At 37.2% G+C, this 144,179-nt stretch overlaps 2 protein-coding genes across 2 annotated transcripts in view; both read right to left on the bottom strand.

Annotated features, from left to right (window-relative positions):
* Positions 1–47,387: 47,387 nt before the first annotated feature.
* Positions 47,388–110,544, bottom strand: GABRG1 (gamma-aminobutyric acid type A receptor subunit gamma1). Its single transcript, XM_015625764.2, has 9 exons — positions 110,288–110,544; positions 93,497–93,645; positions 86,598–86,665; positions 69,828–70,048; positions 66,943–67,025; positions 65,593–65,730; positions 65,311–65,463; positions 61,971–62,182; positions 47,388–57,047 (listed from the first exon to the last, which is right to left on the bottom strand). Exons 1-9 carry the CDS (start codon positions 110,377–110,379, stop codon positions 56,769–56,771), a joined length of 1,395 nt encoding a protein of 464 aa, XP_015481250.1. The 5' UTR covers positions 110,380–110,544; the 3' UTR covers positions 47,388–56,768.
* Positions 110,545–136,216: 25,672 nt separating this feature from the next.
* GABRA2 (gamma-aminobutyric acid type A receptor subunit alpha2) overlaps positions 136,217–144,179 on the bottom strand; it is a 64,418-nt gene continuing 56,455 nt past the window's right edge. The window contains exon 9 of the mRNA XM_015625276.1: positions 136,217–143,346. Within this exon, the coding sequence (XP_015480762.1) occupies positions 143,038–143,346 (309 nt within the window). The 3' untranslated portion in view covers positions 136,217–143,037. The remainder of the gene's footprint in view (positions 143,347–144,179) is intronic.

Raw genomic sequence — 144,179 nt, 5'->3', positions numbered from 1 at the left:
CAAAACTGCTTTGTAGAAAACAAAGATAAAAGCTAACCAAGAAAAAGACAAAAATAATACTGTACAGAACCAAGAGCTGAAGCAAAAATTTCATACAGTTGCAATGATTTTAATCTGGGAGACCCTTCATAAGTTCCTGATCAATCTACCATTAGGATGAAAGGGGACCTAGGTATTGAAGTTGTAATGCATTTTAATCAGTAAAGTGCTTCCAAACAGATTTAGAATTTGGTTTCCTCAGATTTCCTCAGAGTTTCATTAGTATATAATGGCCTTATAAAGTATGCCTGAGTTTCTGGTGTTTTAGCTCCATTTAGACTTGATTATTTCTTTTTGACTACACTGGGTTGTGACTTGGAGGTAAGTTATCTAGCATATGATTATCACAGAATGATTAAAGTTTGCCTTTTTGATGATATAGAGGCCTTGACATGAATCTTAAGAAAATTTGGTTAATTGTGCTGTCTGAAACTTTCCTCTATAAATCATCTGAGAACACAGTTCATTCTGACATTTACAGTCAAGCAGAGTGTTAAAGCACTTTTTAAAATTCCCATATATGTTCTCAATTGAAATAAAGAGCAGAAACTCACAGTTTAATACTTTAAAAGTTTTTTTTTCCATAAGTTTTGCTTGAGTTTTGTGGGGCAAATGAAAGCAGGAGTCAATAAACCGAAATTACATGCACAATAATGTTTTTCCTTTTTTTTTCATCCTTACTTGAGCATTAAATTTCCTATTCCTGTCTTGGATCTCAGTTTAATGATTGAACATCACTTAAGGCAACTCATATATAACTTAGAGATGACAGGACTTGCAAGATTAGAAGAGCAAACTAAATTTCTATTTGTGATATTTTTCTTTTGTTTTTCAAGAAAATTACCAACACTGCACTAATTCTGCTTACACTGAGTAGACAGCACTTTGGAACTGACTGTAGCACTGGCAGAATTAGGAAAGGGCTAAATGTGTTTCAGGAGCCAACATTAGTGTTTAAATGAGGGCATAAACCTTGAGTGAATTCTTCACTCTTTTTCCTCCTAAAATTGCATACTTGCCATGCAGTTGACATAATTAACATAAAACAAACCAATTCACCAACAAATTAAAAAATAAAAATCAGAGCATTTAATGATCTGAGCCCATGACATCTAAAGGATTACTCACAAGATTGTTTAAAGTTATGAGATAACCAACAGTGATGAGTTGTCAGGTAAATTGAAACAATACAGTACATCTAAAAATATGGATCTTCCTTCCTTGGAATACTTTCTTACAGTGTGGAAAATCTCCTATATCAAATGAAAACATACCCCCACTTTCTAATCTTACATGCAAAGATAATTTTGTCCTTGCCTTCAATAATGTAGAAACACGAAACAGAATACAGGTACTTTAGGCTAACAGTAACAAAAGTCAGCCTCCCAGAAATAGTCCACTGACCACACTTTTTCATTTCTCCTAGAGAAGAGACAAGGAAGAAATGCTATGAGACAGATGTTAGTCATCGAGAAAAATACACCACTGGAAAATTTTCAGATTCGTAGAGTGATGTAAAAAACCTATATAGAACAGGTTCTCAGTCTTCTGGGAAAAGCAAGTGAGCTCCAGAAAATTGCTTTGACATTTTTGTAGGTACTGCAGTGAATCACAGTCTAGCTTCCGTAGGACATATGGCAACACTGTCCATGAATCTCATTATGTTATTGAGCCTGTTTAAAAAAAATGGCCCTGGCTCTGCCCTGATGCCAGAATTCTGAGCAGACAGTACTGGAGAACACTGTATTTTACACAACTAAAATCACTTAACGAAATATACTGCTACTGAGAGTCCTGCTCTTGTGCAGAACAATTTCAAGTGTAGTAAATAAAGTATGATGATCATTGGACCACTTTCTGTGTCAAACATAAGGTCAAATAGCACTAGCAACTGATGAGCCACAATATAATACAGATTTTAATTAAAAAAAAAAAAGTATTGATGGTAATAGTGATTTGTGAAGAAATCTCTTCCATCCTCCTCCTCCTAATTAGAAGAAGAGTTTCTTTATGAACACACCGTTCTCTGGCAGACACCACCAGTGGGCTTAGTTGGAAGATTTTTCTTAGTACAAAACTTTTCAAAAATTTCTTTGCAATTAAGTTAGGGATATGGAAATACTAATGGAGATACTAAAGTGTGAAGATTTTTTCTTGTTGAAACCATGCCTCTTGTATGGACAGCTAAATAGAATTTGAAGAGATTCAGCCTGGCCTCCTCTCATCTGAGGGAAGGGCCTCAGTCAGGAAAAAGTGCCACTGGTTTATTCAGCTTTAGGTATTTCCCCTGAACAGCAAGCAGTACATGGCAAGTTACTATACAGCTTTATCTGAAGTATCACTCTTAATAGTTTAGATGAAGTCATTTAAATTAAGGAGAATTCCAGACTGCTTATGAATCAACAGCCCTAGAAGTGCCATTGTCTCTATGCAGTTTTGCTAACAGTAAAATTGTTTATTTAATCTGACATTTTTAATGGAAAATGGTAATCTTAGTGAGACTTTCACTAGAAACTAGGTCTTACATTTGGAAGCACTGTTATTTTAGCTGTATATTTTTGAAACAGCACCCTATTAGTGGAAAAAACCAAAAATTATTAAGAAATTAATTCCCATAATTTCTATTGTTCTAGTACATAAAGTATTAAAGTATCAAAATATTTTCAGCATATTTTATTTAAGCGCAGCTGAATAAGTAATAATATTACTCACTGTGAGTGGATGGTAACTTTAAAAGTAGCAACATAGTAATTGTATTAGGAGAAGGTGTGTTAGAAATAAATGGCTTGAAATTTGGCAGAATGTCATTGTTTGCAAATGAGGTGAGCAGGTTGTTCTATCCACAAATCAATGCCAAAGGAGAATGACTTTGCTTCTAGATAATTGTCCAAGTAATGATCTGCTTAAGACAGCAAAGTACATTGTACATAAGTTAAAATTTGCTCCTAGAAACTGAATCTTCTGTTACACAATAACTTTTTTCAGTCATCAGAAGACTTTCAAGATTACAGAAATATTTTGGTTCTCCTAGAACAGAATGGACAGGGTGTATGGCTATCACTTTTTAATTAAAGAACATTAAATTTTTTTCCTGTTATTAGAAATTACTTTGAATATCAAATGAGTCCAAGTAGAATTTTCTAAATTTTTTTAAATGAAAGATAAGTATGAAGGATGGAGACCCAGGTTCTGAAAGCAAGTACCTTTAATGCAGTAATCCCATAACTCTGATAATCTGATCTTGCCGAGTGTGAAATTTGGGACAAGAATGCATTAATATAATGGCAAATTACATCTCAGAAATGAAGAGACATATTGTGGTAATGAGTTGTGACAAAGTGGAAAAAAATCAGGAGATTTCTCTCAGAGGTATATCATTGGTTTTAAGAATTATACACTGAGAGTTTTATTAAGATGATGATGCATAGTTGAACAATTTTACATCAGTGGTATGATACTGATTTTAACCTGGTTTTCTTTGATGTCTTAAATTTTCTGAAGCCTATTTTTCCCAATACTACCTCAAATGCAGAATCAGAATATTTCTTTTTTTAAAAAAGGGGCAGAGAGTTTTGTAAACATTGATTTTCTTAAAGCAAAACTTCAGATTATTTTCTTTCATTTTGTATGAGTTTTTAGTCTTTTAGTGCTAGACATATTAAATCTAATCACAAATGAGTTCATAATAACTGAATTCAACATTTGAAGGAAAATCTATACTTCACAGAAAATGTAATAATATTCTAGGCACTTATCTAAAGTGTGATTCAGAAAAAAAACACATTGCAAACTCTCCTCTTGGCTTTTTTTCCATCAGGAAAAAACATGTCGCATACTACTTAAAGAAATATTACTGGCCTTAGAATTGAGAGATGGAAATACCATTGATGTCAAAATGGAGTAGTTCTGTGAGTGAACAGAAATATTTTCAGATACCAAAATAAAACCTATTGAGCAAAAAGGTAAGGAAAGGCATATCTAAGGTTTGGTGGCAGGTCTGAGATGTCAAGATTGTACGTTTGAACAAAAGCACAGAAATTAAATCTGTGCTTCATATTAAGACTCATATCTTTGATTATATGTACTGCTCTTAATCATGCTGATCCATAGAACACAATATTGTTGTTAGTTTAATTTTTGCACATGAGCCCAAGTGACTCAAATATAGGAAACTGGAAATATGTTCAAGTGCATTAAACATTCAGATAGCAAAATTACAGAGGTTGCTCCTGCCTGGCACTAGGAATCTTTATTTACCCCAGAAAAGGACCCACTAACTTTATAGATTCAAAAATAATACAAAAGAAAAATAAACTTGATTTCCACAATAGTATTTTGAATGATATGTTTGTTAATTCAATTAAAGTTAAGTAGGTTCATGGTATCCTGGGGTAAGGTCACAAAGAACCCACATGAAATGCCATGTTGTCAGAACAGTCATATCACATCAAACAGACAAAGTAAAATTTTCCAAAAAAAAATATGTTTCAGTAACGACTGCAGATTTTCCCAGGATTACAAAAATTCAGAGGAAATTTTTCTTACTAGCTTACCAGAAAATTAGAAACTGTACAATGGAAAAGTCTAATTCTAATGTTAGTCACCCAAATTTTCCCCTAATTTAATACCATGAAGAGCAATTCTTGTTTAGCTCAGTTTAACCAAGATCCAAATCAAATTTTGTGGTGAATTTAGGAAGTCACTGACTGCCTCAAGTAAAGGAAATTTCAGAAGGAAATGGGGCCTAAAATGTGGAGACAGAAAACTCTTGAATGTGTTGTTGCATTTTCAGATCCAGAAGTCTGTTCCCTCCATTTTTTCCCACTCTAGTTTTCCCGAGGTGAAAGAAGCAAAGAAATAGCTGAAGGTATTAGCAGTGAAGAAAGAAGTAGAGCTAACAAAGGAGACAGAAATCATCTTCTTCAGCAGCCTGCAGATAAGGAAAATACGTTCTACTTCTGCTGGAGTCTTCCTAGATCATTATAATAAACTAATTAATCTAAGATGGGTAAGAAAAAGCATTAAAGTGACTTTGAGCTTGGTGATAATTACCTGCTGAATGCACTGGTCACAGATTTCTCCCATCTGCAGGGCTGTCTCCTGTCTCTGCAATCTCACCACAAGGAAATTCTGGTTTGTTAGTAGAGGTTGATGGGACTAGGGCATTACTCATTGCAGAGATTTTAGTGTTTTAATTTCCTAGATAAGAAATCAAGGAGGACTTCATCGAGAAGCAGTAAATGTATGGACACAGGGAGGAACACCTGCTGAGGGAAGCATTTATGTCTACTGAGAAATCTAAGGGAACAGAAAAATGGGTAATGGGAGACACCAAAAGAAGGAAGATGATGAGAGGGTTGTGGAAGGAGAAAATTAAGAAGTTAGAGGAAATATTTTAATGTGAAAGAGAAGTAACCTTTGAAGCTCAAGACAGAAGCCTGTTGGGGACTGCCTAGGGACAGACACACAGAAAAGCAGAGGGCCCACCTTCTTTCATCTGGTGTTAGAGAAAAGCAAGCATGATTAGTACAAGCTTACTAAAGGAAAGAAAGAAAACACTGTTTTCTTTACATCCTTAGATATTAAAAAAAAAGATAAAAATCTGACTAACAGAATGGAAGAGCACTTGTGTCTGACAGAGGTGGAATGGCTCTTACCATCATCACCCTGACACTGATATGAGTTTCTGCTCTCAAGATCAGCCAAAAGAGATACAGGAAGGGATAGAGGAAGAAAGGGATGACTCAGAGAGTTATGCCAGTGGGGAAAGAGGAAAGACTGAGACATCTTGAAAATACAAACCCTTCCAAACAAATTCTTTTGTCTGCTGTATATGCTTCACCTTGTTTAAATACAAACCTTCATTCAGTGTTCCAACTAAAATGTTAGTGCTGCACAGCACTTTTAGAGCACATAGATGATTAGGAAAAGTGTACCTGACAGCTGTGGAAAAATAGTAATTAAAAGTGAGGTAGAAGAACACAACCCAAAGGTATTCAACTGTATTTGAAGTATACTCAGTGAATTAACAGTCCAGTTATTAACATATAAGCTGTGCAGGTAACACAAAGGATGGTTGCAGCATAAATAGTAGTGAGGACAAAGTACAAGGGACAGGACAATATTCCTGCAATGACAAACAAGGTTCAATCACACTGAATGTAGTTTTTTCAGCTGCCAACAAGACATGAAGAGTATGAAAAGCTGAATATGTACTGAAAAAATATGAAAAACATATGCTTTATAAACATATCTTTAAATGACTTTGAAAGAAGAAATATGACTGGGATTAAAAGCAACAACAGCAAAGTGATTTTCACTTCTCCTGGAATAATGAAAAGACCAACACAAGCATGATGAGTAGCAATAGGGTTTCACACTACATAAAAACATTACTGAGAAATCACAATGGGTGCTGAAAAGTATTCAAAGGATAAAGAATATGTCATCCTGAGGGAGATAGAAAGAATTCAATCGCTACCATTTATGCAAAAGAAAATTAATGACCGTTAATGTGAGTGGCTTCACAATGTCCTACAGAGTAAATCTCTGTTAAGGTGAGCTATAAGAGAAAGAAAGGAAAAACCCAATGTCTGGAAGCTAAAATCAGACAAATCCAGTATGAAAACACAGAGTGTTCATACTGATTAATGAGTGGAAAAACAACTATCAGAGGAAGTGATAGATTTCCTCTTTCTGTCTTTCCCATTAAGACTGGCTTTCTGGAAGTTGAACAGCAACTAACCAGTTAATGGGAACAGGAAAGGGATAGTTGGAGATTAGTTGCATAGCAATCTCCTAATCCTTTTAGATTTAGGTATTCTAAATCCCTGTGCATCTCAAATTGGGCAGATTAGCAGAGCACTCTTAGAGGGCATTCACTAGGTCTTTGGGAGAGGGTGATGGGGGGTTGATTTGTCCCAAGAACAGACACAAACCTTTCTCCCTTTTGTATGTCAAATGTCATCAGTCTATAATGCTCTTGTGCTTGACAAGATCAGATCCACTTTGAAAATAATGACAGTTTGGGGAAAGTTATTCTGCTTTGGCAGCTTACCACTGCTTTAGATGCAGAAGTCACCATATGATTTGACAGTGATGGGAGAAGACCATTTCTTACTGACCTGTAGGCTACATTGCTGCAACAACAAGCAAAGTTCTGCCTACATATCTGTCTTCTAGGGTTAGCCCAAACTGGAATGTCCTTTAGTTTGTACAAAGGTATTATTCTTCTGAGTAATCAGAAGAATAATAAAAGTAATAAAATGACCCACCTCCAGATTCTTGTCCTTCAGGACATCTAACACACAGGCAGTTAGAGGATAATTAAGGACAACAGTTGCTTTAATTATGAATGCCTTTGCCTTTATCCATTTTAGCAAAGCAGCTTTAATAATCTGTCAAGTGTTTGTTAAGTGCCTCTTATTGTCAAATGTCCACAGATATTTTTGTTACAACCTCTAATCACATAGCTGTAGCTTTTTCATACAGATGGTAGATAATAAAGTTTTGTCTCTGTTATTTCTTCATGGTTTATCAAATTAATAATTATCATCCAGCTTGGGCTTACTTGGGATATAAGATGTTCCGGACTTCTTTCTCAAGGTAAGCTTCATTTGAGAAGAAGAGATATGTGAGTACTGGTTTTGCTAACATTTTTCTTATTATCTCTAATTGTAACTGCTACCATTTATGCTGTCAGAAAGGGAAGAATACATTAAGTTTGCAAATATTTTTTGTGCTGATCAGGCTACTGGTTGTTCACTATAGAGCTGGATGGCCATTTTCACAGGAAGACAAAAACATTCATTTCAGAATTAATGATAGAAGACACCTGTCTTCTAAAGGACTTCATGGGATAGAAACATTGATTTTTGGCAATGTACTTAACACAAAATGTTAAAAATTAAGCATTTTAACTGGTGCTGAATATTTTATAACTGATTTAATTTACTATGCCTTTTGAGACATGAATGACATTTTGGTTGACAAAGCTCATGATAAATTCAGTTGCTGGCAATGTAATTATCCCCAGTCATTTATTCATCTGTGTGTTTCCAAGCAGCAAGATTTCTGCTTTTACAGATGTGATAGGTAGCTGTGCCTCCTTTTTACAGGATGATATCTATGTTTCTTTTTATCTGTTTATTTCTGACCATTACAGAAGGGCACCTGAAGGCAAGAGTGACTCAGATTCTTGTAAATAGTTTCCTTGGAGGAGATTAGAGTGAAACAACAGTAAATGATCAGTGTTTATAAATATATACATTAGAGAACAATTTGGTTGCAATAGAAAGGAGGTATGTAGCTATTATGGTAATTATTATTTATAGTAATAAATTAATATAAAAGCCCATTTTAGTGGAAACTGGAGCAACTACATTTTACAAATAATCTCAATAGTAAAGGAGAAAGTTGAGTATTGCCTGTCAGAGTTTCTCGACAAAACAACATAAAAAATCTCTGGCATAATCAGTGAAAAATATGTCAACATGTATTTCAAGAGATAGTTTTAAATAAGAATTTGGGTTTTTTGGATGAAAATAAAACACAGGTTTGTAAATACTTGTGTTCATGACCCAATCAGTGCATCATGATTACACCACACTAATTTCTTCAATCTAACTCCAAGACTGGAAAATGTCATTCTGTCATTCTGTGATGCTGAGTCCCACTCTAGATAAAGTTATCTCCTTTCTGTGAGTTTAGAGAAGCCTTGGGAGATTAACCTTGCTAGGCCAAAGCTAGCCTTCATGAGTCCAACCTACAAGTGATTTTCTGATGTAATTTAGAAGCTGCCCAGAAAGAAAGTGGTGCTATGAATTATTTCCCTCCTCTTCTGTGGATTAACTGTCTGTGAACACAAACTGTAAGTCACCTGGGTACCTCTGAAGCTTATACTCGTATTTTTAGCTTCCAAGAACCACCACTTTCTTGCCATATTTAGGCATAAAATCTCAACCCTGACCAGCATAGAAAAAGCAGCAGTTATTCAAAATCAATCAGTAGAAATACTCAAAGTCAGAAAATCTCAATTAGAGGAGTTTACTTTCTCAGAAAACCCTGAAGGTTCCTGTTCTCTAGTGCTAGCCGCAGTGGCAATAAAAAGACGACCAAAAGACACCTGTAGTTCATGACAAGTATTTATACTAGACAATCCTGCATTTTGTAAGACCTTTTTACTGGTCAACTGAACTTAACATGGACCTTGTACTAACAAATAAGGAGTGATTGTGGATGCCAAGGTTGGAGGCAGTCTTGGTCACAGTGATTTGATGGTGGTGGTCAGGATCCTGCATGCAAGAAGGAAGGCAGTAGGATTACAACCCCAGACTTCAGAAGAGCTGTTTTCTTCATGGTGCTACTTGGAGAAATTCCACAGGTTAGAGCTCTGGAAGAGAGCTAGTTAGTATTCAGGCTTCATTTCCTCCAAGCTCAGTATCTGTGTATTTCTGTAAGTAAGAAATCAGGGGTCAGGAGACCTGCACAGATGAGCAAGAAGCTTCTGGCAAAACTCCAACAGAAGAAGAAAGTGCTCAGAACATGGAAAAAGAGACAGGTCACTTTGATGAAATATAGGAATGTTGTCAGAGTATGCAGGGATGTGACAAAGAAGGGTAAGATCCTTTTGGAATGAAAGCTGTCAAGGGATGTCAAGGACAACCAGAAGGACTTACTCACTGTATCAGTAAGAAAGGGAACAGTAGAGAAAATGCCATCCCTCTGTTGAATGAAGTTGGTTTCCCAGTGATGATGGACACAGACAAGGTGGTTACTGAATGTTTTCCTGGTCTGAGCCTTTACCACTAAGTCTGGACCTCAAGAATCCCTGCCCCAGGAGACCAGGAATCTCTGGAGGAAGGAAGTTTCCCTTTATAGAATAGGATAAGTCTAGAGATCAATGAAGCAAACTCAATAACAGCAAATCCATGGCCCCTGATGGAATGCATCAATAGGTGCTATTGATAAGCCATTCTCCATCATGTTTGAAAGGTCATGGAAAACTGAAAAGGTGCCTGAGGACTGTAGGAGAGCCAATGTCACTTCAGTCTTCAAAGGGCAGAAAGGAGGACCCAGGACACTACAGAACAGTCAGCTTCACCTCAATCCCTGGTAAAGAGGTGGAACAGCTGCTCATTCTGGATGTCATTGACCATGTGGAGGAAAAGAAGGTTAACAGGAGTAGTCAACATGGATTCAGCAAATATTGTTTGACCTATGCAATATGCTGGAATGACTGCCTGGTAGATGAGGACAATATTAACCTTGATGTCAGGAAGGCTTCTGTTGCTGTTTCCCATAACACACTCATAAGCAAACCTAGGAAGTGCAGGCTGAATGAGTGGGCAGTGCAGTGGATTGAGAAATGGCAAGTCCCAAAGGGCTGTGTTCAGCCATACAGTGTCTAGCTGGAGGCCTGTGACTCATGGTGTATCTCAGGGTAGATGTGATTTTGGATTCTTTATTCTCCAAAAGTGTGAAGAATATTTGGCAAATTTTATCAGAACATTTCTAAGTTTGTGGAGTGTGTTTTATTTCTTAAAGATCACTATATCTTATTTGAATTACTATTTAACTTTAGCCATATTGATTAGCAAGAAATTATATGTATAATCAGATGGATTAGCAAAATCAATAAATGTCAGTAGTTATTTTTTAACATTCTTTTAACATTGCTTTCCATCCTAGGGAATTGAATGCAATTCTAATTCATTATATATAAGACTTATGATCTAAATAGAGAATTTTCTTTGAATTTTATAGCTACTATTCAGGCTAATTTTTACATGACAGATTTGTTAGGTGATAAGTCTAAGTGTACAGCCTTAGAAGGCTAGCACAGTGTAAAACCCATCATGAATTCTCTAAAGGGATGGAGGAAAGAGAAAGCAAAAGAAAATAAGGTGACCAACCCATTATAATTGTTATTGGCAGGTGCTTTAATTCAAACGTAGATCCAGGTCTGATCTTTAGAAAACTTCATAAGTTTAGAGGTAGCCCCACTGGCTTCCGAATTAGAATGTGCAAAAAAACCCAAATGCAATTCTTAAAGCATTACCATAGCAACATTATAAAAGTTATATTAGTTAAGACTGTAACAATGTTAATACTTTTTAAAAACCACGAAACAACTGTGCTTCTTCCTCTTTAGTAGTCTTTATAAAATGAACCATTACAAAAATAATTACTTCAAGTCTACCTCAAAATTAGAGATTCTTATCTCAAGTAATATTCAATCACCACTGAAATAGTATAAAATCTTTGGCAAGTGATACATTGTATTAAAAAGTTAACACCTTAAAATAACAGATCTTAATACTTTACTTGCAACTGATCCACAAGCAGTACAGAAAATTCCAATAAATAATCTCATTTGGAATGAGAGCCAATATACCCATTCCAGCAGCTGGCACAGAAGGATACCTTTATGTATATATGCACACTGGGTTTGCTAGGCAAAATTTTCAGTATTATTTGCAGTTTGCAGGCACTCAGAAGCACCAGGTGCAATCCTGTTTCTGTATGTAGCAATGCACGGCAGGTACATTTTCTCTTTTTTCTAGGTTATCAGAACTTTTTTTCACTTTACCCAAATGTCTCCTAATATTAACACCTCTTTCTTTCCCCAGGAGATAATACCCTAAAATATAAACACATATTTGTTAATCATGAAAGCAGCAAGAGCAGAAAAGTATTAATCAGCTGATTGTTGAGTAAAAACAAGATAGATAATGTCTCTGTATTGTCATCCTTTCAATATTACACCAACATTTTAATGGGTGAAAAATTAATTTACATCATGTTAGTTAGGCAGTTACTTGGGAGTAGAAATGCACACAAAACTCACAGTGAACTTGAATCACAGATGTCCCCAGTGTTCTCATTTGCACAATGTTTGGATATCTTTCCTCTGCCTTTTCAGATACCTATAATGGAATATGCACTGGGAGAAGTTGACATAAAGTTGCTGTGTCAGCCAGAATGATTGGCACATGATGCATCCTGCCTTTCCTCTTGCTTCACCCTGGAAGGCATTCTAGGCTGCAAGAGAATCAGAAACAAGGTATTACTTGTAATCAGTCACGAATCCTTGGCAAAAAACAGAGACCAGTGAGTTTCTTGCTTTTAGACAGCTTTAACTTCTTTTTCTTTTGGTGCTGTGTCTTCAGGAAGGGACAAGCATTCATTCAGGCCTTGCATAAAATAAATACAAAGTGCTTCCTATTCCCAGAAGTAATAAATGCTCATTCTGAACCAATTTATTGTAGTCAGCCTGAAATGAATAGCTTCTTCTTAATGCCAAAATCTTCATTTCTGAAATCAACTCCACATACTCAAGAAGAGACCATTTTATTGCAGTGAGATGTTGATCTGCATGCTCTCATTTGAAACTACATTGCTTCTAAATCTGTCCAAAATTTCAGAATTTAGAATCACATCCAGAGATTAATTTTTTGCTTGTTGCTTTGAGTTAATGTCCTCATTTTACCAGGAATAGAGTAAGTTTTTGTTCTAGCAGCTGGTACAGGGCAATGTTTTGGATTTAGCATGAGATTAATGATGACACACTTATGCTTTTGTTGTTGCTAAGTAATGCCTACTCTAAGTCAAGGACTTTCCAGTTTCCCATGTTCTGACAGTAAACAGGTGGACAAGAAGCTGTGAGGGAACATGGACAGGACAGATGACCCAAACTGGCCAAAGAGATATTCCATGCCATATAATGTCATGCTTAGTATGTAAATTGTGAAGAATAGCCAGGAACTGCTGACTGGTCACTGCTTGGGGATGGACCTGGCAACAGTCTCCAGGTGCTGGGTGATTGTATTGTGCATGGCTTGTCTACCTTGGACTTTATTTATCTTCTTTTCTTTGGTGTTGTCTCCCTTTTTTTTATAATTGTTGCTGATATTTTTAATTTTTTAAAAATTTTATCTTAATCATTAAAGCATTCTTAACCTATAATTTGTACATTCTTTCTGATTCTACTCCCCATCCCACCAGGGAAGGAGTGTGTGGGGAGCAGCTGTGGTGCTTAGCTGCGGCTTACACCATGACAATTAACCAGATGTGAAACGTAAAAGGGTTATAATGAGATTTCCATGAATGCAAGGCATCAGCAAGGATGGATTGCAGCAGGAAGGGTAAAACTCATCATTACATACCAAGGGTCTGTCTAATTAAAATTTGCAAAGTGAAGAATGAATCATGCTTTATGTTCTGGAATGCTGTGAAGCTTTCAAGGGGAAAAAAAACCCCACACCTCTTTCAGCATGTTACCCAGGCTGCCTGTGTGACCTAGCAGGCACTCTCTGAGTCAGAGATCATTCTGAAAAGAAAATTTTTCCTTTAAAGTCTCAAAGACAGCATATGGTAGAGGTGGGGAAGAACGTATCAGGTGGATATATGAAATGGAGGATTTGATTCTTCAATAATAATGAATGGACAACTTCCCTCACCAATTCTTTTTCTAGTGATGTCCTACGCTGAGATGTCTCAGAAAACAATGTTGTATTTAAGCTTTATACATTTCACTTAAACATGCTCCTCATTATTAATAAAGCACAAAAATTTGTGTGATACTCAGTTCACAGTCCTATAATTTAGCTGTAGTATTACATTATTAATAATTACTCCTCAATTGTAATTATGAACTTAAGAAAGCTGTTGGATTAGCATTTCAAGTCTGATGACCTATTTTCCCCGATTCTTGCAGAGGTGCAAATGTCTCTGTAGGCAGATAATAAAGCATATAGTAACTTGGCAACCTTTTAGGAACACTGAGGCAGTGTTCTCTGAGCTTTGTTTTTCCTCAGGAAGGGACCTGGGGGTTCTGGTCCATGGCAAGTTGAGCATGAGCCAGCAGTGCCCTGGCAGCCAGGAGGGCCAACCCTGTCCTGGGGGGCATCAGGCACAGCATGGCCAGCCAGGAAAGGGAGGGGATTGTCCTGCTCTGTTCTGAGCTGAGGCAGCCTCACCTTGAACATTGTGTGCAGTTTTGGGTGCCACAATGTCAGAAAAATATTGAAGTACTAGAGAGCATCCAAAGGAGGGCAACAAAAGTGGTGAAAGCCTTGCAGGGAAGCTGTGGTGCAGCTGAGGTCGCTTGGTCTGTTCATTCTGGAGAAGAGGAGGCTGAGGGGAGACCTCATTGCAGTCTACAACATCCTCATGAGGAGAAGAGGAGGGCAGACACTGATCTCTCTCTGTAGTGACCAGTGACAGGACCTGAGCCATTGACCCAAATTTGTGTCAGGGGACATTTGGGTTGGATATTAGAAAAAGGGTTCTTGCCCCAGAGGGTGTTGGACACTGGAACAGGCTCCCCAGGGAAGTGGTCACAGCACCGAGTCTGACAGAGCTCAAGAAGCATTTGGCACATGGTGTGATTCTTGGCAATGTCCTGTGCAGGACCAGGAGTTGGACTTTGATGATCCTTTTGGGACCTTACAATTCAGGATATTCTATGACTGTAGTATTTTTTATACTTTTCTAATCCCAAAAATACTTCTTGCAACAGGCTTAATATTTTGAAATGGGAATTACTCTCTGAATCCAAGCAAAGTCCCTCTGCATAATATTTCTTATCCGACATGGTGGTCAAGAGCAGATGTTGGGGGAAAATACTAGGACCAACTAAGTGGGCAGCAATGCTTCCCCAGAACTCTCTCATTTTCAGCTCAGGTACTTACTCTGTGAAAAAACATATGATTGAATTTTATAGTCTTTTTGGATTTCATTGATTTGCCTAATAGCCTTTTACACTCATGTAAAATTTTAACATTCACCACATGTCATGTCATAGAGCTCTGCAGCTCACCTACCTATCATGGACAGAATGACTTCCTGCAGTTCCTTCTGCATAAGACTCTCGACAGTTTCATCTGTCTCCTCGCTCTTTTACCAGGAGAAATTTTGAGCTGCATCTTTGCCATGATGTGTATGTTTTCACAGGTCATTACTTAGTTTCTTACACTATTTCTTTTCTAAGCAAGGGGTTCTACTTTTCCAACCTATTCCCTGTAGAAAAGAATTCCATATATTTGATCATTCTCTCATTTTTTTTGCCCCTCCCTGAACTTTTTCTAGCTTTTTCATGGTCTTTTTGTAAAGGGAGGAGTGTGGGAGAGGCAGATGCTCAGAACAATGCACATCATCTAAGATAAAGGAATACCTTGGATTAGAAGAGTAGAAAAAATATATTTTAATTAAATTAATACCAAGATTTCACTTTAGATTACTAAGAGCCTTCTTACAGTCTAGCAGGTCCTAAATTTCCAGCTAATTTCCTTGCCAACAATGAAATCTAATTCTGTTTGCTGATTGCAGTAGAGCACTATGGCAATGACATCCTCCCACATGCTTCTGGAATCATATGTAGAGTATATAATCAATACTGCTTGGTGAATTTAGTAACACCTCCATTCAGTTTGTACTACCCACTGATCAGCCAAGAGGAAGGAATAATTGTTCCAGATGTTCACAAGTTAATGTTAGTGGTGTAACTGAGCTGCAACCAAAAGTGACCTGATAAGATTAATTACATTTAAAGGAAATGATGGCTTCTCATAGGGAAAATAAAGCTCCTGCTCAGAAACTAAAGGCTTTCAGATTATTTCAACTTTATTAATTTTATCAAGTCTACATGGCCCAAATTATCAGCAGCATTTTCTGCTTAACTTAACTTGCCTTTATCACTCGGTTCTATGAGTTTAAAAATTCTAAGTTCTGAACTGTCTTGTTCCTAACAATGTACTGTTTTCTTGCACTTATTTTATGGGGAAAGAAAAAAAAAAAGATGATAAATTTTGTTTTCAGAGAGGCATAACAATTCTGCCTCCAATGTTAAGTGGCCAGAAACCAGAGCTTACACACTGTCTCACTGTCATTCCTAATGATGTACCATGTCTACAAATTATTATCCTGCTCAGATCAGTCAGTAGCCACATGTGAGCTCCATGAAAGCTGCCAAGCTTAAAAAAATGTTGCCTTTCTCTCAAAAATATGTTCAAAATCAAGCCAGATGAAAGTGCAGCCCAAAACCACTTTTAGTTCTGAGCACAGCTCTTCCAGTATCCTATTAAATTGCCTGCTTTCAATTGTTCCCCATGGTGGCCGACCGTGTCCACAGTCAGTCCTACTTAGATGACGACAGTTCCTGGTGGTTTTGGGGGGCTATTTTCTCTTTTTTTATGTTTGTTTTTTAATGTGAATGTAACAAAGTTTAGAATGGCATTCAAAATTAAATTCTGCTGTTCCATATTCATTGTGTCACAGTGATTTTTAGCTCAGTTTCCCCATCTGCAATGTAAAGATAATTTTCTCTGACTGGTAACCCACGTGCAAGAATGTGTATGTCACTGCATAGCCATATACTTGAAAATACACTCCCAGTAGCACAGAGAGCACAGAGCAACCCTTTTTAAAAAACTGAGTATTTATAATGATTTATCCCTGTTTTAAATACAATGCACTATGCTTGAATATCAGTGTTACTTATAATAGTGTGACACACGGAAGGAAGACATTTGAATAAAAATAACTCTGGTATTAGTTTGAACTATCATTTAAAAATACCATTGTACAGAACCATAAAGCTACACAGTGGTACCTTACTTATTATTACTTTTTTAATAATAAGTATTACCTTACTTATTATGTCTTTCAGACAGGTTTGAGCTGTGGACAGAAACAATTAGAACTTTCCAGAAGGAAAGATGTTTTTAAAAAATTCTCTAACTAGCAAAAAGTTCCCATTAGGTTCAATAAGTAAAAGAATCTCCTTTTCACCTTGTAAAGTCCTATAAGTCATTGTTACTCAAACCCTGAGGCAGACTGACATATAACTGAAAAAGAAAAGGCTCTGGCCAAAAGCATATCCATGGGGAGAGCTGTGGTGTGTTTTGCATCCCTTTTTCTTTTTTTCAAACAAAGAATAATTCCATTCAACAAATTCAAGTAGCAGTAGGAAACTTGTAGTTATTCTTTATATTCTATTGCAACTTTTATTGCAATCCCTTATAGGTTTTGTTAAAATTGAAAAATTAGAAAGTTATTTTATTACAGGTTTTGTCTAACAACAACATGATTTGATCTTTACCCAAGGTGTAAATAACTGTGAAATTTGAATTACTGTGCAATTTACCAACCTTAATTATCACAAACAAAAATTCAGATGTCAGCTTTTGATAGTCAAGTTTCAAAATGAAATTACAGTTTACTACTCTGAATGTTTCTCCCCAGAATGAACAAACTAACTGGAATACTTATTTTCTTTAATCCCTGTCAGTGCTCTCAGCACATAAACAAGTCTGCTACCAAAACCTGGGAACAATGCCCTATTCAAAATTTCAGGTTTTCTACATCTCAAAGGTTTTTTGGGCATAGTTGCTGAGACAAACTTTTAAGTGAAAATCTCTGTTAGGAGCACCACAACAATAAAATTTCTATGTGATATTACTTTTTTGTATGCTAATGTCCAGCCCTGCCTTTGTGGTACCCAGGAAGTCCTGGAATTCTGAAGGGTACCAGGTTCCTGCCCCAGGTGTAGATCTATCGAATCACTCTAGAATAAAGTGAGCTAACAGAGCTAAGAAGACAAACTCACCTCATTTAATCCAGAAGAGCCATGGTGGGAGAGAAGCTGAATGGTTGAATGTTTCAGACATGCATGCTGAAGGTTGCATCTTCTACCCCCTTACCTTCCAGGATTTAGGAAAGATATAGTGAAATGGAATAAAAATAAGTAGGATGAAGAAAAAGTGGTAGCAGTAAAATCTGTAGAGTTCCTGCATTATCAAAGTTCTTTAGTATCTTTAATATCCATTAGAGATTTACAAATTCCAGAGATTATACAAGGAGATTCAACATTTTTTTTCAACTCATTTGACAGGAAGCACATTAAAAAATGAATTCAGATGTATTCATGTGAAACTATTTGTCGGTGAAAGAGTAAAATTATGTGATATGTCATGAATTGAGCAGAAATGTAGATAAAGTATGAGAAAAAGTTTATGAAGTGACCTTACTAATATGCTTTAACTGCCCAAATACAAATCATGACGGTGTAATTTCTGAGTCATCCTTCAGCTGTCTAATAGAAGAGATGATGCACTGTACCAGGGGTTAATCACAGAATGATCAAATGTGCTGAGTTGGAAGGGACCCACAAGGATCATTGAATCCAACCAACTGCACAGGATATTCTCTGCAGGACATCCCTGCCTTCAAGGGAGTCAACATAGTATGTACCTTCTGTGGCACCTTCAAGCCTTAAAAATAAATGATAAAGGTCAAAGTCAAAAATTTACCTAGGTTGTTTCTGTTTTTCTCTAACACTAAAAAAAAATCTCAACCACTGATATTAAAATTATTAAAGACAAAAGCAATAACAAAAAAAATTTTAAAAGTCCTTTTCTGAAGTTTTAAACTCTTTGAGAATTAGACAAAATATTAATTAGAGAAAGATAAGAAAGTCCTCTGTAAAATAATGATACACATACCTTGTAGGGAAATCAAAGCTTGCAAGTACTAACAGCCCTAATAATGGCTTTGACCTGGTGAAACTTGCCATTTAGGCTGGAAATAATCTTGCTATTCCTTTTAGAGCTGCACAGATTGTTAGCATCCTGGCAAAGTTTCAGCTATCAAGCTCGAGGACAGTAAGTAAGGGACAAAGGGGAAAGAGGGCAGTTTCTGCATTTTTTATGAGCCAAATCAGAGCTAAGGTTTGATATTCTGTGATAGGAGGAAAAGTCTGAGTCCTGTGTTCTACCAACTTGCAAAGCTGAAAACCCCTCTGAAACTATTTGATTCTGATTAAATATACATATGATTAGGAATCTTTTTCTGTGGGTCAGATATAGTAAATGAAGTTAAATTGGGATGTGCCAATTCTGAGAAGCTGGTAAAGCAATAGACCCAGTTTTGTTCTCTTACCACAGGTTAGTTTTTATTCAGTGCTTGCTCTTTTATTACTATTGTTGGTCTTAGACATTATGAATTAGTTGTCTTTTATTTAACACATCAGAATTTATCTAGAATTCAAATATTATTTTATTAAATAACTTTTCTTTTACATTAGATTAACCTCTTCAATATTTTAATCTATCATAACAAAAAACATTATCTCTCATTATCAGAAAGGGAGGCATAACTTCAATAAAATTATAAAAATTACCCACATCAAGGTATTTTCAGATTCTTATGAAAAGGCTTTTTATGACATACATAATTATATATTTATAAATATGTATAATATATACATAATTATATGTTCATCTCTGCATTTATTGAATGAATGAGAAGGAAAGCAAAGTGAAGCATGAAGTCCCTGAGGGAAACATTGACACATTACCAGAGTAAAGTAGGTTGCTTTAAAAAGGGTGCAATCTTTGTTCTTGAAAGAAGAGTCTTTAAGTACTAGCTTTCATTTTCTCTGGGGCCATTTCCAAGTGTGGTTAGCCAGCAATTATCATTAAGGTTTTTAATACTGGCTAGTTATACTAGTATTGAGGTAAAAGTAAGTTACTAATTTTTTTCAAAGATCTTATTATTCATAGGCAGTGAACAGTCCAAAATGGCTATCTCTGCATACCACATCCTGATGAATAAGCAAGATATTCAGCAATCTGTGATTAATTTTCTGTTGCTGCAGTGTCAGTCACAAGCAAATCAGGTTAGTGTGTCAGCACACTGGAGAAGACTGTTATCACCTCTTGCTTATCTTTCAGCAGGGAAGAGTTTTTGATCATTCACTGCTAGCGCTGACAGCCACCTCTCATCTCTTCACATTTCCACCCACCTCCCCTCAAAAATACTTTCAAGTTTACAAAAGCAATTATGGAGTCAGCATGGGATTCATTTCTTCACATAAAAAGATTTTAGAAGGTGTTATACCTACTATATTCTATACTTCTGAGACAAGTGTTGTACTGAAGTCTGTGTGCAGCTCAGAAAGTTTCAAAACTTTTGCATACCTAAGATATCTTAGGGAAAAAAAAGTCAAAACACCACAAACTAAAACAAGCAAACGAACCACAAGCCAACCCAAAAAAATCTAAACAAATTTTGAGCTTTTGCAGCATACCAAATGCAAAACTGTCATGACACTAATAATGTGGGGCTTAGGAACATGGTAAAGCGGGGAACCTGACATCATGAGGTTAATGGTAGGACTAAATGGTCTTAGAGGTCTTTACAAAACTGAGCAGTTCTAAGATTCTGTGATGGGACACTTCATTTTCCTCAACAGTTTCTGGCAAAGAGTAAGAATTGTAAAATAAAGAAATACAAAAAATATAATGAGATACCAAGACACCTGTCAGGAATCTAAAGGTTGCTGGAGGAGAATGAATGACTGAGACTGGGTAGGTTGGGGCACTGGGGGGAAGACATCCATTGCAGCATTTCTCCAGCTACAGGAAAGTGAGGTGGTGAAGTGTTGACAATGTAGTCACTGCAGATCTAAGAAGGCTTGATAGGTTGGATCTACCATAAAAAAAGAAAAAAATGTAATGTGAAATTCCTCACTTAACATCTCTCTGAGACTGAAAAATGGTGTGCACTGATTTTAATGGTTTTAAATACTTGTTTAAACTTTTGCATACATGATCTTCACTGAGTTCCAAAATGTTTCTGGAGGAAAAAAATCATTCCTTATTTTCCTATTAATTCATTCAGCAATTCAGTCTTTAGTCTTAATATTTGAAAAAGTTTTAAATTTAAAAGGAAATAAATGTGAATATAATTGCAGAGCAGTATCTGTTCTACACTATTTTAATAGCTCAGAAACTTAAATAACCTAGTGATCAATCTGAACTAGTATTTTCCCAGGGATTACTGAAAACAAAAAGAAGTGTAATAGCATATTTCCCACACATCTGAGAAGGCATTTATTTTTAAAATGAGATTTTTAATCAAGAAGCCTTTCATTTTCCTGGCATGAATTTTTCTTTCCACAGAGGTTGGAATCTGAGCGTTAATACAAGAGTCTTTTAAATTATGTGAAAATTCTTCAGTGATACTTAAAAGATCAAAAAAAGACAAAACCAACTTAAAGAAACAAAACACCTTTTTTAAGATACACAAAAATGTAGTTTTACGAAAATTTTGCTGGTCCTGGTAACAGAATAAAAGATAGTACCAGTGCACAGCAAACATTCCTTGGACCTCTATCTGTCACCAAAAAATGTAATCCTTCTGCAGTGGAAAAACCCCAGAGCTAACATATGTGTATCTTATGTGAATCATAGACTCATAGAATATCTTGAGTTGGAAGGAACTCAAAAGAACCATCACAATTCAAATCCTGGCCCCGCAAAGGAAGACCCCAAGAGTCATACCATGTGCCTGAGAACATTATCCAAATGCTTAAGTCTGGCAGGCTTGGTGCTTTGTTCTCTTCACTGGGGAGTCTGTTCCAGTGTTCAACCAAAAAAACTTCACACTTTGGGTGAAGAGCCTTATTCTTCATATCCAACCTAAATGTCCCCTGACTCAGCTTCATGTTGCTCCCTCAGATCCTGAGGGATCCTGGTCACCAGACAAAAGAAATCAGTGCCTTCACTTCCTCTAATGAGGAAGTTGTAAAGTTAACCCTCAGTCTCCTCCAGATTGAAAAATCCAAGTGACCTCAGCCACTCCTCATATGGCTTCCCCTTCAGACTCTTCACTATCTTTGTTGCCCTCCTATGGATGCTCCCTAATAACATTTTGACTATTTTATATTGTGTCACCCAAAACTGCCCCCAGCACTCGAGGTGAGGCTGCCTCAGCTCAGAGCAGAGCAGGACAGTCCCCTCCCTTGCCTGGCTGATGCTGTGCCTGGTGCCCCCCAGGACAGGGTTGGCCCTGCTGGCTGCCAGGGCACAATGACTCATGGTCACCTTGCCATGGACCCCAGGTCCCTTCCTGCAGTGCTTCTCTCCACCATCTCATTCCCCACATGCTGGTGAATTCCCAGCCTTCTCATTTGTCAAGATCTCTCTGCAGGGCCTCTCTGCCCTAAAAGGAGTCAACAGCTCCTCCTAATTTATTATCATTGGCCAATTTATTTCATATATTTTTGGGTCCTGAATCCAACTGATCTATGAAGAGGTTGAGGAGCATTCGTCATAAAACAGAGGTCTGCAGAACCTAACTGGTGACTACTTACAAGGCAGATATAACCCCATAAGGACAATATACATTATTTGAGATATAGATATATATATATAGATATATATATATAGATATATATATACACACATATTATCATGACAAAAATATCTAGGGTGAAAAAACAGACGAAGTCTCCAAAAATGAAACAAAGGACACAGCAGTCATGTATCCAAGTGGATAAAAACAGGTGCATGTCAACTTTATGTCAGAACAGTAAGTGTAGGCTTAAAAATAAGTGTCAGTTATTCTACTAGGACACCTGTTACTTACATTTCTCCACTTTAACAAGTGCCACTGGGAATTTTTGTCCAGGCATCAATTAATAGAAGGACACTTAGATTTGCTAACACTAAGAAAAAATCCTTTTTTTAATCAGTATTTCTAATTCTCAAAAGGAAATGTAAAATAAAAGCATTGACTTCCCCATAGTTTCCTCTGCACTAAAGTTAAAACAATGAATTTGTTTTTCAGTTATACCAACAATGTCAGTGTATCACATTTAAACATAAAAAGCTATAAATAAACGCAAACATCTAGTATGAGTGTTAACCACAGTGAATTTTTAATGAAGCAGTGAGAAGCCACCCGCAAGCTTAGTTCTTAGGTGACAAAGGAGAGAAGGTTCTTTGCACTGCAAGTTGTAGAAGGGCAAGTTTCCAAGTTGAAAACAGGGTAGATTCTCTCTTTTTAACTTCACTTTTGCTGCCTTCTTGGCTTGGCTTTTGCTGCCTACTTGGACTTTCTGTTCTTACTGATGGTGGTGGATGTCACATCACCTCTTTTCTGGGAAGTGCCAGTAATTCTCTCCAGGAAGATCTGTAAAGAGTTCTGCAAGTACTGGAAAGTCAAGACATAACTTTGCTCATCTGAACTTCTGTCTTCCTGGGCATCAGTCACCAGTTGTACTTGCCGTACATTGCTGCCAGGCACAAACTGCTCTTTTGGAAACATCTCCCGGCACTTTATAAGTGAAAAGAAATGAACTTAAGTTAATTAAATCTAAAATCCTAATAAGAATCAGGTTCATTTCAGTATTCTGATAGTAATGGCACAGAAGAAGAGCATTTACCTGTCTTACTGAAATTCAATACTGATTCTCAAAACATAGTCATATTTACAGTTCTAATCAAAAGGAAATAATAACATTCATTTCTAGAAAGGTGGACAAATGCCTGGTAAGTACTGGTAACATCAGTTATATTCCTCACCTCAATTATTTTTGGTTAAAATATGTCAGATTGATCACTGCCTCAAAGTTATTCTACCTACTTTAATTAATACTGTGCTAGCATCTAAAAATCCAATCCGCAACTGGATTTCTGTCATATCTGGTTTTGCACATACAAAAAAGCCATAAAGACCAGAAAGAGCTCTAGCAGGGTCTGCAGTTTCCAGGAAAAATATTTAGGTAGGGTGTACCAGTAAACAAGCTATTCCCACTTTCATTATGCCAGGCTATTTTCCCCTTCTTTTATCTACAGAGTTCTGCGCAATATAAACACAGAAAAGCCACATTATTTTGCAAAGTTACCATCTACTGTTGCTGATTAACTTTCTCCTATTCATTTTCATAATGTACTCAGTAGTTTCAAATGGACCAGGAACAGTACTTCTATTGTTTGTCTAAAGGACTTACATTACCACAAATGGTTCTAAAAGTGAAAAGATTTAACTTTATCATTATCTTTTACAGAGCATCATTATAGGAAACATCAGTACCTACAAATGATAGCTATTCAAAGTTTACACACTGTAAAATCATTAAGATAAGGCAGCTTCATTACATGAACATGGCATGCAATCACCATCTCTGGAACCCAGTATGAAGCAGTGGCTTCTGTGCCATAAGTAATGCTTCCTGCCTCGTCTGCTTGACTTCCAGCATTTGGGAATTGCCTGCACCTGTGTCCTTAGAACGAAGGTGATGTTTAAAAATTGGCCAGCACTGCTAGACCTCAGCATCTACTATATATATATTTGTGTGTGTGTGTGTGTGTGTGTATGTGTATGCGTATGTACACGTACATGTATATAGATGTAGATGTCTGTGCATATATACGTGTGAATGTATATGTAAATATTTCCAGATCTGTGTTCTTTCCATTATATGGAACTCTGAGCAAGAAGGAACCAGATGATACAACCTATGGTGCAAGATGGATGAAGTCCAAATGAATTTGCACTAAAAAAGCCGTATATTTTTCCATAAACATAAGCAGTACCTTTTTTTTTTTTTAATATTCATACTGTTGACAATACAAATTTGGACAAAATATTGACAATACAAACATCACCATCTTTTTTTTTCCAGCCATAAACTATTAACGAATAGAGAACAACTCCAATAGGAGGATGAAAGATATGGCAAGTTTATAGAAGGGTGCTTAGAAGGAGTAGATGAACCTGTCTTCTCAAGCACTTAAATAAATATTAAATTCTATATATAAAAAAGTAACATTCTAACATATATACATATATAAGATATAAATTTGTAGTTGTATATATATATATATATATATACACACACACATGGAAATACAAGAGACTAGCACTGAGTATTTTAATCTGCTATAAATGTATTATCTTTAAACACACAAATTGACTTGTCAGGCCTGCCTTCATATTCAGAGACATACAAATACCAATTTTGAAATCAAAGCTGATTAAATATTTTCAATGGCTTAATCTATAAAGAATATATGACATCATTAACTACTTCTTGATATCAGCTCATAGTTTAAGAAACAACATATTAATATTATTAATTTCCACTACTTTCTGTAAAGGGATCCCCTTGTTTGTCCTACATATCAAGATGGATTAAAAATAGAGCTAAATTCCACTTTAAACTGAGCTTGGAACAGCAACAACCAAATAAAAGAAAATCTATGATTATGATGGTGAAGATGAAATAGTAGTAATAATAATAATAATAATAATGATGATGATAAAAATCCTCCTACTCACCACATTGGAGTCAGGACTGATCCCCTTCTCCACCTTGACTAGATAATCACCTATAGCAAATTCAATGTCTTCTGGAGGCACATTTGGGTTGTCAACTACATTACAGATATCACATTCAATCTTTCCTGGTTCCCTGAACTTCTTGACAGTCTTCCTTTTTCCACGAGCAGGTGTGGTGCCGAAAAGCACAATGCAGACCAAAGCAATCAAGCCACAAAGGATGATTATTCCAGGCAAGAAGGCAACCAGAGGAAGTAGGCAATTGCTCATGCTTGTAAGTGCCCTGATGTAGTGAGAGCAAAACGAGTCCCTTCAGAGAGTGCTGTATGTCCATGTCGGCATTCTGGTGACCTGTTCTTAAGCCACAGGCAGCAGCTTCTGCTTGAGCGTGTAGCAAGTTCTGCTACATCACAGTTGGAGACATGGGGGCAGCAAACAAACCCTGCATGTTGACTGTGTCCTTGGTTAGTTCCAGCTCTTACACATCATAGAGTCATAGAACCAGAGAATCATAGACAGTCTAGAGCTGGAAGGTACCTTAAATATGTTCTAGTTCCAACCACTCTATCATGGATGAGCATGCTCTCTCAGCCTCTCCTCATAGGAGAAATGTTGCAGTCCCTAATGATATCAGTCTTACTCCAAAGTTATGGTAAACCTTGCAATTTCCACATCACCCAAAGGAAATCAGCCAGCTTAGCCAGTTTGCTGGAATTTAACATAAGCTGGAAATAAAAAAAAAATAGCTTTCTTTTGAAGAAACACCTAGTTCATCAAAACAACATTATGCTTTATTTTTAGTATATCTGGTAGTCTTGTTTCCAATACAGTCAGTAGAAAACAATAGAAAAAATGTATACTAATATTGCCATTTAAATTGTAACATTACACCAAGAATCCATACAAATATTTAAGAAGCTTTTATTTATTGTTTTTTGGGAGTGTTTTGCTAAGTTTTGAACAAGAAAATCATATTTGTTTTGAAGATACAACACCATATACCTTTGGTTTTGTGTTGAGAACATAATTCTTTAACATAACTTTTACTTGGAGTCTACTTGCCAAGACAGCCTCTGTGAAAAAATGAAGTGTAAAACAGTTTTCAGCTAAAGTTTTGTATAACATTTTTCATACTCTGAGTATGAAAAGTGTACTCTTGGTTTAGGCAGTTTTGTTTGCTTGCTTTTAATTGCCAGCTGATCTTTCTGGGTATAGACAAGGCCTCTGGAGGCACCATAGTGAGTGGGACTGGCACTGACATAAGCATGCTGAGTCCAAGGTTTGTATTTAACTTGGAATGATGTAGCTTTTTCCAAGAAATCAGAAGGCTTTCCTTTGCAGAATTTTTTTTAATCAGAATCCCACATCTAAAAATCAGCTTTTGGCATTTGCCTATGGCTTTAGAAGGCATGCTTCTTTGCCTAGAGTGAAGTAGAAAATTCAAGACACAAGCTTTTGGGGACTTTCTAGTAGGAGCAGAAAGGATCAAAAGTCAGACTCAGAACCATATATGTCTTATCTGTAGAAGACCTTTTACAGTTTTATAACATCCTAAGAGTCCAGATAATTCAGCATATGGTTTTGTTTAGGGTACAGAATTTTGGCAGAAAATAAACCCACTTGTTTTCCAGCTAGTCCTCAGAGATCAAAGGAGTTGGGTGCAGCTAGGTTTAATTTCTGATTAGAAAAATTCAGCACCATCAATTCTGTTCACATTCAATAAGATCTCAGATGAACAAATAGTGTGGATTATGCTGTCTGTTCTCATTCAGAAATAACACAGTTCACTATTTCAACACTTAAATATGAGTTTAGTAGGAATTTTCACAAACAGATTCACAAATAGTGTGGTTTACTGGAGCATTAGACTGTAGATTCTCTTTGATTGCCAGTGATAAGTTCATTAAATCTTCAAAATTTAAGGATAGGTTTCAAAGCACTTTATTTTATATCTTTGGCAGTTACACAATAAATTAACCTTTTATAGAGAAAAACTGTACCTGTAATTTTATGGGGTTTTCTTTGGCTTCTCATAAAATTATGGAAGGATTAGCAGATTTTTTTTCTGGTGAATTAACATCCACATGTCCCAGTTTTACAGTGTATCATTAACAAGATCTAGTCAGCACACACTAAAAGATGAAACAATATGCATCTCTATAAGCATTTTAGAGAATTTGAGGATTGCACTTTGGAATTGAACCTCATGCTTACTACCACCTGCTGCACCTTGATGAGCATTGTAGAGAGATATGAAAGTGGCTTCAATGCTCTTCTTTTGTATAAAACCAAACTGGAAAATAGAGTCCAGGAGCATATGAGACAAGAGCTGTTTTGTGTCACCTCCAAGAGGATCACAATATGGCTGAAAGGTCATTAGGGACAAATGCTTCTCCGACCACTTCTGTCAATCTAAACTACTTGTTAATGGAGACATAGCCTTACAAAACCTACCTTTTCTCCTATACCCATTATGTTGTCCAGTGGTATCTTTTAACCCCAAAATTTCTTGGAACTGAACTGCTACCTGTTCTGCCTGATACTAAGACCTACAGCTGCTATTAAAGTCAAAAATATTTCTGCTACTATGGTAGATTGTGAAAATCTGTAGACAAAAATATCACTACAGTGGATGCTTGGCTATCTGGGTTTTGCAATCATTTGTGTTTTTTAATAATTACAGACCTAGGAAAAAATGCATGGAAATTTTTTTTTGAAGCTCAGTTCCAATCATCTCTTGTTAAGTACAAATCTAGTCCTCCATTGTAGGATTTCAGCTCACATTTTCAACTTAAAGGAGTAAATAAGGTGTATCAACCTTCAGCACAGAGGGTGTTTTCACACAGCAAAAATAAAATAGAAAAAATATCTGAAAGGGAAAAACACTAATGCATTTTGTTTCAACTCATGAAGGAAAGCAATTTTATCATTTTCATTCCTGTATGACTTCTTGATATAAATATGTGTATAGACACATTTATTTTAAATACCACAATCTCTGCACATTTAATTTTAAAGAGTTCTAGACAATACATAACTCATAGTCTAATGAAATTTGAGTGCTGAATCTATCATGATGAAATTAATTATTGCAATCAGATTGAGTGATTTAAAAATCACTTTTCTGAAAGTTAAAGAAAGAGAGAGCCATTTTCTAGTAAAGCAGGTAATATTACCATTGGTTTCCCCTTCATAAAGAATAAAAAAACACAGTATATATTTTCACCTGTAGTAACTCCTGCCATGATTACTTGTGAGAAAAATATTGCTTGAGAAAAATCTGAATTCCTAACATGGGGTAAGTGGACACTGTTAAGTGACTGCAATAATTATTTTTTTTTCCAAGGGAGTATACAGCTTCTACCTCAGAAGTTAAAAGCAAACTATATCTCTGTGAAGATTAGCTCTAACATGAAGAAACTGAATGAAATATTTTTATCTTAGGTTTCAAATCCCCCTTACAGAGGTTAATAAAAGAAGGGTCATTTTGTATTCACCAGCCTTGTGTCTTTCAACAAGAGAAGAACACTTCCAAAGTATTAGGGAGAAAAATTTGCATTTGCTTTTATAAAGAGGTTTTGACTTATCTATGATTTCTTTTCTTTTCAAGACAACATCTAAAGTCATCTTGTGAATGCATAATGCTTAGATATATACAGACATAGATTTGTGAAGGGAGAGGATAAGGATGAAAAAGTGGTTTATATTTTGTTCATAGTGAAATCTATGTCCTTGCTACAATAACCTGAAACAATAGAGTTTGGTGTTTCTGCAGGTACCAAGGAGCAAGAATTCAGAAATTCTTGGTTTCTGCCTATAGAAAGATAGGAAGACATCCAGTTTTTTATTGGAAAGTTCCCCTCCTTTTTGAGTCTCAGGCAGTTGGAAACAATTCCTCCATGGCCCATTTTTGTGCTACATAAAAAAATGAATCCTGGTTCTGTTTCCCTTTTAAAATTAATATACTGCAAACAATTACCACACTGCTCACAAGTCAGGTAGGTCTAAACACATTTTTAACTTTGATGCTTTAGAATGCTGATGGCCATTCCTTGGAAGCTCAATTTTGTTTATTTCCTACTTCCAATTTCTATTGATTTTCAATGACCAAGGGCCATGGCTTTGTAATGTTATTCTCCAATTTAGTGCTCACACTATAACCTTCACTCACCTCCCTTACCCCTTTCAACAGGGTACACAAAAGGCAAAGATCATGGGTTCAGGGAAGAGCAATTTATTTGAAACAGCAATGAGATAAGAAAATGAACAGTAACAGCAAAATTATTAATAACAAAGTGTATAAGACAAAGAAAAGATTTATGCAAAAATCCCCCCAAAATAAACAAATACCCATTTTTGCAAGCTCAGTTCCAATCTTCGGCAGTTAGGTGCAAAATTGTTCTCTTCAGCTGTAGTGTTTCAACTCCCTTTTTCAACTTAAAGGGGTAAATCAGGGGAATCTCTCCCATGGTCTTCTCCACCTGAAGGAATGTCCTTATCCCCTGAAGTGAGAGTCCCTGCTCCCCACCCTGGCAGCGATGTGAGATTGCATCCAATAATACCAGGATCCTGGTCACGCCCCTTCACATGTATTGGAAACCTGAACCCTCTCCTGCTGAAAACAGGACCATGAAAACCTCACTCCTGTTCTTTTCCTTACTTTGTGATCCAAGCAATGTCATGCAAATAACCTAGGAGAATTGCTATTCAAGACCTCATGATAAAGGGCAATGAACATCTGGCTCCAAGAGTGGTTTTCAGGTTTTTTTGAGTTCCTTCAGCTATCTTCATGCTTATTTTTTGCTTTTTCCTGTCCTGTATTTATAAGGTATTAATGAAAGCATTAAAAAGTTGTCTATAAAGCTTGCACATGGTGATGACAGGTGTGCCTTTTTGTCAGGGTGGTAATGAAATGTAAAGAAAAGCCAAGTTTCACTATTTTCAACTCCTCAACAAGAAGCATAGAAAATATGAGAACATCTTCTTCATACCTGCAGCCTCCCAGAAATGACCATTATCTACTCTTTGCAGCATATTCTAGTTATCTCAATGAGATGCTGCTTCATTCCTGAAAAGGCCATGAAAGAGGATGTTGAAATGTCATCCCTCATAAGCTCCAGGCAGTGAAACTGAAATGGAGTATGAGCTTTAGGAAAGCCACTTTCGCTGACTATTATTAGATCTATCTACATTTAAATGACTTGTGAGTTGGAAAATTGTTATTACTACACTAAATGTGTCATGTTCTTCCCACAAACCACATAATATAGTCCAATATAATAAAATAGTTTAAATCTACTGAGTTTAATTGTCCCTTCTTGTATTACATAATTGTTGGTGCACAATCAATGGGATATGCTCACTTTAACAAAGGCAAATTATTTCAATTCATGTTCTTCTGGCCTTATCAGGATGAATGATATCTCTAGCTATTTAAGTTATATTTAAAGGTGCAATATTTAAATCTAAAACTATAAGAACTTTTTAAAAAATACCTCTTTATCCCTTATAAAATCCAGAAAAGTAAAAAAAATTCTCAATGTTTCACTTATTGCCACCATAATGATATGTATCTGGACTAGCTCACCTTCACAAATGTTCTCCAATTCTGGAGTGCACAACAACAGAAAATCAGTTTCACTTGCACAGGGTCACTCCTTATGCTTATATTGATCATAATTGTTGTGTAACTGAATGCAAATTGCCAAATGCTTTTCTATCAGCCAAGTCACAATATTAGCAATGAAACATGAAATTCTTAAATTATGGGCACACCTAGGAGAACTAGCAACAAAATCAAAGAAAGCAAGAGGTTATGCTCTACTAACTAAAAGTAGTTTGAAGTTTTATTTTCTACATATGAATGATTTCAGACCTACCTTTTTTTTTTGGAATTTGTGGCTTACAGAGTGGCTTAATTCAAACCGAGTTAGAGAAAAATATGTTTCAGACACCTTCTGGGACTTACATAGGTCTTGGCATGCCTCTGACTTTGTGTCTGCTAGCAAGCTAACTTCAATCAGGCTAATATTAATACAGGAAACTTTAATTATGCATTTCATGCAATGGGCAGCATGTAATTGGCATGAATATACCTTTTGCAGAGCAGTCTGATTGGTCATAAATAAACATTGCAGTACTGCTGAGGGGAATAGATGAATACTGTGTTTTACTGGTACCAAGGCTTATTGACTCCAATAGATCACAATGAAAACATTGTTTTAATGAACTGGAGCTGCCAAGGCAAAGTAAAAGACAGTTTGCATCATAAAGTTATGGCTGTTTCCTTTCTATTCTATCACGTCTGAGAAGACTCCATCCACTGTAAGCAGCCTAGATTTGATACTGACCTTTATGACTGAGAAAATGTTTTGTCAATAGATGAGAAATAGAGGAAATATTATAAAAAAATAGTCTAAGTCTTTTGTTTCTGTGAATATTCATCCCAGTGCTCTGCACTAGAATTTTCTAAGCACACATGACTTCAGACACAGCTTATTGTTGCACTCCAACCAGCAGCAGTTTCATGTATAAACATGATTGCTCTCACACACAGAATCACACCCACAGAATCACAGAATGACTAGGTTGGAGGAGACCTTCAAGATCATCAAGTCCTAACACCTCAACTAAACCATGGCACCGAGTGCCACATCCAGTCTTTTTTTTAACACATCCAGGGACGTGACTCCACCACCACTCTGGGCAGACCATTACAATACTTTATCACTCTTTCTGTAAAAGCCTTTTCCTAATATCCTTTGGTACAGCTTAAGACTGTGTCCTCTCATTCTGTCAGTTTCCTAATAAGAACAGGAAGAACTGAGCATTACTCTAGTATCTACAGGGGGAAGTTTAGTATTGATGAAAAATCCAAGTAGAAAACAAAACTAGGGCACGAATTCAAAACAAATCCAAATTCATCTGAGTTCAGTTTTAGCCAGCTGTCATTCATTCATTCATGAGTTGGCCTTTTATGTGTTCTAGGCCATTTTCCTAGCAAGTCTGAGGTACACATGATGCAGGATAATATATGCCCCCCAGCATGCACAATCTGCCCATCTCAGCTGATGGCCGTAGATAAATTCTGAAAAGGAACAAAGAAAATCAGTGCTAGCTTCACATCTGGGAGGCTACACACTGGGAGTACAGAACCTGGCTACTGCTCTTACAAAGAACCTAAACAACATGCCTTTTACCCCTCCACCCCAAGACACAGCACTTCCTTTCAGCAATGCATCAGTAATTTCATGGTCAATAGTAAACTGAAACAACATCAAAGATTAAAATTTAGTTTAAAAAATGCTCTTAATAGCATCTAAGGAGAGCTTTAAGTTTCACTGTTCTTTCAGTAATATGGATAGATCTTGAAAGATGTCCGACCTAGAACTCTTTCTGAAAGCTGTGGTTTTATTCTACTGCTAACTCAGCTGCCCAGTAACAATTACTTGTGGAACAAGTTCAGAATGACAGGCACAAATCTGTGCTACTCTGTTTCTACAGGCCATCTTTCTAAGCATCTGAATTTCAAGTAAGATTCTGCAGGAGAATAAGAGATGATTCAATTTCAAAGTGTAAGTACCATAGCATAATACTTGCCACATATCAAATGCATTTTGCTCATTCTGAGAAGCACTGAAGGTTTTTTCTTTTTTTTCACTAGATTTCTTAGTGCTGAAGTGTTAAATAATGTAATTTCAACTATGATGAATTATTAGAGCTTATTACCATGTCTACCACTTGCTCTTTGCAAATGTCATGGAGCAAAGAAATTAAGGTATTGAATTTAGAAACTTAGAAACTTTTGTCTGTTTTGCAGACAAACAATTTGCCTTTCTAAAATGAAAAAGCTCTGCTCCCATTTTAAAGTAAATTTAGAACACATATTTTAATACCAAATAGTAGATAGCAAAAATAAAAAAAAAAAATTCTTACTGTTTTATTCCTTTATTCTACAGCCACCAGTGGAGCATACACAATTTTACAGGATTTCTTATTCTTTCTTTCCTTCATGTGCCTTGTCAATTTGTTACACATACACAAACTACAGAGGAGAAGTTCTAAATAAGCACCAATATAAAAGTACTTATTAAGAAGAACTGAAAAATATAGTGTAAAAGTTCCATACTTATCTGATGAAGACATTCCAAATAGAAGTGCTGATAGGTACAGGGAGGAATGACCAATCCCATTATCCACTACAGGATGGAGCCAGCTGGCAAAATCTCCAATCATTTTTGAACAGTCTGGTCCCCCATCATCAGATTCAGTGAAGAGTTGGCATTACTCAAATGCCAATGAGAGAATGGTGAATTTAACACCATTGATGTCCAAGTGGTGATCATATTACCAGAAGGCTGAAACACTCGTTCTATTGGTGAGAAAATGCTTTCACATATGACGAAATTTGCTCAAAGTTTGAGCTTCTTTGCAGGAAACATTGGTCTAGTAAAAAGAAAAGAAAACAAAAGAAACCCCACTAAAATAACCACAGCCCTCTGCACCCTGCAGAACACACAACAATCATTTTCCTTTCACCTGAATTTTAATACAGCATTTAAAACTTTACTGCTTTTCCAAATTTTCGAATTAATAGGGTGTTTTACAAGTTTTCCTTAGCACTTTACCATTAACCATGAACTGGATCAAAATAATTTGTCAGAAAATTTTAAACCAAGGTTCAAGTTTTAACTGCAGTCTCTTCTTTTATGATAATTCATTATTACCTGCTGTCATTTTCCAAATAAGCATAGTTTTTCCTTTCTCAGTCAGGTTTTAATTTGAGTTGACAATGTCTAAGAACGTATTTTTTTATTTTATACTTGAATCGCATTGTTAAACATTCTTCTCCCTTTTTTCCATGGTACCTAATTGACATGAAAGGAAATTTACTGGTGCAAGACCACTGGAAGTATTAAATAACAATACCGTTGTCATTCCAGCAGTTACAATCTTCTAATTATTATTTTTAGTAATTGAAAATAAGCACAGAGAAATATGCATTTAAATAGCACCACTTGTCTTTTTTCTATCAGTTGTCTTTATCTGTATGCTGGTACATAGACACAAATGAATCTCTGTGGAATCAATTGGTCTTTGCAGTTCAGCTGCAACAAAGATGTTTCTGCATAATCAGAGACTGAGAGTAGTTTTGCCCTCCTAAACTTGTGATAGGTAAAGGGAATTCACAGCTGATGGGACCTAAATTCATCTCTTTTATATCAGTCGGAAAAAACTATCTTCTAAACAGCCTAATTGAACTTCACCATGCCAACAAATTCAGATAACTATATTCCAAAATGAAAGTTATTGCAGAAGAATTTTCAAGATATACTTTGCAGTTCCAAGTCTACAGCTGAGTTGTGGGCACTGTGGGAGTGGGAGAGATAACTAAAAAGTAAAAAAAGTTAATAACAGACTGGGTTTCAAGCCCAGTATGCTGACCTGGCCCACAGCACTTAAAATGGCTGAAGAGAACATTTTCATCACTATTTTTCAGAGTCCTTACTCTACTCTTGTTACCTTTTATCTCTAGGAATCTCAAATCAACATAAATTAAGCCTCCTGAAAAAGAAATATAGTTTTAGGACTCTCCAGTATCATCAAGTCTCCCCTGATGCTCCTTTCCCTAAATAGAAGTAGGCAGTATTATCTGATGGCATTTCATGTACAGGTCAGAGCTACAGAACCAGAGGTGAAAATGAGAACAAGTACCTTTCTGCTGTGCTGAAATACTGTGGTCCTCTGACATTCTGGTTTTTTGAAAATATATCTGGGAACAGAATTTGTGGAGCTGCACACATATATCATCAGTCCAAGAATAGATTTTGTACTGACAGAAATTAAGTCTTAGTCATTTCAGACAGCTTCAAGATTAAGGAGATACAGTTTGAGGTCACAATTTTGGATTTCATCACTAAATGTCTGCATGAATCCTGCTTTAGGAATTTTAATCCTTTGTAATGTCTGGTCCCTGATCCTGTAAGCCTTGCCAAGAACTGGCAAACTTGTGCCAATGAAAGATAGGGGTTTTTTGCCACCTTTTCAATCAGAAAAGTAAAGCATTTTTGTAAAATAAACTCAGTCTGCCAGTCAGCAGAATGCAAATGGAGATGGAGACAGAAAATAAATGTGTCTAGGGAAAGAAAAGGAGAAATGGGAGGAAGGGATCTCTGTTTCACATTCAAATCTTCTGTTGCAAAACTTAGCCGTAGAGATGCCACTCTGACTTATTTTGGTCAGGTCATCTTCAGAATGAGGTTGACAAAGATCTAGTGGTCATGATGCTCAGTGATGGTGACAGTAGCAGCTAGAAAGGCAAAACACACTGCCTTCAGCTCACCCATTTCTGCAGTATGGTCATCAACTGGAGAAGTACAAGAGGTAGAAAGCCTATCACATGTTTGTCACAAGAGTTTTGATGCATGTATGTGTTGTTCTTGCCCGTCTGACATAACCCTAAATGCAGAGCTCTGAACGAGCAGATTTAGCCAATGCTTAAATTGTTGGTGAATTTCTGAACTTCTGCCCATTGAGCCGAATTGGATCTTTTTTTCCTACAAAACCTCACTAAACTTACACATTTCTGAGCATCTAAGCACATTTTTACCATTGAGTAACTTTACCTGGTACACAGCACTACTTTGAGGTCCCTACAGCTCATGCTAGAGCTTCTTAAATATTATTCCAAGGGTAAACACAGGGGCAAGTAATAAAAACAAGACCTGCTCAGTATAAAGCCAGCTGGAAGATGGCAAGCTTCCATAGAAAGAAAGGAACAAGGCATTGAAGGAAAAAGAGATTTTCACCTTCTACTAGTTTGCTGAGACTAATGCAAAGCTGAATATGGAAATCTGGTTAGAGGTCAGATGGGAGTTCAGCGGGTAGTATTTTTGGGTTTGGTCTGATTTATGGCTTAAAGAAGGTACAGCAAACTACAAAAAAAAATGTGCTGGTATATCTGAGACCATTTTTATAACTGCATTAGCAAGGATTTCAGAAAATAACCATTTTGCATGCATGTAAAAGTCTCTCAGACAGATTTAATCAACTTGAGCACCTCAGAAAGTAGCTCTGGGCTCTGGTAGAGTTGATGAGACCACTTATCTTTCTGAAATGGTGTTTTTCGGTCCTTATAGACTAAATTCCATTCAACCTTCCTCCAACAGCCGTGCTAAACCTCAAGGGCCTTTCCTTAGCCACGTCTTTCTTTTGGAGCTGCTGTTTGAAATTGTGCACTCTACCTACCTAGTTTAGTATTTCTCCAGACCATAACGCTGCTTAATGCAATGCAATGTGATGCAAATGTCAGCTTGAATCATTGCTAAAAACAAATGGCACTTTTTGGGGCAGACTAGGAATTAGAAATAGTAAATAAATATTCTGCTGTCAGCATATCTCTGCATCAGACTGATCAACAGCCTGGCCTTTCCCTGCTGGTGTACTCTGAATAGCAACAATTTTGCATTTATGTTTTAATAATACTAGCAAATATTATAAAGGGGCCTAGGACTTCGAAACAGTAAATTCAGTCTCATAAAAGACGTTATTCTATAAAGCAGGATAAGTACCGTGCATCTATAGGGAGAAATCAAAACAATGTGGTCTGAAAAAACTATTTAGGTGGTATAAATTAAATTCTTCTTTCCAAAAGAAAATTTAGTTAGTTACCAGACTTCATTGCAAAGTTTTGCTAGCAGTAGATTCATATTAATGGTTGTTTTTCACATCGTTCAAGCAGTTACAATGATCTAATAGTATGAAAAGCATATATAAATTGGTCACAGGATTGCAGCTCACTGACTCTCAGAATTTACCTCTAAACTGTGAATTATACTTGCAGAATATGCAGTTCATCACTGATTTAAATAAGTGGTTTAAATCACTGAGACTCAGTGAAAATTATCTATAATGTGATTAAAAACTACATTTTCAGACTGTAACTGTCATTCTTTAAAATAAATAATTGATTTTTAACCTCCTATGATGAGGAATGGATGGTTTCTACAACGATCCTTGGGTTCTGGAGGACTTCAAGAGGGAGAATGATCTTCTCAGTACAGTCATGACTGTTTCACAGTACAGAAGGGAAGGGAGGGGAAGGGGAAGGGGAAGGGGAAGGGGAGTTCAGTAGACCCACCACAGGACACAGATGAACCCACAAGACAAGCTGGTGGCATTTCTGTGAAAATGTATTTTTAAAAAAGCAGAAAACACCACATAGGCAGTGGAGGAGGATAGATAAGAGTGAAACACAGCAGTGAGAACACCAAGACCTGAAGAGAAGGAGAAGGTGCTGCTGGTTAAGTAGATACCCCTGGAGAACTGCAGCCCTAGAAGAGACAAAGCCAGAGCAGAGGATAAACGGAAAGGGGAAGGAGCAACAGAGAGGAACCATGTTCTGATGGTCCACCCATGCCCCACACTCCTGCACCACCTGGTGGGAGAGGAAAGGACTCTAGATGACAGAGTGAGGGAGAGCCTGGAAATGGGGGAAGGACAGGTATGAGTCTAATGTTTGTTGTTTCATTTCCTCCTACCCAAATCAATAATTTGACATCTATTTTTATTTGCAATAAATTAATTTTCCCCAGGTCTACTAGGTTTTGTTTGTGATGGGAGCTGGCAAGGGATCTGGGCCCCTTTCCTTCCTATTTTCTTCCTATTTTTCCTTCCTATTTTTTTTTCTGCTCTGCTGGCTGAGGAGGGGAGACTGAAAAAGCAGCTGTGTGGAAGTTTCACTGCTGGTCAAAGCTAACCCACCACAGACACAACCATTTTTTCCAGAAGCACTAGAAATAGAGGGGTCATTTTACCTGTTGTCTTAGAATAACCAGATAGTTCAGCACAACAAAAAAACCCAAAACATTTTAAAGGAGCTACTAGAATTTCCACTATACAAGTGACAGAAATAGCATGTCAGGAAGGCTGTTCTGCAGATCAATAACAAAGGCTGGCCATGCTGCAATAGCAAGAATCATCATTTTCCAAAACTATATCCTCACAGCTTGATTCACTTGTGTAAATGTCACAATGCCTAAATTTCTATTCTTTGTTTAGTGTCCAGCTTCAGTCTCATAAAAACTCCTAACAGAAATATGGGAACTATCTGCTAAAGTCAGATGTCTCCATAATGAGATTGTAGCAATTCTCTTAAGTTCCTGTTTCTCAAAGTACAGCATGTTCTTCTTTCCACCTCAGAAAGAGCAAGACTGTTATTCTAGCACAGCCCAAGAAAAGATAGAACGCATACCAAATTCCCTCTGGATGGCACTCTGACTTAGAAACATCTTTTGCTGGCCGGAGGGTAATTCAGCAAAAGTATGACTCAGCTGTCCTGTCTACTATGTAGAGGCAGTCCCAAGCAGCTGTAACCTACTTGACAAACAAGTCGTCTACCATTGGAATTAAAAAATTAATTTTTAAGGCATTTTCAGTAGAATTTCATATACTATCTTGCCAAAGAGAAACCTCAAAAACAATTGAGGTTCTTTGTCAGCTGAGATTTTTTTGAGACTAAACAGGTCTCTGTTTAATTAACTTCTTTTCACTTCCAAAGGTTGAAACAATCTATAATATGATCAAGACTCAAAGTAAACTGGTTTGGTAATCCTCAGCAGGATTGTACACAAGATTATCCAAATAGCACAGTTTCAATTCTAAAGGAAGTCTTCCTTAATAATTATGTTTTATTTCCATGCCTTTATTTTTCTGTTTGTAAACTTCAGAATTTTAAAAAAAATCATCTAGTGCCTACAAAGAGATTGCAATTCAATTTAAGTTCAAAGTAAACTCTTTAAGGTCCAAAATAGTTCTTCCTGACTTCATTATTTCTTTTCTTCTGTTCAAGCCATAGACTTAACCCAGCTGATAGTTTCATTCAGGTCATACAGAATGGATTGCTCTTTATAATTAGTTCTATGACGTTCTTGCACCAAGCTTTGGCTAAATCAGTGTCTGTAAGCGCAGCTCCAAAAAAAATTGGTAATTTTGGGTGAGCTTAGTTCCCCACAGAGGTAGAAGGCATTTCATCCAGCCAAGATCAACCCACTACATTCACCATTAAACCATGTCCTCAAGTGTCACTTCTACACATCATTTAAATACTTGAAAAACATCTCTATCAAGTTTTTCCTAATATCCAATCTAAACCTCTCCTGGTGCAACCTGAGACCATTTCATCTTGTCTCTTACTTGTTATGTGGAAGAACTGACTGCCCTCCAGATTGGCTACAATTTCCTTTCAGGGAGTTGTAGGAAGTGATATGGTTCTCCCCAAGCCTCCCTTTCTCCAGGGTAAACACCCCTAGTTCCCTCAGCTCTCTTCACAAGGCTTGTGCTCCAATCCCTTCACCAGCCTTGTTGCCCTTCTCTGGATACAATCCAACACCTCAGAGTCTTTTTTGTACTGACAGGCCCAGAACTGGACACAGGACTTGAGGTGTGGCCTCATCAGTGCTGAGTACAGGAGGACAATCCCTGCCCTGCTCCTGCTGGCCACACTATTGCTGACACAGGCCAGGTGCCATTGGCCTTCTTGGCCACCTGGGCACAGCTGGCTCATGTTCAGCTGCTGTCACCATCACCCCCAGGTTCTTCTGCTAGGCAGCTTTCCAGCCACTCTTCCCACAGCCTGTAGTGCTGCTTGTGGTTGTAAACCAAGTGTAAGACCTGGCACTGGCCTTCTTGAGCCTCATACCATTGTCCTTACAATCAATCCAGCCTGTCAGATCCCCCTGCAGAGCCCTGAGGAGCACCACTAGTAAGCCACTGCCAACTGGATTTAACTTTACTCACCATCACTCTGGGTGGCACATCGTCTGAGGATGCACTGAAAGGTATAATGTCTTCCTCTGACATTTATAGTTTTGTTTATCTCCTCCAGTGCTTGGATCTCAATCTTCCTGCTTTCTATCACTTCCTCTTTCTAGGAAATTCCCCTGTAGAAAGAAGCTGTGAAAAGACTATTCCTGGAAAGCTTTGTCTGGGTAGATAAAAGGAGACAGGAAGGAACCCTCCTTGCTTCCATCTCCCAATGAAGGTGTCTCCAGGTAAAACGTGGCCTTCACACATTTTTTCCCAAAGGGGATAATGGCTATTAGAATGCAGTTTTGGATTACCTCGCAGGCAACTATAATTTCCCTGCTGTATTATGAATTATGAACTAGTGGTCTATTTATTTTCAGGCTAAATTATCAGCTAATTATTATTTTTCAGGCAAGCAATAATCTGTTTCATGAGGGAAAGCCTTCAAAGGGAATATTTTTAATTGAGAACACAAAAAAAGTTTAGAAATGCAAAGCAAATAAAGGTTAATCCCTGTTTGGTGCAAGCTTTCTGCCTTCTCCATGAGGTACAGAGCCTCTAAGGGTGGAAAAGGCTTCAAATACAGAAATTTTCATTTACTCTTCTGCTGTAATACATTTAAAATGTACAGTTGTGAACCTGCCTGATTGGTATTTTAAGAGCAGCAGTCTGAAAGTGAAATGGTGACAAGCAAGATAAAACACTAAGAGAAGAAACAGCAGTGCTGGTAAAACTGAGGCAAACTCATAAGTAAAAATACAGCTTGCCCTAGAGAAAGGTAAAATACATGATTTTGTGTTCTCTGATAGCACTGGCCAGGAGGTATTCTGCCAAATTAACAGTACAAGTTTTTCACCAAGCAAGGCTATAGATATTTTTTCAGATACTAATTTCTGGTTTCATTCTGAAGTACCGCAGCAACCAGCCCTGAGAAAAAGCCGCTATGGACTGTGTGGTTGGTGTGGGGGAAGAAAGACGATACTTTCCTTCCTGCCTGTGAGCCATTAGTCTTGAAGCAGACAGCATCACTGCCTTTCTCACAGGAGAGACTGGGGCAATACAGGGAAGTCTGCCTGTTGGGTGTTAAAGCTTCTTCTTTCCCTGCTGCATAAAGCAGAGATGCTGGGAAGACTCACACTAAGCAGAGCAGTTATCAGTGAGGCTGTGTATGCACCACGGGGCAGATACGTCTGCAGCACACCACCAGCCTTGGTCTGGACCCCTGGGACCAGGTCAGCGGTCCACCTGGGCCTCCTGCCCACAGAAATCACAAGATATGAAGAGTTTATTTGGATCCTGTCCCAGTCTCCCTTCTCTCTCTGATCACAGAACTCAGTCAGGATGCAACTACACCCAACTCTGGGGAAGAAGTATTAGCCCAGCTTTACTAGAGATCATGACAGGAAGGCACATCTCAGCAGAGCATGGCATAGCACTCCTAAAAATGCCAATGGCTCACAAGGAACTCACATCAGTTCTTCTAACCACTCCATATTTTATTTTGAACTCATCCATTTTGTCCCTCTGAGAAGCAAGGATCAAATGAGAGTGTGCAGGTGCCTTTTTTGTTATAAAACAAAATTCCAAGATTTAAATTTGATTTTAATAGTAGGCTTTAAATTCTTGGTCCAGCTCTGCTTGTTTATCTATCTTTTAACTTTATTTGTGTGTCTGAAATGTTGAGCTGTTTTACCTACCTGTCTGACAGCTCAAAGTGAAATATGCAAGGTTAATAGAGTTTTTTGAGTACTAGTTCAGCAGCTGCACCTGAGTTTCCCAAAGGGAAAAGTAGTATTAGGGAGAGGAAGAGAAGACAAAAAAGAACAAAATCACTAAAAAGTCTAATATAAGTGAGAGATGGGAAGCAATGGTATCACCAGATGCTAGACCCTGCAGGAATAATGGACTGAAGGTAAGAAAAACATTTACAAAGTCAAAATATAAACCAATGGAAGAAAAAATCTATTAAAAATAATGCAAAAATGTCACAACCTTTTAATAAATTTTTACAAGGTATCAGAAATTGAGTTGTACTAGATGCCCTTAATCCCTTAAATGATGCATTTTAGCCATGTAGGCTATTTTACAGTACTGGAATGTCAATAACTTGCATCACTTTGAAAGTCAATAATTACTTTATAACATCTAGTTGTTTAAGTATTTTTTAACATCAACAGTTGTTTAGAAAAAGGGAACTACATCTTGAATAAAGAACCTGTGCTTTCAAAACACAGTAGTATAAAATATTCTCTAAACAGCACTTGTAACAGAATAAGCATGTCTTTACTACAGAGTCAATGGGCAAATATGCATTCAGGATTAGCAAACATATCTTCTAACCTGAAGGAGTTAGCTAAGGATATTTCTGTTGTGGCTTCTCTCCACTACAATCAAATCCCAGAATCGCAGGACAGTTAAGGGTGGAAGGACCTTAAAGATCCCTCTCAGTGATCAGAGAGGTTTCAGCCTTCTGCCATAGGCAGGAACTCTAACCAGACCAGGCTGCTCAGGGCCCCAGCCAGCCGGTTTTGCCCCTTCTATGGGGCATCCACAATCTCCCTGAGGAGCCTATTCCAGTACCTCATCACCCTCTGAATAGAGAATTTAATCCTAACATCCAATCTAAATCTGCCCTCTTTCAGTTTAAAACCATTGTCCCTTATCCTGTTACCATTTATCCATTCAAGAAACTGTTCTTCCTCTTTTCATTAAGCTCTTTTTAAGCACTGGGACTTTGCAATAAGTGGAAATTACACCAGTGTTCTTCATCAAGTTCTTGCAAAGTGGCTCCTGCCCTGTTTCCTAAGGCAGCAATAGGTTTGTACTGGCTCTGTGTTAAACAGAGATATTAAGAGGTTTGCTCCTTGAGAGGAGGAAACTCAAAGGCTTCAGACTGAAGCAAACTGAAATGCAGAGTTGTCATTAAAGCATATATAAACAACTTCACAGAGGTAAAAAAATAAAATGTGCAATTAAATCAAATGCCCAAAACTAAGAAACACAGAGTGGTCAGCAACAGAGACACTGCAATGTAATTTAACAGGTCAGAGGCTTGGTGTACCTATCAGGAATATTGTTACCACATGGACAAGAACAATGACCCAAACACATGTGCACACACACACTCACACACGTGCACAGAAGCTTCTCATTCCAGGGTTCCAGGAAGATCTGACAGCTTTGCCCAAAGGGCTGAGGGATCACTCAGTTATATGCAGTAGAGAGCAGTGATTTGTTCAGGAAGGGGCACAGGAAGGAAGGGGCACAGGAAGGAAGGGGCAGGGGAAGCCTCTGTGGGTGCCCAAAGTCACTTTCTTCTCACAAGGGTCCTTCTTTAAGGGACGTGACAGCACACGAGCTTGAGGTGGGACCCGTGGCCATACATGGTAACGGTCCAGGAACACAACTTCTAGCATCTGCACAGCTTCCAAGTTCTTGCAAGTTTCTAACTGCTGCCTTTGTTACAGGGCACTGCTTCTGACAGCCAGGGCACCAGTCATGGCTGCCTGCACTCTTCTGGCCCTGCTGCCCAGTTATTGACCACTAATCCCCAGCAGTCTGTAGGACACGTCAGCTTTGATGTATCACTTCCCTTAATGTGTTTTTTGGAATGCTGTGGCGATAACACACTCACATTTATCTTCATTGTTGCTGCTGGGAAATGTGAAGGTTGTCTCTAACAGGATTTTCCCATTTAGTTAAATAATTATGTTAGAATTTTAAAGCATTCTGAGTTATCAGAAGGCAGCAAAAAATCTCTAGCCTAACAAATGCTACATGGTGAAAGTATTTTAGTAAATTATATTTCAAAGCCCTTTTTTCATGTTACTGTAGAAATTCCAAATATAGAGAATCAAAATAATTTCTCAGCAGAGATGACTCTGTTGTAAGGCCACAAATGTATGTACTCAGTGCAACTGACTGCATGGAATAAGCAGTTCTGATGGGAACAGTGCTGGATGCTCACCGATGAGTCTTAATGATGACCATGTGATCTCACTGTGACTTTACTATGTGCTGAGAAGGCTGTAATTCCAAACCAAATGCTTTGATGCAAAACACTGGTTATACTTCTCAGTCACATCAGAACACACAGCTCTTATTTATAAAATAATTTTGGTCCTGCAGCTGCAGCTGTAAATCAGTTCTATTGATTGCAGAGGAGCAATGCTGTCTTACACAGAGACTCTGGTCCTGTCAACTTTTAAATAAAATTAGATCAGCAATCTCACTACAGCAACTAAACTTTGCTATTAACTTTATTTATTGGCTGACAGGATTTTTTTTTTTCCCACTCATTCAAACCTCAGGCAGTGATGAGCTCTACTTGTGACTACAGCTTAATTTACTGCAACATGAAGGTTTTAGAGTCTTCCAATACTGCCTATAGGACAAACTACAAATAAGCCCATTATTAAGATAGCATGCTTTGTTATCAGCAACAGACCCAAAACAGGCAACAGATAAGCAGGATAAAATTGCTCTTGTGTATTATCATTAATAACAGAAAGATATCAGAGTTCTTAGCTTCACACCTCTTTCCAAAGAGTTTTCAGATTCAAAATTTGCTAGTCAGATAGCTGTGCTGCTCATTACTTCCTGAGGGGATCCCTGACTGAAAAATTCTGAGGATTTTTCTTCATTAATTACTGATTTATTTACCTTAGGAAAGTTCCAGGCACAGAAATATCACCCATCTGCTTAATCAGTATACTTCTGACTAAGGGGATGCATCTTTCTCCAAATTTAAGTTCAAAAACATAATTTATTCTAGTTTTCTGACAAATCCTTTACAAAAATACTGAGTACTTTACACTCATTAAGTAAGTGTTAATTTTAACAGCTTTATAATTAGCTTTATTGACAGCTTATAGATTTAAACTGAGACACACCAACTTATTTATCTCAAATAAAACAGAAAATATTTGAGTCTTGCAGATTCAGTGTGAGTATAGGAAAAGGACAACTTTGAATTCTAACTTTTAAGGCTCATATCTAACCTTTGATTTATGCTCTGAGCACAGCCCCTAGGGCTTCTTGTAGGGATCTCTATAGAAAATAAGAGTTAGGAGCAGGGAAATAAGGTCACTACTGAGGTAGTGGTATGCCCTTTTCTTTAGGTACTGCTGGCAGGAAGCTTACAAAAGTATCTGAACTTTTGATAGGTTATCCACCCAAACATGTCCTAAGAAATCCCCAGCACTCAGGAACCCAACCACCTTCGAAGGCTCTGCTGCTGACACTGACCTCAACAGTAGGACCATGTAATAAACAACCTCAAAAAATTCATTCTTAAGCATGTTTGGTCCTTTTTGTCTTATGACATCCTTAGGATGGTGAATGTGAAAAAAGATCTACTGCTTATTTTCTTTTTTTTATCAGATGACTTATGCCGGACAAAAGTCTCTGAGGTGTTCTTCAAGCAGGAAGCTGATATAGTGCATTGTCTGAGTGCTGGTGGTGTGTGAAGAAATGTCTCATTTCTTATGTCAGCATCACTTTCACAGTGGTCATCTCTCACCCTCCAGAATTCTCGCTGTGAATGTGTGAATTAACCCAGAAATAACAGAAAATGAGAAAACAAAGGTGAAGAAAATGGTAAAAGGATGGACAGTACAGTGGGAGTTTAGAAAACACCAATGATTTATAATGCAAGGAAAAGAACTGAGAACCAGATTTGCTGAGGAAAGTTATGAGAAGATGGTAGCCAAAGCTCCAAACAAGGAGAAGGGATGAAGAAACCTGAAGTGTTTCTCAGGGGATGGAACACGTGAGAAAACAGAAGAGTAGTGCCTGACCTGACACAATCCATGAGGGACTGGCACTAATCATGAGATATTCAGTTTTCAGTGTGTGCCTAACATTAGCTGGTCAGGTCTGAAAACTGTTACCATATTCTGCCTGCTCGCTGGCCTGTGTGGAATGACTTCAATGCTCACAGTCCCCTTCCCAAAAGAGAAGTGAGAGCACCACAGATGTCCCCCTTACCCTTAAGAGAAGCTCTGCTGGCAATCTCAGGGCATGCAGGCTGGGTTACTCCCTCACAAAAAAACACTGTTTAGGACCTTAGGGCATGAGAGGGAATGCAGAGGCAGCTTTACCTAATACTTTGAAAAGCAGCAGTCATTTCTTTTGACTAGGACTTTTTAATATCCGCAGGTTTCATTTACATACTTTGAGTTCCTAATATAAACTTTAGAAGACCTCTAATTTCTACTGCAGATATTATTAGCAAATAATAAAATTGGATATTGCTAAGAAATATTTATTTATTATGACATTTGTTTGCTAATTCTTCCAAATTAAAAGGTTATTTTAGAAATTAATAAGATGAAGTAGTTGGGAACTCTTAAAATTGACTTTATTTTTCTGGCTCTGCACTGACGTGTAGCAACTTCAGTCAGCAAGGCTTGTGTCACCCCAAGTCATAGTAGTCTCAGTTTGGTAGGAAATAATAAACTTTGGTTTTTCTATGAGAAATTAAGTCATTTTAGCTCCTTACAGGCACCTCTAGCTGAAATTCACCACAGTAATACTGAAAAATATTTACCTTAAAAATACAGATGACAGATTTTGCTTTGAAGTCTGTACATAATGGCTTTGCCTAATTCCTTCATTCATCAACCATACTGTGGTTAGAAGTTAGAGGTTTGATTCTTTTGACCTAAAAAGCCATTCAAAATATTTTGCACTCAGAGGTTTGTTGTTATGAAATACCACAGTTCTTTTCACTGTATGTACAATGGACAGGACATCAACAATCTTAAAGAAAAAGATATTAATAATTTAAGTAACAATGGTCAAGACATGATACTGGAGGTAGTTACCAGGGAAAAAAGAACATAAAATGCTAAAGGAAATGTAGAGTTTCCTAAATTTAATCTGAAAAGGATATGTAAGAGGCTGCAGAAAGCTGTGGCATTTTCCAGAGACTTGAAAAATCTTTGACCCTCTTCCCAGAGTTTTTACATTGACTGAATTCCTCTTTCATCACCTTTCCACAGTCAGTTTAGAATACGTTAAAAGTATTTTCTGGGACTGACTACATGAGGAAGATAACACTTACAGGCAGGTCCTCTGGCAGGACAGTCAGGTCAGAGAACAAAATGGATTTGAGGAAAATAAGGAGTGATTTTCCCCTGGATATTTGCTTCAGCATGAACCCTGCTCCTTGACCTGAAGCACATCTAATAGAGTATTACAACTTTTCCTAAAATGACAGAAGAAGAGGGAGCCACACATCACGGCCATGAGGGATTCTGGAATGGTATTAGCCACCAGTGCTGGAGGAAGTGAAAGGGTTGTGTGTGAGAGTAGGACCACTCCTCTTGGAAGTTTCAAGCAGGACATACTCATTAGTTATAAAACTGGTCCCAAAAAAAAATGGCTCATGAAAGTGGAATTTAAGTCCAGAGCTTTATTTTTGTTATGGCATTACTGGTATTGTTTTTACATTATTATCAAAGGAAGGAAAAAGGAAGGGAAAGGAAGGAGGGGAAGGAAAAAAATTAAAGAAAATAAAGGATTGATATATATCAGAGCAGTTTATAAAACTATTTCCACCAGAATGGCCATTGTCAAGAAAAGACAGAGTCAGAGAAAGACATTGTCAGAGAAAAGAATGTATGGCATATAGAAAATAAATAGCATAAGAAACTAAGTAGCCAGGCACTATTTATTTTTTCACAGTGTAACTAATCAACTTCACAGCAGATACAGTAAAAACAATGCATTACAACTGCTTTACAAAATTCAGTGTTGAATTGATTCTTATCAATTTCAGAGACATCAGCGCACAAACATCTAATCTATTCATTTTGCACAGAACACATGTTATTTAATGGTGGGGTATAAATTTAATTTTTTTTTTTAAGACTATGGCTTTCAGAGTTTTACATTTAGAAGATTACAGATTACATTTTAGTAACATCTGTATGAACCATGCACCAGGGTGCAAGCACATTTCATTTCAATGCACAAGGACTAGTGCAACATTTATATGAAAATTCAATAGATGTTAACATTCACAGTAGAGTTATGAACTGTAAAACCTATCCTTCAAACCATTGTTAGTCTTCTGGCAAAAGGTTTCTGAGATTTTTTTCTCTAGAGGTCCTTATAATCCAACTCTTTCTCATAATCTCACTTCAGAATTTCTGTTTCCAAAGCTTTGTGACGCCAAGTCCCTTCTGATAATGAGGGCCACATCTCCTTCCTGAGCCTGTTACTAGTATTCCTGTTAGCAGTCTCAAAGTCTCGTTTGCACTTCAACAAAATCAGCTTTTAGCAGCTGATATGCTATTCTGCATGAGCTATGCTGCTGAAAACAAAACAAAACCAACCAACCATAGGATGAAATCCCTCCCTTTGCTTTCACATCTCCCCAGATGTCAAGAAAATTAAAAAAAAAAAAGAAAAAAAAAGAAAGAAAAAAGGAAAATTCTCCCAAAGGCTACAAAATTCTAGTCTTGAACCATAATTGAACTTTCTGCACCATTCTATAGCAATCTTATTTAAAACACTCAGAGATGCCTAGTTACTTTTTTTACATACTTGACACTGAATGCTCAAGGGATAATTTTTTAAAAGGGCTAAACTTATGAAAATCTGATTTTTGTTTTTCTTTCATGTCTTAAACTGAACATCAGAAAATGAGGCATTCAAAACTAAGAGTATACTAAAAAATGCAAAACTCTGAGTCAATCTTTTACCATGATACCAAAAGTTCTGAAAATGGTGAGCATTTCCATCTATGCTGCAAATACAGATGTACCTACATATATATATGAAAATCTACTATTCACATAGATGGTATTTCCATGTTTTCCTTTAGTGATATCATTGCCTATCTCTCTTTCTTCTTCAGTAAAAAGGAGTACAATTGAAAATTAATCCACAAGACCCATCAGACACAGCCATAATTACTTTAAGCTTCTGAACCACTCCTACATTCTAAATGTACAAATCTAAGTGGGTTTTTTAAGGACCTTTTTGGTCACATTTAGAACACAAGTTTTATTGGCAGAAGGAATCCTGTTAAAATGACAATCAGAAACTGATGTATAAGTTCTCATATCTTGCTTACCAGTCTACATATAGATTTATATATATGTTGTTGCCATGGCCATTATAATTTCTATTACATCCATAAAGTTGTAGCTGTACATGGGATTTAGCCAAGAGCATCATCTGTTTATCATCTCTGAAGTCTTCAGGTTCAGCCATGCTCATTAATAACGTTGTCAAATATAAAAATGATGATATCAGTGTTTCATTATAACCCTACAGACAGACTTTTTCAAGCAAGTAAAACTCAATTTAATACCTGAAAATGCTTTAGTTTTGGCTTTGCACACAAAAGATTATGGCATTTTACGAGATGCTGAAGTCATGGCTTAATCACATTAAAAGACTGTGAGGATACCTTGATGTTTCCAGGTAATTGAATATAATAATGGATGAGTACATTCCAAGACTTTTGGAAAAGTACCAAATAACTAAGTAGAATTGTAAATATCAGAATAATATTAATATTAATATTAATAATAGTAACACAACTGAGGATGTTTTTGGAAGGAAAACTGAAATGGAAGAATAAATTTGCTTCAGTATCATGAACTTTATATATAACTTTAGAAGCAGCACAGAGAGTTACAACATTTATCTTATGTTCCATATTTCTTACAGTAAGTTATCCACAAGGGCATTAATAAATAACTTTAAAAGGATCACTGATGCATAATATTGCAACATTGTCCATTGGTGCCAAAATTCAATCAAATTAAATGCATAGTAGGTAAAAATATCATCATTTTTTTTAACAATTAATAAAAAACAAGGATGTACTAGTAAGGTGCCAAGTCTGAGTAACTGAAACATTATGTGAACTACAGATGCCAAGACAGACATTTGGATTAAGGGTGCATTTGACTACTGAACCCTCAATATAATAAATCCTGAGACACATCATAAATCAACAAGTGTTATTTTATAAAGATATTTCTGTAAATTTATGGTTTAGACCATAAATTGCAATTTTGTCTACAAAACTTTAATGTAGGAAAATATAAATTATAGCAGTATTATTTGCTTAAGTAAATTAAACAAAAAATATTTTATTTTTAAAATAAAGGAATCACTATGAGATTACCAGATTCTGAAGTATATTCTATAGCAATTTAAAGAGTAATTAGAGGTATCATAACACTACTCTTCATGTTCAAACAAAGGGTCCAAGTGTTTATAGTGAACAGCAGGAAATACAAAAGATACTGTGAAGATGCACAAACCATTGAGATTTTTATCAGTGACTGAAGTATGAACACAGATGGTATATTAATACTGGGCCTATGAATATGTAAATTTCCACATTTATCTTGGAAAATCTGAACTATAGGGCAAGTGCTTTCATTTCTACTGTTCTTAGGCCATCATTGGGCAGATGGACTAACATGACTTTACTGTTTAAAGTGGCCATCACCTCTTATGTGAGCATTTCACAAGCCAAAAAACTCCTTTATAACATCTTCCTAAGGAAGAAAAACACTTCAAGGGGAAATATATATCTGTAGTAAATTGATGACTCATCCTCATTTTCCACACAGGGTAACAGTTTTGGAATTTGTTTTTAAATATCAAATTGCCAAAAGTAATACATCCTCTGTGGAGGCAGTGCTTGTCATTGCTTTTAACAGCCTTCAACATTCTCAGGTCTAAACGACATAGGAATCCTAATGCCACCCTAGGGAGCCAGTCTGTCTCCTCAGAAGGATAAACTGAAAATCACTTTTCCATTTTTTGGCAGAAGACATGTCCACCTGCAATGCCTGGACAAGGAAACTTCAAGATGAAGCCTTTCCTTTTTAATTTAATTTTAATTTAATTTAAGGCTCAAACCCTGATGATAAAGACATTGCATGAAGCCAGAAACACACAAAATAATTACTTCCAACCTGAAAAATATTTTTAATCTCAGGTAGGCCTGCAGTGATGTATGGAAAAGTAGCTACTACAAAGAATTAAAAAAGAAAAGCCTTATTACTGTGAGCAGAGTCTCATCCCTCTTGATCCTGTCAGTGGGACTCAGGCCCTGTTGTCAGTATAAAAATTGTCCTCATTTACACATGCCATACGCCTACCTTTTTGAACCTCTTTTCTTGACTAAGAAAAGAAACTAAGAACAGGGTAGAACATTTTACATGGCTCTCCTCACACAGCTTAAGTGAGGTTGATGTACCATAAGCAAAATCTGCAGGCAAAGCAAGATTTGTCACTGGGAAGGGGAATAAGAATTTTACAAGGGGTTTTTTTTCCCTTAAAATACCATGAGGCTTTCAGAGGTTTTTTTTTTCAGAATCAATATATTACTAGTGAACAGGACCCATCTGTGGTAAAAAGGGCTTTATTATACAGTCTGCTTCAGTTTTAGCCAATCTCCTGTCTCCAAGGCCCATCTGAGATTTCCACCAAAGCTTTTATTACCCCTCTGGCTTTCTCAGTGAGCTTTACTAGTAAGTAAAATCAAAAGTTTATTTACTGCCTTTTCACTAGCACCACAACGTTTAAAACACAACTGTGACTGATCCCTGTGACAGGATTTAAACATGTTGCCCAGGAGTGCTACCACAACTCTTCCACACCACACAGGGAATACCTCGGTGCCCCATGGCAGGGCAGTCAACTCAGTGAAACTGCTCTTGTGCCAAGATGAATACTAAATGCAGGGATGCTTTTTTTGTGGAAATCGCAGCACAGATCCATCTTTTGACAAAAGAATGTTTCAAATTACAGTCTCAGGCAGAAATGGCCCTTTCTTTTAACCAGGAACCAACCTCCCTGGAGCACCCCAGCTATCCTAGTCTGGCAAAATCACAATTCATCTTTCTCACTTTCTGATGGAAATAGCAGATGATAACTGAGTCCAGTCTGAGTCAGGTTTCTATTCCCAAATATTTTAGCCCTTGAAGGGACTAACAGCAGTTTAGACTGGGTACTAGGCCTTTTCCAGTGCCTACTGCACTTATTAATACTCAGTAATTTTAAAAATTATTTTATCTCTAATAATAAATGTAGATTAAAAAAAATATTTTTCTCATTCAATCTGATCTCTGTTTTCTGTCTGATGTTTCACCAGAATGTTCACTCAAGATAACTTTCTATTGCACATTCAGTCTGTAGTTAATGTATAGGAAATAGACAATTTCCTTTTTGTTTAAAATATTGAAAATATCTAATTATGTTACAGGGAAATCAAGGCATTATCACAATTACCAGTGAGAAACCTATGAACTAAATATAAGTCACTCAGATCCATGTAACTTGATTCTGGGATCACTGCCACCATCAATCTTTCCCTTATATCATTGTTTCCTTTCCTCCCACCAGTTTTCAGTGCAGATTCTTAACTGAATGAAAAATGCCCATCACAAGAAGCCATCCTTCATCCTCCAGCTGCAAACTCCCACCACCCGTCTCAGAGAAAAACTTGGTCATAATCTTGTGTGCTCAGACAGATGATCCCACCCATCTGTGTGAAATACTAACGAAGAGTAAAATAAAGATAATTTTTCAGGTTTTGTTTCATCTGGCAACAGAGCATTAGAACTGCTGCTGCTGCTGACAGAAATGAAGCAGAAACAAGAGATCACTGAAAAAGAGAGGGCAGATCTATTCCTTTCCTCCATTTGAACCACTTGTGTAGCAAATCCAAGGCATGAACCAATGCAAAAGCCTTTTCTACAGTCTGGAGACTATTCTACCTCTCCCTGTGAATCAGTCTCTCCCTCCAGCACATTCATGAGGCATGTAGACATCCACTGAGCTTTTTCAGGAGCAGAAGCACGGTAATTCTCTCTGATTCCTGGCTTTGTATTGTTCAGCTGTAGAATTCTACATTAGTTTCTATCTTCTGTATCTATTATAATGACTAAAAAATACAATAATATTTCATAAACAGGAAAGATCACATTGAAGGTATAAGTGAGAGAAATTACAATGAATTCTAAAAAAATAATTATACTTACAGAAAAATGTATTTGCACTAGTTCTTATCTATTTGGAAACAGTAGACAGAAGTTACGACCGATACAATTAAATGAAACATATCTTACTTTAGGCAAATAGATATTTAAATCCAGACTCCTCCTGTTCACTTTCAATTGCAAGGTGTTCACAAATTACAAAGCACAGTTCATATATCAATTTTAAACAAATGTTTTACTACCATACCAAATAAAGAATTGGAAATTATAAAAATACTGTTGGAGGTGATTCTCCTTCAAAGTCTTACACAATCCTATATCTCTGAATGACAGAAAAATGGATAAGGTTAAAGTCTTTGAAGCACATCAATGTGTGAATACAAAATACATTACCCAGAGTTCATGCTTTGGTTGCACTGCCACTACATAAAACAGATTCATTCAGACACAAAAGACATGCACTGAAGATCAGTGAGGTACAATCATAGACAGAACCTTACCAAAAAATAACACACTGATCTCTACTCACTATTAAAACAGACAAGTGGTAAACACTAATACAGAAATATCAAGGAAAAGTCTCTTTTTTGAAAAATACATTTCAAGAGATGCCAAAGATAGGTGCAGTATAAAACAGTTTTCCTAGAATTTTTCCACTCTCTGTCTTTACAGCAATTTCTCCTCTTATGTCCCTCTCTTTCAATAAGAAAATCTCTTATTGAAAAGGCTCTGGCTCACATCCTTAATGTTCAATTATTTGAGCTACTGAACACTCATTATTGAAATTAGTGCAAATTAAGCATGTGTTAATGGCATCAATTCATGATAGCATCACTCTTTATGACAGTACATAAGCACTCTCTTTTCTGAATTCTGGTCTAATAACAGTACTAGTTAGGAATATGTTTAAGTGTGTGCTTGTGCAGTGATGGCCAGAAAAATATGACTCCCAAAAAATGTCATCCCAACTAAGAATAAACAAACTTTTTATCCAGGGAAGTTTTAAAAATGATTGCGGCATCTAACTCCAATTAATTATACTCTCTGTTTCTTGTTATTTTTTTAAAGTATCGCTTTGATTTCTTGAAATCAAGTGTTTACATGCAGACTAGAAAGAAAATACATGGGACTAAAATAACATATTTATTACACATCATGTTACAGTTCATTGCATCCTCATTCCTATTTGTGCTCACAGTACTGTGAGAAACTAAAATTATTTCATCAGAAACAAATGAAGTACCCAGAAAAGTTTGTCAACAGACAGAAGCAAGTGTATCCATAAGCCAAATAGTCATAATATCCAATATTTTTAATACTCCATTACATTGTTCCAGAGATAACAGAGATAAAAGACTTCTTATCCATCCCTTGCCAGTTCTGAATGTTTTCTGTTCTCCAATTCAGTCACTGGAGGCTGATTGGCAACTGACAACCACAAGAACAGAAAAAGCTAACTAGATGAGCCAGAGAAGAGCAGGCTGTGAAATTGGTATTTCCTCTTGTGAAGTGTCAAGTTTCCTTTGTTTAAAGGTGGATTAATGAAGCTCAGGAATTCACTAAATCTGGGGCTTGCATCACAGAGCTAGATTTTCAAGCACATATCATATTTTTTCTGCTCTTCAAGTACATATCCAACATACTGCTGAAGCTACCTTCATCCCTCCTACAGAGGAATGTGTTCAACATGCTGTCAAAAAGCATCAACCTACATTATGGAATTAAAACTGACATGTTTCTTTTGGACTGAAGATTTTGTGAAAATGAGACTCCAAAAAACCAATAAATTGTAGCAGATCACTGCTGTTAATGATACTGCAATTCTACGCTCAGTCCAACAGTCAGAAGAGCTTGGTACTCAGAAAGGTGGTACCACAAATAATGCCAGCCATCCTCGTCATCTGGGCTTTCTCTCAACCACTCCTATATTTCATCAGCTAAACACTGAAATAAAGTTTACATTAAAATTGGATCTTCTGTCGCACTTCCTTGCAGTACAACTGCACATTATCTCACATTCTCTATTAAACTTTGGGGCTGAACACTGGAGTAACATTTCCTCTGAAATGTGTATTGTATATCATATATTACTATACCTGTTACCAACTAGACTATAAATACAGTAATCCTTTATGAGAAATTCAGAGGAGGGAGCATATTCTACAGAAATATTGGGGGGAGCGGGGAGCCCTTCATGTAATATTTTCTATTCTTAGCTATTAATCATGTCTTTATCTTTAGTACTGAACATCCTTACCTACAGCCAAATGCTAATCCCATTAATCCTCTTTAAAGATCTGTAAGGTCTTCTGTGTAATGCTGACTTTTACTTAATGCATATCTTAATTTTACAGCGATTTTTGCAAGCTCACTTGAGACCAGTTTCTTTTGGAGAAAGGAGGAAAGACTGCACTTTTCCATAATGAAGACGATGGATTTAGAAATAGAAATGAAATATCAAATGCTGTCAGCCAGCAATAGTCAACACCAAAAAGTCAGTCCAGAAAGACTACTACTGAAGGATTTCTACCAAAGCTCTCACCACAAAACGGATGGAGAACTGGTCCTATGGTTTTGGGGCGATGTAGCCCATCTTGGAGAAGGTTCTACAATTCATAAGGATTCTTTTAATTCCCCCTCCATAACACATCTTTTCCATTAGAAACAAACAAATTTCAAGAAGGTAATTACCCAGCAATCCATACCACACATTCAGTACATTAATACCACTTGGCTTTGGCTGACTGAGCAGCATTGTGCAGTAGCAAACCAAATCTACAAAACCAGGCTGTATGTAAAGTGGACCAGATCACACACTGCGCTCTTGGGACTGGGGATTTCACACAGTGATTTTGAGTAGAATGACCACAGCACTGTTACAGGCCTTCCAACTTCTGTTGATACAAATTCTTCCAAATGTAGGGTTATGACTTTTTCTCCAACACTGAGTATGTGAAGGTCGTTATGCTTAATGGCCAGAACCTTGGCCAACACCAGTCTGTTTTCCATGGAATGAGCAAGCAATGGCAGCTGGATAAGAATTTCTGAAAATTGTAGATCTCTTGGACAACTTCGGGGAACTCACAACAGTGAAGTAACAGGAAATGGAGAACAGATATAAATGTAATCTACGATTGAAAGCCAAAAGTCTATATCCATGGTCAGGATAAGACAAGCTCAGAATTATCCTTGGGTATTTTGCTATATCCATTCCTTGCTGCTCTAGTATCTGCATTCTGTATAAATCTGAATTGATTAATTATCATCTAATCACACTTTTTAACATACTGGAGAGAACAAATGGCTGATTGAATAGAGAAATGTTCCATTTTGACTTCTTAAATTTAGGGATTAATAAAATCATCACCTTATGGATGAAATGGATGAGAGTATCTAATCCCATTTAATTAAGGCTTTCTTTGTAAAGGTGTAAGAGATGCTACAAAATCCTTCTGCATTATCATTTAGGATTAAAATTGAAAGCTTAGGTAGGATGGTCCAGTTAAATAGCATAGCCTGTGATTCTGCATTTTCTTAGAGCTGGGAAAAAAATGTATGTGTGTTCAGGAAAGATAAATCTTAGGGATATTTATTTTAAAATACCAGTACAATACCTCTTCAAAATACCAGTATCAGTTCTACAGTTGATCACAAGAGGGAGACTACATCATCATATTTCCTCTCATTGTTTCAAATTTTTAAAGCATAAAAACAAATTGAGTCATTTTGGACCAGCTCTAATCTTTGCTCAGTTAAACGTATTAATAACTATTCAATTAGTATTTTTCTTTTCTGAGTTTGTCAAACCTCTGAAATTCACAGATAAAGATAGCCAATCCAGTAAACAAGATTGAACAAGGCAAAGGCTGTTGGAAAGAAGATTCGAGAATAGGAGTCAATTTTTGCTATACGGATGTGTATTCTTCCTTGTCGCCAAGATCCTGTGCGGCAGTCTTCAAAACAACAAAAGAAACTAGCACAGTCTTTTCCTTCTAGGCACTCATATCCATAATCATCATCACGTTCAGGAAGATGATTAATGCTATTAATTGGAATTAGTGTTGATCCAGGTCGAACAGCAATTGCAGATGGTTTCTTAAGGAAAAAAAAAAAAAGGGAAATATAGTTTTGTGTGGTTTTATCCTCACATTAAATAATTCCATAGGCTTTCCCTAGCAATATAATCACCTTCAGTACAAAATACAGAAATTCTTATATTAAAGAAAACAGTTTGGGGAGCTTAGAAAATTATGAACTGCTGTATGTAATTAGCACATGCAGGCAAAAGATCATGAACGACTTTCACCTGCCACAGTGAAAACTGGGTTGTGCTGGGATTTGGGAATAGTAGCTAATTAGTTACACAGACAGGGTTAGCTGATCCCATCTACACAACACAGACAAACATTTTGAAGTCAGTCACTTCTTGACAACTGGGTCACAACCAAGTCCACAAGCAGGCTATAATCATCACTAACAAAGGAATGATGGTCCTCCCATCTTTTGGAGTCTTTAGAAGGAGACTGGATGTGTTTCTGGAAGCTACATTTTCACAAAAATAAAAAACCAAATGGGTTTAGCACAGTATCACTGGTGAAGTTTAACAGACTGAGACATATAAGGCCAGGCTACACCATCTAACCCTCAGATGTTAAACCCCTGAACAATACAGCCCCCCTTTAAAATCCAAGACATGACTCCCTAGGAGAATGTCACTCAAGTCACTGATTAATTCAGTTCTTAATTCTTACTTTCACTTTCTGTGGATATAAAAACCTTGTATCTGATAAAAATAGAGAGTAATATAATTCTCATTGAAAAAATCTGGGTAGCTTATTGCCTAGTATATATAGTGTTTCCTATTCCATTACTTGTAACTTTTCCCTTTCCATCTTCTTTTTACTTACACTAACACAACACTAACTAAACTTTCCCCCTTTTATTTCTTTTTTTCTCCACAGTTTTATACACATCAGCCTTGTTTTTTTTAATTGTTTCAAAATATACTCTCTTTTTTTATCTTCCTTTATCTTCTCTTTCTAAATCTCATGGCTGTTTTAAACTATTCTACAATTCCCTTTCAACTTACCCCACCTCAATCCACATTTGGCATCTCTTCTAAAATCTTCAGACCAAAGAGAAGGGTTACATTTACTATACTCTTATATGTGTTCTCTCTCTTCTTCATATTTTGTCATGTAAGGGCATAAACCAGCAGAAAAGAAGCAGTGAGAAAATCTAACTGGATATTTAAGTTCTCTTAACCAATTATACATGATAAAAAATGAAAACACATGAAAAAAATAAGGAAAGTGGCAAGCCATCATTTAGCTTCTTGTTATGCTTTAAACCACTTTTGTCCCTCTTCCTGGGGATTACTTTGGCCAGTACACAGACCTCTATACATTGTTAAGGTGACATTCTTTTGCTTCAGGGGCAGTTTACACAATATCCCAAGGGATGGTGTTAATGCAGTTCAGTATCCACCATGTTTTCAAATAGCTTTATTTAAGCAGTGTCTTTACCAGAGAAAGTTTCACACACACTGCTGTTTCAAAATTTATTATACATGATGACCTAGGGAGCTAATTATCATCCTAACAGACCTCATTATTATTTTCAGCTATGATAAAATACTGACAATACCAAGAAACAGGAGTTGCATGCTTCTATCCTAATTTGAGGCATTGCAAAGAGGGCTTATTTTTATAAAACATGAAAAATAAGTTCGAATTTTTTGAACTTAAGAAAAAAAATCTTTATTCTGCTGAAGATAAACAGGGAAAGATTCCTATTTCTGATTCACACCTACTCTGGTTTTACAAACATTTCCTCACTGTTGGTTTTGCTGCCTATGTAAGATTTATGGCATGAGTTGTTTCTACTAGTGGGGTAAAACAGGAATCCTCAACACAGAGACACCATGGGAGAAGAAAAAATTACAGTACTGCTTTCCACTGTTCACATCACCAGCACAGACTGGAGGTGGCTACTGAATTACAAGTCTGAAGAGGTGGCTTGAGGGAGGCAGACACAGTCATCCTGTAGGCTTAACTACCTACAGGAAATATATAAATGTGTGTAAGAGGCAATGTGAGGGAAAAGAGGAAAAAAGACCAACACCTCACAAGAAAATGTCTATATATAAATTGGCAGAAACTGAAAAAAAACCCAAAAAACAAAAAATCCAAACCAAAACAACTAAACACCCACAACATGTAGATATAGAAGTACATGCTGTTTTTTTTATGGATATGCCTACTGAAACAGTAGATAAAACTCCATGTTTTGTGGTATCATTTATAATACACTCTGATAGGATCAAACCCCGATTATTCTGCAATAACACTAATACAAGTACAAAAGAAAGCCATTGTCTGTGGAGATCATGGCACAGGTGATACATTCATTTCAGGTGAATTGATGATCAGAACAAGATCCACAACTAATTAAGTTTAATCTTTCCTGCCCAAACTCATTATCCTTGCTAAAGCGGATTTGCATAAGCCAATTCATACTACCTTTCTTGAATGATGCCAGCACATATTTTCTAAGATAAAACTGCTGTAATCATTTGTACAATCTCACATTTTTATTCACAAGATCATTTATTGTGGTTTATTGGCATCAGTTCCTGGAATAGTAACCATTTATTGCATTTTGCAGTAGAAATAGCAGATCTATGCAAGCCAAGATTCCCAAGGAAAAAAATCAGTTGTAAATGAGTTTTCAGAAGGAATTAAACTGACTTTTAAAATTAAACTGGTTTTTTGAGTTTCATATCCATAACTGCAGGACTAAAAGAATTAATAGAAGACTTAGACAAAAATAACCGGGGAAAAAGAAAAGGAAAAAAAAAATAAATGAAAGGATTTGTAATGGTATAACTTCCCATTAACTAATTAGATGCCTTCTCTATTTATTTGGAGCAAAAGTCACAGCTTTTTATAAAACATTACCAGAAAAACTCATATTAAATTGGAATACTTGCATCTAAGTATATTAAATTATACATATATGTATATATAATATATATAATATAAAAATTATATAAATTATAATATTATGTTATATTAAAGTATATATTAATTCTCCCTTTTTTTTTTAGCATAACCTCTTATTTTTGTATGGTCTTATAGCCATAACATGCATAAAGAATTTTGTGCAAAAAGATTTCTTTGTTCAACTTCTTAAAAATATAAAGCATCATTTAAGAACCCAGAAAAACACAACTGAACAGCATTTTTAGTATTATATTGCCAATTTTAATCTTAGTTCAAATTCCAGCTATTTATTCAGTAAGTTGCATACTTTCTATCTCATCATTATTCTACATTTAAAATTTTCACATGCACTGAAAATCTCAAAGCACTTGGCAGATTATTGCACACATGGGTGTGTGTGAACAGATTCTGCAAAGTGTCATTATTTCATTCAATAGAGCATACTTGCAAACTACTTCAGTGTCTTTTGATTTGTCAGCAGCTGGTCTTTAATATCTGCCTGGTTTGAATAAAGCAGTACTTGCTGATATCTTTGCATTCCCTGTGCTGTGCCAAGAGTAGACCTACTCAGCTCCCTGCTCATCAAGTGTTGCTGAGACCTCTTTGCAGCAGCAACCTGAAATTGAATCTGCTGTGCTGGCATGCGACAGCCCCACATCCTGTGTAACCTTCTACCCTCATAACTCAGCTGTGGCCCTTGCCAAAGCCTGCATCCCACCCTTCTGTTGTGCCCACATTTGTTTCCACCACTCCAACAGGAGGCAGGTTTGAGGTTTCCATTTTCCAGTTTTCCTGGCTGTGATTCCCTGATCCTCAGGGACCACTGAGGATTCCCTGAGGGTCAGAGTGATGTCTGACCAAGGCAGCAAAGGGAAGAATTAACACTTCACCACTAGCTTTGTCCTAAATACACAGCTGATCCCCTTGGACCAGCTCACCAAGTGAATCCTAAGGGATCTCATTTCTCTGGCATCAAGCCCCAGCAGCCTGGAAGTGCCCCATAAGAGGGAGGCCCACAGCAGTGCTGCTTAGAATGGGGACACCAGTTCTTGCTGACAAGAGTTGCAGAATGGATATGGTTCATAACACGATTTCCACACTCCATATCTGCAATTCTGTAATTTCATATCAATTTCTGCTTCACCTCATACAGAACTGGTATTCAGCCTTCAACTAAAAAAGGCAACTGGTATTATGATTCAGGTATGCTCCTGCTTCCTTTGATGAGATTATTTGGAAAGGGGTTTTATAACATTTTCCGTTCTCTTATTCTAATGTTTTCTTACTTTAAATTTACCTTTAAATATTTGCAGTGACTTCCAACAATAATTTCTTTGGAAATTACAGTATTCTTACTACACAAAAAGAAAGCCTCTTAAAACTGAGTAATACTTGAACCTGAGATGTGTGGAGGTTTACCATAAAAACATCAACTTGTAAAAGCAGAAGGTTTATTTAACCAGAAGGGAACATGGAAGCCAATTTAGAAAAGAGTTAAGATAGAATTTCTGTAGTGGGATTCAGAATCCTGGTGAATAATAAGCTTTTTTTTTTCCTTTGTGAAGCTTTGCAAGACTTAAGTTAGGTGATGCAGATCCAAAGAAATCCTCAACCTTCTTTCCATTCACATAATCTTTACTGTGACAGTTCTAGCTGTGGCCCTCTGCCAGGTGCTGTTTTCAGAAGCACTGTGCCCCTACAAAACATCCCTGTGGGCACACACTTCATGGGCAGTTCTAGAAGCAGCAAGGTCATGGAATATTATATCAAACCACTCTCCACCTTAGGCTCATGTGTCCTCATTCACATATATGAAATCATCTAAACCCTTTGCTCACTAGTTGCATTGACACAATTAGTATAAGCCCCCAACTGCAAAAAAATGAAAAAAATAAGTATCAGTGTTAATTATCTTTAAACATTAACTTTTCTACCTAAGAAGCAGTCTTTCAAAATTAATGCTACAATAAAACCACTCTGCATTTATTTTTTTTCCTTGTTTGACTAAACTTACTGATGGCTTAGATTTTGCCTTCTTTTCTTTTCCTTTGTCCCCTTTTCTGTTGCTGGTAAAGTAATGTAAGGTGCCATATTCCATCAAGGCAGCAAACACAAAAATAAAGCAAACTGAAACAAAAAGGTCCATTGCTGTCACATAGGAAACCTTTGGGAGTGACTTCCTAGCAATTGTACTCAGCGTTGTCATGGTCAGCACCGTTGTGATCCCTGTTTGAGAAAGAAAGAAAGAAAGAAAAAAAGACAGAAAGAGGGAAATGCATAGGTAATCAATCATACTGTCACAGATAAAAGTCATCATATTAGCCCTTAATTCACTGATAAGAACTGACCCACAGGAGGGGTCAGTGGGTTCACCACTGATTACATCCACGTGCACTGCTGCTAGAGCAAGAATCCACCCTTATGGATGCAGCAGCCTCCATGGGATCATAGAGAAAGCAGCACATTTCACCTACCCTTTAAATCCCTTCTATTTGCAACACACATCAAATAAACAATGACACTAATTTTGTGGAACTTTATAAATCTGACATATAATGTGCACATAAATACAGTAGAAAAACAGGTACAAATAAGCACACAAATTTTATAAGCACAAGTCCCTTAGATCAAAAGATTAAAATGTTAAAAAGGATGCATTCAGAACTAAAAGGTTCATTATTTATCAATGATTTCAAACTTTTGGTAAACACAGCAAACTTGAGTAATATTTCCAGTTTTCTGCTTCTGAAAAAGACATAGAAAATCAAATTTGGTGTCATTCACAGCTTTCTGGTCTCATTCTCTAAGTTACCAGATATGCTTTCAATGCTGTCTTAAGTAAAAGAAAATGTTTCCCTTGACTCAATTACATACAAGCTAATTAAAAGAACAAACTGGCCTTAATAGCTATGTGTTCAAAATCTCAACTGTATCACCCTTCATTAGTTTAGCATTTATGAGGTGTTAACATTTTCTTCTTATATTTGATGTTTCAGGGAGATGCAAAACCTTTTACATAGTAGTCCAAAATTAAGGTGTGACCTTTCTTTTTGGATGCAGTACTTGAACATACAAATAATTTGTCATCTATATGCACAAGATTATTAAAAACAAAACAGACAAAAACAAACAAAAAAAATTCCCCCAAACAAACAACCAAACAAAAAAAAGCACTGCACCAGGTTAAAGCTGTCTATGGCTCATAAATCAAAACATGGAATCACTGGATGATATGGACTCTTTCTGCAGCAGGAAGACACTATTGTTTCTCCAAGAGATTTCCCAATGAAATTGCATGCCTAAAAGGGCAAACATATAACCACAGAGTTCTTCAAAAGTTCTTCTCTCCCACCAGATACTTTTAAAGATAGATTTGGCATTTCTCTGTATAGCTAAATATTTAAATATCTGCATTCACCTCAAAACTTTTGCTCTGGGAAACCACAATCTTCCAGGATCTTCCAATACATATGAGAGAAAAAGATCCAGCCTTTTCAGTGTACCAGACCCCACACAACCTCTGGGTGGGAAGTGCCACCCTCCATTCCCTGTATCAACTTCCTTTCAGAGAGGACAAAAAGAGACACAAATTTTTCCAGCCTTGGAAAAATTCCTGCTATGTGAAAGGCATATGGGGCTGTCAGAGGGAGCAAACCTTCAACAGCAAAACACTTATCTGCCATAAGAAACCTCGCTTAGTTTTGGCTTTCTTGTATTAATTTCTCTTTCCATAAGATTGTGTCCATTTGACAGGTACTCTCTTTCTCATTCTCCAGAACATTTGCATGCAAGAAAAGTCATCCTACAACCTGTCAAGTGATGACTTTTGTGTGTTTACAAGAAAGGAGTTCAAAGTTACCTGCAGGGAGCTGTAAATAAGATATTACAAATATTTGTATTTCATCTGGAGTAGATGAAGGCTAGTACTGCTGAAGTGAGAGCTTGAAAACTTTAGCTAAACATGACATAAGAATCCTAGGTTCATGGCATATAAAAAGTACTTTGTAAAAAGAAAAAACTGGACAAAGAGCTAGAAGGATACTAACAGAACACTTTTTTCCTGTTATAACTATTGCATTGTTACTAGTCAGAATCCACAGTGATGCTCAATGATCAGTCAGTCAAAGAAATCTGGTGAGATTTCTGCATCAAGCTCTAAAACTATCAAAAGTAATTTTCACTTATTTATTCAACACTTAGACTCTCTTCACTAAATTTTTTAACACTTTCAAATAATATAAAGTTAGGATCCAAGACTTAGATTTTCTTCCCTTACCTTTTCATCAGGCTACTGAGCCATGCTCATTTTTGCTTACTATCTCTCTTGACTCATTAATGTGGCAGGCTTGCTGATGGTCCAGTTTCAGTGGGAAAGGCAGGGAATCAAAGTGTAGACTCATGCTTCTGGTAGTAAATGATCTTGTAGGGTGGGAGTAGTGTGTTCACAGTTATCATCCATAACTGATGAGGAAAATTAACTCACATGTCTAATTTCCTAAGGCACAACTCGCAGCTCTTGAGCTTTCCCCCAAAACAGATCAGGCTGCTGTCACTAGTTCTACTGTGAGCATCTGTCCCTGCTAAGCTCACAGCTGTGTCCTGTGCACTCTGTAAACCCATTTATCAGGGTTTATGTGGGAACTGCAACTTTTCTCCAAGGCAGCACATGAATCCTAAACATCAAACTCAGCAGACTGACACCATGCTAAACAGGTCAGACAAGATGACACTAACACAGAATTATCTTTGTATTAGAACTTGCAACACACTTCAGTACTGTCTATAGTGAAAGCAAGTGGTTTTGTGAATTATGGGCTAAACTGCCTGAAGTGCAACTTTGGCTGCAAATTTTCTGTCCTATCCTGGGTCAAAAATAATTGAATCATTCTATTAAAAACAAACAAAAAAACCCCAAACACAACCAAACAAAAAACAACCAAAAAGCCAATGCCAACAACACAAAAACCCAACAAAAAAAAAACTAAACCAGATTTTCACCATTTTTGCTACTAATGACTTCATTTGTTCCATGATGCTAAGCTAAGTGTCAGACTAATAATTGCCACATGACAGTCCCTGGAGATGATAAAAAAATACATAATGAAGATAAAATGTATTTACAAGAGCAACAGCAGACCCACAAGACTTGGTTCAGGGTCTCCATGCTCAGTATTGCTTCCTTAAACTCTGCCATGCAGCTACAGCAGGACTCTCCTACTCCCAATGATGCAGCTCAAAAGAGAGAATGATCATAATCTGAAGGGGAATAAACTGTGGTTAACTTACTCCCTGCTGCACCATTTGTATTCTTTGGGTGTACCAGATCCTTCAAGGATAAGAAAAGACATTCTTACCCAGAGAAGTCCTTGCAGGAACTGCATCCTTATTGATCCAAAATGACACCCACGAAAGAACAACTGTGAGTATACAAGGAATGTATGTCTGAATAGTAAAATATCCCATACGTCTGCTGAGATCAAAGAATATTGTCATAATAATATAATCACCTAAAAATTAAAAAAAAAAAGAATAAAAATATTTATTTGACATCTAGTATGGTTTTAGGTTGTATTTTCTTCTGTTAGTCTTGATCTAAGTAGATATTGCATAAAATAAAACTCAACACTTTGCCTTACCAGACAAGGTATGAGAAATTTCAGTTGTATTTCGTAGACCTACAAATGCAAACTGATACAATCTCCAGTATTTTGGATCTGCCACTTCAACAGAGGTTTTCTTCCATTTGTATTCAATTTCATTTCTGGGATATCCATCTAGAATTAAACAAAACAAATCAAATATTCAGCCACAGAATGTACCAAAGCATGTTTTCTGATCTCTGAAGTTACTTATAAACTAAACCAGAGGTATAAATAAAGTGGATCTTAGACCATCTATAGTCTTCCTGACAAATTTAAAATTTAACCAGAAAATATATGGCCTCAATTTTAAGACTAGGTAAATGTAAGGTCAATCAAAAACCCCATAAATACAAATGTTTAGAAGGTATCTACATGGTATTCTCAAACTCCAGTAAAAAAACTGGCTCAAAATCATCACTATTAAAACATAAATGTCATTACATTATCATTAAATGATCAGAAAGAGCTTAAAAGTACAGACACTAATTAGTACATAATTTGATGGTTTAGGGAAGACCTCCTGAAATGAGGCTGTAACAAGATGGGAGTTGGCCTCTTCCCCCATGCAGCCAGCAACAGGATGAGAGGACATGGCCTCATGTCTGCATCAGGGGAGGTTCAGGCTCAGTACCAGGAAGAATTTCATCACTGAAAGGTTGTGAAGCATTTGGAACGGGCTGCCCAGGGAGATGGTGGAGTCACCATGCCTAGAGATGCTCAAGAACTGGACGTGGCACTTCATGCTGTGGTTTAGTTGAGAAACTGGTGTTCAGTCATAGGTTGGACTTGATGATCCTGGAGTTTTTCTCCAGCCTTAATGATTCCATGATTACAATAGCACAGCTTCCTAGGATTTTTCACTTCTTTCTAAACATAGTGTGCATCAAAAAAAACAGAGCTTGAAGGTTGTGGTTTTGCTCCTACAAAGTCCCACTGAAAGGAAAAGGACTTCTTATACTGATTCAGCATTTACAGAAGCAGGCTAAAGAAGACATAGAGTATTTTTCCTTTTAAGTATACCATATGGAACTAATTCAAAGCTGTCAAGTCTTGCAGGCATAAGAAAACAAAGTTTATTCAGGACAATGCATTTCCATTAACTGGAATAGGCATTGTATTAGACTCCTAAGCAATAAGACTATTTTAAAGTAGGAAAAAATGTATGTGATTCTACCTCTTCATTAGTGTGTTAAATAATGCAATAAATCTAGTCAAAACTTGAATGGTCAGCTCTTTCTTTCACTGCAAGGCTTTAAAAAATAAACATTTTCTCTCCTGATGCCAAAATTTAGGTAAATTTAAAGCCTGAATGTAAAGAGGACAAAAAAGTGTTTTACCACGTACAGCTTGAAAACTCCAGAGGACAGGAGTGTTCATCCATAGGAAAATTATGAAGCTGAAGATAACATTCAGCATTAATTGTCAACCTAATTAGAAAAGGAAAGGAAAAAAAAAAGAGAAGAAAATAGGTTATACTCAAGAATTCAGACACTTTAAACTACAGAGTAAAGAACATGCACAGAAATAAATTTTGCCAATTAATGGACATTATGAATAGCCTCCTGTGTATCAGAAAAACAACATCCAGCATTAGCACCAAAGAACAAAACAAGAAATATTATTTCATGCAACTTGAGGATCTGTATTGTTTCAATTGGTATTTCAAGCCATTTCAAAGATTTCAATTGATTTGGGGGCACCTCTCAGCTCTACAAGAAATAGGGGATAAAAAGTAGGGTCTGAAGAGAGGGGAAGGAGAGGAGCTTATGATGGCACATAAAGGAAGTTTTTGTAGAACACATTAATCAAGTCAAATTGCATTTGGCATCATATCTTGTGGCTTTACATAAGATAAAAATTGTTGGGGACATTGGACTTGCTCTATACTCATGGAAGCAGTTCTGTTGAAGACAGTATTTGGATGGAAAAAAGCAGGCAATGTTTCTTCTTATTTAATGTCTAAGGCATTCAACAATTCTCGATTTATAAACATTTTAAAACTGGTTTAAGACTCATAATTGTCTGAACTAAATCACTTCCTGCTTTCAAAAATGCTATCACAGATTTCCACAGGACTTCCAAGCAGTAAGTGCAAAACCTGGTTTTGCTACCTTTCACTAGTAAGCCAAGTAAGGAGTTAGAGTCCAAACTGCCTTCTTTGCATTTAAAATACCTCCTCCTTTCTTGGCAACACTGTTAGAAAGTCAGAATGTCTTCTAAAATCAACTTTAAGAATTGCCAGAATGTTCACATACTTGACTGTGTACAGTACTTCTATATTAGACAAGAAGGGATGGGAAAAGACTCTCAGACATGCTGCCAGATAGTCTCAGATCAAAAGTCTCTGAACAAAGTGTTTATGCTACACAAACTGCCGCTACGACCTGACCAAAGGTTTATAAGGAAAAGTGCTATTCCTTAGCATACACTGTGGGAGAGAGGAAGGAAGAGTCCCCACACTTTTAAGCAGAATACTTGCATCACTATGGAGATGCTTTACAACTTTGTCAACTATGATTTATACATTTATTGCCTTTACTTTCCATTTTCAATTTTTGGATAGTTAACCACTCAAAGAAAAAGCAAACAAGCTGTGCCTTATACTAAAAGCACCACAAGTAGATCTGAAATCAGTGATGGTGCAATGGACAGACTATGGGCTACCCTCAGAGGAGATTCAGTAAGGTTGTTGAAAATTTCCACCATGTCTGCCCCCAGAATTACCAACAAGAGTGGTGATACAGAGGACTCCACAAACTTGGAGCACTGTCAGATCATATTATTGTTCCTTCAATAAGCAAGATATGAACTTCTCCACGTTATTTTCCTTTAGGTTAAATTCAGGCCTTATCCTCGCCCATACAGATGTTTGCACGTTGCAGCGCTGGGTGAAAGCCTGTTCTGCTGTTCTGTTACCAGCTCATTGCACTTTATTTCTCAAACTCTGACTCAGTAATTCTAACCTATTGCTCTGTGAGGGCTCACGGGATTTTTTTTGCTCATATTTATTTCCTTCTGTTACTTTGAATCTCTTTAGAAGAAATTTTGCATTGAAAATGAATGGACAATGGAAGGGTAAAGTCCAAGTACGACTCTACAATTGCTAATTAGAATAAGAAAAAAAACAACTTGGCATGTCAACAGAAGGGGGTCTCTAGAGGCTTTTAAAAACAACTGGAATAATAAACCATTTAAAAAGTGTTCTTCAGAGATGTCTGTATGCTCTCAAATGATGCGTACTAAGAAAAAATTCAGTGAAGAGAATCCTTGTAAAGCATTCTAATTCTTCTTACATTCAACACAGGAGAAATTTATAAATTGTTCATATAACATAGACTGCATATGAACACAGCATAAATGACTGAGAAGAAAGCAATTAAAAGTGCCACTTTTTGTTTTAAATAGATAAATAAATAAGCTCTTAAGAGTAAAATCATATTTATGACAACCTCTGCATAGACTACTTCTTGATCAGCTCAATACCAAATATTTAGCAAAATATATATCAAATATATACCAAAAGATCTTTCTGGTATATTTAAAAAATATGACAGAGACGACCCTAAAATACTTTCTGTAGACTACAGCCTTTCAAGAACTATTTGAAAAGTGACTCAAAAATTAGTACAGATAGCCTTAAGCTTAAAAGCAGCACAGGCATCTCCCATTTGCCAAGTAGAATTATTACCAACATGTTTACTTATGCCTATTTTGGATGAACAGCTCTGTCGATTTTAATAGCTTGCAAGCCTAAATACATTGTGAAGTACATGCAGGACTGGGGCCTTAGCTTTAATCAAACTTCTTATAATTTTTATTATTTGAAGAATTTAATATTTTACTTATAGAATATTATTTGGTGGAAATTAGATTATGAAGTATTTAGACCAAAACTAATTTATCTGGATATATTAATGAGAGACCACCATGATGCTATATACTATTCAACACCCCTTTCTAAATCTTGCCTGTACCTAAATGAGATGAAAATTTGCCATCCCCTTCAGTTGTCCTTAGGAAATCATCTCTGCATTATATTTCAATACTAGGAATTTCATCTTATTCATGATCAAATTATCTTTTTTATTTTCTTCTTTAATCAACTCCTTGAAAATTCCTGTGGTCTATAACAAAAGAGACACCAGGAATTTGATTTGTATTCTTTATTTTCATATTCCTGGTCATAACAGGAATTTGGTTTTTTTTCTACCCAAATAATAAAAACCCACCTTAGAGTGTACAATACTCTTCCATCACTCCAGATTCGAAGCAAACGATTTGGAGTTGTAATCCAGTGAGCATCAGATTTCCTTGAGTTCCGGAAGAAAGTGTCTGGAATCCAAATTTTTCCAACCATATTGCTATTAAGCATAAGCACCTTCATTGAGCTGTTAAATTTTAGACGACTGTCATACCAAGTCTGGGCAAAAATTATATCTATAGTGTATTCCTAAAAACAGAGAAACAACCATATCTATGTTTACATTTACCAAAGTCTGCAAGCCAACTGTTTTTTGACTCATATATAAATCCAAAGCCACTTCCTCTATTTTCTTTGGTGTTACCATTTGCACAGTAGCCAGTGAACTCAGAAAGAGAGACAGAAGATGCACAGAGCCTTCTGTCCCCACCTCCTCTCCCCTGACACCCACAGAGTACTTCAGGAAGAAGATAGGTGATGGCAGTGTAACCTGGAGGCTCCCACACAGTGCAATCACCTCGGGGCGCCCTGGACAGAAATTTAAGGGCAACCTTATTACTTCAGGGTTAGACTGTTTGTTAAGGGAGATATTCTACATCTTTCAAGAATCAAATAAAGCAAGCTTTCTATGTTTTCACCCACACCTTTCAACACACAATTTAACATTTTTCAAGAAATTTCAGATTATGAAGAATTCACGAATATGTGGAAATTAAACACGACAGTTTGCAGAACTATCTCTTACCATCTGCCTTGTACACCTACCAACATACACACAAAAGTATACATAATCACAGACAGGAGGGAAATTTCCCTAAAGAAATTCCACTTTACTTATTAAAGCCTCAAGGAAGCTCCTTCTGTAATAGAAATCAAATTCATCTGTAGACTTGTGGCCAGAAAAGAAAGGTGAAAAACAAAATAAATAAATAAAAGGAAACCCCTATTTATGAAATAATTCTTGACACAATAGAACTTGAGAGAGATAAGCAATACAGATGCATAAAAGAATTCTGATTTTTGAAGAATCCAGCCAGTTGTTCCTGCCCTTCAGACAAAGAGGTAAAGCAGCAGCTTTCCATGTTGTCAGACCATACTCTGACCTTAATGGCATTGGCCTCACCACCCGATGGCAGACGTGATCTTTCCTGCACAGCTGCACCATGAGGGCTTCCATGAGAAACTCAGCAGCTCCCCTGCAGGGAAAGAGCTGGAGACCAGACTGAAACACTCAGTGCTGGTTGTTCACCTCTCAGCTGTTGAATGGACAGGCAAAAGTGAGGAAGAGACAGTGTTCACACTCTTGCTTGAGCCAAAGGGGTTAGTCCTAGTTTACTTGATCAATAAAAATGCATTGTGTAGTCATTCCATTCTGTTTTTAAATAAAAGCTGAAGGCTTCATTGATTGGACTGGATTTTTTTTTGTTGTTCATTTTCCTTTTAAGCAACCACAGCAGCCAACTGTAAAAGTTACAGATTCTTCACTAATTTCAGCAACAGACACCACCCCTCTCTCAGCAAAGTTCGAGAAATTTGGCATTTCATCCTTGAGAACTACAAGGCAGATATTCTGGGACTATCTTAATCTCTCTTAATTTTCTCACCTCTCCATATGGGAAAGTGCAAGTTCAGGAAACAGATGTACTAGAGGGAGGTTTCCTCTTGCTCTGTGATGTATTGCAGATGAATTATCACCTGAACTGTGGTAACTCAGTGTTTTTCAAATGTTTTGAACAACTAATGCATGAGGCAAACAGTGGAGAGACAGAGAGACCAAAAAGACTACAAAAAATGCATTTTTAAGATGACTTTGTTCTAAAACTCTGCATATTTCTTGAGAGTCACTGCCATCAGAGAAAGATTCTGCAGGTCAAAATAAGTCCTTGATTTTTATTTTATTTTTTTTCTATAAACAGAATTCCAGATACCTGTGAAAGCCTTGGAACTGTTTAACCTTAAAATTCAGCTTTCTGTGGTCATTTGTAGTGATTACAACTGAAAATGAAACTTGCCTTGCTGTAGCTAAAGGAGAGCCCAAGGCAATGCACCAGAGAAGTGTTTTAATGGGCTTTAATGGAAGAGAATGAACAAAGATTTATGCATTGCCTTTACAGTACGAAGTACAGTACAGGAAGAAAAATAAAGATGTGAGCGAAATCAACAGACATGATAAAATGTACAAAAAGTGAAGATTGAGTTTGAAAGTTCAACTCCAAGCAGCTACTTCACAGTAGCAATGCCTGGTTTGAGAAGAAAAATTATCAGTTATTATAGGCAAATCCACACAAGCAAGAAAACACAGCTCGTCATAGAATACCAACCACCCTAACGAATTAGAATAAAAAAGGAAGATTATTTTGAACACAAAAAACAAGTGAATGGCCTCAGCAGACTCAGATGCTCTTTTACCTTTCAGTATTAAATATGTAAGTTTGTATCCTGTTAAATCCAAACAGCAGCATTGTGCCAGCTACTAAGGAGAAACTTAGTTCTATCCCAGATGAAAGCAGCATGCCATATATTAGAGGTCCTGTTTAGAAAACTTTTGGAAAAAAAAAAACCAAAACACAAAAAAAAACCTCAAGAACAATTCTTCATGGTACATTTATAACTGTTCAGTATACAATAATTTAGTTATTAATCCAGTACACCACAATTTAACATCAGAAAATTAGTAACTGCTTGTTTCCAAGTGGCTTGCTGAATATCAAATCAGATCCAAGTTCTAGCCTCTTGTAACACACCTGAAGAGAACTGTCCTCCATTTATAAGCTCACACCTCTGCACTCAGACATATCCCTCTCCCTCTCCCTCAGGAATCAGCCAGCTACAAGCATAATCCTACCAGTCATCCCACCTGAAAGATGTGGACTTGCAGCCTCATGGTGAGTGGCAGCAGCAGCAGCTCACCCTGCTCTTCAGCAGGGACTCAGAGACAGTGCTCTGACTTCACCCAAGAACACTTATTCCATTTCTACCATCAGCCTTGGTGACACTACTGCCTATTTCTTCAGCGTATCTATTTATCCTATGACTCCCTGAGACCTCTCTGTCTTTGAGGGTCCATAATACCATCCTGAAGTGCCACATATCCTTCACAAAATGCATCTTACATGGGACCTTATTTTCTACTTCCTTTTAAGAAGGGGAAATCTGGGTCCCTAAAATTATCACCATATTGTCTTTTCTGAGAGTACTTTATTTCTAAAACAAGATGAATAAAAGCTCATTCGTTTTTTCAGAGACTGTGGAAGCAAGCACAACAGCAACAAAATTCATATATTTATAAGATTACTTATAATATTATTTTAGTGCAACAAATCTTTCTAGTCAACTATTTTGCTTTCCTTGTTTCCTTAGAAAATTTAACATTAACACTCCTATCACTTCTAAAAGTCTTTCATGAAACTCACCATTTAATGCCACTGTGCAACCATAAAAATTGGTTTACTACTCTCTCTTTCAAATTAAACTAATGACAAAACAGCCATGTAGAATAAAGTGAATCCATCTATAGCTGTGTTAGTCACAGCCATAGCAGAATTCATGGTTATTCATATTTAGCCTCACAGGGTTCAAGAACAATGGCACATATTGGCTCATATTTGGCATTTGATTTAATCCCTGAGTATTTTTTTTTTTCACAGCTGGCATGAAGTGCCCACCTGCCCAATTATTTACAGATAACTTCAATCCCCCTGCATCTCTTTCCTCTCTAAAAGATCTTAACAAATTCCAAAGGGTGGGAACAGTGTGACTAATCAGAGATTACCATTAAAGGGCCAGGCATGGCACAAATTGTGACTATTGACAAACAGATTCATAGCCTTAGTGAAAGTGAGTGAAAGTCATTTAATATATAAATAAAAATATTCATATCTAATATAATATTATATATATATTTAATTAAAATATTCAAACAAAGCAGGAACAGCAACTGAAGGGGGTTAAATGGAATCCTCAATATTTTGTCATGAAATTTTGTCGTTTGTTTCATTGTTTGTCATTTTGTTTTATTGTCATGAACAGTTCAATTACAGTCAGACTTGAAAATAGGTCAGTGGATTGCTCTTTTTTTTTACTGGAAAGCTGTGAAAGAAAGAGAGGCAGATACCTGACAAAACTCTTATTATAAACTGCGTCGCACAAATTCCAATATAATATCAATAAGGACAGGAAAAAATCTAACAAAGAAAAAAAAAGAATTCTTGGATATTTTTCCTGACAGTCCAACAACTGATTTGATATTCCATAATAAAAAAATTGTGGAGAAGGCAAGTAACAAGTAGCTGAATTGTTGGTCAGATTACATTAAATGCAACACATTTTGTTTGAGAACAGGAGAAAGTGGCCTAGTTTCATGGGGCCAAACAGAAAATCAAGGAAGAGTCCCAAAACCAAACTCAGCACTAAAAAAATTGATGCAAACTACAGACCTACAATGCAGCTAATGACCAGTGAATTTCATAGAAAAATGAATAAAAACATATTCCTATCATTTCATCTTTGTTCAGAAACTCACTCCAGCTGTTCTTCCAGATTCAAAATTTTGTGTGAAGGGCACCTCAAGGTTTCTGTAATGGCACATTCTGAAATATGTTTCATATGGAGCCCCTCAAAGCAGTTCAGCTAACAAGCTAACATGACTTCACTTTTTTTCAGTTATTTTATCATTGTATTCAGCATTCTAATTCCTTAAACTGGAATTGGATGTCAGTGAGGCAGGGAATTTTTCAGGAAAAAATTAAGAAGGGGAAACTAAAAAAAGCATTTCACTAGTCTGTGTTTCCACAGTAAGAGATATGATTTTAAACCAAATATCAATTCAGTATTCTGAAATTTCAGAATATTTCATCAATTTCAGTATTGATGAAAAGATTTTAAAAACAAAAAATGTAATAGACAAAATCAGTAACCACAGGCTTTCCTAAGAGGTAAGCACAAAATAAAGCATCGAGCATTAGCCAATTTATCTTCATCTTCCCAGGGTGCTGCCAATAAACACTCGTAACCTTTACCTTCTCCCTCACCCAAATTTCTTTGGACATCAGTAAGGGGTTATAAAGTAATTTATTAAAATACTTAACCTATCCTTGATGTATAACCTCTCTTAACAAAATGTTGAAAATGTAGCTACTCTCCCTGGTGGGTTACTTTAAAAGCCCTTTAAAGAGATTTTTTGAGCTGCTTCAGGGTCAATGATGGTTTCAGAACTTAATCCACATGACTGAGACCAAAGCAAAAGTAAAATTTCTTGGTTTAGTAAACCATTTTAGTTTACTCTGTAAAGCAATCTGAACTTACTGACCTTAGGGTAAAACCTAATAGATCCAAGAAACCACAGTACTTCTGATACCTACCTGTAATATTACATTAATGATACTGCAGCCACGAAGGAGCTGAGAGCTGCAGGAAATGCAGTGAACAGAAGTGCATAGTGTCTGCTTCCAGAGTTTTTTAATCAGTCAGATTGCTATAATGGTACAGATAATCACACTGGAGGATGCTATGAGAATGTACGCACAGGGTAAGTGGAAATATAAAAATCGTATCTACAGAAGGTGAGGGAGTACAACATAGTCACAATTCAGAAAAAAAATCTCACTCTTCACATCATAATTTGGCATCTGTGCTAATCTAGTCCTTATTTTGAACATGCAAATTGGCAGATGCAAACAACAATATGAATAAAAGGCAAGACTTATTTCAATGTTTAGTAGATTACAAACTATCATTAAAATCTTGACAACAGCAAAAAGATTAGCTAGAAAAGTAACTGAAGCACTTCAACAAAATCTATGCTTTTGTTTCATCAGCTTAGATTTTGGTCATTTGAAGAGAGCACAAGGAGAGAAAGCAGGTGAATTATACATAAGCAGATAAGATTATACATAATCTATATAAATTCTCATGGTAAAAATTATATAAAAATTTTGATTTACTTTTCAATACAAAATTGAATATTTCAGCCAGTAGCTCTCATGGACAAACATTAAATTCTAGAAAGAACTAGAGAAGAGAACTCAGAACAAAACAAAACCCCACAACAGCAGCAACCAAAAAAATCCCAAAAACCTGAAACAAAAAACCCAAGCAAACAAAAAAAAACTCTACAGAAATAAAAACAAACCAATCACCAAACATATGTAACAGCATATATATCAAAAACCCACAAATAAATGGATTAAGTATTTGACAATTAGAGATTGTCAGCAGTGATTTATCAGCTCCATTGACTGTACTTTCTAAATTAAGCAGCTACATTTACCTTCCTGTAATTAGAGACACTCTAGCCAAAATTGGACTCACAGGCAAGTTTAACAACAAAGCCATACATTACTCAAGCATACACAGTTTTATAGCTTCCCTTGATTAGTGAAGGTAATACTTTGCTGTTCAGTATGGTGCAACTGTTCTCAAAGCAAGACTAACTACACAGTTACTCTTTGGTCTTTAATGTACATGGCTCAAAATCCCAACACTGATGGCAAACAGACTTGTCTGGTTTCTACTCTGCAACTCCTGTAAAATACATCATCCTCCATGAAATACAGCATACCTATTTGGTTTTCTGGTTGATGAGGCAGAAATCAGCTCCAAACATCAATCATCTGCTATACTATACAAGATATAGAATATATAAGAGCATGTACAGCCATCAAGACCTTCCTAAAAGGAGCCTCTTACTTACTGGTCTCAAGAGCATAACCTGTTGTGGGGATAAACCTCTACAATAGAGACACTACTGTTATTCAGAAAGGCAACATCTCAGTCAGCATGTACTGTATGCTGGTGAATGTCACACTTCAAAATAGCCCAAGAAAAAGTGTTTTAAACAGATATTCTCCATGGTGGCCTAAATAAGCACCCAGATGTGAAAGACTCGGCAAAATTTAAAATAGTGCAAAGCCACAATAAAATGGAAGCCAAGATAAACAGGCAGTGAATTTGCATTCACTTATTAGCAAAAGCATATTCCATTTCTTAACAGCTCCATGGTCAGTGCAGCCACCCCTACTGCCAAGGGAGCAAGGCAACACTCCTTCCAGGGGTGGGGTTACTCTCTTGGTAAACAGCTTGGAGGTCCTGCTGCAGGACAAGGCTTTCCAGACTGTTCCCCTCTCAGCAAAGTGAAATTATTGTAGCTTGTGCCAGGAGGAGAAAAACCCAGCTATGGCTGCCTGGCTTATAAGAGAGAATGAGTTTTTGTAGTGTCAGCATAGACCCTGACAGCGGCGCTTGTAGGGACCAGTGAATTACAGCACACTTTGTTGATGCACAGTGGCAGAGGTGGCCATGAAAACCTCTGTGGTAAGTGCCATTGCTGAGGTCAACCTCTATTGCAACAAGCTGTTACGAACTATTGCAACAGTCAAGGCTACCCTCTGCCTCTCTTCTCAAAAACCCAGCTCAAATCAAGGCTAGCAGAATTATTCAACAAGTATGAAGCACAACGTTATGTCCATATAGACAGACAGATAAAGAATTAATAACAAAGAACAGGTGTGTAATGTTCTTAAAAATATTTATCTTATAGCTGACACAGAGATAAGAGGTACAGACAAAAAATTAAATGGATCTTCTCTTAGCTGCAGACACAAGGGACACAACACAGATGAAGAAGACAAAGTATTTGGACAGGATATTAGGGCACAGGAAGTAATGATAAACTATACCTCAGAACAGACAAGCAGTCTGTGCAGCTTTGGAGTGAGAAGAGAGAGAAAAGCGTTGTTTGGGTTAGCTTTAATATTAGTCAATACCTTTACCTTCTCAATGAAGTGCTATGTAATACTTACATTAATGTTAGTCTTGGTTTAGATCATCTCAGATCCCAACTGAACTATGCAGTCACTCAAAATTACTTATAGAGGATACATAACCTCTGCAAAGAGATTATGGCTTGAATTTAACATAAAAAGAAAGATTTGGAAAGCCAACAGGGGCATAATTACAGATAGCAACTTTAGCACAACACCAGCTTAATTCTTTGTGATATTTTGTAACCTTCACAGAGGGGAAAAAATGGTAAATGAGTCAAAGGAAAAGTAAGTTTAAACAGAAACAGAAAAACAATGAAGTGGCTTTGCAGACATTTGTAGGAAGTTTCTTTCAAGCATAAAGGGCATCTTGGGAGAAACTGATATAAAAAGTTGAAAGTATGGGAGCAGAAACCAGCAAGATGTGAGGCAGGAAATGGCCTCTTGAGGAAAAAAGAAAAAACAACTAAAAATCGCTGAGGACAGGTTTTGAAGTACCTTGAAAGTGAAAGGGAACAGTTTATGTGTGAGATCCAATGAAAGAGAAGACAAAAGAAGAACTTGAGCAACAGATAAGTCAGTAGAAAAAGTGGAAAATTCTACCTACAGGACATCTCTAGATAATATGAGTGGAGCCAAAAGGCAACTGGAAAGGTTACAGACATAAATTAGTGTAACAATGGGAATTCAGACAAGAGTTTTAATGTGATGGATTAAAAAATGAAGAAATGCAAAATCCCTTTGTGTTCAGAATTTGCAAGACTAAAACTGAGACCCTACTCCTGGTTCTAAGATCCATCACATCATAGAAAATTTTTAGAGTTCAGTCCTCAATGGCATAGAATAATGATTATTCACAGCAACTGAGAGTGTGTAAGAGGTGAAAAGTTGTAAGCTTCAAAGCTGTGATTCTGCCATATTGAGCTAACAAAACAACTGTGAACACATATGAGTGACACAAGACAGAATTTAGAAATTCAATTGTTAAATCTGGACAAAAAGAGACACAAAATAGCAGGCAACTGACACAGAAAGTTGGCTAATTTTGTGCATGAAACTTCCAAGAAGGAACCGAGCACAGGAGAAGAGAATGTGGCCATGGAAGACATACTGTGCAGAAGCAATAAAGGAAAAGCTTTAAGAAATACATTCACATCAATACTTGAATAGATCAATTGTTAGGAACACAAGAAACTAAGAGACTTTACCACAACACACTGACAGACTGACCACAGATAAAAAGGAAACTTTTTCAGAATTGTTGTCTAGCCCTATTCACATCCACAGCTCAGCACTCCTGCCATTTCTTTAACAAATTAAAGAATCACAGATCAGCCCTGTGCAAATACAGAGCACGTGCATCTGAAATCTCAGGTGCTTCAGAGGCAGTTTGATTATTTGAGGCAATAATCAAACTGCCTCTGAATCTGAGACAAAACAAATAGGATTTCTGATCAGTATGCTGGCACACTCTACTGAAATCAGGGGAGTGAAGTAAAAATAAACTGTACTTGTAGTAGTAGTATTACTATTACTATATTGGTTATTATCATTACTGCAGCCATGCCGACTGTGACTAAAGTGATGCAATGGTACAATACAAAACTAGTATTTCCTAAAGCATGAACTAATCTAAAATTTAAGAACCAACCACAGCACAAAAAGACTGCAGCCTTACATAATAGCACTGATATTATATCAGACGTGGAAATAAGACCATCCTATACAGCAAAGGGCATAAATTTTCCTAGTGACTTGTGTGGAACCTTCAGTACCTCTCCTGGCTTCATACCTATTAAGGGACAATTGGTAAACTGCAGCTGAAAACATTAAAAAAATACTGAATGCTGTTTAAAGTCGGGACTGCAAAGATGTCTGTTCTCTGCTTTGGTTTCAGAGGCTACAGCAACATTTGTCACTTGTATACTAACTGCATTTTCCCTCACCCTTCACCATTCCCTTCAAATTGTTCACAGGAATTGGGACCAACAAAGGAACTGCAAAGGAGCAACAAAGGAATTGATGTCCCAGTATGGGCAGAATATTGCACATATTTGGTCAAATCTCTCTGAACAAGACAAGCTTAGAGCTATTTTCCAATAGCAGCAGTGAAACTGCAAGAACCAGATTAATCAATTAAAGCTAATCTTTTTGGGGAATAAAAAAAGAGAACAATCATGAAGCTGTACTAGTGAAGTATTACTCAGTTTCAAGAGATGGTAACAAGAAATACAGCAGAAATATGGGGTTTGACTTTTAAGTATATTCCATAATAAAAACCACAATGCTCAAGGCCACTGAAAAAATATTTACTCAGCTGCTGTACATGAACAGTGTCCATCAATCTCAAACAGTCATCTGAGTAAGCCAATTAACCATGATCACTTGCAGTGCTGACAGGCACCAAAATGATTGGAATCTATCTTCCCTAATTGAAATAAAAGTGTACATTGGGAAACAAAATGTAATTCTAACTTCTTTCAAAGAAGATACTGTAAAATAAGGAACATAATAATATTCAAAGACCCATTGGTACTTTTTTCCTGTTTTATGAACAATTTGATCACAGAATTCCTGCCGTTTGAAACAGAATTAAGCCAATTTGCACAAAGTGCAAAAATTTGACTTTCAAAAATCTCCATTGCTTGCACACTGAATCCACATAACCTTTAGGAAACCTCATAAATTCTTAAATATGGGCCAAAGTGCATGCCTCAGGATCTTCCTATCTGTCAGTCTGCATAAAGCTTATAGAGACAGTGGTTCTCCTCAAAACAGTGCAATTCTAACCTCCAGGATAAGCTTCAGGTGCATTTCACAAACCATGACAAGCAGTGCTCACCCAGTCCTGAAATGCTACCTTTATTGCAGCATTTGCCTAGCACTGATTTATTATGTTTAGATTTCTTGTGTGGAACTGTGCTCATTTAGACACACAGCTCTGTAACAGACAAGGACGGGGAGAGAAAGAGTTAATTTCTTTCCTTTAGACAACTCCTACTTTAGATTTTCTTCTATAGTGTTTTTTTAAATCCTTAAGTCAATGTGAAATGTGAAGTCAATGTTCACACATGTAAACTAACTAGGTATCTGCAGGAACAGGGCCTTGCTAAATACAGTATCATTGAGTAACACAACATTTAATATAATTCAAAACCAGAGTTTAAACTGTGTTGTTTTACAGAATAATGCACAGAAAGAGTGTGAATCTCCAAGTATTGTATCTCAGGGTACATTCAGATAATATATCCTCAGGTCATGATTACTTATATTCTTGTGTACTTTGTGTAAATTATATTGCATTGCAAAGTAAGAGTACGGACCTTCAAACCCTCAAACTTAGTGACCAGTAGAATAAGTGCAGTGACATGCCTGGCCACACAGTATCCTCCACAAGTGCAATAATGTTGAGCAATCTGTATTAGGACACTGATCCCATTAATACTTGGATACCATGAAAAAATAAAAATAAAAATAAAATAAAAAACCTGCAGCTGGTTACTGCAACTAGAGAATGAATGGGAATTTAGAAGTCAAAGGATACTTAAAATTCACCACCAGCATATTCTACATAAAGTCAGAAATAGTACAATATGACAAGAAAAATTGTATCCTACCAATATCCAGGCCATGCCATCTGCCTACCAAAGTAGCACATTGTATGCTCTGTGAAGATCTGATTTGCTAAGTGCTTTAGCTCTCCTGTTAAAAATATGAGTGGTAGGCTTCAAAGTATGGCTTCAACCTGTGATCAGAGTAGCCTTCAATGGTTAGTAAGCAAAGATCATGTGACAAAAGCTGAATTATCCACAGAAGAGAAATTCTGGAAAATAACAAAGAGACTGCACTGCTGTAGTGAAGTGTAGTCTGAAAAATTCATCGTGGAATTTTCAGACTGGGCCTTCTAACTGCAAATTCCAATAATAAATACAAAAAGGGAATACAGAGTATCATCTTATCCACAGGAAGGGAAATAAAAATTAGTAGCACTTAAACATGCTAAATGTCAATGATATCACAGTGCTTCAAAGTGTTAAATCATGATTTAGAAACTTGTTAAAAAGCAAAGAAATTTTAAAACATAATTTTATTTCTGTAAACATATTTTTATATGTGTATTCAGTTTTATACAGACAGATATAGACAGTCTGGTAGAGAACTTTCTTTTAGTATTTAGTCTATCAGTCATGATGTCTGTGCATCTCTCTAGAAACAATCTGCTTCTTTCTAACTGTTTACTACATGACACTTGAGTAAATGTACATCAAATACAGGGGAAGAATAAACTTTTCTCTTTGCTCGTCATTTTTGGCAGAATGATCCGATTCTGCTTCTTATCACTTAGGGAGCTGCACCTGCATTCCTTCTCAAAAAATTCCTCTCATTTTATTGTCATAAGAGTTTTTATCAAACATAAATGACAAGAAAAGGTCATCTCTTAGTTAAGGAAGGCAGAAATGTCCTGGAGGGGTACCACACCTCTCCCAGCCAACTGATTTATGCACTTGAACAGCCTTGTCAAGCCACAAAAGCTGTGGTGCTGATGTGGTTCTCCCCTGGACAGCTTGGGGCATCAGTAGCACAAAACATTGCATATTTATGAATATATAGGGTTTGGGGATGAATACAGGTCTGAGAAAGCTAATGAGACTAACAGGCAGCATGGATCAACATGCATTTTTGCACTGAGACCATATATCAGACTCTACTACTTGTATCACCACCAAACAATGGATGCTTTTTATCTTGGCCCTAGTTTGGAAGGAAAAAAGCAGTAAAAGCCTAATATTCTATTTATAGTGTTCAACATATAGTAAAAATAGGTTCTAAATATCCACTGCTTATCTAAGCTCTGTAAAGAAATCCCTAGACCACTGCAGAGCTACTGAGGATCAAGATTTTGCTCATAAAAATGCACTTGGAATCATCAAATTGTCAAGGCTGGAAGAGAGCTATAAGATCATCAAGTCTGACCACCAGCCCAGAACTGTAGCCCCTAAACCAGTAAACCACATCACTGAGCATACGATCCAGACACCTCCTAAACACCTCCAGGTGACTGCTGAAGCTGACTCCACCACCTCCCCAGGCAACTTATTCTAATGCTTGACCATCCAAACAGTGAAATTTTTTTTTTTTTTCAATATCCAATCTGAATGTTAACTGCCTCAGGTTGAGGCCAGTTCCTCTTGTCCTCCCACTGTAGGCACTGTAGAACCTCACTACAACCTCCTTTCAGGGAGTTTAACAATGATGAGGTTCCCCCCTGAGCCTCTCAAGAGTAAACAAAGCCAGCTCCCTCGGCTGTTCTTCCTAAGACATGTTTTCTAGAGCTTCCATAAGCCTCATTGCTGTTTGCTGGACATGCTCCAGCACCTCAATGTCCTTTTGAAAGTGAGGGACCCAGAACTGAAGCACCCAAGTTGTGGCCCCACCAGTGCTGAGTACAGGGGGTCAACCACTGTCCTGGTCATTCTGGCCACACTATTGCTGATACAGGCCAGGATGGCACCTGGGCACACACCCTGGCTCATGTTCAGCTCCTGACAACCAGCACCTCCAAGTCCTTTTCTGCTGAACAGCTCTCAAGCCACTTTTCCCCCAGCCTGCAGCACTGCATGGGGTTGCTGTAACCCAAGTGCAGGACCCAGAACTTTGCCTTACTGAACTTTGTGCAGTTGTCCTTGGCCAATTGATCAAGTTTGTCCAAGTCTCTCTGCAGGCCCTTCCTACCCTCAAGCAGATGAACACGCCCACTCAGCTTAGTGTCATCTGCAAATTTACTGAGGGTGCACTTGATTCCCTCATCCAGATCATACATAAAGACAGAACTTGTCCCACAATTGAGTCCTGGGGAACACTCCTAGTAACTGGCTGCCAACTGAGCTCCATACACAACTCTCTGGTTCCATACAGCCATTCTGGAGTCCACCCATCCAAGCTATGAGCTGCCAGTTTTTCCAGGAGGATGCTGTGGGAGAGTGTGTCAAATACTTAACCAAAGTCTAGACAGAACACAGCCCTTCCCTCATCTACTAAGCTGGTCGTGTTATCATAGAAGGAGATCAGTTGGTCAAGCTGGACTTTACTTTCACAAGTCCATGTTGGCTGGGCTTGATACTCTGCTAATCCTGAATGTGCCATGTAAAGGCACTTAGCTGCATTTTACGTGGTTGTTGCACAATGCCTAGCACAGATTAGCTCTAAGATTCAAAAATCTTTAGGTGTAGTATTATAAGGCTAAATACTCTACTGATCCAGACACTTCTTTAAAGTGTTTACTCAGGATTCAGATGCATGAAGAGATCACAAGCTCTAGGAAAATGTGTCTTAATCATGGGGTGAATTCAGAATATAGAATCTAAAATCTAAAATTCTGTAGATCTTGGAAAATAGTAAAAGCCAAAATACGACAGCCTTCAAAAAGAAGCTGCAGTGACTGTCATGCATAGACCTCAGTTATGGAAGTGGAAGTTTATCAAATAGCAAGAGAAAAATAGACAATTAAAAAACTAAATTCTTCCTCTCATAGTACGTGTTCTCTAAAGCTTTCAAACATACTCCTTTGATATGCTATTTCAGTGTCACTGTCAGAAAAAATACCCTCTACGTCATGCCATTATGTATCCAAACTTGATAGTTAAAGGACATCATTTGCCAGAGTGAATTAATGTATGTGGCAATTTAGTAATCCAGTGGGGACTGGAAATCGCAGAAAATGTATTCTCTTATTAAGTGATCAAATTAGGGGCTAAGGACAGCCCTTGAAATGGAAGCAAATTTGGGATTATTGGTTAAAAATCTCAAACAGTATTAACTCCAGGGAAAGTGCCTTCCTAATGAAATCAACGTCTCACATAAAAGGAACTTACAGCGGAAAAAATGTTATTGTTTATTTTGCTGAGATTGTTGTTTCCCAGAATAAAAACTTTTCTTTTTTGTTTGAAAACCTTAATAAAATTATTTTCAAGTATATGGTTTTACTTATTTTCACAAAGGTTTGATCTCTGTACTGAGGTTAGATGCTCATAAAAGTCATGTTCTTGAAGTGCAAGCCCAGTGGAAGCAATTGCCCTTTCATGAAGGCCACAGTAGTTTTAGACTGTAATTTAAATTGCTAAGTAGTTTTCTGTCAATTTTTAAAAAGTATAGGATAGTTTTTAGTAACATTTACCTTATTACCCTTTACTGTGCTTCATCATTCTTTTTCTTTAAAGAGAAATCAGAAAGTTGGAGAGAAACATCCTTTATTAACTATTAGGATCCCGCTCTCCAGTGAAGTAATACACTCTCCAGTGAAGTAATATTTTCAGTAGGATGCCAGTCCTTACCTTGGACTATAAGCTATTATGACTGGGTTTTACTAGCAGCACGGCAAGGACATCACCAGCTCTAGCACAGCTCTAGCAGAAGTGGAGAGACCTCTAAACAACTGACATGCAATAGTTCCATGGCTGATACTCCCAGACCCTGGGCTGAGTGAGCAGAAAGAAGTTGTGTGCACACAAGAGATCATGCTCCATAGCTGAACCACAGCTGGAAGACTGCCCAGTGGCTGCAGAGGCAAGAGGAGGGCATGGGAGATGGGGCAGGGCTGTTCTGCAAAGCCAGCCATGTGCTGGCTCTTTAAAACTAGAAAACTGAAGCTGTAAGCATTTCTCATGTTCAGTTCCAGTCTGTGCAATACTGGCCACAGGCTGAAGAGCTTACATAGGTTACTGGGAAAAGAAGTCTCTACCACTTGCTAGATCCTCCTTACACATCGTCACAATTTGCTTCCACAGTGAGTTCCTTCAGAAGAGGATTAAACAGAGAGAAGCAAAAGAGAAAGACTGCAGAAGGGAGACAGACAAAAACAAAGACATCACTTACACTGGACATGGAAGCTGGAAAATGTTCCCTGCTCCATCACTCTTATGCTCTATCACACATTTCATTACATACAGTCCTGGTCTTCCCTGCCACAGCCCCAGGTAATGACAACCCTAAGCTGGTTAGATCACTATGCTAGAATGAATATCTTTCTCCACAGATCTGCATCTTTTTCCATGGTATCCAAGCACCACTGTTTTTTCTTGCTTGGCTTCCAATCACTGAAAGTCACTGTTCTCCACCCCCACATGATGCCATACATCTAAAGCACAAGATCCTTAACAGTAATTGGGAATTACCGCACTGTCAGAAAATGCTCAGAAGCCCCCAGCACTGGCATGCTCCAGCCTCTGAACAAAACTCTTCTCTGCCATGCAAATTCAATACTGTCAGCAAATTTGTAGGGAGGAAGTAGAGGAGATAAACCCAAATCACCTGAGGGCAAGTCCCCATCTTAGTCCCGGGAAGAAGTCATGCCAAAAGGCCTTTCTAAAGCCTCCACCATTTCATACAACACACAGTCCAAGAGAACTAAGAAACTACCACACCCTCAGTTTCCTCATAAGTGCTGTTACTTCAGTGTTGGTACCAAACAGAAAGGTCAGATCTCAGCAGGTGTATCACAAACAAGGTCAGAAGCATTTCTTAACTTCTAAGAAACCAGTCATGTACACACGCACACACTGAAAAGGAAACAGAAAACTAAATGGAAAAAGGGCAAAAGAGTTCATTTCAAATTTTGCTTTCTACAAATTTGCAGAAAAAACAAACAAACAATAGATCACTTCACTGAAAATAGTTTTGTTCATAACTGCTTTGTCAATTGTTATTTTTCTTAGGCTCTGAAGAGCAGCTCCAGGAAACCAGGCCAGAGATAAACCAGGTACACACAAAGATTGTGGAAATGTTTAATGCAAACTAAAACAAGGACCTGATACAATGTACTCAGTGTGACCTCACTTTTTTAAAAGAAAAACTGTATTTTTAAAATTACAACAATTTCAGAGAGACTAAATGTACCTCTGCAATAACTACAATCATATACAGTAGCATAACAATACTCAGTAAGAAATAAAGAAATTAATTTGAATGAGATTAGAATTATTTCATAATATTAACCCATAGAAACATGCAGATTATGTTTTCTGTCAATAATCAGAACTTACCATATTGATTGGGTCAACTGGACCGATGCTGTTAACATAGACATCTGTTTCAATTACCGTAGTTCTCACTAAACAAAACAATAACCATAATAATTACATATTGAATTAACTTCATACTTTTTGGTGCAATTTAATTTATTTAAATAAAAAACCAGCATAAATGGTATTCTTGTATTAGATTCGTAATAATTACATTTCTGGTTTGTTCATTTTGTGAAGGATCATATATGACTTGGCTCCCTTATTGCATATGACTTTTTAGAATGATCAACTTGAACTTTTTAGTTCATAATGCAATCTCCACCTGTGTTTTTTGATCAAATATAACATAGATAAAAAGGTAAAGGAAGGAAAAACAAATCAAACCAAACCAAACCAAACCTGACTTCCAACACAAAAATACAATCCTAAACAGAAAACAAGTTTGGAACATTTTTTCCATGCAACAAACCATGAGGTCTGGGACAAATGTGTTTATCAGCTACAAGGGATAAATATGAAGTGTCTTCTATCAATTTCTACTGAGAATGTGTAACAGATACAAAGTAACTTTTCACCACAGGTTTCTTCAATTCATGAAGCTATAGCACACCTAGAGAATACTAATGTTCTTTCATCAGCTTGATTAATACACCGGTTAAAACACCAAATTGAAAGCTCTTCAATGAAAGTAATTTAAAAGCTAAACATTAACAAACTTATTTTATTTAAAAACAGGGAAAACTAAGAAAAACAGGGAAACTGACTGTGAAGACAAGAGACCAAAAACTTTTAAAAATATATTCCATTACAGATTATACTCTCTATTTTGTGCACTTATAGAAGGATGCAAAGTCGAACAGTGTACATGAAAGGCACACCTGAAGGACAGGAGCTCTGATAGTTCTTTTTTTTCTCCTAACTGGTTCATACAGCAAAAAAAAGAGTACAAATGAAAGAGGAGAGGATGCATTTTTATTTCATAATTTTACCAAGAATTTTCTTCTAGTTTGTGCTGGAGAACCAGAATGTGGGCACAAGAGGACCTATGTCCTTGTACCCAATGGAATGAAGAGGGATAATAATAAAAGAGCTCTGCTGGTCCTTTTATGACATGCCATAATCAAATAAACATCTCTTTCAACCTGCAGATATAAAAGTGGGAAGGTACAAACAAAAAGACTTTTTGATTTCATAGGAGAGGGACCCTAGGTAATCAGATTTAATTTTTTTATACAGCAAAGCTTCAGAGATTGCCCAAGTGTTTAACAACAAACCTAAAATCTTGAGTAAGAAGATTTTTCAAATTTCTGAAAACTCGAACAGACATACAGAAAGAAAGATTGTAATATTGACATCCTTGCCAGCTACAATGACAGGCAAGACGCATTTCCTAAATATCTCAAGATACCTTTTTCCTGCCAAGTTCACCTGGGACAAAATTATCCCTGATTCCAAATCTGGTTAACAGATTTGTCTGACAGAAAGACACACTAGTGAGGCTGCACAAAGGATTTTCTGTATGACCATAGAGCACTGAGTCATTTGATCACCATCCTGTCCCCAGCATGCTTCACAGAAAGTTTCAACAAATTCTGGAAACCAATTTATTTCCTGGGGGAAAAATAAGTACTTCCTGCAATGATCCTTATGGATCTTTCCAACTCAAAATATTCTGTAATTCTGTTATTCTTTGATTCTGAGCTGCAAATATTTCCAATTCCTGCAAAGCTCATAAAGGAAGGGAGACAGCACAAGAACTCATACACAGAGACTAAAACATCAGAGTGAGAAAAGAGATTATAATGTGTGTATATTGTCATATGTGTAATGTAATCCTTTTAACATACATCACATTCTGCAAACAGATGTCCTCTTCCTTTAATTTGCAATCCTGTTTTTTATAACAGCAGCCCCACTGCTAGACCAGGACACAAGGAGATGGATCAAAGTATATCTTGCCTTATTCCTCAAGTAATGTTGAATACTTCATTATGAAGAATCTCTCACCTTGAAATACAGCTCAAAGGATTCTTCCCTCTCCACCTCCTTTTTTTCCCCTCTCAAGTCCAGTTATACTGAAGGGTTACCTTAGTTCTTCTGTACGGTACAAAGAAATGTACTTCTGAATTAGAAAGATTAATTAATTATTACTACTTGTGTTCTTGAACTAGAAGTGATAAGAGTTCATGAAAATGACAAATGCTGGAGGAAAATTCCTTCTTGATACTTTGAGAAGAACAAATTGAGAAGATTTTCCTACCCTGACTGCTTCTTACTTTAATTTAAAACTTGGTATCAGCCCTGAAAACACTACAAGTAGGAAGAAGGCTATTTAACACATTCTGCATGAAGTGCAGAACAGCAGTGTTTTAAACAAGGGGAGAAAGGGCTTGAACACTTTAAATATTTACACTGAAAGACAGTATGATGCAGGCTAGAGTAAAGCAAGAAGGTGAGAGGACACAGAGTGCATATTCAAGTGGGAGGGGGAGAGAGAAAGAAGAGCACAAAGGAGCAGCTGACCACAAGGTCAGCTTCTAATGTAGCTGAAGCACACAGGGAACCTGTTTGGTAAGTCCAGTCTAGAGAGATATACTCACTTTCTGATTTCCTGCTTTGACTTTTTTTCACTAGACTAAACTTCTTCCAGTTCTGAAAATTTTGAAAATTGTTTATCCCTCATAAGACAAATCATAGTAATAAAAATCTACCTCAATCATTGACAAATTATTTTAGTAATTGCCCCTGATATTCAAAGTGCCTGTTTTTTAGCCTATATTTTTGTGGGGTCATTTTTCAACTCTTCTTTCTACACTTAAAAGCTCTTCTTATCAGCTATTCTCATTCTATAAATACCTATCCCCTGACAGAAATAATTATCATTATTGTAGAAGTCCAGAACATTGCACATTTTGTTTCTTAATACTGCTATTCTCATTCCTCCAATCCATTGCTTTAATACATTAACCACGAGCATGGTAGTCCACTTAAATTCACTAACCAGTCCCCATAGTTTACCACAATGCCCTCATTTTGTACTGAAGGTTTAAGTCACATCACCTTTGTTTTTAATTAGTACTTACTATGCTCTTTAACTAAGATCACTTTTGTAACTTCATCCAGGCTTATTTTCTTTGAGCATGTCCTCTATAACTCCTCATTACTTGCCTAAAGAAGTATCACCTATAGCAATAAAGCAGTTATTCAGCAAATAAGTGAGGTGACTACCACATTTAGAAATGAGTCCTTCAACTTGTAACAGCTTTTAATGGAATAATACAATTCTCACAATCAGCTATCTAAGATTATTGCTTACATGGCTACTTATATTGAAAATTCAGCCTCAAGTGTCTACAGCAGTTTTCCAGGTCAGCCTCTGAAGAATTTTTTCAAAGAGATTTTGATGAAAGCAGAACCCAGAAGTTCTCCAAACTTTTTCCCCTTCTATTTTAAAGAAATCCATCTTTGGCAGATACTCCTACCCCACCACTTTTTTTATTTCCATGATTAAATATGCAGTGCACACATCCAATACCTTCAACATTCCCTGAATATATGCTTCTACATCTTGATCTTGTATTTTGATTTTCTTCAGTTCTTGGAAAATATTCTTAAACTCAAAATACATCTCTCTCTATCTTTCCTTAGTATTTTTCTAGTTGTTTCACTACCTGGAATAAAACTCAAAACCTTTCCAAACAATGTTAAAATGATAATGTAAATGCAAGCCTTTAATGGAAAGCTTTCATGTTGGCACAATATGGTGATATGCACACGTGATACAGTATTTCTACAATTTTTATAAAGTTATTTAACTAGTATATCTAACAAATATTGCCCAATTGGAAGAACAGTTTGCTGGGTAATTCCCTGGGGTTCTGCCCCATTGGAGCCTCCCCCCTACCCTTGATCTTTTAGCCCTCCACGTTGTTGTGTCTACAACACATGGTGCAAAACAAAGTGTCCTTGCAGGACTAATAAACAGAATTTCAAGAATGTATTAGTAAGAGTTTCTTAAACTATGGGAGAGGTCAGAAGTACTAGAAGTTAAAACAATGTATTCGTCCTCTGCAAAGTTAAAAATATATGAAAAATATATAAAAATCTAAAAATCTTTAGGCCTCAGTTTGAGCTTATTACTTTTCTGCCTATATTGTATTTTCATTGCTGCTACACTAAGAACACCTGTTCAGCAGAATACCTTCTGATACCTTTATTTTTTGAGAAATAGCACTTCTATTTGAAAGTCATGTGTTTTCCATGCATTCTTTATATCTCTTAGAACACGACTATTCACATTAGTGCACTTGAGAGATGTAATTATTTACCCATGCCCTGCTTATAGGGCAATAACAACTATCCAAATTTCCCTAGGTATCCAATTTTTCTACATCCATGAGCAATTATCCTTAAATTCCCACCATTCTTAAAATTTTCATCAACGACTACTTGTCTTAAACTGAAGTTTACAACTGAAGTTGGACATGTGATGACTGCTATCTATCTTTAATTACATTTTCAGACAGAGCAGTTGTGTTTCACCCACACACACATCACTCCTGGAAAAAATGATCCATACATTGATAGGATAATATTAATATAACAGTGTCCCTGAGATGAGAGAGTTGAAAAATGAGCAGCCAGAATTCTCTCCTTTGAAAAGGAAAGTTCAAAAATAATAGCTACTTTGATGCAGGAATAGAGCTAAAAGAGTGTGGTTATAAAATCATGCAGCCAAAAGGTAATGTTACAGTGAGAGTAATACTGCTATATCAGTATATCAACACTCCAAGGTTGTATCTCTAATTAAAGGTATTTATACCACAAATAGGAGATTTTATCTGATAACTATATTACTTCATACTGAGTAGAAGAATGCTAGAACATTTATGCTCCACACACCTCAAACCTACTACATAAATTGAGTTAAAGACTAGTAAGATTATTGAACATTGCAAAGGGTAGAAGTTAAGTAATTATTACAACCCATGTATATGAGACAAAAAGAAAATAACAGAGTGGTTTTCCCCTTTTAAATTTCAGTGTTGCCTCCAAAGTTTCAATTTTCATTTGGCTCTCCTTTAGCATCTCCCTCAACTAACTGCATGTTTAACAATGAAACTCTTATCTCACTCTGAGATGCTGAAATTCTGTGTCAGCACCAGGAAGAAAACAAAATTCTGCTCTGGGATTCAAATCCAAAAAGTCCAAGTTCAAAACAAAAAATGTTGCTATTGTAAATGAGCTTTGTAATCCTATCATAAGAATGTTCTGTGGGATACTAATGGTTTGAAAGATAGCAAAGGTCAGATTGGTACAGAACTTTTGAGAAGAGAAAGGGTACATTTATGTGAGGGAAGGTAGAACTAAGCGTCTTCTTTTGGGAACTGATATTTTGAATCCAAAAAGCTGTACACTGAGTTACTCTCAAGAAAATGGCAGTTTTTGTCCTATCAAGACTAAAAATATAATCAGAAAAATAAAGGTAAGAATTACATCAAAATTCTTCTACGCCCATCTAAATGCATTTGACATGTCAGAATAAATTCCTCCTCTGTATTTTCCCCACTTACTTGTAAGTTTTATGGGGTGAGAAGAGAAAGAGAATTCTCTTTCCTGTCATCCTCACCTACAAGCTAATCATCAGAAGGAATCCTAGAAGAGACAATTTATCTCCTCATAATCACTTTTCTGTCTGTCACATCAAACAGGGGGCAAAACCAACAGTAAGCTATACATTTGTCACATGTTGAGAATTTAAGGAAAAACATGCTGGAGGACTTTTTGTGTTGTCTAAATATTTTTAGTAATTCAGTTAAATGAACATGAAGAAAAGACAAACCAAACTTTGTGAGATTCACATGTGCTTATACAATGACAGGGAGAAAATTACCGCTTTTTAGCATCTCCAAGATAACAGTCATCAATAAAACAGAACTAAGAAGTTTGGGAAAGAAAGCAATTTGTCAGAAGCTTTCAAAGGAAAATGCTCAGTTTGAGTCTTTTTCTTCCCCTACATAAATAAAAGAGGTCTAGATTGTTGTTTTGTTTAACATATAAGCAGCTTACAGACTTACATGGCATTCCTTTGATAGGGAATACCAGGTACATCACAAATACTTATGTTCTCCACCTCTTCCTTCACATTTCAGGAAACAAACTCAGAGAAAACATATTTTCTTTATGTGATCCTGCATGCAAGTGGTAGACAGGAGCTGGCAAGTTTTCATGTACTACATGTTTTCAAAACAAGATCCTTCCAAATAAATACGCTTAATTGTTATATGCAAATTAATGCTTTACCATTGAAAGACAAAATTGCCTTCCTACTAGCTGCAAAGTTTGATCTATAGCAATGCAGTTTTTCTTCCTATGTTCCACTAGAAAAAATGGGTCCTAAGTTACATTTTTAGACTCCTGATTTTTTTTCCAAAATCTAAGCTAAGGGAAAAAGACAATTGAGTTGAGTTATATTTTCTCAAAACAGACACAATGCATTTCCTACAGTAAGAATAAAATGTCTAGGGATAATTCTTTAATGAAGTCCTACAGACTTAAGATCAATTTTTGAAATGACCATGGCTGGTTTATAGCTACAATTCTTTCTGACAGAAGATCTTTGTTAAACAAAGCAAATTATAATTGCCTTTTAGTGATTTATTACAGATTGCTCTCTGTCCCCCAAAACCAGTACTTTCCATAAGAAAAAAAAATATTATAAATAGCACATGAAGTCTAATCTTGAATAGAACATTTTTTTACTAGTTCCAGAAAATTACTCCATTTTGTAACTCTTCTTTTAGCTTGCTATACTGAGTTTTAAATATTGCAATAAGCATAGTTCTGCCATCTTTGACAAAATGCACACCATCTCTAGCTCACATTTTCTATTACACTGAATCATTTTATGAACTTACCCCCAATATCTGGTCGAAGCTTATTGTCATATCCTTGAAGTAAGGAGTCCAGTATGTGAGTTACATCACCACCATGAATCTTTGGTGCAAGGACCCATGTTTTATTCACCATTAGATCTTCATCATCCTCATCATCTGCTTTATCAGCTCTACGTTGTGTGATTAAAAATAAACAAAACCAAAAAAGATTGGGAAAAACACAAAACATGGTGAAACTGAATTACACAAGAGTTGGAGAGGAAAGAGATAAATTATTGAACATTATTTAGAATAGTTTATGAAAACACAAATGCATTCTGGTGCCAAAAGAAAGAAGAAGGCCTTTATTTGCAATATATATATTTACCTACATTTTTTTAATAGTGGTGGGGGGTGTAAGTGTCAATAGACACATTTACACATCACCCATATAGGAAATCTCAAGCTATGAGTCAAACCCATAAAAGCAGCAGCAAGCATCATCTTATCATCAGCCTTCTCCAGTTTTGAAACAAACTTGTAATTCCAAAGCTTTTCCCTACAATCATTTCTCTTTCAAGTGATGCTGCTAATATTTCTAAGAGATGCTCATTCTTCATAATAGCATACCTATTGTATGTTACTTAAAAGAACATCAACAGAATCTCCTTCCTAGTAGCCTCTGTTTTATGCTGTAAAAAAATAAGACTTTCCTACTTACTCAACTCCATTCACATTTAAGAAAGCAAACATTACATCCATGTGCTACAACTAAGCATTAGCATTAGCAGAAGCTGCAGACAGATGTCAGTTATGTATCTGTATGTATACATGGTACAGTTAACTGAAAGGAATGGTACACCATTTTCAGACCATTGGTTAGCTACCTATTTTATCAAGATGAAACAATTGTACAAGGAAAATAATTACACATTCATTTATTACCTATCTTTTAATTAGATAAGCAGCAATAGGTAGTTAATCCCTAGATCATTAAACAAAATTGCGATACCTGCATTGCATCCGCAAATTCACTTCCACCAAACGGTCAAAGAATGCCTGAAAGTAGTTTTCTTTCCATTTCAATCAAATGAGTATAGACTTCAGTATTCCTCCAGTGCTTAAAACTGCAATCTATATTACTCATCCAGTTTATTTCAAGGAACTGCTATGGGTCTGAGGTCAAGCAAAGTGCATGAGACTGATAGCAGTAACTAACAGTCACACAATCTACCTTCACAAATGGGCACTGGCTAGCAATTACAGAAAGTATGAAGCCCCTATAAATCAGATCCAATGTTAACACAAGTACAATATTCCAGTAAAAGAAAAGAATTAAATTACTATCCTTGTGCCAATTCTCATTGTACACCGAAACTAAAAATGTTACTGCTTTATTAAGGGCTTCTAAATTACACAGACATATGCTGCCCTCAAAACTACGAGTGGAAATTTTCAGCAAATTTACTACAGGAAAGAAGACCAACCGTATGTTACACGTGAAGAAAGGACAGAAAAAGTCAGGGAAGGACAGAGTAAGAGAAGGCATGACTGCCTCTTTTTTCAGTCCTTTGTGGAAATAGCTCAAACCAGTCGGTAATAGAAAGGCCTTGCACCACCTCTTGGATAACACTAGCAAGTCTCACTGAAAATCAAAACTGTCATGGCTGTGGAAACTCTCAGTGGTTTTGGCATGCCTGCTTAATTTGGGAAGTGTGACAGAAACCTTGCCACAGCTCAATAGGTTCCCAGAGGATGAACAAAAGGCACTGTTCGGATATCAGAGCTTTCATACCTAGCTTGCTGCAAACAGGTTGAAAGAATCTATTATAGAAGAAAGTAATACACAGTCTAAATACAAGGCTCACTGACAGCTTCCCCTGTCAGCAACAGCCTGAAAAGCTCTTTCATTCTTTTAGATTGAAATGCACCATAAAATACTTAATCTTTACTGCACTACATAGACATTAGAGAAATGTCAGTTATTAAATATTTAACATTTCCCATTAGCAGGATCCCACTAATGGGAGCACTAAAACTAGGAAGATAAGTTTTGTAAATGTACACTCTTTTTCCCTCAGAGCTACCTATTGCCATCTCTTTCATGTTTTGTTGCCACACAGCTTTGCATTTTTTTAATATATCTATTTATGGCCTGCTTGCACTTTTTGGCATCTAATTACTTTATAAATTAGCTTACAGTTGCTCAGAGTGCAGAGGCAATCCCAGCCTTTTCCCAGAGGCATTAAAATGGTGAGGAGTTAAAAGTTAATTTATAAGTAGCTCTCTAAGCAAAGAGACATAATCACCATAAAACTGACCTTCTTTGTTTTTTGTCTTCCATCCCATAAACAGCAGAAAGTACAGTGAAATTAACAGAGTTCCTTACAAACACAGGACACCTGATTATCTGGATCACCCCAGTTACTTGCAGAGAATTTGAAGTGATTGTGACACTATTTTGTTCTGCTTTTAACATTTCTCTCTACAATGCTATTAAGAACATCTAAGATTTAGCCAAAATGTAAAGTACAAGGGGTCATGCTATCACCACCTAAACCAAATAGAAGTTACAACTACAGCACCTCAACTCACAGTCTCTGAATATCTTGACATTTCAAAGAGTCCTTAATTTTATTTACAGATTCACAGGACAAATCCTGTTGGAAAGAGATCGTGAGAAGTCTCTACTCCAGCCTCCTGCTCAAAGCAGGGCTTAATCTGAGGTCACAGCAGGTTGCTCATGGCTTGATCAGGTTGGGTATTGCAGACATCCAAAAATGGAAGCTGCACAACCTCTATGAGCAACCTTATCTCCACTTGGCTCTTTCCTACTATTTACTGTATTTAAATAATCTTGAAATTAACAAGAAGAACAGTGAAAAAAAAACACATTTAAAATTTTCATTTTTATTTTTTTCACTTTCTCTCTTATTTTATTGGAGGACCTTTGCTCCTCCTCTAATTTTAAAACTCTGAGCTACAAATAGGTATACAATGGCAGGTTACAGAAAGTTATTAATACAATTCCAGAGAGAGAGGCAAAAATTCCATCCCAACATCAGAGCAATTTTCCATACACTAGTAAATAAATCCATTTAAGAAGACAGTTTCATTAGAGGCAACATTTCTTTACTTAATGTCTGATAAGTCTTGGTTTCAAATGTGCATTTCTGACCATCTACACGAAACTATTTGATTTTAGCTAGGAAACTGTACACTGACAAAAGTGCCAGCTGCTAGAAAAGAAACACAATTGATTTCTATACTAGTACACAAGGCCAACAAGAACTTGTGACTCACTAACCCATTTGCTAAACTGGCAAACAAACCAACATGAATCAGATAATAATGCAACCAAGTGCGGAAGACCTGAATTATCACTCTTCTACATGGTGAAAACAGCTGTTCTTACTCTATTCCTATCTTACTGGCCTTTTTAGAAGCGATTGACTGAGATTAACCCATCTCACTACCTGAATACCATCTTTTTAATTCTTCTTTAAAATGTGCCCAAGGAGACCAAATGTGTAAAAAAAACTATAATATCTCTGAAATGTTAATGGCACCCAGTTCTACAGATTTGATTCCTCAGCCACAGCCACTGATGTGCAGCAACAAGACTGTGATAAGAAAGAATGATGCTGGATGGAAGAAGAAGTGACCAGAATATATAGAATGTCTTTTGTACTCTCCAGTGAAGCAGAGCACACCACCTGCTAACTTGAATTGTCAGTCCAGTTGGTTTGGGGGAAGCTGCACAAAGCTCTCTCAAAAGAGCACCTAGTCATGTGGAGGCAACAGGACAGGTACTGTGTACATATTCACTTCTAGGAATCTGAATATTTGTCATGCTAAACAGATTTGAATTCTTTTGATTTAAAGATCGAGATCCCTTGAGACGTACAAAGTCGGCAGAATCAGTTGAGATGGCGTTATCATGATCTAATCCAGCTCACTAGACCATGTTCTATTAAGAAACATTCACTTTAGAAAACAAGATGGGTGAAAACTGTTAATCTTTTATCATGTTTCTGCATATCTCCAGCATTTTCTCCATGGTTTGGAATGGGATAGAAGGAAAGACAGAAGGCAGAAAACTTCATTCCAAACCAGAAAATTAAATGTTAAATTCAGGTATGTCATTCAGTTATTTAGTGACTGTTACCTTGGGTTGAGGGCCTTTTTACTTCTTTGCCATTAAAATAAATCTAAGAAACCTATGAAGATTAATGTCAATTAACTCCACTCTCACTTTAACGGTGGCACTTTCCCGTCTCCTTCACAACCCCAAGAAGAAAGGCAAACTTAATTAAAGAGGAATTCTTTTCCTTTCCAAGTTCATATAAAGGTTATTTCACTATATACAGAACATAATACTTGATCATCTCTCCATTTACTGTAAAATATATTTGTTCCAGCTAGGTTCACTCACTGTCTTTTTCAGAATGTCTGGAGAGATTATGATTTAGAACAAGAAGACATCATCAAACATTAAGACATTTCTGTTTCATTGGACAGTGCTGCTTTATATCTATTAATGCAGGTGTTAATTCTGATCTTGATGATTTTATAAATAAGGAAGAAACCTCACTTCTTAAGATGCTTGTTGCAACACTTCAGTTACCCTCATAAACTCAACAGTAAACTGCATGTACACAGCTAACAGCAACTAGGTGAAAAGTGCCCCCATTATGCTCTCTGTTCTTTAACTAATTGAAGACTTCACCATGGCTAATAAATCTTTGGGCACAAGTGACTAAGGACTGAGAAAGTCTGTTTAACATCAGGCAACTTTAGATATTCACATCATAGGTTTTTGTTCTCCTTTAAATATGAGAAAAATTAGTTAGGTGAGCTTTGTGTTGCAATTAACATCTGTCAAGTTATGCAATTAACTGGAAGAAAAATTAATATAGTGAAAGTGTTCTGACTGCTATTTGCATCATGCTTGTCAAAGTAATAACACACAGAAGTACATGCATAGTGAGAATATCTAAACATAGCTAAGCATCAATTTAGCTGTCCATTCCCAGGCTCTTATTCCTATTCAACACACAAAAGGATATCCAGTCTTCCAAGATGGGTTGATTTATAGGGAACCTGTGGACCTCTGGAAAAACAGAGACTTGACAGGGAACCTGAGTTATCTGTGCTGAAGTTTCAGGTCTGTGCACAAGCAACTCAATCAAGCTCTTGGTATGCGTGAGGTTTAGACAACCTTCATAGTGGCCCTGTCTATTTGGAGATAGTGATCCTTCTGCACAAGGAATACTCTGATGATTATTTAATACATAAGCAAAAAAGGAGGAAAGTGGGTGTTTCCATGCTGAAAGAGCTAAAATAAACACACTTTTTTCCTTGTTGCCTTACATATGTGAATGACAACAGTAAGGCTAGTTGTGCTACTTCATTTACCTGAAGATCTTCAGTTGCTTCAGGAGCTTTACCAACAAAGGGGTAGGGCACAGTGACACTTACCTAAATGATGAGAAATGTCATAAGTGTTATTTACAATAACATTGTTGTTTTACTGTTATTTACTGGCTGTTATGTACTGGCTGCACTCCCCAGGATATGTCTCTTGTCTAAGTATAATACAATTTAACCTTTATTTTCTATTACTTTTATAAAAAAAAAAAAAAAACTAACAAAAAACCCACAAACCACAAACCAAACTATTTCTCTCGGCTTTCAGAAAAATGGTAATGTTTCTTGAAGTGTAAATATGACAGATTACTTTGTTAGCAACAATAGTGCTTCACAGGTTTGTCAAAATAGTGCATTTAACCAGTCTGGCCTTCATAACAAGTCAGTCAAGACAGGTAAGGTTCCCACAAAGTTTTCCAACAGATCATCTAACCAGACACTAGCTTGCTCCAGAATACCAAGCACTATATGATTGTATGTGTTAAGTATATTCCATGGCCCCATCAATGAGAGGTCAGAGCTCACCTGACCTAGCCAAATTCCACACACAAAAAAAGACCTATAGCTCTGCTGAAAACTAAACATGGTCACTGACACAGTCAGACATTTGTACATAGGCTGGTGAAGATTCTAGTTCAGAAGATAAAAATGCAAGTATTTAGTCGTGTCATGTGAATGAGAAAAGGCATAGGAACAGGTCTAGATGAAAATCTGAACTCTGTAGGGATGATAAGTTTAAGAAATGCCTGGAACAGAGCAAAATTCCTTAAATGTGGAGAAAAATACAACTTCAACATGGAAGCAATGAGTAATTACTCTCATGTCAGCAATTTAAATTACATAATTGCATATGTTCTTGAATCTTTTTAAGATAAAACATGGACATCAGATAGATTTGTACTATCCTCAGAAGCTGAGAAATTACTGGGACTCCTTCATGGATTCAAATACTACTCTCAAGTAGCAATAATAAGCAGGACCACATAGTCATGACTGCTGAAATAAAACTCAATTTCATTTTTCTACAAAAGACTTCCTTGAAAGCTCACTACCACTGATAGCTGTCAGCAGTGAATGTTTTAAACATCTCTCAAGACTTATCTTTCAGACTTTATGGCTGACTTCATAGTCATCAGTTCCATTACGATTCTGTGGAAGTGAACTCTTTTGCATTTCACCATCACTATCTTCACTGATATGCTTTATGTGTTGCAGAAAATTTCTGGGAAAATAAACATAACTGCAAGCAAAAAAATACAGCTACTGAAAAGATGTCTCCAGAAAGCATTACTTACTCCTCTCAGTCCTGTGGGATATAGAGCCACTGATGTTGTAGTCCTTCCTCTTTATCCTTCCTAAACTGGTTTAGACGGTCTCTTGACAAAAATCTCTTTTCCCCCCATCTATTCCATCTCGGACGCTCTCATCAATTTTTCACCCTTTCTGCCTTGTCAGACTTGGGCATATTTTTTTGTGTGTCAAAATGTATTTGTCTCTCCCACTGAAGTATGTTTTACTTATTCCCTATATTTTTCCTGTACTCTGACTACTTACTGTTAGGTTGATTCTTCTAATGAGTACACAAAGTGCTTTGTGCTCTTTGTCTTATTTCATATTTGTCTGGCTGTTTATAATTTCCTGCCCTGCATCTCCTTTCCCTTCTTCTTACTCAGTGTTTAGTGAAGGGATTAATTTGGACAATAATTATCAGGGAAAAGTGTGGAAAAAATAATAGGAATTCCTATGCAGAAACATTAGATTAGAAGTATAAGCTACACAGTTTACATTATAAATAAGCTTTGTTGTAAAAAAAATTATCATAGCAGTAACAGAATAAAAACATGTACCTATGGTGTTCACTCCCTGTAACAATACTTGTTGCCTATGGATCTGAGTGCTTAGACTATTAACCTTGTGATATCTTAATTCATATCACAAGTATCAGGTGATTAAGATCTTTTGAGTCATTACATCTTTGAAGCACATCCCTGAAAGATATGAAACATTTTCTCCAACACACAACAACTACAGTCCAACTAATTTTAATCCCAGTAATAAATGCACTTAAAAGCATTATCACATTTCTCATAAAATCTTCAACATCTTTGTGACACTTATATACTAAAAACTAATCCAAAACTGCTGAACAGTACAACCAGACTTAGCTCTGAGCATTTAATAAAGACAAATCTGACTGCAAAGAATATTTATAGAAATGTGAATTTTCAACAATAAGAACAACAGATACTATTAAAGCTATCTTCCAGGAGAACAATTTTGTTCTGAGATCGACACAAATTGTTCTTCTCCAAGTCAATTTTCACATAATGCTGCATACTGTTTGAAATTACACTGGTCAAATGCTATTAATTCAAATGGATTCTACAGCTCTCACAAACTTATCATAAAGACTCAAAGCATCTCAGATATTTTTTATCTGTCAGTCTTCTCTCATAATACAAGGTTTATCTTCTCCCCTTGAAAGTTCATCCATGATATGCCCAGACCAGTATAACTACTCCTATCAAGCCGCAGTCCAGAAATCAATTGACAATTTTTCTCACATCTGTCTAGCCAAGTACAGGTAATTCTCCACGTCACTTCAGAGCTGCTGGATTCTCAAACATATTCAGCTTGATTAGTATAGCAATCATACTCTGACCATCTTTTTACCTCTATATGTGATGAAGAAATATTCAGTTTCGTAGACCTGAGGCAGAAAACTACCTGCTTCTACAACCCTCTACATAATAGAGGGCAAGCACTTTGCACAAGCAACAAAACAAAACAAAAAGTATATGCTGATTTCTGCAGTTTTGCAGAGAAATTTTTAGTTTTTACATAAAATTAAGAAGGGATCTTGAGAAGTTTACTTCTAGTCAAAGAAGGGCCAATACTGAATTTAGACCAGGGTGCTTTCCTAATCCAGCTGGTATATAAAATTCCATGGAAAGACATCCAAAAACTTCACTGGGCATCTTGTTCTGTTCTTTAATTATCCTCCTAGTTGATATTTCCCTATTGCAATTCATCACCATTGTTTCTCATTCTCTTATCATGCACCACTAGGAAGTGCCTACCTCTGTTTTCTGGATTGTCTTCCTGTAAATGCTGAGGGCTGATGCTGAACCCACGCAAAATCATCTTTTCTGCATTTAGATCAGCCCTTGCCCCTTAGGGCAGGTCCAGGCTCCTGCTTGACAAGCTTGGTAGCCCACTCCTGAGCTCCCTCCGGTTTAAACCCCAAACTGGATGCAGTATCTACACGCAGTTCCACAAGTGTTGAGCAGAGGGAGACAGCCACTTTCCTCAACTTTTAGGATGTGTACCTGCTCCCACAGCCCAGGAATCTGCTGGCCCTCTCGCTGCCAAGGTGCCGTGCTCTCCAGCAGCAACTCCACATCCTCTTGGAACAGCTCCTCCCCAACCAGCTAGCTCCAGTCCTGCTGAGGAAGACCTTCCATTCAGGTGCAGGACTTTAGCACTCATCTTTGATAAGTTTTATAATGTTCCTGTCAACAACCCATTACCCCAGGCTCTCCTGCTCCCTCAGAACAGCAGCCCTGTCTGCAAACATATGAACTTGGTAAAAATAGTAATATTTCAAGACGGAAAAAAAATTGTCTTCAAGAAACATTATGTTAAAATTATTATTACCAATGCTCTGAGCAGTTCTTGTTCCACTCCAGAAAAAGGAAGAAAGAGGATACACTTCTCACTTTTCTTTCAGCAATTATTTCATCTTCTGATTGCACACTTGCAGAACATGCTGTATGATGTCTTTTCACAGAATCATGGAATTGTTTAGTTTGGAAAAGATCTCTGAGATCATCAAGTCCAACTTTAACTGATCACCGCCTTGTCAACTAGATCATAGCACTAAGTGCCACAGAGTTGTTTCTTCAACACCTCCAGGGAAAGTGACTCTACCACCTCCCAGCACAGCCCCTTCCAATGCTTAACAACCCTTTCTGGGGACAAATTCACAGAATTTACAGGATTCTGTCACAAAATTCATCCCAATGTCCAGCCTGAACCTCCCCTAGCACAGTTTGAGGCCATTTCCTCTTGTCCTGTCTCTAGTTGCCTGTGAAAAGAGGAAGTCCCCCACTTTGGCAACCTCCTTTCAGGTAGTTGTAGAGAGTGATGAGGGCCCCCTGAGCCTCCTTTTCTCCAGCCTAAACAGCCCCAGCTCCCTCAGCCACTCCTCCTAGGACTTAACCTCCAGACCTTTCACCAGCTCCGTTGTCCTTCTTTGGACACACTCCAACAACACCTCAATGCTTTTCTTGTAATGAGGGGCTCAGAAATGAACATGGGACTTGAGGTACAATCTTATTTTCTTCATTGGTGTGGGTTTTGGCTGTACCATGCAATCAAATAATTAAAATGTAAACAGCCATAATCCACTGTTCATCTAGATCAAAGAGCAGGAAGCAAATGAAGACTTTAACAGAAGGTAAGAGGATAAACAAAGCAAACTCTAGAACCTAAGTAGGTAACTGAAGAGAGACAACACGTATTAAATAAAGGTCAAAATATCCCCAAACTGCTAAGGAAGGACACAGTTTTGATAACTTCTCTGGGTGTGTGAAACATGTACTAACCTTAGCAGTAACAGATCTCCTGGCAGTTTCAGACTGATCACACAAAGACACAAAGACAGGCATATATAAATCCATGTGCCACAGATCATCACACCATTCACCCACTATCTACACTTGGCTGATGAAAGGTAAATTGCCATCAAGTTCAAACTCAACAGATACACTGTTGATGGGCTAAGTGCTTTGATCAAAGATACATTTTCCATAGGCTTAAAACAAACCTTTGATAAATGAATGCTGAGAACCATAACCTCAATAAAAAGCAGTTAGCCTAATTAAATGCCATCCCACACTAACTATAAAATGCACCAAATTGCAAAGTCAATTTTCCACCTTAAAATATCACCAGCATCTCAAAGGATATATCAAATGAGCAATCCTTTATAAGGCATTTTCAGTCATTTAAGCTGATGCTATTTCAACACATCCATTTGAACATTTATTCTAACACAATTCATCACATATTTGCTTCAAAATGTTCAGTTGAGAAGAAATCTACTCCAACCCTTCACAAAACCAAACTTATTTGAAATAGTCTCAAATTCCAGTAGACATGTGAGCAGGTACCATCCTCCTCCCACAAGAGCATTCAGTCCCACGGACTGAAGCAGCAACAGAATCAGAGACTTGCATTGAATTGCACACTGTATTTGCTGCATATAAGTAAATCTGGCTTGAAATTACAGAAAAAGCCATACAACTACAATAATTAGGCAATGACAACATGTCCCCAGTAGAAATACAATTAATAGGTTCTACTGAAATTTTAGTGTAAAATCAGGCAATTATGGACTAAACCAAAGGTCAGTTAAGTTAATGAATAATTGTACAAAAAGGTAAATATGCTCTGTAAGGACTAATGGAAATACCTAAACCATGTAACCAAAAGCTTGCTCTCTCTCTCTCTCTATGCACAGAACTATGTCTTGTGTGATGTAACTTACTGTGTATTACACATCACACCTATCATTAAAACAGGAGAATTACACCTCTTGTTAGATGGCAACTAAAACTTATGGTAGTCAGAGTTTTCCCTGCTGGACACAACCCACAGGCCATCAGCTGGATGGCCCTCCCTGGCCAAGAAAGAACCTAAGGTACAGGTTGATAGGTCACCTGCAGCATGTCTGGCACAACACAATACATGTCCAATGGCTGAATGGTGATGATATGGCAACTGTTCTCCTCCAGAGAAAACACTGAGGACACTTTATTTTAAAAAAACATCTGCATAATTTATTCTGTCACACAGATTTAATATTGGACAATGAAATTAGAAAAAATGTAATGACTTACATTGACAGTTTACCACCTAAGAAATGGGCACTTGATGCTACAAAATTTTACTAATAGAAATTCTATCCAGCTGAACTTTATTCAGAAAGAAAAATTGGACAATACTGCTACATTACTAATAATAGTAATACTTCATACCTCATGTTATACTGCCTTAAACAAGAAGAAAACCATATTAAAGGAAAATATTAACAATTTGAGACATCAAATCATTTAATCCAAAGGGGATGTATCTCATTCTACCTCAGATTTTTCCTATCCACTATGTCTGTCTGTCTTCCCAAAAACAAAGAAAAATTGCTGCATATAAATTTAGAAACACAGAATCAGCAATTCACACCTTACCAGAAATTAGTGTAGTGACACAGAAAGGGATTTGACAACTAAAGCAGAAAGCAAAAAGAACATGAGTTACACCTGAACAGTATTGGAGCTAATCCTGTGAGAGAGTACCTGAGCAGTATGAAGTAGTAGTGAAGCAATATTCTGTGTGTATCTCTTTTTCAGACAAAAAAAAATAGAAAGGGCTTAAACTGGTTAAGCAAATAATTAAATATCTTTGGAAGAAATGTAGATATCTCATTTTTGCTTTGTGAGAGGAAAATGTAAGAAGCTACCAGTTGTCTCTTAAACTACATATACCAGGGATGTGCTTCAAAGATTACTTCATGTGACTGTAGCATGAGTAAATCCAATTCTGTGGAAATTTCCACTCTGCATAGAGTGTCTCCAATTGTGACACATTTGTATAGAACTTTCATTTTTTGGACTAGATCATTCATCCTGCTACAACTACTTGGAATTTAACCGCACTGGAGCTTCCTGTCACCCAGAGGTGAGGAGGTTCCTACAACATACCATGAAAGACTAGGCTGGACAGGGAAAGGCACCAGGATGTCTTCTGACCAAAATGATGATTCCTTTAAGAATTTTCAGGATTCTCTTGAGATGCTCTGTGTTCTTGTCGGGGCAAAACTTGGCAGAGGCAATGAGAGCAAGGAAGAGCTTTGATGACTGGTTTTCCTGCTGAAGAGCAGACGGATGCAGACCACACTCTGTTCCTGTAGAGCAGCTGCAGCCATTGGTCTATACCTTGAGGCTACCCTGCAGAACCAGAGTATCAAAGGAGACCTGCATTTCCCCTTCAAAGAGATGGACATGGGAATCCAGTGGTTGAGCCAGGTGTAGCAGGTTACACTGGGAACAGGAGATCCACTGACTGGAAACCAGAGAAACCTCAGACTAGAGATACTGTACAATATTTCATCAGATTCCTACTCATCAAGTCTGTATGCAGGGAACTAGTTAAACTGAAGGAGCAAACCTGATAGGGAAGCCAGGGTAAATTCTCCAGTTTTATTTAGCCTCTTATATATCCTTATATAAGAGCAGATTATCTCAACAGATCCTACTGACTGGAAAATCTCCAATTAAAGCATATTTTAGAAACTATTTATTTCCATCATATCCATATCACTGAAACTGCCCTCTCCTTTGAAATAAGTTCTGTTCTGATGAACCCCTGATGACCTTCCTAGTCTCTGTAATTATCTCTATTAGTTCAATGTTGCTCCATGACTTACTATTTTGGGTTTATATATATATACATATATAATCAATTTTTTACATAGACCTGTAGGCCACTGAATTCATCACACTATTTTCAGTCTTAAAATATGTTTGCACGTGTAAAAATGTAAAATCAGGACTTCTGTGTCATCTTCAGATGAATTCAATTGCATCTGAATTACTCTGTACAAATTATTACTGTTCAGAGAAATTGTTAAGAAATAAAAGTTAGTGTCACTGTCACTGACCAGCCTTTGAAAGGCTCCTGTCAGTGTGCTACAGTCATTTATAATTAGTACTTGTCTCTGCTGCTCTTTACCTAGTATGTTATGATATTATTATTTTACTCATGGACATGATCAATTTAAGATGCAGTGCAAGAAAGAGTTATGCAGGTAATTCAAAAAGTGCTGCTCTTTTCTATCATAAATGGTACTACAAAAATGGTATTTGAGATGATCACTTTTGGTTTTCTGTGAATTCAACATACATGACTCTTAGTTTACATATATGATAGCCCAAACAAAGCTTTCAAACAGTGCTTCTACCTAGTCCATTCAAGTGCTCCTACCTACTAGGTGTTCTGTTCAACCCAGATTTGCACAATTCTTCAAAAGCTTCAGAGAAAAATCACCTATTCCCCTGATCCCCTAGTAATCTACTCTGTAGACAGACTTAACGTATTTAGAAAAAGAAGCTGAAGAAGAGCAACAAGTGCTCACCTGTAACCTTTTCTGTCCAGCTCAAAAAGGCTTGAATTTGTGCCAAAGGTCCATTTTTTAATATCAGACATATTTAACAAACAGAAAGTTAAAAGTAAATGAAAATTTGTTCCAATTTCCTGGGAGAAATAATTTTTTATTTAACAGACTGACATAGTTTGAAGGTTTCCTTGAAATCACTGTAAGAAGATTATGTGCAAAGAATATAAGTATTTCTCAATATTTATGTCTCTTTAAACTTTATACTAACAAAAGAAAATATTAACAAACTTTCAATAAAATAAACTGTATCTTAAACCACTGGGACTGCTGAAAACAAGTTCTTTGTTGTCACATCATGAACAAAGCACACAAGAGTTAGGATAATAATGAATAAACATCACAGATATTCAAATGAAACAGTAAATCACTATTATCAAGCACTAAGAAACCAACATTGTTATGACAGGCTTAACTCTGATCCGGGAGTTTATATGAGAAGTAGGCTGTATTATATATCTTCCTAACAGATACTTTGAAAAGAAAATATTAGTTGGCATTTGTACCTGCTGACAGTTGCATTTCAATAGAGCATTTATAATTGCTTTTAAAACATCAGATTACAAAACGAAAGGGAAGATATGGCCAAAATTAAGTTAAGCTTACAATATGCTTTAAGGCATGCTGACCAGCACATACCATTTAAAGAAATATAAATTAGAAGAAATGTTACTGTTATGGTGCACCTCTATGGCTGGAACTAAGAAAATAACATTAATTATATTGTCAGTTCTTATGCTCTGCCTATCAATTATCTGTTTATTTGAATTCAACAAGAATAATGGGTTTGCCAAACATTTAGGGCTGCAGTGACTGCTGGGTAAGTACTCTTTCCCTGCACACATCTTGTAGAAAGGCTCACAGCCCAATTTCTGCTACAAAAGAGATATCTGCTATTGACAAAAGTAGTCCTTCAAAATACCAACCCATCAAATTAAATCAAGTGCATTGGCCATTCTGATCTGTTAGTGCTGAAGATGATGAACTGGGAGTAAACAACTGCTTTATGGGAGAGAGTTCCCACACTTTGATGTGGAAAGTTTGGTGTAATGTCATGGAACTGCTTTTGGGGCAGTATCTTAAAAGAATAAACTCTTGGTTGGGCTCAACCTCCAGTGCCCTTGCATAAGCTTTAGCTCCATTCATTACAGCTGAAGCAACTTTACTCATACTCAGCACAAAGTACTTTGTGTATACATGCATACTAAAAATGATGCCATTTGCATCCTTTTAAAAGTATGTGTTGAAAAGGCAGACTGGCTCCTGCAAGACAGTTTTAGAAAAACTGGCAGAGTTGGTGCAGCCTGGTCTATTCTTGAGAAAAAACATTACTCCTGTGTTTTAGTTTGAGCTTCAAGGGAAATCTTGGGCTGAAAATATAGAGAGGCATCCAAAGAAGCAGAAAAATAGTATTTCCATCATACTTTGTGGCAGTCTGTTAAGGAGCACCAGACTGAGCTCCCCACAAACACCCATGAATTGCAATGCACTACATACCAGAGAATCATGATCTGCAACACATGTCCATTTCAGGTCACTTTAAGAAAGAGAGAAAAAGGGGTGGGGGGGGGGGGGATGGAAATCTTTCAAACCATTTTTCCATGTAGCCTCTGAAAAAAAGTCAAGGCTGAAAATAGTTGATTCAGATACATGGATATTCATACCAAAGGTTCTCTTTTATCTGAGATGTCCTGGAACACAGAACAAAACAATGAATGTAAGTTACCTCTTTTTCTCACTTCTTATCAACTTATTTATAAATAGTAATGTTAATGAGATGCATACATAATAATCTACATCTAGTTTTATAATCCTAATCACAGTCTGAAAAACAAGCAAAATAAATTGGTTTTTTTAAGCTAGTCCTCCTCCTTTGTAACTAAGTCTTTGAACTGATAAATTAGCATGCATATTCTTTTCTCTCAAACCACTTGATAATTTCTTTCACACCTGAGGTACACTATGATCATTAAGAAACATTCTGAAGATGCACAGCTGCACTGGTATCATTTTCATCAATGCCTTTGAAAAAATATTTCCATAATTTATCAAGGTTTTAAAAGATGCAGGTTAAGAAAAGTATAATCAGTGGTGTTTCTACTAGGATAACACAGCAGCTTTCTGAAGATGAGAGATGTGATGAGAACATACCCCACACAGAGAGATAAATCATCATTTAGTATGGGGAAGGGGACAAGAGTATGACAGACTTTAAAAAAATGTTTAATAGCATTTTTCCTTATTTTTTTTTTTGCCAGCCTTTACACTTTACATTTTTATATCCTCTAGAATGATAACATTGTCTTTCATTTAAAAGAAACACACACTGAGCAACAGTCAAATACCCTTTATTTATACCTAAAGTGCTACTTTGTGAATTTCCTGAGTGTAACCTGTGGAATGGTGCACATTAGCTCTGCGTTATTAAGGGAGTTGAATTATCACATTGCTTTTCGTTGTTATGGGTACTAACAACATACGTACACAGCTGTACCAAACTGTTGTTTCTTCAGAGGTCTGCAGCTCAATTTTCCAACTCTCCCTTAAAACGCGCGTTTCCAACTTCTGGGACTTGAGCAGCTGCCCTGCTCCATCCCACTCGTGAGCGCGATCCCCTCCCGAGCGCCGCAGGGGCCGGAGCGGGAGCCGGGGCGGTGCTGGAGGCCGGGCACAGGTCCCGCTGTGGCGGAGGGGCCCCGCAGCACCAGCGGCACAGCGGCAGCGCCAGCCGCGCTCCTGCCCCTCTCTCTCCCCGCAGCCGCCGCCGGGGACGGGCGGCACGGCTCGGGGAGCTCCGTGCGCCGGGCCATCCTCGGCACGGGGGGGACCTTTCCCAGCACCGAGCCGAGCCTGGACTCACAACCCGCCCAGCGAACAAGTGGGATGCGGCTGAAGTTTTACTTTGCCGGCGCCGGCTCCCGCCGCAGCCGCCCGCGGGAGCCACAGCGGCAGCACCGACACCTATTTTGGTTGAAGTTTCGCGGCGCAACACGCCGCCTCCCCTGCCCCCTGCCCCTGCCCCCTGCCCCTGCCCCTGCCCCTGCCCCCGGCCCCTGCCCCTGCCCCTGCCCCTGCCCCTGCCCCCGGCCGGAGCGCCCAGCCCAGGCTGGGGAGCGATGCGCAGGTAGCGAGTGGCGGCGGGGGCAGTGCGGGGTGCCCGCCGTACTCACCCGCTCCCCAGCCGCACGGTCAGCAGCAGCAGCAGCAGCCGGGCCCCGCGGCGGCGGATCCAGCGGGGCGCGGGCCCCCCCCATGCATCCATGAGCCTGAAGGCGCTCTCCCTTGCCCGAGTTTTCTCTGGAGAGGCTGGGAAATAGCGACCCTACCAATCCCACCACCCCCCGGCACACGGCAGGAAGAGGGAGGGGAGGGGAAGGGGGGAAAAAAATAAAATAAAACACCCAAACAGGTAGAAACCCACTCTGCAAGGACGGAGCAAGTCGCCCAATAGGCTCATCAGGTTGCTTCATAAATTATCCTAAAAACTGCTGGACGAATCAATCCCTAGCAGAGGTGGAGCCTCCTTTACTAGAAGGGAAACATGCCTGGGAGAAAGGGTGGCATTGATTTGGTGTTTTTCTCCAAAGAGGGAAATGGAATAGACTTTATATATGTATACATATAAATATAAATAGGCGAAATGTATAAAATGCTAAATATATGTTTAAAGCTGCACATATGCATTTAAATATTTCTATTTTTGAAGCTACTCAGAGGGCGACTCTCCGAGAGGCAGCCGGTCCACCGTGCCGAGCGGAGACCCGCAGCCGGGAGCAGGAGCGCCGGGGGATGTGCGCGGACACCCTCGGGCACTGCGCGTCTCTACGTCTGGCAGGATGGAGATTTTGAGGGGGGCGGCCCTAGCAGCAGAGAAGGGGGCATCCGCCATCCCCTCGTTCGTCCCCCGGAGAGGGAGCACACCCCTCCAGCCGCAGTCCCCAGAGCCGTGCTGGAGGCAGGCAGGCGGACGCGCAAGGGCAGCCGCGGGAATTGCGCGGCGCAGGCTCGGCGGCTGCAGGCGGCTCTGCGCGGCCGCGGAGCGCCCCGGGGGCGGCGGGGGGAGGCAGACGATGCGCGGTGCCGCGCCGGGAAATGCGCCAGGGCGTGCGAAACGCCAGGCTACGGCGTTTTATCTTATTTTTTCCTTCTTGGCTCCTCTCGGCTGCTCCCTCCTCCTGGTCTCTCTCGAGAGACGTAGGCGGGAAAGTAGCCAGACATGCCCCCCAGCAACCCCTCACACACACACACACACCCATACACACACACACTCTCACACACACACACACACACCCATACACACATTCACACACACACACACACACAACCCGAGGCAGCAAAAGCACCGCGGCAGCGGCGGGGACCAGAGTTCCGCCCTCGCAGCCTTTGACCGGCCTTGGGCAACGCTGGGCACGTCCCGGAGGGACCAGCGCTAAGATAACGCGCATCTCTTCTCTCGGCTTCAGGCTGTCACCAACCAAAATCCCTGGCCCCGGAGATGCCCTTGTTTGCAGCTCTCTATAGGGCACTTACGGAGTAACCTGTGCACAGAGCTCTCGGTGGAAGTAGCAAACCGTTTCACAGTCATCATCATCATCCTCATTCGAGTCAAGTTGTCACTGTACAGAAATGTAAATAATCACCCATCCAGTGGTTATTCCTATGAAAGGCAATGTTTTGTCTTCTTTACGCATCATCATCATCTGGTTATTATTTTATATATACAGTTTACTGCTTTAATGGTTAAAGAAGCTCACCATGCTTCAGAGAGCTGCAGTACATTAAATGAAAATTCAGCGACTTGAAAATTAATATCCAGACCTGGGGGTACTAGCAGACGGTAAAGGCACATATTACTGCGTGACCTGAGGTCTCTTCACTGGTGGATTAACACAGCAGGCAGCATCCTAGCGTGGTGGCAAAGGCATGAGCTCAGAGGAGAGCACACGCATTCATTACAAAGTGCAGAAGCAGCTCCTCTGCTGCAGCTGGTGGCACTAGCTCCAAGAAGCAGGATTGCTGTCCCCCTCAGCAAGGCAATGAGCACAGCCCACCCCCAAGTCCCTTTCTCTCTGGGAAGTCCCTCTGCCCTGAAAATGGCCATGGTCCTTAGGTTTATTATAAATTGATCTGTCAAATTGACTGCGTTTTGCAAAATATGCAATGCATGCCTATGTCTTTGCATTCTGATGTTTATGGAATCATTAAAGCTCTTTACCCGTCTATAAAATTCCACCCTGACACTAAAAGATATGCAATTAAAGTGACTACTGTGAAAATTTGACATAAGAAGTTTAAATACACTTACAGGATTCCAAGACATCTTCTTTCTACATGAGCAGTTTGGAGCATCTATTCAAAAATCTTAATTTCACCCCTGTGTAGATCCAGCAGCTTGCTAGCAGTGAAAGAGTGAAGATCACAGCTAAAATAATATGTAGCATGAATAGTGAGAAATAGAAATTTTCATTTGATTTCAGGGTTGAGATCACTAAGGCACATAGAAGTACTATTTAAAAAAAAATTAAAGTAAAATTTAAATTATTTTTAAATTTAAAATAAAAAGCAGCATCAATGATGTTTCTCAAATGACATGAAACTAAGGATGACATCAGGACAAGCTGCTTTCAGGTAGTCCCAAATCTGAATTTTTCTTGTACTTTCATGTAAACAATAGAAATGCATCCCTCTAAAAACTAGAGAAGAAATTATTCCATGATTAAGTAAAACACTAGATGGGAAACAGGTATAAAAGTTTTGAAAAGCAAACAGGGAACAGAAAATAGCAAAAACATCTTTTACTTTTTCTCAGAAGAAAACATGAAGGGAAAGAAATTAACTCAGATGGTCTGTATTCCTAACAAAAATAAAAGAAGCAATAAATGGAAATTGCAAAATAAAAAAGGAAATATCAAGGAAAACCTGGGGAAATTGCCTAGCTGGGTGTCAAAAGAAGGAGATTATTATACAGGACAATACACAATTAGATATACTAATACTACAATATACTACAATACACTAAAAGATAGTGAGTTAGTTACTAAGGCCTGTAGATATTTCTCTTCTGCTTGGTACTGGCAGAGCTAACCTAAAAACAGTATTTAAATTCCCAGTTAAAAACACCTTCTGATGCTGGAAGTAAGATCATCTTTTGAAAAAACCCACCAAGGTGAAGAAAGGAGTCAATCTTAACACTTCAGAACTGCTAGACATCATTTCAGAAACATCAAATTGACCAAAGTTAAGCAAAACTGTAGGATTCAAATCACTGCTGTTATTAAGGAGGAACAAGCCAGAATGGCTTCTGCAAAAAACCATGTCTCTGTCTTCTTCAGTCATATTTAATGAGTCTATCAATAGAAGAACAGAGCTTCATAATTCACTGTCTTTCAAAAGCATTTTAAGTCTATCAGGAATTTGTTAAAGTAGCTGAATAGTTCTGGAGTCAGTAGGAAAGTAAGGCCATCTTTCAGAAACTACTTGAGACTACTGTCAGCAATTATATTTCCATGTTAAAAAGTTGAGTTCTTACAGATCTATTCTTGAGATTATTGCATTTAACTGATTACTTACTGCACTAATGGTTTCAGAGAGAAGAAATACAAAAATTTGCAGATGAGAGTTTCAGATTGGTGAAGTCTATAGAAAAAAATTGAATATATAGTTAAATCATCACAGTATGGAATATAAATTATAAGATGGGAAGTGATAACATGCTGACAAATGAAAAAAAGAAAAATAATTCATGGGTTGAATCTGGTAAAGATTGTAAGTACCTAAATGTAAAATCACATCTCAGTTGTCAGCTCTGCTACTGCCTAGCAGTGGAAAATCCAGAGAAGACATGTAGTCAGACTTAACTGAAATTTCTCCAGGACTGTAGAGGAGTACCAACACAAACTGCAAGAACACTTATTTGAGCAGTTCAGCACCTAAATGGTCCTGCCCAAGCTCACTGGAAAATTTTCTCTACTCTTCACATTTAAGGAGTGCAAGATAGGATAATCCCAAGTAAAAGGCCTCTAAAACACAGCCAGGCTAGATCACCAGTTCTTTAATTTCTTAAAAATGTAATTATTAATTTGGATTCCACAGTAATATACCTCATCTCATGCACTATAAAAGGAGCAAAGGCACTTAGCACAAGCTCTTGATTCGCAGTCTGGAAGCCACCTATTCAACCACAAGGTACCTACAATCTGTGATTAATCTAAAAGGACATAGAAGAGATTTTTCATGCTTAAAACTGAAATCCAAATAGAGGGAGGATGAAAAAATCTGCCACGTTAATATAAAAAGAGCAAATATCACTGTATTTTTCACCTGGGAGGCTTCACACTTAGTATTGAAGAACATTTTGGTTCTTCACAATTCAATTGCTCAGGACCACAGAGAAACTTTAAAACACTCATATTTAATTTTGCATAGCTGACATCCTACATCTGCTGTATTTCTCTTGGATACTGCTACTTCCCTGACAGGAACATATGAGAATTGATGCCAGATTTGTTTGCCTGAATACCATTTTGAGCACATAAGAGCTTTGAAAACCTAGACTTAGTGGATGGCCCATCTTCATTCACTGTGCTTGAGGGAAGTTAATGGCTCTCATGTGGTTCTGCAAGGAGCACTTACCCTGCTGAGAGCAAAGTTATCCAGCATGTGGAGATGGAAGAACAAATTATTATGGTTTTCTGTCCTCCAAAAAAAAAAGCATATAGAACAGCAAGAGCTCAAGGATCACTGCAGTCATGTCTTCAAAAGGATAAGTTTACATAGCAATATTTTCACAAAATTGCATATGTAGACCTTAATTGTGTATTCACAAAACAATTTCCTGTGTGCACCTCACAACTTTTGATTTATAGAATCAGAGAACATTTTAGGTTGGAAAAGACCTTTAAGGGTAATCTAGTCCAATCTCCCTGTCATGGGCAGGGACAATTTCAAAAAGTACACACATGTCATTTGTGTGCTTACATTTGAGTAAACACAAACATAATAACAGAGTCACAAGCATGGTATTTAAAGCCCGTAACCCAAATGAAAACAGTTCTATTCTTCTTACAGAAGTTCAGAAAATGTGGTTTTAAATATACATCATCATGGTTAATCCTACTTGAATGTTTAATATAAATTAAAAAAGCTATCTTAAAGAGCATAGTAGCACAGTGCTACAATAAATGTAAAAACATCTCAAAAATAAAGAAAACTAATGCAAACATTTTGGTACTGGTCTATTTAAAAGGGGCTTTAAACTTGAGGGTGGTGGATATCCACAAGAGGAGAACAGAAAGATGCAGAAATGTAGCTTCAGTGCAGCTTTTATCCTGTGATTTGAATCACAAAATAATTGCTTTCAGTGAAACAATCAACATCTTAATAGAAAATAAATTATAAAATTCTCACTTTTCATAACTAAATACTATTTTAATTAGTATTTCATCTCCAATATATTGATTTAACTGCTCACTCACATTACTCATTAAAATGATTACTAACACACACACATCTTTAGCTGCACTTAAAAATTAGGCAAGGGAAGTAATCTCAAGTAGAGAAAAACTGATGAAGAAAGAAGACTGCACCTATCTTTTCATCCAGGGGAAGTGTTACAGCATATAAGATGATATTCCTTTACATTTTGAATGTTATACTTCCTCTCCATTTAAGTGAGGGTGAAATGAAAAACAAATTGAAGTGTAGACAGGTCTATGGTAACCAGGCTGTAGTGCTTAGGTACAGAAAGATGACTTCAAACCACAAACATCCCCTGGGTCTGCCACTATTGCTTTTCACTCGCCTTTCAATTATTTTCAACATGAGCCAGCAAAAAGCAAATAAATACATTTTGATCTTTCCTGTTTCACAAGGCAGAAGTGCACAGTCCCTAACTCTTCTTCACCCTAAGAGCACAATTTTAACTTTGCTTCTCCCTTACCTATCAGACATTTTCCCAGTAAACAGAGACTAGGACCCTGTATTTCTCAGGAGCCTGGATTTACCATCTCTCAAGACACATCCTCGAGGGCAGCTGACTTTGGTAGGGAACATGGTGACTGGTGAGAGGTGGGGTACTCCAAGTGTGAGGCACATGTACGTGCAGACAAGGCAAGGAGTCTTACAGGGGACTAGCACACCAAGGTGCACTCTAGTTACTTTAGGAAGTTGAATCCAGCTTTGATAGACCCCAAGTCATGTGCAGGAGATAAGCACTAGTCAAACTCTTCTCCAGTCTGTGCTCCATTTTCCCTGTCAAGGGAGTGACACAGTTCAATCCGGTAGATCCCTGTGGCACAAATGTACAGGGATTGCATGGTTTACATTGGCACTTCAATGCAAATGAGGAGGGTTCAATTCAAAAGTGGGCCATGAGGCACATGAGGATGATTGCAGCATCTTTCTGGATGTGCTTACCAGGACTGCTGGAATATACTGTGCTCCAGCACTAATGGGTCTTCTGTCTATGGAACTAGATTGGTGCTACTATAAAGTAAATCCCTTCCAAACCACGCTTGCTGTGGCTGCTGGGTTCTCAGTACCAACAGATTGTCTCTGAAGATCTGCTTCTATTTCACTCCAGTATTTGCCAAAGCCACAGTGAATTGTTAGAGGACTAGGACCCTGGCATGGATCATGGCAAAACAGCGTGCCAATGTATGTTTGATGTATCTTCACCCAAACTTTGAAATCCCATAGCAAAGAAATCTTTTCTTTTTGCTGCTTCCTCTTGTCTCCAGCTACAATGAAAATTCACTTCAAATGGTTAAGAATAAAAATAATTTCACATCTTATAGGATGCTCTCAGGAGAATACTATTTGATTATCTGTCTGGTCTTATTTTGTTAGAGGCTAACAGGGCAGCTGTTCTACCTGACTTCTGTGAGCACTTACTGTTCCAGCCAGATCAGGAGGACAAAGACATGTGAAAATGAAAAATAATGGGGCAGGCAAAGACCGTGGTCTGTACTTTTTCCAGTTTCAAAAAGATTCGGCTGATACTTGGCTCAGCCTTTGTTGAAAGTTGAAAGTGGCTTTTCAGTATACCCTATCCTGAGCAATCCTCCTTAGAGTATAAGTTTTTTAATCTGCAAAGCACAAGAGATAAAAAGGCTGGTCTGTCTGATAATTGGAAAACATTTTCTCCAGAATGACAATTTAAACTCTTGGTAACAGTATCCCATAGCAAATCTAAAGGAAGGGTGAAATCATTCTGTCCAGAACATTAGCACTCTGTCTGCAATATATTATGACTCTTGCTGAACTTCTGCAATTACTATTAATTGACCTCTAGTCTCTCAATTCTAACAAAAGTCTCAGATATTTAGAGATTTCTTTTTGGTATATTAGATTGTATTTTGCTTCCTTTTCCAGTCTATAAAGTTGAACTTAATTTGTCCTTTTGCATCTCCATTTTTCTTAAGATCCTTTTTCCATCTTCCAATTATTGGTTACTATGCTACACTTTGAGAAACAAAATTGGTTTAATAAACCAATTCAACACATCACAGCCGTAAGTATCTCCTGTGTTTACTAGAGAAATAAACAGAGATCTGGCTGAGCTTCAGATTATTATATTTGTTATTGAATATTCACTACACAATCAGATAGAACTGTCCTACAATATACCTTGGTGTAAACTCAGTTGTCAGGTCAATAGATTTATTTATATTTGTAGGTGTGGGTCAGAATACATCATGTAAGATCAGAATTTCTCCCAAGTTTAATTACTGAAGGAAAACTAGTCTATTATGACAGGTCCTCACTGGACTGTATAAGGTAAATACTGTTGATTATCAAAAATAATTTGTGGATAATATCAACATGAGCATTATTATATATAAATTTATATATATTTATGTTATATATAAATATAAACATTCAACAGCACTGGGATATCATGGAGGTTAAAGAATATATGCATATCCCACTGTGTCATAATGCAGAAGTCTGCCAATATCTTAAATACATATTCCATGGTATGTTTTCAAAACTATTTCAGTGCATCCTCAGTATGAAAGTGCTTTGATTTTTATATTTTTTTAAATATGCCCCAAAAAAGAATAATTTTCTCTCTCAAACAATACCAGAAAATAGGACTAGAAGACCCTTAGTCTTAGGTCTGCTGCTCCTAGAGAAACTCTTTTTTCCGTGGTTGTCTTTAATCACCAACTTGCATATTCTAGCATTTGCATATGATGAAAATTCATTATTCTAGCATGAAAAAAATATGTTGCTGTGCAGAGATAATTTTAGTGAATAACAGAGAAATCAACTATTTTTGAAAGTGGACAAATTTTCCTATGGTTTATCATATGCTCTAAGGAAGGCCATTATCAGTTATGACTATCAATACCAATTCACCCTTTTGATTGGAGACTGATGAAATAGCTGCTTTGGTTTGCATTATTGATGACTATTCTTAAGAATGATCCTTCTCTGGAGTAAATCAACCATTCCTTTGAAAGCATCTCCTAAAATAATACCACTGACAAGACTGGTGATACTTATATTATCTTCTGCTTCAGCTGTGTTGCAAATGACACTCTGTATATCAGAGTCTTTGATTTCCCTAATAGCTGTTAAAAGCATTGCATGTTTTTGTGAAGCTTCACCTCAGTGATCACACTGTATTAACCATGTAAAACAGCTTTATATAAGCTCATAAATTTATTTTAAGTCTTATAAAAATCATTCTGATTTAGTCTGATTAATGAAATAAAATGTAATTTAATTTTCTCATCAGTTTTGTTTCGTATCTCCTTTACTTTAAAATATTTATATTAAACTACTAATATTTTTTTTCTCATTGAATTATCATTAGCTCCTGGAAAAATGTTGTCCACCCAGACACACACTTCTACTTTTTAGAAAGTATTGCAAAGGCTGCAGTAAGTTAATAGTTGCCAGTCTCAGTGTGCCACAGGCTTATGACAAGTGTAGAGCAGAAGGTGCCATTTGTGCAGAGTTTGTCCTAGAGCTGAGGAATTTCCATGATCTATCTTCCATATATCTTTATCATAGCATGCAGTTTTGGGCACCACAATATAAAAAAGATATAAAGCTATTAGAGAACATCAAAGCACGGCCATGAGGATGATGAAGGGTCTGGAGAGGAAACCATATGAGGTCACTTGGTCTGTTCAGTCTGGAGGAGACTGAGGGAAGATCTCATTGCGGCCTACAGCTTCCTCACAGGAGGAGGGGCAGGATCTCTTCTCTGTGGTGACCAGTGACAGGACCTGAAGCTGAGTCAGGGGAAAATTAGCTCAGCTAACAGGAAAAGGTTCTTCACCCAGAGGATGGTGGGCACTGCAACAGGCTCCCCAGGCAAGTGGTCACAGCACCAGCCTGACAGAGTTCAAGAAGTGTTTGACCAATTCTCTCAGGCACATGGCACTTTTGGGGATGCCCTCTGCATGGCCAGGAGTTGGACTCGATGATCCTTGTGGGTCCCTTCCAACTCAATATTCTATAACAGTTCCTACTTCCTTCCAGATCAATACCAGGATCTGGATGCCTATTTACAGCAGAATTTGCAGTTCTTCCTGCATCACAATGTTTCTGCTACACAAAGATTATTTTCATTATAGGACTATACCCCTACTTCCATTTTTCCAACTTGAACCTTTTTCACCCCAGAGATTTTTCAAAGTAGCCACTGTAGTATCAGAGACTTTGTATAATTTCTTATACTACCTCATTAAATTTCTGAGCTAGTTGCACCAAGTCCACTTAGTCTAAAGTGTAGGGTTTGAATGGAAAATCATATGAAAAGACAAAAAAAAAGAAAGGAAGATATAAAGGCAGCCGTTCTTTTTGGTGTTGTCATTCTGCAGAGCCTGTGTTCATCATGAACCTTGCTTGGCTTTGCTTATTCCATAAATTTCTTCCAGTAGATAGTTACATTTTCATCTGATAAAGTCCTGCCTCCAGTTTTGACATTTATAGCCTGATTGTGAGCATTACCTGAAGTCCAGCTGTGCTCTTTTGGGAAATCATGGCAAGAATGGGAGGCTTTTGTTTTTCTCATCTTTGTTGTAGCCCCACATACTGGGTTAATAAGTAAATAGGATATGCCCCTTGTAATAAATGATTGTTTATTAGGAATGGTATTCTCCAATTCAGCATTCTCACTAAATCCACATACTGCTTCCCTTCCCACCCCCATCATGGGCTAAGAACAATTTATTGGAAACAGTAAGGAGATGAGAAAGCAAACAGTAACAGCAACAAGAAAAACAACAAAAGGCATAAGAAAAACAAACAATTTCCATGGAAAGCTCCCACCTATAAACAAATACCAGACCACTCCATCCACCACAGTTTACTCAAGCAGGAGGATCCCCTTCTCCTGGGAAGAGAGAGTCCCTTTCCCCTGGGGCAACAAGGTGATGTGGTATCAAAACACTTCTGGCCCTGGCCATGCCCCCTCCCAGCTACTGCAAAAATTTAACCCCATCCTGGCCAGACCCAAGACATGAATGTCGCACCAATGGAAAACACATATTCCTGCTGCCTCTTGGCTTTGGGTCACAGTCACAGCCAAGCAGCAAGCCCAGATAAAGTGATTCATACCTGTACAAAAAACAGGGATTGCCAGAGCCTACTGAAAATGCAAAATACTCCTGAGCAGCAGTGGTGTAGTCCCCTGTCAAATTTGGTACCACAGAACTGTTTTGTTATGGTGATTAAACACTAATTGTCTTTAAGAATGAAAGCAACTTGCACTTTCAGGATGATGGAGACTTTTTCTAGCAGTAAGTATTCTGGATGGAACCTCATGTGAATTTGTTAATCAGGAGCACCTATTTCTTGTTTGGACTCAGAATAAGCTGCCTATTCCCAAGTGTACAGCTCTTCAAGACTTGTAACAACTTGTGACCCAACACACTGCAACTGTTGAGGACAGATGAGTTAATAATCCTGTTCAAGCCACTGATGATTAAGAATTTATTGAAAATAAATCCAAATACTAAAGTTCATCTAAAAAGAGTTTGTATAATATAAAATGGCAGGATGTGTTATTAGATGCACCTAATGTCATCTTACCTTACATCTGTTAATGGTTGGTTATTTTTATTATTATTATTATTATTATTATTATTATTGTTGTTGTTGTTGTTGTTGTTGTTGTTGTTGTTGTTGCTGTTTAGAGGTGTTTCAAGATAGCACAATAAGCTTTATCCCTTAAGAGTGCAATGCTCCCTGAAATAATGTCAAATTTTCCTTTGAGAAGCAGTCTGGTAAAAAAAAAAAAATCACTATTCTGAAACAGTCTCGCTTTTGTAATCTATATCTAGGAAAAAAAAAAGTAAAGTTTTTAAAAGTCATCTGTATAGTTTACTGGTATGTGTGTTTGGAAAGCAAAGTGCTTAAGTCAAAGTTATAGATTATCTTCAGGCTGGCACAACTTTACCTCAGTAATATCAATGTCTACAAATTGAAAGATGCTTCTGAGATCAGGAAAATTTGTTTCAGTAACCAAGTGCTAATCTAAAATTGAATTGTATGTATTATCCAAAATTATTCAAGCTACCACATTTCTTTATTAACACATATGCCTTAGCACTCTGTTGCAGTGGTCCTGTTCTCTCAGCTCTAAGTACAGAGTCATGACTGCACTGCTGGAGTGCTTCTGGAATGAATGGGTCAGAAAAAGTAGTCACTTCAATGCACACAAGCACTACTCCCACATTGTAAATTGTGGTGCTGCCTTTTAACAGTAATTTTCCTATAGAGTAAGAGAAAATCATATTGCCAGCACCCTCAGTACCCTCAGGTGAATTCCATGCAGCCCCATAGATTTGTGTCCGAGTAGAAGCCCAGGTCACTAACTACTTCCTTCTGGGTTGTAGGAGATCCTTGTCCCCTTTCTACCAACTGAGAAAGATGGTTTTCCTGAGGATAACTGGCCTTTCTGTTAAAGACTGAGGTAAAGAAGGCATTAAGTACGTCATCCTTGCTGATGGCATACCTAAGTACCTCATGTCTTTTCCTCATCCTTGTGACAGTGTTGCCCTCCACATCCAATAAAAAATGTAGATATTCATTTTCCCTTCTTTTGTGGTTAATATATTTATAATACCATTTTTTATTATCTTTCACAGCAGTGGCCAGATTGAGTTCTAGCTGAGCTTTTGTCTTTCTAATTTTCTCTCTACATGACCTAGCAACATCCTTGTACTCTTCCTGGGTTGCCTGCCCCTTCTTCCAAAGGTCATAAATTCTCCTTTTTTCCCTTGAGTTCCAGCAAAAGCCCTCTGTTCAGCCAGGCCAGTCTTCCACAATGGTTTGTGTTTCAGCACATAGGGACAGCCTGCTCCTGCACCTTTAAGATCTCCTTTTCTAAGTATGTCCCACCTTCCCGGATCTCTTTGTTGTTAATGTCTGTTTCCCAAAGGACTCTCTGAACCAGAGCCCTGAACAGGCCAATGACCACCCTGTGGAAGTATAGAGGTTTTGCTGACCACTTTTCTTACTTCAAAAATTAGGCGCTCTCTTATTTCATGGTCCCTGTGTCCAATACAGCCTCCAGCCACCACATCTCCCACCAGCCTTTCTCTGCTATTAGACAGCAGGTCTAATGGGGTCCTGCCCCAGCTGGGTCATTCACCAGCTGTGTCAGGAAATTACCTTCTACACACTCCAGGAACCTCCTAGGCTGCCTCCTCTCCTCTGTGTTGAGTTTCCAGAAGACTTCCAGCACATAAAAGTCCCTTACAAGAACAAGGGCTAGAAATCATGAAACATCAGCCAGCCACTCACAGAATACTTCACCTGCCTCTTCACCCTGGTAGTTTATAACAGATTCCCACCAGGACATCTGCATTGTTAACCTTCCCCCGATTCTTTCCCATAAACACTCAATTCTGTGATTACCATCACTGAAATAGTACACAATTAAAACATTTCCTAACATACAAGGTACACCACCAGCTCTCCTTCCTTGCCTGTCCCTTCTGAAGAGCATGTAGCTATCCATTGCAGCACTCCACTCATGACCTATTTCCACTTTAGTCCTTTATCCTTGGCTACAGAAACATTTATGGCCCTCATATCTCTAAATAATGGTGACTTTTCAATAACTTTTGTCTTGCTTTAAATTTCAGATTTCTGCTTTTATGTGGGTTCCCAAACTATTGCTTGGGCTTGCAGGCCTGGAACCTTATGTTGCATGCAGATTCTTCATCCTTACCCCCATATAGCTCTACCACGCAGGATAGCAGAAACACATCTGTTGTATCAATTTATGTCTTTTTGGAGGGAAACAAATGTAAGATACCCTATTAGAGCAGCTGAAATAGCTGGAGAAAGCATACAAACTTGCAAGTACACCATGTCTTCACCAAGTCTGAAAAAGCTGTGAAAAATTCCAAGCAAAGCAGAGATTAAGTGCAGTTGCTTTGTATTTACCACGGTATGCAAAACATAAATGGATTGAATCAACAAGTTTTTGACCAGAATTAAATCATGGTTATAATAACAACAAGCTGGAATCAGTGAGTTAGAATTAGCACCCCAGTCCTACCTACCAATGAATTTTTTACATGCAATGCACTCCAAAGGAATTACTCCACAGTTAATCCTACACAGTTTTGACAATGTGCAAAGTGCACTAAGGATTTGAGTTCAGCTGTTCAAATCTGCCCTTAGCTCTAGAAGCTACTAACTCATACTGACAAGTCATAAACAGCAAAAGTAACACACTGTAAACTTTTTTAAATTGCTACTCCATTCCTAGTGACTAAATTCCTCCTCTGGTAAAGCAATTTCCATAGCAGTGATACTGCCATAACTAATAGGCATTAATAACAAGTAATTACCAAAACATATCAGTACACAAATAGGTGTGCCCTTACAGAGAGCATTCCTTTTTGTGACATGAACCCTTGAGTTACCCTTAAATGAGGCTGTGCACTTGACTGGATTTGCTAATATAATGTTACAGTACTGGGAAAGAACAGCTTTTGAAGAAAAAAAAGACTTTTGAAGAAATTGGTCTCCAAAAATTCAAGAACAAGATGCAGAATGGGCCTTAAAAGTGTAAGAGCAGTATGGGAAGAGAACTCTTAGGACTGCAGACCAGGGTAGTACTGGATGTAGAGGTAACAAAGGCAGCAAAAGTTAAGTATCCAAGACATGGAAAACACTATATATACTAAAACCCAATGATAACATGGAAATTTCAGACCAGTGAAGAAAGAGCAAATAAGTTTGTTACCAAACACATAAATATCACACCAAGTGAAACCAGAAATGATGAGGAGGAAGTCCTACTATAACCATCATTTTCCTGTCAGTGAAGCACCTCAGATGCTAGATCTACAGTACAGCTATTCTTCCCTATTATATTCTGCTTAATTGTAACTCCATCTATCTACTGACCCAGGAAAATAGAGGGGTGTGAAAAAGAGACTAGGAAATCTGTGTTCAACAATTTTATTTTAAATGGGAAATTGTTGTAATTTACTAATTTCAACTGTATGTGCTAGCATCATTGTAGTTAGATTAAAATAATATTGTGATTAGATTTCTAATACTTTAGTTGGACTAACTATAAATTCCTGAGTTTGAATGAGGTATGTGTTTCAATAGCCCAGACACACTACACAAAGCATTTGGTCTTCTACCTTATCCTTAATTGTAATTTGAATGCACTGATCTTTAAAGTTATGTATCATATCTCATGTATTATTTATTCTTCCTTACGTATTCATCCAATGTAATGATAGACAAATTAATAGGACAGCTTTTCTTTTAACAAAAGGCTGTGCATATATGAAGGCACATACTGTGAGTAGGTATATTTCATCACTTTTGATGCCACGGCAATCAGAATGGGAACAGTGGGAATTCTGCCACAGGCTGTCCTAGGACTCCTGACTCTCTGGAAACAAGCAGGGATAGGGTAAGGCCACAAGCTACAGCAAGGGAGGGACACAAGCCTTCACAGCACTAGCTAGCTGCCAGCACTGAGGGTAGGTCCCAAATCACACTATTTTCCAAATGACATGCTAAACCCTGAAGCCCTGTGTCAGACACAAAGGAGTTACCCATATCCTCAGTTCACTCATACAGACACCGTTTGACTTCCTGTCCATCTCTGGAATGCCTGCACGCTCCAGCTGCTGCAAGTGCTGAAGAATATGTAATCCCATCTTGGTGCAAGCCTGGCTGGATGTTTTGTCTTTTCCACTCACAGTTCCTCTTGAAATGTTCCTGTAAAACACCTGAGATCAAACTCTTCCCTTTGCACAGAAAGTCCTACTTTCTCCTGTCTGCAGAAGACTTCTATCTAAAATTACAACATTTCTGAGACCTTTCTGTGAGGAAATCGCACTGAAAGAATGTTCCTTATGTCTTTGATATTTGTTTGAGTATAATTATAATTTTTCACTAATAGAGGCATACTACATAAAACAAGCATTTATAAATTAGTGATAAATGTTAATGAAATGAACTTTTGAAATCCCATATGAAAATCATAGCAAGTCAGACCAATACAGACTTACTAAAAAACAAACAACTTTGTATACCACAACACTTATTTTAATAATATATAGCAGCCTCCCTTGAATACATAACCCTTTCAAAAGCCCTTTCCAGAGAATTCATGTCATTTTACCTCTCTGATGTGTCTGACTCCTTTGCACAGTTCTTAAATAATCTGCATCCTAACATAAATCAATAATTTTTAACGAGAATATCTTCAGGAAATTTCTTTCAAAAGGAGTAACACAGTAGCTTGTGATTAAATATTGCAAATTATTAATGTGTTTGTTACTTTCCCCATTCTGAATTGCCTAAGCATAATGTTTAATTTTTTTCCCTTTATCTACTTTGCAGACATTTTTTCTACTTCAAAATACTCTCTTAGCCATAAAGAATCAAAGACCTATAAAAGCTGACTTTAAGTGGTATCCTGAAATCCCTTAGGGATGATCCAGCATTCAGCAGATTAAAGTAGCAGTTCTTTAAGACTAAAATGACATCTAAGTGTGAAAAGTCCTTTTAGGAAAAAAATAACTCCTGGATTCTGTAGTAGACAAATAAGTATTTTAAAAGACAGCTCTTGCAGAGCAAAGTCACTACCTGGGTATGAATCTATGTCTCAAGCCATTTTTCTACACTGAATGAAAGTGTCTGGGATAAGAAAAGCTGCTTGTGCTCCCTTATCGTTTACAGTACCCAGCACTGGGTTTAGCTAATGCTTAGTCATCTCCCAACTCCACCTGTTGCTGTGTAAAGGCCTCTCTAATGGAAAACAAACCATTCTCACTTAAAATTAATTGCAAAGTTACCAGCTGGGCTTTAAACATAATATCTTGAAGATGCTGTGATGACTGAATATTGTGCAGCAGCCCCAACATTCCAACAAAACAACTGTTTGCAGACAATGAGCTAGAAATGTTATTTTGCCAATAAATATAAAATGATAGTGCCAATGAAAACACAACTAAAATTCAAGCAAGTAGTGTAGGTAAATTTACTAACATCAGGACATTAGTACATTTATTAACAATACAAACATGTAACAGAACTGAGGAATTATGTTTGTGACACAGTACCCCTGCAATTATTCTTCCATGGCTGCAGTACAAGCAGGAGGGCACTGCATGCTCCTAAGAGGTTTATAATCTTGGAGGAAAGAGCCTCTTGGGTTAGCAAAAGCTTCATAAATCTCAAAATCAAACTTAAGAAGAGGTGTCTGAGGAAATGAGACTTTGAGGTTGACCTTTCTTTGCTATTATTTCTAGAGAAGGAAGTGATAGGACCATTTCACTCTTCCTCCTCAGACAAGAAAGTACAGAAGTGTTCTTTGTGCATGCAAAATAAGTGGGAAGAATTCTTGTGAGGCAAGGTAAAGGGCAAACAAGATAAAATTATTTTTCATGCAATTCATACTAACTGAACTGGGAATGGAAATACTGAAGGAAAGAAAATTGTAAAACTCTGAGCTGTACTTTATCAAGAGCTACAATGTGATCTGCTTTAAGAGAATTCCCTGGAGATCAGTCCAATATGCAAGAATTATTTTACACTCCCACACAATGTTTCAGTAATAATTTGAGACACCATGCAAGTTGGAAGAGGTAGAAAATATCTTAAATAAATTTAAGTTAAATACCCCTTATAAGAATATTGTGAGTTTATTGAGCCATGAAGTTCCTTTAGGGATATTTAACACTTGTTACAATTCTAATTTTCTCCCACATTATTCCAATACTTAAATAATCTCACTTGCCTCTCAATGGAAAAAATACAGCAAGCTACTTCACCAAAATACACCAAGTAAAGTGATTGCTTGCATCTGATGCATCTAGAGGGAATTTTATTCCCAAAAGTGCTTCTAAGGCACCTGGCTATATTATTAACACAACAAATGTGTTCCATCATTTTTATTATAGAGTGCTAATGTGGGATTTTCTGGGAATGAATAAAGGTTTGAATTGTCTCTAGGCCCTTTCTGAGCAAATTTTGGTTTCTGTAGGAAAAAATATCTAATGATATGGATCTTCTTGACCCAACTGCATGTTTTCTTTCATGTCTTGGTAAGTTCTCCCACTGTCTCCAGCAAACTCACTGTAATCCATGTATTTTTGGATAGTTGTTGCTATTTCATCTTACTCAAGCCCTCTCTTCTGCTGCAAAAGGAGGGGTCACACTACCCTGCATCCCGTCCTGCACAGGTTAAGTCAGTTTGCAAGGGAAGGAGAGGAGACAGCAAACACCCTGGCAGCTGGCAGTTCCCTCCCTGCCCTTGCTGCCCTTCAGGAAAGGAGGCTCACCTGCTGTTTGCACCCATCTGCAGCTCCAAAAACCTCTGAGAATCCTCTCCCTGAGCCAGTGGCTGAGCCAGCCTACAGGAACCAGGCAGAATTTCTCAGATGATTCAGAAAAGCTAAGGAAAGGATTATGGCTTTACATATATTATAAATGCTTACGCCTTCATACCTTCAAACCATCTGCAGAGGGTATTATATAGTTGAGGTTTGCCTGTTGTTTTGCCTGACTTCTCTCTGACGCATGCAGAAGTCTCCGTAAACAAAAATGTTACTTCCCCAGAGTCCTGTGCCTCAGGAATAAGAGGTGCATTGAATCTAATCTTCCTTGGGCTTGAGGGGAGATAGGGGACTCAGAAATGCTCTTGTAAGCTCTCATACTTTTACAGAAAGAAACATGAGGTGCTGTATTGAATACAAGGAAAAATTAATCTCACTAAGAGGGAATTCACTAGAATGAAACATGCCAGGAAAACACCACCAAAATCTAATAGAAAACAACCCCCCAAACACAAAATGAATGGAATTTAAGCAAATTATTTTCAGAAAAGTTTGAAGGTATAAAAAATTGGGAAAGTTTGATCCTAAAGAAACATTCTTTTCAACTAAACTAAAGAAAAATTCAGTGGGATGAACTGTGTTAGGAAAAAACAAAAGCAAACAGAAACCCCTAAACCAAATGGAATCTGAACAAAACGGTTTTGTAAAAAGGTAATCTTCCTCAAATGTTCAGTGAGTTTCCTTTGAAAAAATACAAGCTGAATACCTCTCTGTTTGTCTGACTTTCTGCTATGAGAAAAAAAGCACAAAACTAAAATATTTTTCTTTTGATAAACCCCTCCTTGCCTTGTGCATGAATTACAAAGAGTTGAAACACAATAACAACTGCCTTTATCTTGAGCATGTCACCTTGAGAGGTAAGGGAGACACTTTAAGTAGAGGAAGATTTTCTAAAACCCATCTGCAACACGAGCTCCCTATTATGTATGAAGTCAAATCTGCTACAGCCCCCTCTTCCAAAATCTCAATGGGATAGCTTCCAAATAAAAAACACATCTAAGTATTAATGTTTTGGGGAAGAAAACAGTATAGAAGAAGAGAAACTCACAAAAAGTGTTTTTTTCATTAATTCTAAAAAAATCTGCACTTCTTTCTTATGCAGGCCTCTATCAGAGGGAAACATGCCCAGGTTGGAGCTGCACATCTGCACCTTCATATGCCTGAGGCAAGATATTAAGTCAAGGGTCTTTTTATTCAGAGATTGTATTAGGATGTGAGTCACCTCAAAATATTGCCTGTTGAAAATAGCAGTAACTTTTCCTAAACACTTATGTACTAATTTTAAATTATTCACAAATAGTACAGGTACTGATATTCATATTCTGATGCTTTCTGTGTCAGATAACTTTGAGTTACTCCCCAATTATCTAACTAATGACAATTACCTAGACTGTGTTTCTGACTCACAATGAGGGAAATAGTCCATGAAATGAAAATACATACTCCTATCCCACAAAACATTTATTGAAATCCAGGTGCCTGTTAAATATTTTTATTCTTTAAAGAGTATTACACAGTTGCATGAGCAGGTGAGATGGAAAACTTATACAGGTTTTCTCAGTATTTTTCTAAATATCAAGGATGATTACTTCAGAAGTTGTCCTTAAAGAACCAGTGATCTCTCTTATGGAAGACTTATCTCACTTATTTTTATTACAGGTGCTCCCTGTGAATGAGAGACTTAGTTTTTATGCTTGTGTATATAATGTGCTTTGTGCAATCTACATTTTTAACCCTAATCTAAGACTTTACTGAAACGACCATATTTCTAGCTTGGCAAGAAATATGTCTGTTGTGCTTTTTGCTGAACTGCTTTTTAAAACAGATGTATCGATAAATCATGTTCTTTTATGGTGTCAGATTTTCTGAAGTGCAAAAGAAAATAACAAACATCAATTCTTTAAAGGTAAGTCAGACTGGGAGGCAGTTTGGATTAGAAACACAAATGTTTTCTAAGATTTTAATTTTAAAATCCCTTCAAAATATTCATGCATACAAATAATATGCCAAATTGCCAAGATATTTTCTGTAATTTGCTACAAAAATAGTGTGAGTCATTATCCTGAAGTATTCTACTTGAACAATTTCTCTCCTTCCAATTATTTCTCAATTAAAGTAATTATTTTTTTAGATGCTTTGCATATCTCATTTTCTTTTAATCCCTGTGGTACTGTTCTACACAACAGATGTGTTATAGCTTCTTGCTCTTTAAAATAAACCATTTGGTGGGGGTGGGGAGAGAATGGTGCATGGGGTAAGAGAATTCACTGAGATACCATGTCAAAGGGCTGCTAAACAGATACCCAGGTTATTTTATGGCCCCAACATTTCTTTATATTTTAAAAGCTTTTATGCAAAATGGCAAACTATAAAAAATAATGGTCCTTGAAGGTTAGATAATGCCTTCAGGCTTAACTGCTGGCATTGATCCCGGATTAGGTAGTTTGAAAACAATTCTTATTAAAACATCTATGGAAAGTCATTCTCTTTGCTGCCACAAGACCCTGCTATGGACCAGTCCAATGGGAGGACGGAGCACTGGCCTCACCTGTCTGCATGCCATTGTGCTTCCTTTAGGACTGCAATTAAGCTTATGAAAGAGCTGGTCAGATAGCAGACAACTATGGACCTTCCACTGGTGCAGCTGTACCAGGAGAGGGTGAGCACCAGAGATATATAGAGCATGAGACTCTCATTCAACTCATGCAGAGCAGACCTGCCCTCACAGCCCACCAGGCAGGAAAGTGCTTTTGAAGAGGTCCATTAATCTAAACAGGATTACCTGAGGAAAGACACCACCATATGGGCAAGAGGGCAATTCAGAGGTGACACAAGTACCAAGGAGTTTTGCTTCAACAGAATCCCATTCTGCATTTGGGTCACTGCACCATTAACAAATGTGGGTTACCTAGGGCCTTCCCTAGGGAACAGGATGGTATTCTGTTCACTGCTGCTCCATGATGGGGAGCCTCTGAAGTTCAGAAAGGTGGGAATACCACCCACACCAGGCTCCTTCAACCTGGGAGGGCTTGCTCTGCAATACAAGCAAAGGTCTGAGCTAAAAAGACACCAGGTGAAGCATTAGTACTTAATAATGTTTGATTGGATCTTTTCTCTAAATGAAATTTAATGTGTAGACTATTAAAAATGGGAGCATCACATATATCATAAGGTCAGGTACTCACCAGGTCAAAAATGCTTACTTCCTTGTGCCACTCCAGCCCTCTTGTTTGCTTGCAATAGAATGCTGCACTTAATTTCCTACTCAAATGCTATGGTTTTCTTCAAGGAACAGACAGGAAGCAGACTTCATCATCTCAGTGGTAATTCTTTCTAATGCAGATACATAATTATGATATGCCATGACCCACTGCCCTACTGAAGAAATCTTTAGGCAGATAGGCTTTTGTTTCAGATTTTACATATGGTCTTACATTTTAGAAATTCTAATCAATAAATGAACTTTCAAATTAAACCATTAGCCATTGTGAATAATATATTTATCATCTACTAATCAGAGATTCGGAACTTATAAGATTCCTTCACCATGGATCAAAATTAATTCTGATGAAGGACACTTACAAATGTTCTGAACAGTAGTATTAGTCTGTGATTGCAACACTTAGCACGATGAAAAAAAGTTAACTGTAACTGAAAAATGGAATTCAATGCAAGTATATAATAATTGGTGCTTGAGCAGGTGTAAGGGATTCAGGAATATTTACTGCAGTGAGAAATTAAATGCTGACACATATAGAAAAAAATAAATGTCAGAAGTAATAATTCTATGTGGAAAGGGAATAGTTTAATCATCTTTATTAAAAACAAAAATCCTCTCAATAAAACCAGGTAGAAACTCTGGGTGGAAAAAAAAGATCTGCAATGGGAGTTAGTGAGGGAAATCAAGCTGAGACATATTTCTTGTCATAACACAAATCTACTGCTAAAATTAACAAAATATTATATGCTCATACCAGATTCTCATTTCATTGTGGTTATTCATTTATCATTGATTATCACGATTTCATCAACACTGAAATAATTACAACAATATTGATATGTGCATCATGCTCAAAGGTCTTGAAAGTTTTGCCATTATTATAATTTGTCAACAAAGCAATTACACTTCAGACATAAATACTTAGGCTTTAACAACAAGTGTGATGTGTGAGTAGTGAGAAAAACAATAACTTTAAGTAGTCATCTCTTTATGACATTGTGATTAGCTCACAATAAATAGAAATTGTCTTGTTGCCATTAACTGTCCACAGAAATGAAAGGACAATTTCAACATTTTCATTGTGAAAATGGAGAATGCAGAGCAGGAAAAACGTTGATTCAGTTGCAGCATCTTAGCATTAAAAGGACTGTTTCATGCACTTTTAGAGTCATAAATGAAAGATACCAAAACTTTTATAAGAGACCTAGTCATTCAATGCAGAAGAAATTACTAAAGTGATGAAACAAATGAAAAGTCTTCTCATACACTGGTTTTCTGTGATGGGCAAAAGAGTTGTCCTTACCCACACCAAAATGGGCCTACAATTCTAGCATGTGTTGTACCATGGGAAAAAGTCCTTATTAAAGGGCAGGTGCTTGTACTGTTAATATGAGTTATAGCTGTATAACTTTAAAAGGTACTTTTAAATAAGTCCTTCCTTGCCTTACAACCTTCAAAATTCAGTTCTTTTGGATTCATTATAGTGTAGCACTGCATAAATCTCAGTTGGCTCTTATCTTATGATTTCCTCTTTCCCATCTCCTAAGCACTAAAGTTAAAAATATGTATTTGTAGCCTAGCAGAGGAAACAAACCCTCTTCCATGCTCAAATTACTTAAATTGTCTTAATTGGAGTACCAATTAAATGATTAACTGATTTTTCCACAACACACTAAAATGGCACTTCTCAGAAGTGATCTATTGAGTCAGATTGTCTGCAGATTCAGGGAATGCTGTATCTTTTGATGTTGAGCTTACACTTCAGAGGCTTTCTTTGTAGCTGCAAGAAACAGAAACTGTTGTTCTGAGGCAAAATGAGACATCAGCATACAAGGTAAGAAAGGGGGCAATGGCAAAGGGTTGCCTACTGTGTTGTCTTTTGTGGGAATGCAAGAGATACAGCTAATTTTTCCTAATCTCCTTAATGTAGGAAAAAGGCATCTGCAGAATCAGAAAAAATCCTAGCACCCTAACAGTAATGTTATACTACCAGTCCTGCTGGAAAACATACATTCCTTGATACCAGACTTTCACCTGTAATGTCACACACATGGAGTTCAATGGGTCTGCTGTCTGTAAGATTTGACATTTGAAAATGTTTTCCAAGACTATTTGTTTCATTACAAAGACACCAATCAAGAATTAAGGTAAAAATGACCTGTAGGTCACCTGATCCTCCTTCTACCCCTCTTTGAAGGTGGGAGTAATATTTGCTTTCTTCCCATCCTCAGACTTTTATTTTCCTGTGACCCTCTCTAAAAACTGAGAGTATCTCTATATTCCACCCAGGTCATCCTGCCCTGCTTCCACCTTTTTATATCTGAGGTTAGTCAAGGCCAACTTATCTATACAGGCCTCCTGCCACCTTGGCTTGACTTGTTGGCCAAGTTGGACTTTGCTTGAGGTTGGAGAAGGGTGTATTTGAAAATCAATGCTTTGGACCTCTTTTCTCTCCAGAATCATCTACCAAGGGTACCAAGGGACTCTTTCAAGCCTACCCCTCAGCTGCCTGGGCCTGTGAATGGAATTAGCTGAAATCTACCTATAATTACATTATTTTTATATATATATATATATACACACACATACATACATATATATATATATATATATATATATATACACACACACACACAGAGAGGGCAAGAGCATGGTTGACTCTAAACTCCCACCACTGTCACTTCTGAGAACACGAACCTGTTTAGTGTCAGGTGGCTGTGGTAGAAAGGAATAACGGAAAGAAGGAAGGAAAATATGTTCCACCAGAAAGGTTTAAGAGCACTGTGTCAAGCCACAACTTGAGGGCAATTTTTACTGCTGGTTTTTACTACCTCCAATACTAACAATTGATTTGGAAAGTCAGGTGGTGGGGAGGGAGTGCAGCAGTTAAATATGTTGCTCTAAAAAAACCAATAATCTTCATAAAACTGTCATTCTTTGCATTTGTCACTCATGTCCAACATTAGCAAAAAGTGCTGCTAATCTTGGGAAAGTTGAAGAGACATCACATTCCTTCTCCTTTAATAAGTTTTACCAGGGTCTCAAAAGATCTGCAAAGAACTTGAAAGCAGAGTTGCTTTTCAATATTTAAAATGTTATGAATATTCATCTTTCACTTTTAGTCTGACTCCTACCCACCACAAATGCACAGGACAAAATGTTCAAAATGTTTTCCATGCTGGATCTACTTAAATGGTTCTTTTCTCCCATATGATTTATCTACTCTGCAAATATTACTTAGGTCCCTGTTTGCTTCTCATCCATACATAAAACACATTGTTGAAACTAAACCCTTATTCGTTACAGTCTGAGTTTTGGATTAAGAGTTTCCTGAAAAAAATACACTGCATTTTAGATGATTTTTTACATTGCTGTTAATCCCTCAGCACAGCATAAATTGCCATAGGCAAGGAAGGACACCTTCCACTAGATCAGGTTACTCAAAGTCCCATCCAACCCGGCTTTGAAGGCTTCCAGGGGTGGGGCATACACAACTTGTTTGGGCAACTTGTGCCAGTTCCTCACCCTGCTCAGAGTAAAAAAATTTCTTTCTAGTATCTAATTTAAATCTCGTCTTTTAGTTTAAAACCATTGCCCCTTCTCCTATCCCTATCTGCCCATGTAACAAGTCCCTCCTCCTCTTTTTATAAGACCACTTTAAGTACTGAAAGGCCACTACAAGATCTCCCCATAGCCTTCCCTTCTCCAAGCTGAACAACCCAGCTCTCTCAGCCTGTCTTCACAGGAGGTGTCCCAGCCCTCTGAGCATCTTTTTGACCTCCTCTGGACCTGCTCTAATACATCTGTGTCTTTCCTGTGCTGAGGACCCCTGACCTGGACACAGTACTTCAGGTGGGGTCTCACCAGGGCAGAGCACAGGAGGAGAATCACCTCCCTCAAGCTGCTTTTGATGCAGCCCAGGATGCCATTGGCCTGGGCTGTGAGAGCACACTGATGGTCATGGCCATATTTTCACCCATGAAAACCCCCAAGCCCTTCTCTGCAGGGCTGCTGTCAATGGCATCTTCCCTCAGTCTGGGCTCATGTCTGGGACTGTCCCAACCCAGGAGCATCACATTGCACCTGGACTTGCTGAACCTCATGGGCCCATTTCCCAAGTGTGTCCAGGTCCCCTGAATGGCATCCCTTACCTCTGTTGTGTCACCTGAACTGCTCAGCTTTGTGTCATTGGTAAACTTGCTGAAGGTGCATGGATCTCATTGTCTGTGTCCCTGATAAAGGTATTGAAGGGCATCAATCCCAAAACAAAGCCCTGAGGGACACCTCTTGCCACCACCCTCCACTTGGATATTGAGCCATTACAATTCTCTGTCTGTGTCCATCTAGCCAATTCCTTACCCATACCATGTCTCAAATCCATGTCTCTCCAATTTGGACAGAAGGATGTCACGTTCTTCATCATCCATGAAGAACATTTATTTGTTTCTTGTGAGACCATGCAACTTTACAGGAAAAGAAAGGGTCATCCCAGAAAAATCTATAGCTTTTCCACTGAAAGACTTGGAATCAGAAGGTTCATTTTAAAACAAAAAACCAAACCCAAACCTACACCTTACTAACAGTATAGTCTTTTGTTTGCTTCTAAGTAAGCTTTGTTACCCCATATACTCCCACTGACTAATTAAGCTGGTAGGAGGTTTCTTATGCTCCATATCATTTGGTTGTTACTGTATACCCAGCAGCAACATGTTTTATAACCTTCAGAAAATATGAAACATTGCCATTTGTAATATGAATACACGATATTTATATACCTCATGTTACTATATTACTCATTATACAAATAGGGCATCTGCTAAACTCTCACGAAGCTGAGGAATATTTTCTTTCCAATATATTGTTTGTTTCCTTTGGGAAATACTGTCTTTAATAAAAAAGCACCTTCATAGAGGCTGTAATGGGTTGTTTAAAAGCAAGAAAATTAAAAACCCACACACAGGTCCCAAGAGAAAAGGCATGAAGGGAATTAAATATTTGTCCTGTCAAAGCATTAAAAACAAAAATACAAAATGTGCTATATTTAAATTAACTTTAATAAGAAGTACAAAAAGATAATGTTAAGCAATATTTTGCATGTGGTTAATAAATATTCTTCAACAGCAAGCAGTGACACATTCAAACATAAATCCAGTTATTTCTTTTACATTTTAGAAAAGTAACAATTTTCCCAGTTAAAACAAGGTCACAAATTACAGAATATTATCATCTTCTTTAATTATTTATAACTATGAAACCTACTAAATAAGTAAACTGTCACCCAGAAGATTTTATATGACACTGATGTTCAAGGTTAGGTATACTTACATTTATCATGCAGTTTCTTACTGTGCATATTTGATTGGTGTTTAATTTCAAAATTATTGGTTTCATTCTTCCCATTCCCTTATTTCTTTTTAATATACTGGGAGTGTCTATTTTCCAAGTCCTATACATTTTCACACCTAAGTGACTCACTAAAGTAGATTTGTCATACAATGCATAAATGTTTTCTGACTCCAGCCCAGCTGAGAAATTGCAAACCATGTATGAATCAGAGACCACTTTATTTTGACTATTTTTTTTTAATCGAGTATAACAACATTTAGTGTAATCACTTCCATTACAATTAAAGTGCCTTCAAATTTTTCCTAATAAAGTGACTATTTGGAGGGGAGAAGGTGAAGGGGTGCAGTTTAGGAACTGACTTTTTAACAGTTTATAGATACGGTGCATATGTATTCTAATAGATGTAAAGTACTACATTGCATTCCGTGCTATTGCTAAGCTACAGTAGCCTATAAACTGATAAATTCAGCCAAAATGAACATCTAATAAAGAATATCAAAAGCAGTTGTTCAAAGTAATATCTTATTCCATTCGCTACTTCTACCCATCCTCAACAGCATAGTTTGATGGATAAAATATTGGAAAACAAATGCAACACTTCAACCTGTTGAAGCTCACCCCTTTTAATATCAGATGAATGAAAGCACTTATTGCAGTCATTAAAAACCTTGAATGCATAAGGACACACTCCAGAACACCTTACCAAGTGAATTATTCACAATATTATGTAAAGAATTTGAAAGCAAAATAGAACTTTTAAATTATCCAACAATAAAAATATAATCATATATATTTATGTAGACTCCAACACTAGAGGAAGAGTATACATCATCTTGCATATTTTAAAGTATCCTCCAAATTCCTTTCTGTTAGTGTTATCACCTCATCCTAATTTATAGCACTTTCACAATATTAAAGGGCATTAATAAATATCAAGGAAAAAAACAGACATAAAGTCCTGTGTTTCAGTATGGTTGACACTTCTTTTAAGAGCTTTTCATGGATCAAAGACCTGACAACCCATATCTGAAGGAAAGCCCAGGTGTAGTTAGGTATTCCTCGTCTGTAAAAGTCCTTACTGACTTCATTGATAGAGATGAATATGATGAGGACATAAATTAGTTTCATTTTAAATTCAGTGTAAATTTTGCCCTGATCTCCATCAGAGATGTCAAGCCCTCAAAATTTATCCTCTTCCAGTAAGATAAAATCAGACTCCAGAAACAAGAGTTAAAAGATTCACTTAGAAAGAATCTAGAAAATCAAGTGGTTTAAAGTAGAGGGAAAAAAACATTTTATGTGATTAACACATGCCACGGATTGTAACAAAGTTTTGAGCCTTTAGCTTCTACTACTAAAGACCTAAAGTCCCTCACTGATTCTCAGATGGCTGTAATTAATAACTGGATTTAGAAAATAATTAAAAGTTATATTTGTTAGGGAGTTTGGGTCATCTAGAGAAATGAGGTGGAGGTTTCCTTGACTAAAAAGAAAAAAATATATATATATTAAAGGGATATTAAAGGGATATAACTTGAATTTATATTGCACACTAAGGGCATTCTAGCAGGACATTCACCATTGCTGGGATGAGATGGAAGGAATCCTAACACCGCTTCATAAAGAGCCATTCACTTTACTCATGGCTGAAAGGTGATCTGACTTTCAGATAATTTCACATAATTAATTTAGCATTTAAATGTATGCAAGACAAAAACTTTATATGTGACATGAAATTATACCACACTCAGAGAGTTTATTTAGGTATGTTTAGACATTTGTACAATTGTCAGACTGTGTTTTTTAAATGAAGCTGTTTAACATCCTGCATCTATTTTAAAATGTTTTCTTCCTCTACTTTAAAACACGTTTCATGGCTTTATAAATTTTAGCAGTATGTGTCCACACATAATCGGGCATAGATGATGATAGCTTTATATCCACACTGAAACAATCTTTCATGCAAATTTGGTAGGGGTGGTAATGTTGAACAGCATAGACTTCATCTATTTTGTGAAGGCAAAGGCAAAACCTGTGCACTATTAAGCTTTCAGAATAGGAATGAGAGGTATGGAGGATGAGTGCTGACTCTCTGTGCTTAAGTGAAAGCCATGCTTTTTAAGAAAACAAAGTGTAGAATTAACAAAATTCTACTTAATTTCCAAAGCTTCTTTTCTCCTTCCACCCAAGATTCCAAACAACAGGAGACACACAGCATTGCATGGTCTGTTTTCACAAAGCAGTCAGTAGAGGCCTCTCACTTTCAAAGGCACAACTCATGTCCCTCAAGTTCAGTAGAATTATACAAGTATTTCCATTTTATGAGCTCTAGAAGTTACTCCCCCAAAACTCACATATGGCAATGAAGGCTCAGAACTGAAGCTGAAACAAAAATACACATTACCTCCCCCAGTGACTTCTTCCTCAATTATCTGACATTCCACTGCCATGGTAACAAAGCCATTTGTGTACTCTGTTTTCTCCTTTCCTCTCCCATACATCCATATCTCCTCCCTGCTTCTTCTGGTTGATTTCGTGCAGACAGTTTTTGGTCAGTTTTGAAAAGTCCCATCACCCTGTATGTTATCCACTAGTTATGTAAGCACTGGGAAGGGGACTCACTAAGGCTCCTGCTCACTCTCTAGATGCTCTTTCCTGTGACTATATGGGCAAATTGGCTCCTTGTTCTAGAATAATGTTCAGTGGTATGAGTAGTTTCCCAAACTAAAGCTCATAACTCAGAACACCTACCATATTATTTTTTTAAAGATGCTCAACAATGCAACAGTTACAATTAGCTCACATATGACAGGTGGAGGTAATTTAATTGCCACAGCATCACTGAGAACTTTCAAAGCTATTCCTCTGTCATGATGTCTCCAGCAGACAACTCTGGCTGATAAACTGTGCTGATCTCTACTTTTCATGCTGATTTATAAGTTACTGTTAAATTAACTGACACATGCATCCAGAAGTATGTGCCCGAGTACTATACTGGAAGCCTGTTTCATAAACCTCATTTAGAATTACTGTAATTCCAAGCTAACTTTACCACAGTGTTTTATCTTTGTAATTATTTTACTAATTTTTTAAGTCATAAAATATGACACGCTGACCCAAGAATAATGGGAGAAGTAAATCAGATTTATATGTCAACCAAAAAATTCACTGGCAGATTCCATGTGCAAGTCCTCGATAGAGAAGTGACTTGCATTTTCTCATTCATACTCCCCACTTTAAGTATTTAAGACCTGCAAGATTTACTCAAATTACATGAAACCTCTACATATTTGGCACACAGATTTGTGACATTAGCTTTAAAATTCCACACACAGTGGAATTTTATATACTAAATGAAATGACACAGATTCTTTCTAAATGAAGATAAGACCTAACTCTTGTATTCTGGTACTCCTTGCACAATGTTCCCATTCACTTAAATCTTTACATCTATATTCACTTATCCAGCTGGTAATCTTACAAATTTGCAACTTATGTGTACTCAGTTGGGCCAGTGTAAATGCTTCAGCAGTGAAACAGTAAAGCATACTCTTTCTTCCCATAGGAGATTGCTTTAATGTAGAACAACTAACTAAATTTTCTGGAGTATGCCCATTTAAAAGTCTTGCTGATGCCCACAATAACTGCATGTAAATATTTAAAATGTTTAGGGTTTTTTTTTTTCTTATAGTAAGTTCATATAGTTAGCCTATTTTTCTATATAAGTGGGCAATAAATGTAACTTTACCCTGTGATAAACACCTGGATTTTTCTACCTACTCAAGCAAGTATAGAGAAAAGGGTCAGTGAATGAAAAAATAGTTGTACCCAATAAAAGCAGTAGCAGCAGGGCTGACTAACATGAGACAGCATCGGGCTTTTTGTGCAAACTGAAGATATGCTTTTTGCATGCAGCTCTGAGTTACCCAGATGTTATTTTCCAGAGAAGTCTTGCTGGAGAAGACTTTACCATTAAAAGCTTTTCAGGAGATCCCATTCTTGGATAAGGATGCAAAATCCTTCCTTATCAGGTAGTTCAACATGACTGAGCACACTCATATTTGGTTGGCATAGGGAGAGTTCTGACTGAACAGTGTCATGCTTGGAGAAATACACAACAGTTTCAACACTGTGAAAGGTTTGAGTACCTGGGATGTAGCCAAGGGTGAGACACAAACCTCTGTTACTCATACCCCAGTCCGGTGAGGTTTGGAGAGTCCCTAGATCTTGCTGATATGAACAGAAGGTAAGAACTCTCACTAGGTCACAGGAAGGAGACCTCAGCCACAGAAAACATAATCGAGTTATTCAAGTTCAAGAGCATTTTAGCAGGGGCCTCCATTAAACTATACAGTCAGAGCCCTTTGCCAAAAACAGAGCTAAAAGTGAAGGGATTTTTCTACAGTCCTAATATTTACAATTATTTGTACATATGTACATATTTATATATTTATTCATACCTGGACAATGTGATGTTGAAGGGAAAATTTATAATTTACAAATGAAACAGTTTAAAAATGTATGCTTATACCATGAAAAAACCCTTTTTTATTGCTTGCCTTCTAGCCTTTTGTTCATAATCACACTATTGCACACATCTCCATGTAACATGGAAGATCTACATTTACATATAAATATATATGAAAATAAGGATATTTTTATTTTAATGTTCTGAGTAAAGTGCTCATTTTTAAGCTACTGTTGATGAGAAAGGTTTAGTCTGACAGTTTAATTAGAGGAAATTCAAGGGATACACACCTTGTCCATGCTTCTCCCTTTCTTTTATAACCTACTAAATGTCTTTATTTTACTGATGTCAACTCTGTCTTAACTATTAATTCTATTTATAATATGCATTTGTGACCTTGGCATCTATACTGTCACACAAAGTACAAAACAGAATCACATCAAAAGCAAAGAAAAAGCAAGAAAATAAAACAGCAAAAGAAAGCAGTGTTTCTCTTTGTTGTTTTTAGCACACTTCCATGTCTTAAGATACTCTTTTATTTGATTTTAGAAATATTTGTACAACTTTTTTTAAACTCTGAACATATCTATTTTATGCACTATACTCAAGTTACTGTACAAAACTGCAATAAATGACACTATACGACTACATATGTCTCTACTAGAAGACATCATCATAAAGGTGTATCTTTTTTTTAAAGGTCAACTAATAACTGCTAATGTATGTGTGAATCAAAATAGTTTTGATTGGCCAAGTATACTAAAATCTAAATACAGTACATAATTATTATTTATGCTATGATTTACCAGGCCTTTAGGGGCATAAAGAATCTTTGCAAAGGCTCAGAAGAAAAACAATTTTACTGATAGTATTAAATGTTCTTATAAAATTGCCAGTGGCAGATCCAATTTTGTTATATTTGTGTGTATGAAATACAGTTGATGCCTACAGATGATGCATGACTTTTTATTAAAAAAATAACATTCAAATCTTAGCAAAATCATTTCTAGTATACAAAGTTGTTGTAAAGTTATGTCAGCGAAATGTAAAGTTGCAATTTACAAAAGCAGCAGTAAATTTTATTATATGGACATATTCCTGAACTTAAATCATGGTTCTTGTTTCCCTTGAAAACAGTGCTTCCTGGGACAAATACAGGTAAATATTGTAATGGCAGGCTTTAGGAAAACATCAAGCAAAAGAAAAAAAAATACATAATATTACTTATAAACTTAAACCTGAAAAATTTCTGAGTGATTCTATAAATCTGAAAATAATTCAATTAAGAACAAAATAAAAAATAATAATAATAAAAAATCCAGCTTTGCTGAACCAGACAATCCATCTTAGTAATATCAAATAAATAAAACAGTGAAAAAATAAGTATCTCACTAGCAGAAGTTGGTTGATATTGAATTTGATTAACCCTTTTCCCTGAAATCAATTAGTTTAATTTATTAACAACTTCAAAGAGGACAGAAGTAAGAAACTTGTGGCTTTTGCCATATAGCAGTGTTTACAACCTCTTCAATCTAACTTGTATCCAGAATGTTTGTGAAGAGCAGAACTGTACTACCTCCGTACTGTTATGTACATGGGTACTGCTATTGTATGAAACAATTACACCTTTTTAAAAAAATCACTTTTTTTAAATGACAGTTTCTTTCACTAAAGTAGAATTAGTTACTTTATAGAAAAATATCTTAACTTTAAATTAAAAAAATACTGCTCCTAAATAATTATGTAGGATCACATCTTCATCTCATTGTACGGAGAGAATATAATTCTGTATATTTGAATCCTAGTTTAACAGAAGTCCCCTGGGTTTAACTTTTAAAGAGCTGGCTGTATTTGCCATGGGTGCTATCTGTTTACAGACCCATGAATTAACACTGTGTCCCTCCTTTGGAGACACACAGACAAGACATTTATATACACACTGTACATAATGGTTCACAGATTAGCAGTTATTAGTCGGACTGTACATAGCGAACAACCTATCTGATTAGAATGATGCTTGAAGTCCTCAGTGCAAGTCAGCTTTTAGGTTGATGGTGCAAAGCCAAGTAAGACGGGCTCCCTGTTTAAATATGTAGCCCAATACACTAAATTAAAAGTACCAAATAAGACTGGAAACACTATTCTAGACATTCTGTCAATTTTGCTAACACTGTTGAATGTCTTCTTTGCTTCTTGTGGCTTCGCTTCTGGCTTTGCCTTGTTGGGTTCTGCAGTTGTAGCACTCTTGGAGATGGTTGGTAGCACTGAGTCCTTGGTAATATTTGGAGCATAGTTGGCAACAGCCACTGCATAGGCATTGTTTTTCTTAATGACAGATGCTTTTTCTTTTTTCTATTGGAAGACAGCAGGAAGTTAAATATTTCATGTGTATATGCCAGAATAGACTTAATAAATCATCATTTCAAAAGTAAAAGAAATAAGTGAGCATATTAAAAGAAATACCATGCCAATAAATTCAGATATAAAGAAAGACATTTCCAGTCTATCCAAAAAGAAGGTTGAGGTGACATAAGATTCTCTTGCACCATCAAATGCCCTACTGAAGTTTGTGAGGAAATCTCTGTTACTGTGATTGTAAGCATGACTGGAAAAGAGTTGGCCTTTCTGTAGCGTCTTTTACATCTGTCTCCTTACAACAGAATTGCAAGTTCTATACAATGTTTTCTGTGAAGATTACCCATCATTACAGTAGAACTAAAATTAGGCCACCTTTCTTACATAAAACTAGCATGACTTTTATTTGGGCATGTCATAACATACCACTAATAAATAAATTAATTTCAGCATAGAATTTTATGCTCAGAATTAAGCATATACATTTTTTTAGGTACTCTGGAGAAATGTATTTACACATAAATATACATAGACACACATATAGAGAGGTCAGGAAGAGATTGCAATTAAGTGAAAGAAGGAATCCTGATTTATAGTTTTAGAACTGAGATTTAGCCCTAGAACTATTTCTGGTTTTTATCAATTATTGGTTAAAAAAATGCATAACAATGATGAAAACAGGACTAAGAACCTAAAACAGCAGCAGAAGAAGAGTGGGGATGGAATTAATTTAGTGAAGCCCAGAAAAGGGCAATTTAAGTCCTGCACTTGGGGAGGAATAAGCCATGCACCAATGCAGCTTGAGGCTAATGGGTTAGAAAGCAGCTTTG

This window comes from Parus major, chromosome 4 (genome assembly GCF_001522545.3).
Source record: "Parus major isolate Abel chromosome 4, Parus_major1.1, whole genome shotgun sequence".
Classification (NCBI taxonomy): Eukaryota; Metazoa; Chordata; class Aves; order Passeriformes; family Paridae; genus Parus; species Parus major.
This window is presented reverse-complemented; position numbering and strand designations above follow the sequence as displayed.

What these genes read in the sequence shown, in the direction of transcription:
- GABRG1 (XM_015625764.2), bottom strand. Translation starts at nt 110,379, where the DNA reads ATGGATGCATGGGGGGGGCCCGCGCCCCGCTGGATCCGCCGCCGCGGG. An exon ending in ACCGTGCGGCTGGGGAGCGG is followed by an intron (nt 93,646 to 110,287) that starts GTGAGTACGGCG and finishes CACACAACGTAG; the next exon opens with AGCTGATAAAGCAGATGATG. An exon ending in AGGCAAAATCTAAGCCATCA is followed by an intron (nt 57,048 to 61,970) that starts GTAAGTTTAGTC and finishes TTTTTCCTTAAG; the next exon opens with AAACCATCTGCAATTGCTGT.